The sequence below is a fragment of the Phaethon aethereus genome (assembly GCF_964289735.1).
Source record: "Phaethon aethereus genome assembly, chromosome: 10".
In the NCBI taxonomy this organism is placed as follows: domain Eukaryota; kingdom Metazoa; phylum Chordata; class Aves; order Phaethontiformes; family Phaethontidae; genus Phaethon; species Phaethon aethereus.
The window spans coordinates 16406404-16550582 of NC_138586.1; the positions used below are offsets into that span (position 1 = coordinate 16406404).

The 144179-nt window shown below is 43.0% G+C and overlaps 3 protein-coding genes across 4 annotated transcripts; 2 read left to right on the plus strand and 1 right to left on the minus strand.

Moving 5' to 3' along the window:
- Nucleotides 1-8960: 8960 nt before the first annotated feature.
- FHL1 (four and a half LIM domains 1) lies at nucleotides 8961-20425 on the plus strand (the record flags this gene model as incomplete). 2 transcript variants are annotated; one of them, XM_082004263.1, is made up of 6 exons in its annotated part: nucleotides 8961-9070; nucleotides 16957-17138; nucleotides 17880-18057; nucleotides 18567-18736; nucleotides 19306-19492; nucleotides 20268-20425. In XM_082004263.1, exons 1-6 carry the CDS (start codon nucleotides 9049-9051, stop codon nucleotides 20423-20425), a joined length of 897 nt encoding a protein of 298 aa, XP_081860389.1. In that variant the 5' UTR covers nucleotides 8961-9048. The 2 variants fall into 2 exon arrangements, with proteins under 2 accessions (XP_081860389.1, XP_081860390.1); XM_082004264.1 differs by lacking the exon at nucleotides 8961-9070 and having other exon boundaries at nucleotides 16962-17138; nucleotides 20271-20425.
- Nucleotides 20426-24885: 4460 nt separating this feature from the next.
- MAP7D3 (MAP7 domain containing 3) lies at nucleotides 24886-69376 on the minus strand (the record flags this gene model as incomplete). Its single annotated transcript, XM_082004081.1, has 20 exons — nucleotides 24886-25195; nucleotides 26321-26519; nucleotides 26957-27050; nucleotides 27849-27902; nucleotides 28176-28280; nucleotides 29457-29637; nucleotides 30591-30726; nucleotides 35504-35748; nucleotides 36330-36460; nucleotides 36836-36981; nucleotides 39070-39195; nucleotides 40294-40392; nucleotides 40792-40890; nucleotides 43312-43413; nucleotides 48731-48763; nucleotides 49715-49829; nucleotides 52683-52846; nucleotides 54244-54324; nucleotides 55118-55219; nucleotides 69298-69376. The coding sequence occupies 20 exons, from the start codon at nucleotides 69374-69376 to the stop codon at nucleotides 24886-24888; spliced, it is 2601 nt and encodes an 866-aa protein (XP_081860207.1).
- Nucleotides 69377-137245: 67869 nt separating this feature from the next.
- Nucleotides 137246-141670, plus strand: BRS3 (bombesin receptor subtype 3; the record flags this gene model as incomplete). The annotated part of the gene is made up of 3 exons (XM_082004060.1): nucleotides 137246-137676; nucleotides 140349-140697; nucleotides 141263-141670. 3 exons carry the CDS (start codon nucleotides 137246-137248, stop codon nucleotides 141668-141670), a joined length of 1188 nt encoding a protein of 395 aa, XP_081860186.1.
- Between the last annotated feature and the right edge of the window lie 2509 nt (nucleotides 141671-144179).

Below are 144179 nucleotides of genomic sequence, written 5' to 3' on the forward strand. Positions count from 1 at the left end.
TGGAGACTTCAGAGAACTCTCGTCACCCTGAAATGTGTGTGCTTTTGGTGCAGTGTTTCTGCTGAATGAAAAGAGCAAGGTTTGATATACTCCAGAGAAAGGGGAAGGCACAAGCGCGGGGGCCAGCAGCACAGGGGTGAGGCGACAGTGGGGCATCACAACACCTTCTGGACTGAAAAGGTAGAGTGTGCCCAGGCCTTGTACAGTGGTGGGGAAACGTGGACTGCTCTGGGCTTGCGTGTCCTAGAGTGTTGTGGAGATGTTGCATACAGGTGCTTTATTTGTTGTCTTATTAAGTGTAGAGAAATTGAGCTGGATGAGTGCTGGCTTAAATTGGCATAAGAGTGTAGAGCTGTTGAAGTGCTCAGATAGGTGAAAGATGTCCTTTGGGAAGAGAAGCAGCGAGAACTACAACAAAAAATAACCCAAATCAGATTCCTTTTAATTTTTTTTTTTTTCATCGTAAATGAACTTGAAAGAAGCAGCCAGTTTCTTCTCTCAGGGCAGATGGCCTCTGAGGAGGACTTCACATTTGGCTGCAGTGCATTAAGGCTCTGGAGTTGCTTTATCTGGGAGTCCCTTGCTCCTGAGCTTGGAGGGACTAAGAGGGACACAGCTAGCAAAGTTCTCCTTTATCAGTGCTCCAGGCTCTTTTGGAAGTCTGGCTGACTTCTCTGTTTTTGCCTGAGTCCTTAGTCTCTTGGAGGTCAGTTTGGGAAAGGGAAGCCCAGGCAAGTTCAGTAGGGTCAGTACCAGTGGTCTTCTAGTCCAGCAAGGGCTCCAACTTCCCTGCAAAAGCAGAGGGGCAAGGAGCCTGGCTGAGCAGGGTGATGTGCAGTCGTTAAATGAACAGGGCTTTAATGAGACACCTGATGAGCTGATTTGCAAAATATTAATGTTAATGGTGCCTGAAGTCAACTCTGGCCACAAACTAAGCCTGGGCAAAGGGGGAAGTTAAATGGCGTCTCTTTCAGCAGAGGAAATGTGTGATAATGCAGGACTAGAGCAAGGTCCCTTAGAAGGCTGTACTGTGGCTCCATCTTAGAAGTGAGCGGGTGCTTGTGAGACTCCTCATCCCCCTCTGGTGGGTGTCTTCTTGGCTTGCCCTAGAGCATGTCCCCAGACTGTCCTGGAGCATGTCCCCTGGCACGGCCAGCAAGTGCCCATGTGATGTGGTGCCAAAAAAGCAGTCGTGAATTTGAAGTCACTCCAAGGTGAAGGGTTTTCCCTTCTGCCCTTGGTGGTGGTGGTGCAATGTAGCCCAGCCTGGCTGAGCCTTTGTTGTAAGTGTCAGGGTGTGAGGAAGTTGACCTCTTCTTCCATTTTAAAATGCACTTTTCTGAAGTCGGAAGTTAAATCAAACCCTCCCAATGCAAAGGTTTCTGAGAATAACTTTTGTGACTAATCCAACCCCATAGGCCTCACTGGAGGCGACTTTGCAGCTTGTTTTTTCCTTGTAAAGAATGCCCAGCATATGTCCTGACAATTAGTCAGAGTGCCCAAAAATACCCATCAGCCCTGCAAGCTGATCTCCTTCGGCTCTTGGAGCCGAGACAGACACAGGGTTATGCACTATGGGGCTTTGGGAAAGGTTATTTTTAAAATGGCCACATAACAAGGGTGATTTGGTCCTTTCAGCCATCAGCACTGTCTAACAACTGAAGGTGTAGATAGCCAAATAGTAATCTTGCTCGAGGTGACTGTCCCATGCCTCGGGTAATGGGCTGGTTGTCCTGCTAAACCCATACACTAGGGTTGGCTCCTACCAGCTCTAAATCAGTGCTCAGGGCATGGCCCCGGAGCCTGTGCCAAGTTTGGGCAGCGCTTTGATGGTGTGCTGAATGCCAGGGAGTCTTCCCAACCAGCATGCCAGCGCTCGGAAGGGCATGTCCTTCTCATTGAAGCGGCGGCCTGTGTTTGCCCTTAGCCAAGCAGCGTGCTTCTGCCCAGCCCTTTTCTGAGAAGCTTTTGCTTTACCTATCTCTGACCACCTGAGCTGAAGTTTTCTATCCTCAGTGTCTCCCAGGTGCACTGTTTCTGGAGGATGTTTTGCCAGAATCACTCCATCCACAAACAGCCCTTTCTTCTACTCCCCTGAAAATAAAGCTCTTAAAGAGTCAACAGCAAGGCTCCTTGGTCTTTTGCAAAACACAGCTTGTGTGGGGTTTTGACTTGGCCCACTGTGCTGTGGGGGCAGAGGAAGGAGGTCTGCAGAACTGCCCAGCAGCTTTCCTGGCACATGATGTTTTGCTAGAAAACATCATGCCAAAAGCGTTCCCAGCCTTCAGAGGAGGCAAGGAAGAGCTCAGGCATAGCCTGCAGTGCCCGTCTTGCAAGTCTTCCCTGCTGCTGGGTCCCGTTGAATGAACACAAGAGGGTGGCAGGGCTACTAGTAAATGCACGTGGGGGATGCTGGAGAGCACGTGTGGTGTAGCTGATGTCTGAGTAGCTGCTAATTTCTGACTTGTGGGTAGATTTCCAGGGAAGGTGAATGACCCAGCTTTCAAGCAGTGATGCAAACTAATAGTTGAACTTCCTTCCGTGCTCTCCACAGTGAGCTGTTTAATTTCACTGGGGGAGAGCATCGCTCAGCCAGCTGCCGTGCCTATGAGAAGTAATTGAAAGTAATTAGGAGTGCAGAGAGCGTAATGGAGGTTGTGAAATATTATTTCAGTGATGGCTCACTAACAACTTGGTGAAGCTCCGACATTAGCATTTATTGTGTGAGTATGGTAGGATTATATTGCTGTGAGTGTTCATCAGACCGCATCTTTCCTGGAAAAGACTGCCATGCTGCCTGGCTGGGATCAGTGTGATATTTATTTGACAGGGACTTAAGTTACTTTTCTCAGCTCTGAAGCCAGGGCTAAGCCATGGGGGCAAGGCTGTGACTCGCAAACCTTTGTCTCATGTTTGACTCCACTGGTCGTTCCCCCTCCACGTGATTGCATCTAAACCTGAACAAAGACAGACCCCTGCAGTTGACCAAGATAGCCCTGTGGAGTTCCGCTGTCCTATGCATGAAGCTTCGGGGTAATAACTTGGGGAATAACTCAGTTGTGGTGCAGCTCGCTTGGCCCCAGGGAGGGCTCCTCCAAGGACCGCATCAGCCTGAGTGGAAGTGCTGTTGGTAACTGAGGGGCCTCACGCCCCTGCCGCTGCTGAGGGCACAGCGCTGTGTAGCTGCAGCCAAAGCTCTGGGCGTTGTGGTGAGCAGAAACCCCAGAGCTCCTCATGGGAGCTCTGAATGCAGGGGCCTGGCCGGCGTGGGTGAGAGCGTGGCACCGCTGGGGGCCCGAGATGCTAACCTGGAGACCTTCCCCGCTGCTCCCGTGTCACCGGACACGCAGGCTGCTTCCCCTGTGCCTGCTGGCTCATCTTCCCTGGTAAACATCCCATGCCTTATTCTTGCACCTTTGTCTGCTTTTGTGGTAAATGAACTTGCAAGAAACAGCTGATTTCTGCTCCTCTCAGGGCAGGTGACCTCTGAGGAGGACTTCACATTTGGCTGTAGTGCGTTGAGGCTGCTTTGCTCAAACTGGGCACTGATGGGTACATCTGGCCATAAGGCTGCTGGGAAGGAAGCGGTGAATGCTGTGTTTGAGGCTTTTTAGCCCAGTTACGGGTTTGACGGGCTTACAAGGCATCTGAATCAGACCAGTCTTGGCAGTACATGTGGATCTTTCCCCCAAGAAGAGCAAAGGCAGCCTTTGTCTCCCCTTAGGGTTCGCTGATGTGCCCACATTTTCAGACCTGTTGTTTCCACCTTGCAGTTCAGGCAAGGGGGTTGTGGGCAGCCTGCTGAGCCTCCCAATCTGCTGCCTGCACACTCACAGCTCCCCTCTGCAGACTGAGTTGAGGCAGAAGGACATGAGAGACGGAGCTGGAAAGAGAAACACGGCCCAGGTTTAACCTAGTGCATTTAAGACTAACACAGTCGTCTTTCCAAGAGATTTAAAAAAAAAAATCTTCAGACTTTTGGAACTGTCCCTTTTTGAGCTTGTACTGAAGGTCTAAATCTAACTGTAGGGACCACAGCAGGCACTCAGCATCCCTGCTTCTGGAAGATATAAGTCTTGGCATCTTATCTGTAATACAGCAAAGAGCCACAGGGAGGAGGGAGCAGGGATAGGAAGAAATGGACTTTCTTGTGCAGTTGATTCAAAGCCAGCCCTATGCAGCACCTAATACTGCTGGACCCTCTTCTCACCCTCGTCCTCTCTGGAGCCTGTATGTCCTGGGGCTGCTGCCATGGGTCTGTATGGTGCCTACGCCCCACCACGTTGCGGCTTCTGCTCTCCAACCCTCACATAGCCAGGAGTGGGGACAGGAGTCGAACAAAGCTTTGGGTCTACAAAGCAGCTCTTGATTTATGTGGAGATGCTTGCCCCAGGCCTTGGTGTCACTTGGCTTTCAGCAGCAGCCAGAGGTCTGCCATGTCAGCAACAGGTGACGGGAAGAAGTGCCAGTCTGGAGCGTGTGGAGGGGAGCCGCAGAGCAGATGGCAGCAGGGAAATAAATTTGGAGCTGCCACGGGAATAGTGTTGGAAACAGTCCAGCCTGTGGATGGAGGCAGATGGGAAAAACCTCATTTATATCTCTTCCAAGTTTTGCTATTTTTCAGATGCCTTTATTTCTAGCTCTGTTATCTCTTCACCATTCTTTCCTGTCTGTTACTATATCCTCATCCTTATTTTTTTTCCTCTCTTCTTATCCTTCTGCCTTTTCCCCCTTTTGTTTCTACTCACACTGTATCTGAGTTCATGAAGGGTTACCCAGCCCGTGTCCACTTCCTTATAAATCTATTCCTAGTTTCTCTAGCCCTACCTCCACAGCTGACTCTAAAAGCTTCCCTTGGCACTGAAAGGCTCAGCACACAGATCTGAGCCAGCTGTGGGCTAGAGTTCAGCATGGAAAAAAGGAAAACACCCTGTGTGCCTTTGCCATGTGCTGCCCATTTACTTCTCAACTGTCCTGGCTGGTATGTTCGTCCCCTCTGTCGCTACAGTGATGTTCTTGCTGGTTTTGCTCTGGATGTGGGTACATCCCGTGTGAACCAGGGTGTCTCTGTCTTGCGTTCGTGTGAGTGCCCGCAGGATGCTTCAAGGGTGCGGAGGCGCATCCTTGTATGCCGAACGGGGGAACTGAGCCAGGTTTGAGTCTTCTGAAGCATTTTTGTGATACTTCAAAGAGAAACTGGTTTTAAACTGGACTGGCTTTTTGAAAGGACTAGGTGGAAACTCCCCATTTTGGTTGAGGTGTGATTGTGGGTGGCACGTGGGGTCCCTGGCTGGGGGCAGAGCAGGGGCCATCTCCTGGCAGCCCTCTCTGCAGGGTCTCCAAACACTGTCCTGCAGTGCCTTTCACCAGCGCGGAGCCAGTGCTGGGAGCAGGAAGCACACAAGATACTGAGTCCTTGGGGAGTTGGATCAGCCCCAGGTGTCAGTCCTGGACCCCAGACCTGCCCGGCATTTCTGTGGCAGTGGGGCTGCTGCCTTCCCTGTCCTGCTGATGGACCAGCTGCAAGCATGAAGGTAGATTCTTTCTTGGAGAGCGCCATATTTGTGTCTTCTCTTCTCTTAAACCCAGCTCCTTTATTGCTTGCCTTCCTGCAAACTCTCTTTAGCAAAAAAACCACCTCAAATGTTTAAAAAAAATTATTTTTTTCATTTCTGCCTCAGAAGAACCAAGGGAAGTTTAACCGGGGTCTGCAATAGGTTGGGCAGAAGGAGTGCTCTCTGCTGTGGGAGAACACACATTGCATGCAAGGCAACAGTGAAAGAAAAAACCCCCTGAATCTGCTGTGCTGTTACTTGCAAAGAAGGAAGTGTTTGTGCAAATGGTGGGTGGGAGCAAACCTGGGTGTGGAGCACTAACCCCTGTGCTGCCTGAGGCAGCCCTGACCGATGGGACCATGCTGGTCCTGTACCACCACAGCAGCAGCTCGAGCCGGAGTGGGAGCGTGGAGCAAGTCCAGCACCTGCCTGCACGACAGGAAGGGTAGGGAGCAATATGGGGCTCTTTTTTTATGGGGAGCCCAGTGAATGGCTAGCGTGCTTTTCTATGCAGGTTTACTGCGCATTGCTAAGCAGTGTGTATGGAAGCAGAAAGTACAGCGTTACACTCTAAGAGGTGGACAGGTGCTCCCCTCCTGCTCATATTTACTGCTGCCCGCTTCTTTCTTTGATGACAGTGACTAATAGTTCATCAATGCCTGGGCTATACTGGCTCTATTTAGGACTTTCTGCCTCTTGAGTGACAGCAGGATGTGTAAGCAAGCTGAGACACACAGACATTTTCTGGCAGGATTGTTAGGGCAAGAAAATACTCTGGAAACCACAATGTGAATCATTTGTCTATCCGAGTGGATGACACTATGCCGCAGCCATGCCTCCTTGCAGTCAGACCTGTGTGGTGGGGTCAGTGTGTCCAGACCAGCTCCCTGAAGTCCTGAAAACCTACAGGACAGGTTTAACATCAAAACCATGAAAACCCAAGCCTGCATGCCCTGCTGTGCACTCGCCGACATGTTTGTAGCACCCTTTTCTCTGGGACCCATGGGCACATGGTGCCTGGCTAGCACCCTCTCCTTCCTGGGGGTTTCTGCTCCCTGCTGTATTTCACAGGGTAATGATGTCCCTCCTCGGCACTTACGCTATGCCTTGCACCACTGGTGTGTTTAATCACCTGGGTTTGTGGGGAAAAAGAGGGACTGGGGGAGGAAATGGGAATTGTCCAAGGTCATACGGCTAAAACCAGCCAAGAAACCAAGAGCAGCCCTGTCCTCTCAGCAAGGGTTGTTCCTCAGCCCATCCCTGCTGCGTTGGCGCACAGGGGCACAAATGCAAACAAAATGGCCTTTATTACACGCTGCTCTGGGCGATCACTGGAGGCTTTGCAATGTGAGCTGTGCCATGCAATGCTGCTCCAGGGAGTTTCACAGTGAAGCTTCACAGGCATCAGCAGGGCTGGGTCTTCCTCCTGTTTTTTGACCAAGCTTTCTTCTCACCTCCTCCAGCCCCTGCCTGTTGTCATGCTGCATGTGTCATGCACACGTGCATTTGTGCACATGAAATGTTTTGATGGCCAAGTGTCCGTCCCTGCTCTCCACATGCTTCTGCCATACTGTCAAACCACTTCTGAATTGCAGCTGCCTTTGGGGTGGGACATGGCAGCTGCTGACATTGTAGAGCAATGCTATTCCGCCTTTTGGGACAGAGAGCAAAGGTTACTGTTTCTGATTGAAATATGAGGGTATTCTGGAGGAAGTGGGAAATGATTGCTGAGCGGGAGAGTGCCAGCGCTTTGTGTAGGAAGGAATGAGAATGGTTAACGGTGCAAACTCTACGTGCATTGCCAAAAATGAACTCACGTCTGTAAATATTATACTGTGCACAGCAAGATTAGCACAGGAAAATACCAGTTGTTAGGGTTCCTGTTACCATCTGAATTATGCAAACAATTTGCTTGAGTTTATAGATGAGCTGGGGCAGAATAACGTTGGCGTTTTCCTAGCCAAAGTATTTCACTGTGCTAGTATTTTAGCATGTTTCCCAGCCTCAATTTGCTACGCAAGTGGGTCCATGCTTTGCTCTTTTGAGACGGTATGCTGTCAAGTGAGGCTTTTTCCAGGCTGTGTTGGAAACTCAGATGTCAAGATGCTGGTTTGATGCTGACCTTGCACGTGTGCTACCTGGGAGTCCTGAGATGGATGCAAAGGCCCCGGGGGTCACTGAGCCCAGTGCCGGGGCTGGAGGCTGTGTGCGCCCTGCCGTTTGTGTATTTGAGGAGCTCTTGGGACCTCTGCAAGTGGGAAGCAGAGATGTTCCTGGCTGTAGCAGGGCCACCTCAGGCTGAAGATGCCAATTGCTGTTTGGAGGCCAGACACCACCGTGATGGGCTCCCTGAAAGGAATGATAAACATTGGCTCTTCCCAGTGGCTGTCAGAGAGGTTAACTGACTTTCCCACGGCCATGTAGTCAGTCAGTGTCGAGGCAGGATTAGCAGCTGGGCATCCCTGGCCCCCGGCCCTGATCGTGCGCCATTGCCGCTGATTGCATAACCCTCAGTGAGCGTGCGGCCGTGGAGCTGCTGCAGCCTGTGCGTCCCCACCAAAGCAAGCCCTGAACCAGAGCTCCCTCCGCTCCTTGTTGTGACTTTGGTGGAAATAAGTCAGTTGGAGCCGTGGAGCTGAGATCTTCCAGGGAGCTTTGTGGACACCTGAGTGAACAGCCAGTGCTCTCTGGATGTGGGAATGAGCCCAGCCATGCTGTTAGATGCTAGAGAAGCCCCATAATCATGAAACCTGGCTTTCTAAGTGCTGCTCTTCAGGGACTTGCTCACTTTGAACAATTAATGCCTTGAGCTTCCTTAAGGTAAAAACTGGAGGAGGACTAGGTATGGTAATCTTACTGGCAGTTAAACTTCAACGTGACCTTCATGTTGAAGGCAAGTCTAAGGTCCCCCATGAAGTTATCTTCTGTTACCTCTGTGGGCTCTCAGCTGGGTCCCCAGTGGTACAACCCATGTCCTTTCTGGGTCCTACAGCCAGAGGACAGCCCCTTGCCGGTTCCTGGGACTGTAACCCCTCCGGCCCCCATGGGGTTGTGATCCACCCCTTCCCTTCAGCAATGGCAGTGCAGAATTCACATCGGGTCTGTAATTTAGCTCAAGACTGTTATGAGACACAATCTAGCTCTAAAGCCAAGGCCAAATAGTACTAGCATGGGGTCAAGTTCCTGAGGCACACTCTGCCTTTGGGACTAATTTGGGTGCTGAGTAGCCGGGCAGGTATTTACATGTTGCCTACAGAGACCTAGAGGTCTTTGGATCCTATTCTTCTCCCTCGGATCACCTAAAATGGTAAGAATTTTCAAGGGGGATTAAGGTTGTGATCTCTGGGGAGGGGAGTGGACATCTGGTAGGAGTCCTGTCTGTATTAATAGCCTCCGTTTAAATGTATGTTATCAAACGGGGCAGCTCCTAATCGGCCAAGAGACTGTGAACCCTATTACCTAAGGGGCTGCTGCTGACTTTGTGCTGCTAATCATGGCTTTCCACAGGCACACAGGTAAAGTGGACGTGCTGCTGGGTGCTGTGGGAGAAGCCCTGTGTGTGCAATGCCTGGTAAATGGGGAGGCAGTTTTTGCTAACAGGCCCCTGCATCAGACAAATAACTCATCTGAATGCAGTCTTAACCCTCCGCAATCTGCAGCTGTAACTAATGATGGCAAATGGGCTTATAACCAGTGTGGGGGTCTGGCGCTGGGAGCGCAGTGGTGGTGCCCCACATATTTTGTAAAACGCATTGGATGGCAAGTGCTTTTGTATCTACTGCTGTGGGAAGGCTAGTGCTCAGCTGTTATTTGAGGAAGACTGGGTGAAAATGGGGGATGATGCTCCTCCTTGCAGCAAGCTTGCTATGGCAGTTACTCAGTCAGCATGCAGAAGCCCTGCCTGTAAACCCAGATGGTTTTCTCTGCTCTGGTGGGAAGTTTGTGGTTCCTCCCTCTTCTCTATGTTTGTCTTGTAGCTCAAACAGGCTGACCCTCGCCAGTGACAGGAAAATGTTAACACTTTTCCTTCCCGTTAACACTGGCAGGAATCTTGAGACCATGTTTTGCATGTCCCCCATGGCATGCAGATGAGTTGTGTCTTCCCATTCGTGACTAAACTCCTCTAGCCCTCCAATTACAGACAATTGAAAGCGCTTTGGGATTTTTAAAAGCTTGTCCAATTCTTTGGAGCTAATCATGTTTGTGTGTGTCCAGCATCTATTTACAGCCCTACAGCACAACGTACAATGGCAGTGCTATTGCACCTCTTGATGAGACAAAACCCAAGGGGTGCACGTGCCTGGGGAGAGGGTGTCAAGTTTGGGGCACAGCTCCCGTGGGCATCAAACTGAGCTGCCACACACCGGGAGCCAGGGGACAGTGTTGCTCATAAGACTTGGTTGGGAACATAGAGCCTCTTCAAAACTGGGGAGGACAGTCACAGCATGCTGTTCACCGTCATGCTCAGCCTCCCAGGACAGGGCACGACCATGTAACTGCTTAGGATTTGCTTGTGTGACGCAGATATACATTACGCAAGGTACCTGTCTGAGGAAAATCTGACTTCTGTGGTTTCATTTTTAAACATCTCAAAGGTGTTTAAAAAGAACAATCCATTCAATTAAAAAGTAAGAAGACATTTGTTTTTTAACTTCAGCGCATGAGACTGATGCTGTAGCATCCTTTCATTATACTTCCCACTATATCTTTCTTTTCGTTCTCATCTTCCTCAGGGAGGTGTTCTCTGGGGCAAGGACCAATGGCTTTGATGTTGTGCTGTAATATAAAATGTTGAAGTGTCTTCTGAGCAGATGCTGCAGTCGGAGTACTGTCACACACAAGTCACAGCACGGCGTCTGCTCCCACACCCTGCAGGGAGACCCACTCTCCGGGACAGCGGCAGTGGGGTGCAGTGGGCTGCTGTAGTGCCTGCCCTGGTGGGTGAATTCCCTGCAGCAGGAGAAAGACTCACGTTTGGCTCTTGGGTGTATCTGGGCATGAGAAGGGCAGCCAGCTACAGAGGTGGGGGCAGATCTGTGCATAGCTGGGAACATCGTTGAGAAGTCTCAAAGGTCAAAGCTTAAGGCAGCTGCAGAGTGACTTAACTACTGGACAGGACTCTGTTGCTCCACCTGATTTGGATTGTTTTGAAAGGTTTGAACTTCACTGCTTAAACTCTGCCTAAGTGCTCACACTTACTCTAGGCAGTGATGCTTTGCACACTGGAGCCTTATTAGCCTTAGCTGAGTTCTGTATTAAGTGCAAAAGCAAACTCTGGGGGAAGTATTTGCAGGGCTGGAGCAGTGTGTTTTTTAAAAGCACGTCCCTTCTTCCCTGGGGAACTGTGAAGATTTAATAATGATTGGGATGTGCTCAGACATGGTGGCAATAGCACCGTAGGGAATGTCTTTGGCAACCGCCTGAGGAACTTGGAGCTGTTCTTGTTCTAAATAAAGACGCTTCCATTTTATCAACAGTCTAATTTTTGAATTACAGAGTATGAGACTTGCACGTGCCCCAGCCTGGCAGTGGGAGAGCACAGCTCTCCACTCCTGACTGCCAGCTCCCCCAGCAAAAATGACCGGCAAGTGATTTCTTTCTTTCCTTGTTGTCTAAGGCAGTGTGCCGGTGACCTTGAGGTGCAGTCCTGAGTGTCGCATTGCATTTTAGATTAAGGGGACCCTTCTTTTAAGAGTATTCCCTGGTATTTATAGCAAACCATGCGACGTTGCATAGAGAAATGCTGAGGATAGTAACTCAGGTGACAGACCAAGGGGTGCCAGGTTCTGAGCTGAAATAGGAAGGTGTAGGCAATACCTGCTGGTATGGGGGCTGTATGTGCTCAGTCTGCTGAGAAAAATCAAGCTGATGGAGAGTCAAAAAGCAATTGCTTCTTTCTTTCCATATTGCCATAGAGTATGCATTGTGCAAAGGACAGAGGGTTAACACCTTCAGCCTCATCTTCTTTCCTAAGCGGCAGAATAGTCTGTAAGGTTTAAGTGAAGTTTCCCTGGTTGTTTTTAGAGACCACACTTCAAGTTCTTCCTTGGTGGTTTATCACATTTAAACATATTCCCCAGAGACATTAACACATATCCTGTGCTAAGTGCTTTGCTTATCAGCTATGTTTCAGCCCCCTTTGCAGAGTGCTTTGGTTGCATTTGTTTTGCAAACCACTGTGGTGCTGCATTGCAGTCGCCTGAACTGGGAATAACCAGCCCAGGAGCCATGGGGGACAGGAACAGACAGGAGAGGCATGGGGTTGTGTTAATGCAATAGCTTTTGTGGGGTGGCACTCCTTAAGTCTATACCCTCCTTTCCATCTTAAAGCTTGCCATGCTGTAGGATACAGACATAGCCCTGACTGTGATCACTAGCTGGGACAGCCCCGTGACTGCTCCACAGCATGGTGTCAGCATGACTTGGGGTGTGTGGAAGCTGGCGGAGCCCAAACATTTAAGATCTTCATTTGAAAGATGGAAGGCATGGTTGTCCAAGCACTGAGGGGCTGCTCTTGAAAAGCAGCAGATGCTCTTTGGGGACAAGTGGCTAACTGGCACCTCTGTGGTCAGGTAAATGTTAGGGTTGAATTCCAGCGGGTCTTTGTGCCAAATACCCTGATACTTGAGAAGGGCACTGGTTTGGCCAGCCGCCCTCAAGCTGTAGCCAACTCCATTAGGGAGCTACATTTAGACAGCACCCTGCCAGGTGGGAGGTGGGAGAGGGACACCTTGCTTAAAGGGGGTTCATTTCTGGGAGTGTTGCTCTTTTTTTCCTTGAGCTCTTATTTTTATTGAGGGTCCTCTAGGCTATTTAAGGATGGGCATGTGCTGCACTTACCCCTCTCCTCGGCAGCCTGAGCTCTCTCTTCTCACCTGCCTCTCTGCAGCAGAAATCTCTCTGGATGTCAGCCTGCGCGAGAGAACAGTTCCAGTCTGTTCATACTTTTCCTCTGTCTTCTAAATCCAGTGCTGTAGCCCCAGAGTCAAGCTGAAATGGGGTTTGGATCAGTGCATGTCCTCAGTGTATGTGATTCTCCCGGGGTTAAATAGGAGACACTTGACCAGGCTGTCAGCGCAGAGACGCTGCAAACGTACAGCCAAAGAAACTGTGTTCGGTTCAGAAACTTCCAAGCTAAAACACCTCTGCGTACTGCTGCTGTTTTAAGCGTACCACAGAAATGAAGCACACAGGTACAGCACTCCCCAAACTAACCACTAAAACCAGGCGTGCTTGCACTGAGCACTGGGTTTGGCATTGCTATAGCACGGCTATGCCACTGGTGTGAAACCCTACTGTGTGCTCAACAGCTGCTGCACAGCTTGCACAGGGAAGCTATGCAGTGTGCACTAAAATAAATGCTCCAAGGGAGAGTGAGGAGGATTCATGATTCCAGTGTGTCCTTAGTTTCATGATTTGCCTATTTTCCAGACAGCAAAGACAGGCCAGGGTTAATACACCTGGAAGCTCTGGGAAGTTAAGCTGTGGAGACATGGTGCAGCTGGAGGGTGGACAGGGTATTAAGGAGATAAACATCTCCAAAACCATGATCTGCTGCCAACCAGGCTCTAGAAGGTGTATTTCTTTTTTTTCGGAGCACAACAAATATCTGTTCTGTCTACCTTCTGTGAGAGGGGACAGGACAGCTTTTGGGAGCAGCAGTAGGATACTAAATGCTTTTTCCCCTGGTTAGCAGAGCTTTTAAGTCTCCATGGACATTTGCTATGCTCTGGAAAAATGATCTGGTGGTCTCAGCACAGCTTCTACCAGCTGCTTTCAGGGCTCTTGTGCACCAGCTCCTGGGTGGGCTTCTCCCGTGGGAGGGTTGTAGGAGATGGTCTGGCTGATGGTGGCCTCTCAGCATGCCATGGGTGAGCAGAAACCATGAGCAGCCAGCACGTTTGCTGGGACAATGTGGTCAGTGCATCTTAATTGCAGGCAGGGGGCTAGATCAGGGATGATACTGCTGAGGGCAGAAAGCTCCTGGAAAAGCTGGAAGCAAATTAATGCCCTGGCCTATGTATGAGAGGGGCTTTTTGGTCCATGAGATGGCACAAGGTAGGCAGAAGCTGGCATGTCTGCATGTACAGCCCAGCTCCTGGGGCTGCCAGGCCCAGTGTTAATTGTCTGTGGAGCTCCAAGGCTGCTGTGATAAATTGGTGTCTCACATTAGCACATGATGCGTTATATGGGAACACAGGATTATGTTACTCCCTGAACCATATGTTCATGACTACATCTTCTGGTTGAAAGCAACCCTAAACCTGAGATCAGGAACGTTTCAATACCATTTGCCCTGGTCTCTGTGCAATTGCATTTCTTCTAAATTAAACTCACTTGCTTGGTAAAGCTCTGTAGAGCTGGCTGTGGCTCACATAGTTTCCACATTTCCCAGCTGTTTATTTGTTTCATTTACTTGAACCGGTACAAACACAAGCCTTGGCGTAGTTGTCAGCAGGACATGGCCGTCTCCTGACCTTGGCAAGGCGATGTTTCCAGACCTCAGTCCCCACAGAGTGCAATTCCTGCCAGCTCGGCCTCCAGCCTGCTTCTGTAAGTTTTAGGGGAAAGGGAAGGGTGTGAACCTGGCCCCCACCTCTGCTGTAGCCTCCCTGTGCGATGCTCCTCTCCAGGACTATCTGTCTTGCCTTCTGGAAGGGAAATGCTGCAGCTTGTTCTGGCCTGCAGTTATCGAAAGGGTGACAAAGAGGAGGCAGTGAAATGACTCTTACATTTTAAAATCTGCAAAGTAACAGCGTGAGTCCCATCTCCTGTGTCCTCTTCCGGTTCCTTCTTGGCTTGCAGATGGTACTGGAGAAAATCAGCTCCTTCGTGACCAGTGCCCACAGCATCTTCCACTGCCACCCATCCAGCAGCTTCCTGAGCCCAGAGATGAGGCAGAAGAAGAGCTCTGAAATAATGGCAAAAGATACATTTGCAGGCAGGCACCTCCTTGGGCTTTGCACCTGGCTGTGTTGGGGCTGCTTGTGCTGTGCTGCCAACAGCATGTTACTCTCAAAGAAAAAGAAATTTGGTCAGCAAAAGGAGGCAGTGAAGGCAGAAGCCACCCCTCACCTCTTGCTGCGGTACCTGGGCTTGCCGGGCAGGGCTGTGCCCGGGTCAGGACCTGCTGGGTTTGGTGTGTGCTCATCTGGCGAGGTGCGCTTGCACCGGTGCCTCTGCTGCAAAGCCCCGTATTCACAAAGGCGGCAGCAACGATCCCTCGGCCCCGGCGGGCTCCTGTGCCGGCGTGGGGTTTTCTCGTGCTGGCAGGTTGGGCCATGCAGTTGATGGTAAATCTAGAATTACTAGGGTGGGCAGGTGTCCAAGGAAAAGCTGTGTAAACAGGTCCTCGTGTCCTAACAACACAGTGGTCCTATCCACACAGCATCCCACAGCCAGGGGCGAGCCTGATGAGGTCCCACCGACCCCCCCGGCTGCGAGGGCACAGCCAGGAATGACGCGCCCTCTCTACATCCCAAAAACTCCCAAGCCCTGTTGGAGTTTATAAAGGTTCTGTGCTGGAGCTTGGAGCAGGACGGCTGGACTGGGAGGCTGTTGTGCCGCTGAGCTCTGCCAGGAGCAGGCAGCAAGCACCTCCAGTGCTTGGTGGGGTGGTCCGAGGTGAGGCTACACGATGGAGGTGCTAATGGCGTCCACCACCTCACAGCAGGAAGCAGCAGCAATTTATATTGCCTGACCGCGTCCTCCTCCCTTTCTTGCTCTGTGCTGGCACTGCAGCTCTATCAGGAAAAGAATAATTAAATTTCCTCTTGGCAGCCCCCATTGCCAAACCGCTGCTGCATCCCCCATCTGTTGCTGATGGTGCAGAAGGTTCAAGGCTGCGTCCCAGGCTGTTGGCTGTGCAGGGGAAACAGGGGTCTGCAGGGCAGAGACATGAGCAGCAGGGGCAGAGACGGAGCTGCCTTTCTGGGACTTCATGGGCATGCATAACCCTGCCAGAGCTTTTGCAGCCCCTGCAGGAGCATCGTTGGCTTCCCCTGAGGAAGGACGTTGGGGAAATGGTGGGAGCTGATAGCAGGGGTGGTCTGGGAGGCTGGGACCAGGCGTGCAGGCTGGGACCAGGCGTCTGGGGAGGAAGCGTGAGCGAGCACTCTCTCGCCGAAGTGGAAAATCCTCTGGTCAAGAGCCCCCACACCCACTGATGTGCTGGCTCCCTGGCCGTGGTGGAACATCATGCCTTCGCAGAGCCCTGCTGGTGTGAACCGAAGAAGTTTCTTTACATGTAGGGAGATCTTTTTTTTTTTTTTTTTTTTGGTTTCTTTATGACTTTATATGTGAAAGCTCGGTGAAAAGACACAGCTGGAAGCTGCACAACTACCCAGCACAAAAGGCCTCGGAGGGCTGCAGCTGGCTGTGGGCTTAGGCTGGAAACATGGAAACTATTCTGCTCCACTCATGGTTGGCGGCGATTTCTGCGCACAAGTTATGCGGCACTGCAGCCAGGACCTCGCTGAGGCCCGCAGCGGGCCTGGCCATAATGAACCAAGTGGCTCTTAGTGAGTGATTAGGTATCATTATCTGTGCTTGATGTGGAATATGTAAATAAAAGTCTAGTATCCTTCCTCTTAAGAAGGGGATGGGGAAGGAAAGGCTGGTGTGGGACTCTGCTCTCCTTGCCAGCAACTGCTCCCAGAGCAAAGCAAACTTTGCAGCGCTGCCCTCGCAGCGGGTTGGACCCCAGCAGGCAGAGCGCTGCGTTTCTGTGCTTGGCCAGAGCTCATCCTGCCTCTCTCTAGGCAGAAATCTAACATTCGTATCTTAGATGGCTGTTAAGGGAACTGAAAATATTTGTGTTACTAATGCATTGTTGATGCTAACCGCAGCGGCAAACACAGTGCTTCCAGGCGGCAGGATGGCCGCTGCCCTTGCTGAGCTCCAGAGCACAGCCAGCAGTCAGCCCACATGGGTTTATACTGTAGCCCACATTCTTCTGAGATTTCGTGTTATTTCTTTCTCTGAATCCTAATGGCAATTCGTGACCTGGGAGGGGACATCTAAGCTGCCGTTTTTAGCAGGTGTACGAGTCTGTGATTGCTGTGACCCAACCTAGGTTATATACTGCACCCAGCTTCTCCGAGCGTGATGGTTCCCCTAACCTACACCCTAAAGGCAAAGCTGGTGGGAGCTGGAAAATGCCAGTGCAGTTGGTAGAGAGCTGTTGTGTTTTATAAACCACTGACTGCTTGACAGAAAAATTCCCCTAACAGTGCCGGTACCAAAGCTGCTTTCTCTACCAACAAGCCCTCAAGGAGCGTGACACCATCATGTGCTCATTGCTGAGCCAGCTTCCTGGTACTTTCTATTTGCACAGACTGAAGAAGCTGGAGCAGTTATCAGGGCTTCAGGTGCTGTAACGTCACCCTCTTTCCTCTTGCAGGGCCTGGCAGTTACACTGTGGGCACCATGTCGGAGCGCTTTGACTGCCACTACTGCCGTGACCCGCTCCAAGGGAAGAAGTATGTGCAGAAAGAGGGCCGCCACTGCTGCGTCAAGTGCTTCGAGAAGTTCTGTGCCAACACCTGCATTGAGTGCAAGAAACCCATCGGAGCTGACTCCAAGGTGAGCACTGAGCAGTTAAATGGATGACAAGAAGACAGGCAAATGGTGATTTCCCTCCCATTTGTCTTCCTCTCTCTGGTCTGTTTGTGAGCTTCTGCGTGAAAACTGTTTCTCTTGTGAGTCCTCTGGGTGGTGGGCCATGTGCTCCTTGGGCGGAGAGCCCAAGGCTCTGGGGCACCGCCACAGGGATGCTCGCGATGGGCTGCTTTTGCACAGGAGCTGATTTCAGGATCTAGATTCAGACACACCAACTGCCGCAAACGCTGAATCGTGCTGAAGAGAGCACTGCAGGTAATCCAGCCTGCACAGGACGGGCAGAAGACTAATCTTGTGGGCAAAGCACTCGGGAACCTAGGGTCTGATTTTTGTTAGTTTGTCAAATGTTTATTGCTTCATGTTTATGGCAATAATATACACCTGACCTAGAGGGAACCTGACAACCACAGAAGCCCACACTTAGAGAGCTTCAAATCTCAAAGCTGTTGGTTTAAAGCATCTTTTGCTACCCTGAAAGTCCAAAATGAATGTAATTCTGATTAAGCCCTTTCTGTCACTGAGTTTGGTTAAATGTCCTTCCCTTAACTGCCTGCAGACAAGCTGCACCTCAAACTACTGAATGCAGACATGCTTGGGAATTAACAAATCTATCCTTTACTGCCAAGGCTGAGACAGTAGCTTGGTTTTCGGGCTGCTCAGCAAGAGAGAAGGGCCTATTGCTCACTCCGCTTCTGTTCCTTTCAGGAGCTACATTTCAAGAACCGTTACTGGCATGACAACTGCTTCCGCTGCTTCAAGTGCTACACATCCTTGGTCAACGAACCCTTCATGCTGAGGGAGAACAACAAGGTTTGGTGTAGCAACTGCACTGCCACTGAGGATGCACCCAGGTGTAAGGGCTGCTTCAAGCCTATTATTGCAGGTACGGGTGCCAGTGATGTGGATACGACTGCTGAGTTCTGCTCTAGGGCAAAACCATGGCGGTTCATCAAGCTGTGGAGGCTGCAGTTAGGGGTATGGGCATCATAGTGGAAGGCTGGAGCACCGCAAAATGGTGCAAGTTTTGACTGTTACTCTCACCTGCCCATTTTATGCAAGTGTTGAAAGGCTGCTTTGCAGTTAACCCTCAGATGGATTGTTCACCTTAGTAGTTAGTCTTAAACCATTTCTACCAAAAGCTTTGCTCTGTAAATCAAGGTCCTCTTCTCAGAAAGCTCAGGCACGTGTCTGACAAATGTTTTAAGAAAATCTAGAAGGCCCTGGCTAAAGTCAGATACATAAATTAACAGCTCATTCCTTGTCCATGTTACAATTGAAGTGCTGGGCATAGGTATGGACAGGTCTTGCCTACAGGTATGTTACGTTGCAGAGGGTGGGGAGTTTGTCACAAGCCTGAAATCCCACATAACAAGTTGTTTCTGTCTGTTGCAGGAGACCAAAATGTTGAGTACAAGAAGATGGTCTGGCATAAGGACTGTTTCACTTGCAGCCAGTGCAAGCAAGTGATTGGATCTGGGAGCTTCTTCCCCAAGGGTGATGACTTCTACTGTGTCTCCTGCCATGAGCATAAGTTTGCCAAGACCTGTGCTAAATGCAAGAATGTAAGTCCTTCCACTTTGCACAGGCAGCTGCCAGAACTAGCCCTCACGTGTCATTTGGAAGCTACAAGAGTAAACCAGTAGACAGGTCATGCTGGAGCTGTACCCGACGCTTATGTTCTTTCCTTCCTGCAAACAGCTGGTGGTGTAATAATGCGAGCGCGCTAACGGTCCTGGCACTTTCCAGTATCCGAGCAGGGGCTGTAGGGGTATCTGATGGCAGCTGTGCTGAAACCAAGCTGGCACCGGCCTTGCACTTGCTTCGGGGTTAGTTTAAGCACTCTAGTAGGTATTGTGTATTCAAGCAGTAAAACAATGTTTTATAAAACAGCAGTTTTACAACTTTTGCACATGTTTAGTATAGAATTGCAATCGCTGCAGGTAAAATAAACTATGAAAGCTCCAGGCATGCAGGAATTCAGGCTAGAGGAACTCAAATGCTGCCCCATTTTAATGCAAACTTTCAAGAGATCCTCTCCATGACAAAACCCTCCTACCCTACACCCCATGCCTGTATCACCTCTCTTCCTCACTAGCGATTCTGAAACGCATCTATGCTCTTTGCCTCGTAGCCCATCACTTCTGGAGGACTCACTTACCAGGAACAGCCTTGGCATTCAGAGTGTTTCATTTGCTCCAACTGCAAGAAGCAACTGGGTGGGAAGCGCTTCACAGCTGTTGAGGATCAGTTTTACTGTGTTGAATGCTACAAGGAGTGTGTTGCCAAGAAGTGTGCTGGCTGCAAGAATCCTATTACAGGTATGTTGGATTAAATGCAGCTCGAGGGCAGTGGGTGCTTAAGGTGGGAACAGCGATCCTGAGAGACGAGCAGCTCAGAGGGCGCCCACAGCAGAAGCAGGTCTAGCAGCCCAATCCCAGCAATTTACATGTGATCTAACTGTAAGCCACATGCTCTTGCTGGATGGAGTAACGGAGTCAGTAACTGAGCTCTTCACCCTTGGCACGCCTCAAATTTACCTCCTTCAAAACTTCCACAACTAGAACTGTTCCCACCTACATCTTAGTCTGGGAACCTTAAGTCTAGAAAGAGCAGTGTTGTGTTGCCTCAAAGTGACATCGGCTTTGCTTCTGACGTATTTTACGTGTAACAGCCCTGAAATGTGGGCACTATCCTGCCACTCCCAGGAGACTTGCATTCCATTCTGCATTTTAGAGCATGGATCTGAGCCTGTGAAACCATGTAGGGTGTTTAGCCCAACCTGTTCTTGCTCTACATCTTGAGCTTTCCTTCAGCTTGATCGTTTCCTGGAGAAGGGATCCAAGGGAAAAAGCTTATTGCAGAGACAAGCCACACAAGCCTTATGCTAAGCTGCCTCTTTCTCTAAGAGCAGTAATACTGAGCAGCAAACAATATGGCTCAGTTGCAGTTTTGGCCAGTATTTTAGACGTACAAATATGGTCTGCAAGACTACAGAAGTACAGGAGGCAGTAAGAATGGGATCTGCTGTTTGGTTGGCTAACCCAGCCAAGGGAAAAGCTACTATCGCCGTCCTATAATTGTTTTCTCTCCTAGCAGGATTTGGAAGAGGAACCAGTGTGGTTAACTACGAAGATGAATCCTGGCATGATTATTGTTTCAAATGCACAAAGTGTGCCCGTGGTCTGGCCAACAAGCGCTTTGTTTGCCATAATGGAAAAATTTACTGTGCTGAGTGTCCCAAACGACTGTAAGGAACAGACAGCCACTGCTGTAAAATGGATTTTAGAGCCCTGCTTTCCAAAACAGTCCTGGTAAAGGAGCAGGTTTTTGCATGTTAAGACTTTTAACTTCTTTCCATTTTAGTATAAAAACTTAAGTAGCCTCAATATACTGGGTTTGACTTTTGAAGCTCTTGCAGTACAAAAGCATGTAGTGTTGCAAAAAATCTAACTTTGCTTCCAAGTAACTCATAGTGTAAAGGCTTGAAATGCCATTAGATCTAGCATTACAGCGCCACGTACTACATAATCCACGCGTGGCTTAAACTAAAACAAAGCTAGTTTTAAACTTGTCTGGTATACATTTAAGCTTGGCACTTACTTACTTAAATGAGGTAGGTTTGACAAGGCGTGCACCTCAGAAAGAGAGATGCAAAGATTGCACCTGGGATCAGAGAGTTCATTATTATGCTTTTACAAGTGCAGGTACATTACACATATCCCACCAAGCAGCACAATAATAAATACCTTAGCTTACCCCACACCACCAAACTGCAGCAAGTGTATGGAATGGCTTCATCTTACATATAACAAGGTTTCGCCAGTATGATTTAGCTTTAGTTAAGTTTCCATAAACTTGTTTTAGTCTTGATTTCCGCATGGTTTGCCCAAAAGTTTTGCTCATCAGCTCTTTCTACATCATTGTTTAAATGACGCTGTCTATGTACAATTATTAATCCGTTAACAAGAATTAAATCTTTCAATAACAACAAAATGCACATGCATTTAGAAGTGAAGTGCCTTAAAAATAGCTCAGACAATGATAGCTCTCCTGTCATGTCAGTGTATGTTTTACAATCTAATAAAGATGAGACTAGTGCCTGCTTGGAGTCCTACAGTCTGGAAAATTGTTTTTTCATTTTGCCCTCTTACACAATTGACACCTCTTACAGCTGAGCTACTGCAATCCAGTCTACATTGATACCAGCAAAGCAGAATCAGCTGTTCTGCCATAGTGCCCTTAAATAGCTGAGGACCAAAGCAACAATTTCCAGAAACTAATTAATTTTTTTAATATATAACTGACACTGGACCATCTGCCAAGAACAGCCTGTGTGAAAAAGCCCTTTGGAGAACAGACGTAGAGCCGCAGTCCATACACAGATCTACTACTACCCTTCAGCAACCTGAACGCTGGTTTAAGGTTTTTTTTTCACAGCAGTGGTTGATACCATACAGAAGTACTGGATGCTGCTCCAGTCCTTCCCTTTCGTTCACAAAGGAAAGAACAAAAGGATAAGAACAAAGAACCCTCGCAAGCAAAACAAAAGGCAGCATCTTGCTGTATTCTAGACGGTCGGTCACTCACCGCTAGAACATAAAGACACTGGTGCTACAAGTAAAAGGCAGAGGCTTGCAGTGAAAAGCAAGTTAAAGAATTCAACAGTTATGAACATGTCGTCAGCATGTACAAACACGGCTGGCTCCGAAGGTGTTTGTTAGTACAAATACCTTCCCAACCACACAAACGCAACTGCCACAGAGGCTACTGGTTTTGGGACTCTGCAGTGCAGAGTACTTAGAGCAGTACCGGAGTGCAGCTCAAGGCAGGTCAGCATGGCAAGGGCTTGGTGACTCCTAGTAAGGTAAGGTTTAGCATGAGAGAAATAAAGCATTGTTCAACTGCAAAGTTTATTTAACAGTGCACACATATTTACATAGAGCTGTAACATATCATTCAACAAATAATATCAGCACAGAAAAAATATCGGCATCTTTTTCGTTAGAATGATTGTCTCTGCCAGAGTGAAACAGCTATCAATCATACAAAAATACATTCTTCCTTTTACCTAAGGCACTGCTCTAAAGTCTAAAACAGTTCTACCGTACTCTGAATAGCAAACGGTGGGAGTAAGAAGGCTGAGGGTTTCCTATTGTAACTGCGATGTCAAGGAAAGAACGCATTTAGTTCCAGCAAAACCATTTGCATTTAACCACTGAAAACACAGCTGCCATGTGTTTTGGGTGATTCATTTGAATTGAAGTATCAGCCAACAGTTTATAGCCGGATTTGAGACAGCTATTCTTTACAGTAACCACTTACCCAGCATATCTGCTACAGGAGATGTAAGAACAAGACTGCAGAATTACTTTTAGTAGCAATTTTTCCGAAGATGCTTAGTTAATCTCTTCATGCTGTAAAAAGCAGGCATGTTTAGGTTAAATAGATTACTTAATGCAGGCTTTAGGGGAAGCGAAATATATACGCAGCTTGCAGCCACTGTTAACAAAGCTAGAACAGGAACACTTAGAATAATTAACATGAACAAAACATGACTTCAGTGGTCTAATACTGTTATGTACACAATAAAATAATACTTCCGTGAGTGTAGATAAATAATTCAAAAGGAAAACATTTTTAAAAGCATGACATGTTAAACTGCACTACGACAGACGTATCTAGGTACTCAACATTTTTGTAATATATTAGTGCATATGCTGTAAAATGTTTTGATGTTTTCCAACAGATTAAAACATATTATCGATGGTACAAATACTGCATTTTGAAACTGCCAATGTTTTCATGTTAGAAAGTAAGAAATTTTTCTTCTCCACTCAAAATTGAAGATACTCAATTTTGTGTTTTTAAATAGCACATGAATCAACAAGTAACAGCATTTTTCTAGACCATTACAAAGGGAGTTCAGCTTTAACACACACTGGATGAGTCTTATATTTCATCAAGTGCCATCTTGGGAATATGCAAAATCTGGCCAGTAGGTAACTGGGGAGCCTCCAGTGGCAGGCTGCTGTACATGATACTGATACAAGAGAGGGGAAAAAAAAAAAAAAAAAAAAAAGACTCAAACAGGTTACTGTAAAGTCTAAAAGGGAAACAAGTGATATTTAAACACGGAAATCTTATCTAACAATTAACTAAACGAATGGAAAAGAAACATCAGCACAATAGTTTCCCTGAAATGTTTCAAGGTGCAAATCTATAAGTTTGTCATCCCTTCCCTGGCGTTTTTTGCAAACTTGAAGATGGATAAAGGTTAACAAGCAGCTTTTCAAAACAAGGCCTTCCGTACTTGATAAAACACTGGATTACTGAAGTGCAATCAGATTATTTCCAGGTCTCTAGTGTTCACAGTTCTGTCCAAAGAGCAAAGAGAAGAAAACATTTAACCATCATAACTGTGTGTATGCCACATATGTCTGTCATCACTGTTAAGAGTGTACATCCAGGGAGCGAGCACAGAACCACTTGGTTACTTACGGTCCAAAATCAGCACAGTAGCTTTTCTTTTTTTGTGTACGAATATTGGTTTTCAAAGTTACGTACATAATCCTTAAGCCGTATTATGTCTAAACACTTTCAAGTTCGAAATTAAAAGGCAACACTTTCCTCACTAACAAGTTAATGATTTTGATCAGAACAAAATGCCATCAGCAGTATCACATTAAATTTCCCATGGCCCACTTAGTCATGGCCTCAAGGAAAGCCTCAGTAAGGCTACGTCCATGGGACTAGAATGCACAAGACGCAGAGTGACAGAGGAGACTCAGGAAACAGTTCAGTCTAGAAAAGTGCTACACTTTAATCAAAAAAAGTGCTACACATCACTTAAAGAAAAGGTGGATAGCAAGTCTTGTCTTTTCCACTACCATTCATTTCAACTGTTCACGCAGTCATTTGTCTCACGGAAGGAGATCTCCTGCTGTGAGTACGCCCATTTGGGGTTTAGCTCCAACATCAGGGAAGTTTAGTCTTACATAAACTAGCCTGCTGAAGCCTCTCGGACATACTATGCTGTACTGCATCAGGGTTTGGCTTCTCAAGTATATGTGGCTTCAGATGCAGCCCTGCTTCTTTCAGAAAATTCAGAATATTGTGTGTGCAGCATTATTACTCCTCCCAAAATGTAACACAACTCTCTGTGGAATTTGAGGTTGGTGTTACCCCCTCTCAGTGAAGTGAAAAACTATTCTACAGTAAGTAGAGAGGACAGCTAATACCTTGCCAGAACCTGAAGAGACCTCATAAGACCATACAGGCCAGCATCAAAAAGTTGCAGAACATGCCTAGGAGTGGAAAGGTCTTGTCTCTAGAGTTACATCAGACACCTTTTAAACTATTAGTATCTTCAAAAGTAACATGTGCCATTTAAGACATCTTAGAAGAAGCCTAAAAATATAATAGATAGGCTTGAGGTGCTGGTAGGAGATACAGGAGCTTCACAGGGGCTCAGCTGTGTCTTTGGAAGAGCCTTAGTGTCAGGCCTCAGCTGCTGCCTAGAGCAAGTGCCTAAAAAGGCATCAGCTGGTGACTCCTTTTGACAGAATGCAAGTTACAAGCACTAAAGAGCGAGCTTGCCTCCGGTCTACACATTGGAAAAAGTGCCTTGAAAATAAGAAGCTGAAGTTAAGGCAAGGAGAGTAAAATGCAAGGAAGTTAATTACCTAGCCAGAGGAAGAGACAGATAGGGAAATCAGCTTGGATTACCTGATGAAGCATCTATAGGTTTGGTCAATGAATTCACTGCACCATCTTCCTCAAAAGCCAATTTGGGACTAGAAGGTATTGTAGCAGCATCATTCAAGTTTTGCTTACAGTTACCAGCAGAGATGCTGTCCGAGCTCAGTTTGGTTGACTTGGAATGTACTCCAACGTCAATAAACTCCTCAAAAGTCCATGAACCAGATTTTCCGTTAAGATTCTGAGTAAGTTCGATTGTATGATCAGCTTCATTAACACCCAACTTCACTGAGTCATCAATAACCATTTCTTTTGCAGGATGACTAGAAAAACAAAAGAATGCATACCTGTATTACAATTTCTGCATCTTTAACCTTTAGATTGATTACAGGCCAGCCAATTAGCAGTCTGCGTACTTTGCAAAGCACTGAATACCCTGCACGCCATTCCCAGACAAGCTCCTCCAGATGCCACACAGGATGTCCCCTCCAAGAGCCAACAGGGAGGAACGAGTCACCCACATATACTCCCTTTTTACTATATTAATAGCTCTCAGGTAAGATCTGGCTCCAGAAATTTGATATAAGAAAGCAACAAGTTTAAAGCCCTGCACCATTAAAAACCTATTTTAGCAGTGTGCATTTTTCCTTTTTTTTTTCCAGTTAAGACTTTTGAAACACAAAACTGAGCCTCACAAGACTAGCAATACTTAAAACAGATTCAAAATCTAAATCCAAATCAGAGTGATCAATTTTCTTAAGAAAATAATGAAAAAAATTTTTATTCCATCACTGGAAGAATAAAATGAATTTATCATCACTTTGAAAAGAACAGTTCACAATGTCATTTCTAAATCATTAGCATTTAGATGAGTGAATGGAACAAGCATCAGAGTACAGATTTTCCAGCAGTAGATGGAAATGCTTTATGTTCAAAAGGATAAAATTTGAAATACTAGAAAAAATTCCCAGTAAGGAAGGTTTTTGCGTTGTATCTGGTATTTCAGTGCAACTGAAACTGTTCTAGAGCTTTCTGTAGGTTATTCTTCCTTTTCAGTGTTGTCTGCCTCACTCTTCGTTTAACGTTTCATTAATGAAAAGAACTGCTAGCCATTTCCAGGCGAAAAGATTTCAAGCCAGTGTCGTTCTTTACGAGCGACGCTGCCACGTTGCTGGCTGTGTGTCTCACTTCTCAGCAAAGCCAGCACTGTTAGCGTGGTGCCATCTGAACAATTACCCTGAACTAACTGCCTCTGCGTGAAGCAGTAAACCGACAGCATGCACACGCCACATGCCTGGAGCAAGCCAGAGAAATATTGCAAAGCTAGTGCAGTGCAAAATTTGCTTCAACACTACATACAGCACTAAATTTAATTTAAACATAGAGAGGGATTTCTCACGTGACAGATAACTGCTCTGACAGTACAACAGCCACCTACAGAGACTCACCTGGAATCTTTTAATTCAGTTGCAAGTAGAGACCCCTCATCACTTTTCAAATCGCCTCCGTTCATAAATACTTCACTGGCGTTCAACTCTGACACATCTTGTTCCTCAGAGTCTGTAGAGATCAAGCTCTGCGCAGTCTCTAAACAACCCTCTGCCTCTCCCTTGGCTTCCTGGGGTAAGTCAATGCCGTTTAGCTTTCCTGAAAGTGTGTGTGGGGGGAAAGACAGCTTCAGTAACAGAACCGCTATTCTAAATGGATAAAATACAAGTGCCAAAATGACCTTCCTAGCCACAACTTGAGGTTCTTGGCTTCAATAGATTCATCTCTCTACAGACATGCTGCCTATAACAACATGAAATTTGTTTTCCATCTTTAAAAATAACACTTGTAAAATGAAAGCATGCTTCCTGCATTTCACTCTCAAATAATTTTTGCATTTAATAATTTTGATTGTCTCCAGTGGTACAGAACAGACAATGATCCTGCCTCTGTTCAAGCAGAGAGCCCCCCTGGCACTTCTGGGACTTGTGTCTCAGACCATCACAATGTTACTACGTGACTGACATTTTAAACAATGCTTCAACATCACCGAGACACTGACTGCCACTTAGACCTGACTCATCAAGCTTCCTTACCTGGTTGATCAGTCTTCTCAAGACCCAACTCTTCCTCCTCTTCAATATCCTCTCCCTCGATAACCTCAGAGGCAGACTTCCCTTCGTTCTGCAACTGAATTGCCGGAGTGTTATTCGGAATAACTCGCTACCAACCAGCGTTTCACAAACGCTTCAATCACAGCTCCCGTGCAGGACTGTTCTCTGCCCAGCAGTGAGGCCGCACTAGTCCAGAGGCTGACAGACAATCAGGTCACCCAGCCACATGTGCACTGCAGAGCCAGAGCCTGTAAAGGAACCTGTGGGACCCACTTCCATCTCCTACCTATGAACTATTCCCGAGTTCCTTCCCCCCATTTCTCCAAGGCATGAGCTAAATATTCATTGATTTTCAGCTATATCAAGGCTTAGGTCTTTGAATGTTCAGGGCAGAACGACTACTCCTCAATAAAATATGCATAATTTAATACAAACCTGAGGTCTGTACACTAACAAAAATACATCCGGTTTACTGTAGCCATCCAAGGGGGATCCAAGATTTGCTTTAAGCAAAGAGATGAAGCCAGGAATTTAAGTTTTCTGGGGAAAAACAGCCCCGGCAGAATGCATACAGTTTAAAATAAAAATCCATTACTAATCAGAGTTTTTGTAGCCGATCTGCAAGCAGTAACACCAGATCACATTGCTTCTATATGCCTTGAACAAAAATGAATCAAAGACTTTGGTGAGACCCAGCAAAGGAGAAGAATGTGTGCAATGGGAAGCTACTGAAGGTTATCCTGGTGCACCAGAACTTTGCACTTCATGTGGAATCCAGTTTGTGTAAAGCTAACAGAGGAAGACAGGATACAAGGCAAAGCCTTCTCCAGGAAGGGCCTATTCTGTTGTTATACAGATCCAAACAAAAAAGTACCTTGGATTCATTTTGATCGGATTTTCGTGTTCTTTTCATTATTTCTTCGATTCTCTGTTAAAACAGGGAAAAAATTCGCAATGACATACAGAGCTTTATATTGCAGCATTCTGGTTTAAATTGTCATCAATAATAATATATTTTCACGTTTCATAAATTTACTCCTTTATTCACTGTTTTTAAAGCTCACAAGCCAGAGTTGGCTTTTAAAAAAAACCAAACCACACTACTTCTATTTAAATGCATCTGAGACCATTTGCCTGTTCAGTTTAACACCTCAACCACTATTTTAGGCTGAGAAACCACTCTTCTTTCAAAACAGTATACCTTTTTTCTTTCAAGCCTTTCCTGCATATTTTGCTGCATAATTCTCTCTCTTTCCAGCCGCTGCCTTTCAGCCTCTTCTTGAGCTTTTGCTTCAGCTTCTTCTTTCTGAAAACAAAACAAAAAGAAGAGAACACCCAGTGCACAACTCATTCCCATGAGTCAAAAGCAGAGCTGTTACAGAGATTCTGGTTCAACACAGACAGGAACATCAGACAATCACTATTAAATATTACCATACATTGCAGCTAAATGCCAATTACCTAGTTACTGACATGAAATATATATTACCATGACATTCAGAAGCTGATCTGAAAAGAAAAACGATGTGCATGGTTATATTGTGATTAGGCACATGTTCTGAATGTGGTTGAGCTCCTCAGGGTCCAAACTGTATTTCAGGATGAAGATTTGTCTAAGAAGGACAACTTATAAAACAACAAAACAGCAATTAAATTCCATATGAGGCAAGGTTAACTTAAAAATCTTGGCAGTCAGGTATTACTACCGAGATACTGGGTGCTGAATATCTTCTATTCCTTCTACACTGGAAAATCTTTTCCAATATGACTGGAAAGAAGATAGAAGCACAGTTAACACTCTTAATAATGGTTACAAACTTAAACAAGCTTTTAAAGAAGTGATCAGACACATGTCAATGCTATCCACAAGATACGGCTCTTTAAACACAAAGAATTTAATTGTAAAACTACTTTTCAAAATTAATCTCATTTAAACGAAGTCCGCTTTCTGCAAAACAGTTTCCTTCAGTTAGAAGGATGCCTTTGCAAAGCTAGACAGATACTAGCTGTGGAAGGCTGTTTAGCAACCGGAAGAGCAGACTTGGAAACACTACCAATGTTTCTTTTAAAGGAATCAGAGGCAAGCCAGATGACTTTCCAGACAGACTACCTCCTTATAATCCATAGCAGTAAGCTGGTAAAGTGGGCTAAGTACAAATATTTTACATATGCAAAATAGCATCCCAGATGGCTGAAGAAAATTCCAAAATATCTGCTTCTGCCCCACACTCGAATTTCTCAAATGTTGGGGAAAGAAGGAGAAAAAAAAAAAAAAGAAGAAAGAAAATCACATAAACTATGGCAAGGAAAGGACTTCAAGGCATTCTCAAATCCATCTCAGACAAAATGAACTCTGCTTTAAATCACTCCTGGCAGAGATCTGTCACAAGTGTTCTGTGAAAGAATATCAAAAGACCCCCCCCTCAAAAACACGTTAGCAGCTTGTATAAGGAACATAGTTGGAGCCTACAGATAAGCAGACCTGGTGTTGAAGCTCTGCCAGTTTTTCCTGCTCTTCCTGTTCTCGGCGGATCCTCTCCTCTTCTGCCTGTCTTTGTTGCTCTTCATGAGCCAGCCTCTTTTCTTCCTCCTGCTTGCGCAGCTCCTCTTCCCATCGTGCTTCTTCCTCAGTTGCTCTCTTGGCCATTTCTTCTTCTCTGATTCTAGTGTTTCCAAGATACATATTACCAACTGCATATTTATTTCTTTAAAAGTGTGCATGCACATGAGACAGACTAGGAAAGCAAGAAAGTTCCAAGTTACCCAATCACAAAATAACTGCGTAAAGGTACTTTCTGGTGTGGATTTACAAATGCCACCATCCAGACCTGTCAAAGGAAAAAGCAGAATAACTTGGAAGAAACTATCTAGGAGTACACATTTAGTTGGAATTTCTAAAACACTGTTTCTTCAACAGTCCAAATTCCAGAGATATACTGGAGGTGTACACTGCCAAATCATGCTGATGTACACAACAGATCTGATGATGACATATTTCTGATAAAACATCTGCATGTTTATGACAGCTTTATGCCCCTGAGTGGAAAACAGACAAAATCTAATGGACTGCAAGGTGAACCCTGATCTGGAATAAAGTTAGCACGAAGTTAATAACTTATTTTTAAGAACTTCTATGCAGTGAACCAAATGTACACTGATTTGAACCAAATGTACACTTTGAATTACTTGGTCTCAACATTTCCAATCCAGGTTTTGGATCACTAGCGTGAGATTTAAAGCACCATCAAACCCACGCATGAGTTCATCAAAGGGAAGTTTAATACAGAGCAGTTGTCTATTTCAAGACAACAAAACAAATATAAATGGTGTAAAAAGCACATTGTAGATTTGAAATAAAAGCACCTGTGGTGACCGGAAGGAAAAAGCAGCAGTTATTTGCACAAGGACCATACATTACATATATACTGAGACATAAGTTAGTGATATACACACAGCAACCTGCCCCATCTCGAGTGGTGCTAGTGCCTGTGTCTGCTCCAGGATCTGCATTAAGATTTAAGGAATTTAAATTAAAGCTTAGGAAACATATGCAGCTGAAGTGTCCATTCCAACCACATGCAAACACTGAAAGCATCCCCCCCTTCTCCTGAATTACCTCTCCTCTTCCTGCCTCTGAATTCTTTCTTGGTCTTCACGCTCTCTTTGCTCCCGTGCTAGACGTCGTTTCTCTGCCAAGATTTTAGCAGCTTCTTCAGCTGTGGTGGTCCCTGCTACTGTTTTGCTACCTGATTCTGCAAAGGTTAAAAGAAACTGCTGTTAAAAGTCCCAGTAACTTAAAATTAAGAAAGACATTATCACTGTGAGGTGAGATTTCTTTTGGCCAACTGGCCCACTATCTTTTCGATCAGTGCTCATCACTCAGCAAGTATACCCTGTATCTAAAGGCCCACAAGAGCCAAAGGGGAGTCCTAAAGAGGTGCAGAGCCACAGTATCTCACTGACACTGAAATAACAACAACTCATTCGAATTACACTGATCCAGCCATATTCCAGATGACACAGTTAAAGATATTCTCCAATTACCATAGTACTTTGTATTTCTAAAAAGACACATTTATTCTGCAACACTTACAAACACTTAAAAGTGAAAAAAATACTGCAGTAGGAAATACACTTAACTTCTTTCTAATAAAACTGAATTCACATGACCATACTCTTGTTTCATAACATTAACATTCATGCCTTTATATTTATAGAGGATCTTAGGGTGCAAATAATCACCATTTTATTTGGCCCTGAAGGCACAGACTAATGACTTCAGTAATACCGTATTTCTACACATTTTAGCAACAAATCAATTTCCAGTTTACATGGAGATCAAAACAGCTCCAACCACCAGATTTTGAACAGTCTTTCAGTTTATGTTTCTTCATGTCCTGCCTGGTGTTATGGTGTCTGAACATCAGAGATACTATTAAAAATTATCATTAGGGAAAAAAAAAAAAAGACACTTGCCATCTAGTTGCTCTCAAGATATACTGAAAGAACTCTTGGTTTTTATCGGTTATTCCCACTCTAGATATATTACTGTTTGAATGTGACTTAGAAGTGATCACCTAAATATTTTGAGAATTAGCTCCTGGTGTCAGTACAGCAATAGCATCCTAACGTTGTTGAGGACCTGCCTTTCTTCTTTTTCATATTTCACTAATCAGCATGTATTTGTTTGCCTAACATTTATAAAGCCTTCAAACCAAGGTAATTTTAATGAACAATGTCATCAAGGTTTGATCAGTTATTTTGATTCTGACCTAAAGACAAACCATTCAAAACACAATGCCATCATTAGGAACTTCAACACCCAAAAAGCTGCTTAAGCCCCATGGACACGTAATTACTACCTGCAGCTGTAGGGCATAATTACACAGACTACAGCCTCAGCAGCTGAATCATGGCAGTGTTTTGTGCATAAAAATTGTTCTTGCAGTCCTAGGAAAAGCATTCCAGCACTGATGGACTGCAGTCACAGACAAGTTCCCTTATCTTTAGATTTATCCAATGCTGAAAAAGAAGCAACTCCCCAGGACGCGTACTGCTTCTGATTTAGGCAAAAATGCAGTCATGTTAGTACAACCAAGAATCAGCCACGACACTTCAAATTTGAACTCAGTCAGAAGGGGTTCTTCTCCTCCTCATCCCTAAGCAGGAAAGATCAGTCCCTTTGCAGTTCTAATAACCTTTAGCAGAAACTGTCTGCTTGAGGCTTGCACGTAGCAAGTGCTTTTCTTCCTATGTTCTGCAACTTTTTGTTTTAATTTAGAAAAAGGCAGGTCATTTCATTTACTGTTGCCAGCATACAACCACGACAAAATCAAAATGCCTCTCTTCTCCTCTACCATTTCAGCGTGTTGCCAGTTTAGACTAGTTAGTTTTTACAGCAGAGGCCATCTTCTATTATGCACCTGCACAGCAACCAGCGCAGCAGTCCTATTTTAACACTGGAACTTCAGTCGTATCAAAATTGGTTGACATTTAATGTCAGGTTTAACCTATTTCCCACCCCTCAAAACTGAACCAAAATAAGATAACTTAGTCCTCAGCAAGAAGCCTAAAGGTTTTAGGCTTTTAGGTTATAGGTTTTAGGGTTATAGCATGATAATGATAGCTTGAAATATGATGAATATCAGGTATCAAAAATGATAGAAGAAAATAAGTCATAACAATTCAGAACAACACAGATATGGAAACAGCAGGGGGCATAAAAACAAAAGTGAGGGTAGAAGACCTCAAGTCTATGGAGGATCTTCCCACTGCATTTTCACTTTTGAAGATTTACTGATGTTTTCCGTACGGTTACTTCAATAGTGCTTTCATCTCCATGCGCCCCTTGTGCAGTCTATTTCCATAAGGCAGGACACGGGACTCCCCAACATGATTGCTAACATGCCTGCAGAACATTCTCCAGTGTTTTATACTCAGCTCCATTTTCCTTGTACTCCCACTGTCATTCCTGATAAGAACTGTCGTCTTCTCAAAGGACCTTTTTGTGATGGACGGGCAAAGATAGAAACAGGCAAGAGAAGTGTCTCAGAACAATTTTAAAATGCATCTACAGGACTGACAGCTGATCTGTTGGCCTTTCTTAATTCTAGCCTGTGGTTTAAGAGCAAAGAGGTACTATTAAGATACTTGCAGCCATTAGAAATGCAGACTGTCTTTAGGCAGTTCCTCTTCAGCAATATTTGGTTGCCAACTGAGTAGGAAGGATGCAGAAGATACGCAACTTGTGAAGAGGTGGAACTTGAACCTCCTCCTTTTCTCCCATTAATCTATAATTATTTTTTTTAGAAGACAGAGAAGAATATTACACAGATCTGCTACATAAGGAGAAGCTGGTGTCAGTTTCTTACTGGACTGTTATTTTCCAGTTTGACAGCAAGAACACAAATGTGCCTGTGTTGCACTGCTAGTTGGATTGAGGGAAGATTCCGACACATTTCAAGGCAAGTCATTTATTCACAATTAATCTAGGAATCATATTCCAAAGCCTTCACTACCCAGATACAAAAAAGTGAGGCTCCATGACAGTTTATTACCTATCATCACGCATAAGGTGAGAGCTCATGAAGGAGCACTTCTTATGCTTTAAGTTGAAACAAGGCTTTTAACTCTCAGAGAAGCTGCGAAAGGCTGCTGCTAGAAATGACAACTGCTCCAAGTCACTGAAAAATAAAAAGTGTTTTACTGCACAACAGTGTATTTTAGTAAGAAGACACAAAAAACAAGACAAAAACTTGATTGCTGTCTGTCAGCAACAGGCAATCAAGTTTAGTTTGAAGGAGAAGAGATGGTATGAAGATACAAGTACACAAAACTGAAATTAGATTGAACCCACAAGACCTAGAGACTGATTTGCCACATGCCATTCACTGGTGTGCTCTGACTTCAGAAGCTGTCTGGTATTGCACCAACCCACAGAATGAACAGACGCGTAAAATGAAAATTGCCTTGAAAATTGAAAGCAACTTTTTCTTTTTAAGAACAAAGATTTTGCCTCACTTAGCAATATTGCAGTGTACCAAAACACTCAGAGAGAGAAATGAAATAATCTCTAGGTCGAAGAACATGGCCACTACGTCCTTATCTTGTATGTTGCAAAGAAAGAGGGCTTTATCTAGCCCCATTATGAACCACTAAAAAGATTAGTAGCTTGGAGATTAGCAATAAAATAAAATGGAAACAGATAAATTGGGTTAATACAGTTCCAGAAGTCATTGTGGAAAGGAGACAGGTGGAGCATCCAAGGAACAAGGACAGGTGTTTTTGTTCCAGAACAACTGGAAGATACAGAAATAGGACATATTGTTATGGAGGTTGCAACACACTGATGACATTGATTATGCCCCCCTGAGGCATGCAAGACATTTATCACAGTAATGTAGCGCATCGAGGGATAGACATTCTGACTGCAAAGACGAATGATGTGACACTGAAGACGGATGTTCAACTTCATACAAACATCCACATTTGACTACGACATCGAGGCTTCCTTCTACAGAACATCTGCCCAGAGAACTGTACCATAAATGAGTTCTTCAGCCGACTAATATTGTTTCACATCCAACATTGAGTAGTGTCAGGAAGTCTCAGAAACCACAGACAACTGCAGCAGCTAAGGAATGCACAACAGGAACTGTACATGCAGTAACGTGCAGCAAGCGTATGTTCCCACTTACCTTGTGTCTGAAGGATTTTCACCCCCAGCACTGCCCACTGGCTGTAGTTTAGACTCCAGAGATTCCTCCTTTTCCTGTTAAGTCTCCCCTAAGTCCTTCTCCACAGAGAAGTGCCTGCCAGACCTCATCAGAAGGCTCTCCCAGATTCTGTTCTGGAGATGGCAGATGGTGTTCTTCCGGTACGAGGGACAGAGGCTGTGCTTACTGGGCACAATGAAGAAGACTAGGAGACTAATTGCTTATCCAGTATGTGGCTCTCCTTAATCTACCAAGATCATTCCTCAGTGTGACCCGTGCACTGACCACCTCTTCCTGAGGCAGCAACGATTACATGTTCCCTGGAATCGAGCCTGAGGCAGCCTTCTCGCTTTGTAAAAGCTGGCGCTCAGACTGTGATGCACCAATAGCCAATTGCTTCCTCCAAGCAGGTCTCTACACAAGCAATTTTAAGAACTACCAACTGGACTGAAAGACCTTTGCATAGTTTAACTATTGACTTTGCAAACCTAAGCTAGTAGATCCCTCAGCTAGTGTAGCTGAAGTCCAAAAGGCAAACAGGATTTCTCCTTTTCTTAAAATTATAGTACAAGCAGTAATATTGAAAGCTCTTGACTTAAATCTCCGAGTCAAATAAACTGACTACTGCACTAAAATCCACACACAAAAGTCATACCACATGAAATTATTGTAGAAATAATCAGCAATGAACAGCTTCTGCCTCAAAGCATCCTACCCCACAGCAGTCTGCCTCACAAACAAATTATTTCACCAGTCCTAGCACACACTGGAGATGTCTTGAATAACAGTGCATCAGTCACTGAGAAACACTCACCTTCTTTGGTCTTTGTGCCAGCTGCTACTGCATCCCTGTCCAAGGCTGGTGAAGCACCTTGCTCTTGTCCTGTTCCTTCTGTGCTCTTATCCTTTGGTTTGCTCTCTGCTTCAGTTTTCTTTTTGGTAATGTTGACAACACCTGGTGTGAGAGGTGGACGTTGGATGGGTGCTGGTTTAGAGACTGGAGTAGGAGATGGTGGCCTTTGTTTTGACACGCTAGGTGAAGGTGGGCGAGTCTTCTGTCTGTTGAAATAAAGAATATCCTTCAGGACTAACACTGAAAACCTCAAATACCCAACTCAGGACAGTCTACTTCGGTTAGGCTACATTACGTCCCTTGCTTTTAAAAATAAATCCACCCACAAACTACTGGTGCTTTCCTCATAAAACTCAAATACAGGATTCCAAAATACCCTGGGCACCTGGACTCGCTACTTATGGGTTAATATCAAAACAGGTCCGCTAGCCCAGACCTCCATTCACTCCACATCAAGGACGAACCCTGTGATTCTAACCCGAGAAACTTCCTACACTAATACAGGCAGATCAGCTTATTCAGAAGCTTCCTGTTGGTTTTGTGTGCAGATTGTACAGAAAAGTACAGAAAACCAGGGTGTATTTTGCCTGCACAAAAGGGACAAAGGTTCAAGTAAGAACTGCATCCCTACTGTGAAAAAGAGAGATCAGACCAAAAATGAAGTCCTTATGTGTGTAAACATGGCATAGCATAGGTCATCCAAATGCTAACAGTGCAGCTGTCTTGAGACAGGAAGCATCCTTCACTTTGCTCTGAATAAAAGAAGGTATTTAACCTGGCCGCATACCTAATTGTAGAAGGTGATGGAGGCCGCTTCACCAAATTAGCAGGGGAAGGGGATCTTCTACGGGCAGACACAGATGGCGAGGGAGGGCGTCTTAACCCAGAACCTGGGGATGTTTTTTCTGTCTCTGATTTCTAAGAAGATATATAAAAACAAAGTAACGCACGCTCTCTAGAAGACGTTATAGGCAGAGAAGCTGCTACCACAACAAACATACAACTTCTCAACAAGATGTACTTCACGTTTTCTTTATGTTCCAAAACATAGACTCAGTCAATATGGTACCTAAATTAAACTTTGGGAACCAGAAGCAGCAAACAATATGCGTTAAAGATATCAGAGAGATCAAGGACCATAAAATCCCAATTTGATTTTGATGCTGTTTTTTTTCAAGCAAATGATATTAAACATTTCAATAAGCAAGCAAACTGTTGGAACAGGATCCCATCCTGAGCTGTTCCAAACCCCCGGATTAATACAAACCTAATTCCTGTGGATTTTCAACAAACCTGGGTTGAATCTGGTGAACTTGCATCTGATGAAGATACGGAGGACTTCAATCTGTCGATGCTACGACTGCGCACTGGCACTTTAGGAGTTGGGACTGGGGAATTGATGGAACTGGCTGAAGCTGAACGAGGACAGAGGTGAGATTCTATAAAAGTTAGGAATTTGACAAGACAAAACAAGAACCAAGTGCACAGCATAAGAACAGGAGAAAAGGAAGAGGGAGAAAGAGAGAAAGAAAGATTGTGTGTGTTAGAAACCGTACGGAGGAACGCCACAGGCAGTGCACATTGCAATGGGTCATGGACACAGACACCATCACCACACGATTAGTACTTTGGAAGCAACAGCACCAAGAATAAAACCATTCTGAAAGCAGAAGTCTGAAGTAGATAAAAATAAAATGCTTTTCCAAACAAAGTCTAAATTTGCAATACACCAGTGTGACTTTAATTTTAGTCAAGGTGCATCTAATCACAAATACTTCCATTTTAATGGCTTAGCATCTTTCTTTAAAAGTTCTTCATGATAGGTTCAAATTTTAAGCACGTTTTCCCCATAGTCGAGGAAATCTTCCTTCTTTTCAAAGAGCAGTTATAAAGCAGCACTACATTAGGAGCCTGAGCACTACTTTATAAAGTTCTCTTGTGAAATAAGCTTTTATGCAACATTATTTTATTCTACCTTCCCTCTGTGACCTCTTTATTACACATGTGTGCCCTTTATCTACATTAACAAATCAAAATAGGTGGTGTAAAAGAAACCTATCAAGAGAAAAAGGTCAACTGTTAAACTAAAATACCTTTCCTACCTGAAGTGTCAATCTCTTCACATATAAGAGATTGAAAGGAATTCTATCTTCTAATTACTTTTTTCACTAACAATCATAGACGGATAAGCATACATAGATGTAAATAACCTACTTCTGAAACTAGACACTGGATTTCTCTGTAGTCTGAATAAACTGTGACAGATGCCAGCACTTGATTTCATAACTTTATGGAAAATCCATTTTATTTTTATATTTACAGCATTTGTGCAAGGAGAACTGCATTCTGTTTGTGCATGGTTTGTGCTAAAGCACAGGTATGTTTCTATGGAAATGAAGGAAGTACCTCTAAGTAAACTGATAAAAATGTAGAAGTCATCTTTAATTCAGCAATAGTGAATAAGTCACATGCTGTCAGTAACAGTGAAAAAGATGGTATTTCCCCACATGACATGAACTGAAATATTCACAGTAAAATAAAAGTGGCACATAGCGTGCAAAAATATGACTACAAACCAAGAAAGTAAAAACTGATTATTACACAAGGGGAGCAGTGTAGAAATGTCACCATTACCAGCAAGGACCAAGTTAAGTGGCATAAGATAAAAAAATAAAGATGGAAGAACATACTTAAGAGGAAACAAGCAAAACTGGGAACGCAAGTTGTAAGGTAAGAGAGGAGAAAGGACTCCACATTGGTTCCAGATATGCATTTACTGGGGCATTCTTAAAACCACTAACAATTACAAGACATGTGGGATGCAGCTAGGGTTTGCCCACAATACAGAGATTCCTGCACTAGTACTAAGTTAAGCCACAGTGTGGGCTTACCAGCTCAAGTCTGGACCAATAAAAATTGCTTGAGCCAGCCAGGGTTCCTCTAGAGTATCTTCTCCTTCTAGTATGCCTCTACTTCTACAATCAGCCTGAGCGAAGCCAGCTCAGGGCTCCCTGCACTTATGTTAAGGCAACCCGTTTGTCATGTTCCTACAAGAGTTTCTCCCTCCTCAAGAAATGTAGGCTTTGCACTTACTCCTTTCGGCCTCCTTTGAAATTATATGTTTGTTGGGTTTTTTCCCCCCCCTTTCATTTCCTAGCACTGTTCTCTGAGCAATATGTCTCAGATTCATTTGAGGGTACACCCAAACGCAGATCTGTCAGTTAAAAAAAAACAAACACAAACAAAACCCAAAATGAACACCAGCATCTGGTTTTCTGCAGAGCAAGTAAACTGGCACCGGAGTTTAAAAGCCAGTATTATTCTATGGTTTTGTAAAGTAAACATGCAACATAACATGAGAATTGTTTATTACTGACCAAATAAAATACTGGATAAGTAACATTATACATAACCATATATTAACTGTCTGATTCATACTCAAGTGTAGCACAGTTAGCCACTATCATGAAGTTCTTGCTTCAAGAGTGACTGCATAAAACTTTCAGGCTTTGCTGCCCTCCTGTTACCTGAGGGATCTTGTCCATCAGCCGATAATGTAGCAGCACTTTTACTCCTAGCTAAGGAGGCCTGTGTGGGGGCGAGGAGGCGACTGATTACGCTACTGTCCAGAGGACTGAGCTGGGAGCGACGAGCTAAATGATGGGAACAAATCAAAAAGGATCCAACATGAAATCATATCATGAAAAAGACAAGCAGTACAAAGCAAAGGAAGGCTGTGAGCATTGTTGCAAATCATAACAGTTTTGGAAGAAAAATACTGAAGTCATGGAGAGGGAAAACCAAACGAAAAGCACAGAAGAGTTAAACATTGCAAGCTCTTATGTTGCACATCTTGTCCTCGGCTTGCTTAATACTCATCATTTTAATGTGCAAAGACTGGCATGCAAACAACAGAGATGAATGCTGAAGTCAGTCAAAATATGATTAGTTTTTGACCCAGCTCTTCAGAGAGCTATTCTCTAGATTGCAGGAAAGGTTGTTCTGACATAATAAACAGAAGACTTTCAAGTCAAAGCAAACAGTTATCGTCAGGCATCATTTGCACATACAAATTCACATGGACAGCACCCATCACCCTCCCATACAGGAAAGATTCTGAAGCAGAGTATCATTTCCACTGTTGGCAATAGCTGCTAAAAAGGAAAGTTTCAGAACTGTTAACTCAAAGGGAAAAACACGTTAGAGAAGTTGCTAGTCTTCAGGTTTAGGAAGAGTTCCTAGAAAAGAGGTTATGTGTAACCTAGTGGGGAATACACAGACCAAAAGAGACTGTAGTGAGAACAGGTTTCCTCCTCCATTTGCATGCACAAAGTTTAGGCCAGCAGCAGGAACAGAGAAGTTGCTTTTAAATTGAGTAATGAAAGAGAGCTTAAAAAGCAAAGGTAGGATTTAACTAAGAATTGAACATATTAGTGACATTTTTACTGTATCTTACATTTAAACCTACCAGCTTTCAAATAAGTCTCTCTCTTTTTTAAGCAGAGAGACATTTTGCTACCTACTTAACAGTGCCGTTTAACAAAGTCAAAGTCTTTCTTACAGGACCTTTTTGGCCAAAGGGAGAAATGTTATTTTTACCATTTACAATTTTATCTTTACCACTGTGTAACTAAAAAGCCATTAAAAAGTCCTAAAAATTTAAGAACCAAGGAAACTAGTGAAAGTAAGCCTATCCAAACTTTGCTATGAATGGCTTTAAAAAGAAATATTCAGCTTTATGAAACAACCACCTGGTTTTTCTTCCTTTTTCACTTTTTCTAGTTCTGGAGAGGACTGGGGTTTACTACTCATTCTATTCAAAGATGTGCTCCTCTTCTTTTCTGTTCCTCCTAGAGACCAAGCGTAAGGAAGATTATTTTAAACAAGATATATATGATTTTTCTACACTGCCATTCCCATGCTTTGCTTTTGCCAAGAATCAGCTAAAACCACCGATCTATCATTATGAAGTGCTATTTTCTCATGAGCTAAATGATTTGGCTACCATTTGTCTACTCTTCCCCCCACCCTTCCACTTTCCAGGGGAATTAGGCTGGTTTATAGAAAGAGATCCCCAATATCTGGCACTGCAATGCACAGAAGGGTGTTTCTGCCACAGTGCACAGGCCACATGCACAGCAGCGAAAGCCTGAGTAAAATTTATAATAAAACCAGGACATGGTTTAAAGTCAATATCAAATAGCCCATTTACTGCCTCCCACTTCACAAAACAAACTGGTTTCTAGCACCTTTCTGTTCCACCTGTGAACCTTTGAATGCTGACTGCTGAGAATGTGGAGGAACTTTGTTATTCAGCCTGTTTAATGAGGCGCTTCTCTTTGTGGTACCTGGAAGTAAAAGCGGATGGATTAATTATGTTGAAAAGCCTGGAAGTCCCCTCCAACACCAGCCCCACTTCCCTCAGATACAGAAGAGTAAGTCAGTCACTTTACAGTACATGTCCTTCAGAAGCAGGAAAACTGGATCAGGGAAGAATTACTCTATACAAAGCATGAATTCTTATATTCCTGTATCTTACTGAACATAGCAACAGGACACCAGTCTCAAGAGACTTCTTGTTTGACGTACCGAGGCCATCCTTGTATGCTTTTTAAAATAAATAAATAATTTTAAAAGGCCATTGCTCACATTCTGTATGAGCAAGAGCAAGCTCAGAATTAACACAGAACACAGCTGATTAAATACTCCAGTGATCCAGGTACAAGCATCTTCCTCTGATCTCTGCATTCTGCTCCTCCACCTTCCCAGGCACACACGCAAGGCAGAATCAATCTAGTTAATTCTGTGACTGTATTTTCTGTCATATGAATTTAGCCATCGTTTACCAAACAGCCATTTGTTCCTGTGTGCCAGATCAAGAGCACAGAATCGCTCTAACTTGCTGTGGTGATCTAAACCAGCCAGTTAGTCAACTTCTACATCCTGATCACGTGGATCAGTTGGAGTCCTGTCCAAATTTCTTATATTTCAGGCCACCTGAGAATCCTTCATCCAAAGTGAACAAGGATTCACAAAGGCTTTCAAGGTATGACAGTAAATTTGAAAGCAATCCCAATTAGTTGATAATTAGTGACTTCCTTTGTTAGTGGCTTAATTTGTGCTTTACAGTCCTGTTTGACTCATACTCAGAGCTGAACCCTGCAGACACATTATATCATTTTAAATCACAAGCAGCCTCCAGTGACTCAGAGCCCCTGCAGCTATGCCAGTACAGATATATTCACTGACTCCCCTACCAGACATACAGTGCACGACTACAAGTTTTTCTGCTGCATCACCTTCCAACATGAACCAGCAAAACCACTGTTAGCTGTGTCCATGTTAGGGATACTTCTAGCACAGCTCATTTGATCAAAGGTTGCAGGACTGACAGAACACTGCAGCACAGACGCTAGTTGAACTTGGTTTGATGTTAAACAGCTTTTAGCTTATTAATGCTTTTCATCATTTTGGAAAAAAAAAAAACAACCCACAAACATTTGGGATACAGGCAGGCTCCTATGAAACACTGGGAAGATTCCCCACAAGGAAGTATCAGGCTAAAACAGGCTAATATGTGCTCATGCAAATAATTTTTATTTTTCTTCACAAGTAGATTAGCACAATTCCTTGTGTGGGGTTTTTTTTTTTTTTTTTTGAGAAGGCAGATTGCCATGACTTACAGAATGTATCAGGATGGGGCAGAGCGGAGGAGACAGAGAGGAGACTCACATCTACAGGTTTACCAGAGTGGGAAAACCAGAGATCTATCTCATTCTCTACATCCCTGTTAAGACTAATTGCATGGTGCACATTTTAAACGTGACTCACTGCATTATGTGTGCAGTCAGGAGCTTCATCTACCCCAAAGTTGCAATTCAGAATGAGATTGGAAGCCACAGTAATTGGTAGATGATCTCTAGAGGGCAAACACTACAAGAAACCCTTAAAAAAAATAAAATTGAATAAATAGTTGGCTTCCAGTCCATTTCTGTTCCTTGGTAGTCACTGGCACAGTAAGTAATCCAGAATGCTTGCAAGCAGTGGTGTGCACTACCAGTTTAAGAAATGCATAATTTGAGTATCCGTATTAATATTACACTAATTTCTTGGGCTAGGAAACCGTGTCAGAGCTGCCCGCTATGGCTATAACCGTGCTAGAACTCCGGGTCAAAACAGAACAATCTCCTCCCACCCAAAAATCTCCCACAGGTGTCAGGGTTTTTCATGCATTCGTCTCTATTCGGTTAAAGCAGAATTCTAATATTAAAAAGAAAGTGTCTCTCTATATATACAGGACTGGCACAACAGAAAGATGTCCAAACTAAGTTGATTTTTTCCTTCCCACAGGCAATCAAATGACTGAAGCCATCTAAGAGAACAAGGCAAACTTTATTTTTGTACTATTTCTATTTTGCTGAAATCTTAGGGTATAATTTAAAGCATGCAAACCCGTAAAGATGATGTGAAATGATTTGTGAATCAATCATTCACCAAGATTTGACTTTAGTAAAACAATTACAGAAATTAAAAATATAAAACCAGCAATTTTTACCGTTACTCTTCTCTTCTAATAGAGATCACATCAACTGGGTCAAAGCCCTGAACAGTCAAGCTGGATTAACAAATTGCATGAAATGCATTTGAGATCAAAATATGAAGTGAGTTACACAGCCAGGGAGGAAGAGGAGTATCATTCCATCTCCTCTCTCCTCCCCAAATAACAGTTAAGCAGTACACCTGCTTCCAGCAGACACACAAACACTTACTTCGATCAGAAGCATTTAAAAGTGCTGCAGATGATGACAACCGTTTATTCATGACAGATTCTGCCTGTTTGAGGTTTGCTGTGGAGGTGGACCGCTTGCTGGCTGTGTAAAGAAGTGCTTACTTTAGAATTCATCTTCATACCTGAGGAAGAACCTTGCACACATTGCTGTGAGCTAACTTTGGAAGTATTACATCCTGAAAGCTATTTCCAGTTTTGCTTAATGAGAAACAGAATTTTTTTTTTTTCCTTTGAACAGACTTGATACAATTAGCACCAGTTGTAATGTGCGCAGAAAAGGCATTTAGTTTAGTGGAGTCATGCCAGGATTTTATGCATATGTATGCAAACAAGTGATTTTTAAACCCTGTGCTCCTAACATGTAAAGACAAAAGCTGGTGAGGTTGTGTGTTGTTACCAGACTGGTAAAGCAGAGAAAGTAACAACAGAACCTGAAAAACAATAATTTCCTTCTTCATTCCCGCCACATAGGTATGTCAAAACAGTTTTTCAATCACTAGTTAACAAAAACAAAACAAAACCTTTTGGAAGGATAAAAGAAAGTCCTGAGGAGAGGCAAGAAAGCATTCCTATTTCTGATTGCTTCCCAAGGGTTGCTGTAACTATTTTAGAAATTTCCAATTTTTCTCTAAAAGCTAGTCCTTAAGTTCATGTCTCCTATCAATTTTGTAAGTTTACTACAAGCCAGATAAATACCTGCTTTTCAATTTCAAATAATGTACTTTCAGGATGAATACTACTCCAGAGTGTGAAAGCCTTGGAAAAGTATGTACTTAGTGCTATGGAAACTCACTAAGCAGGAAACAGTAATGCACATAAAGTAGTGTGCACTGGCACAATAAACACAAGAAATTCTATATATCAAACACAAGTAACCGATTTTGCTGGCGTATTGGACAGCAAAGATGATTAATGTGAGCTCATTAGTGCATAAGTACCAAAGGAAAAAAGCAGCACTACTCACCACAGTGGCAGCATCTTTTCCCTTTGGCCGGCATGCTACAGCAGCTCCTTATAGCAAGAGCCAGGACATAAAGATTCCTATGGACAGCCCTGCCTCTGCATCGTGCTTTTGATACATGTACACAGCCCAGCCTTCCTGAGCTAGGGGCCTCCTGCAAAACCACGTCAAGTGAAAACCAGATTTTGGAGCTGAAGCTATGAAAGTGGCAAGCTCCTGTCACAGTGAACAAGTGCAAACTCCCCACGGGATAAGAGGGAGAAAGCGGGATCTACTGAATCCATTTAAGAAATGGAAGATTTGAGCTTAGCAAATACTTTCACAAGGTAACAAAAAAATTAAAAAGGGATTTTGTAAGTGAAGCCAGAGTACCAGGATAACTAAAACGGCCTTGAGAGGTTTTATATATGAAAATCAGGAAACTCACATTTGAGTGATTTGGGTGTTTTCAAAGGTAAAGACTACCCTCTAGTGTTTGCTGTTAAAAAGAAAGTCTGGCTTCTGCCTGAACTCAAGTGTGTGTGTCTAAGGCCTCCAAACATCGTGGAGATGCTTCATACAAATTTCTCTTGGTTCAAATTAGGACTTCAGCACTTGCATGAAATCTGAGATTTGCTCTGTCACCCACTGAGACCCAGAGGGCAAAAAATTAAATCTTGCCTTGAGAAAAATTACACTGAGCAATGCAATTCTTTTCCAGCAAGTTTACAAATTCTGGAGATGGGCTGTGCTGTTTAGTAAAGAGTTAAGTGATGAAGCTTCCACTAGGAGACTTAAAAGAAAAAAGTCCAAACTAAACATGACTGGTCAAGCAAAAAAAACCAAAAACCAAAAACCAAAAACCAAAAACCAAAAACCAAAAACCAAAAACCAAAAACCAAAAACCAAAAACAAAAAACCAAAAACAAAAAACCAAAAACAAAAAACCAAAAACAAAAAACCAAAAACAAAAAACCAAAAACAAAAAACCAAAAACAAAAAACCAAAAACAAAAAACCAAAAACAAAAAACCAAAAACAAAAAACCAAAAACAAAAAACCAAAAACAAAAAACCAAAAACAAAAAACCAAAAACAAAAAACCAAAAACAAAAAACCAAAAACAAAAAACCAAAAACAAAAAACCAAAAACAAAAAACCAAAAACAAAAAACCAAAAACAAAAAACCAAACTTTATTTTTCAGGGGAACAGAAAGCAGTGGTGAGGGCATCAGCTAGTATCTCAACTGATGCCTTGACAGAAAAAAGATCTAACTGGTAAAGGATATTCATACAGATATTTGAGTTTTCTTTTTCCAGAAAATTTTAGTTTGCATTAATTGGCTAAGATCTTAAGCAGTCAATGCTTTTTTTGATCAAAACATTTGCAAATATATGATCAGGTAGCCTCAACTTTTTCCCTACCTCACCAACAGGACAGCTTCTGCAAACTTGAAAGCTTTGGACAATTCACTAGGAAAAAAAGCTCTAGAAGACAGACAGGATATTCTCCAGTAAGTTAGTCTGGTTACGTAGGTATTCACAAAATATCTTTTGAAAAATACCTCAAATATCTTTTTCATTTTGGGGGGAAAGTTAGAATACTTACATCAAGGGATTTGAACTGGAAGAAGCATACAGCACAAGTCCCATGTGCCAACAAACACCTCGTTTTTTTAATGGCAGGAGGAAAGCAAACTGTAGCAGCAGAGCCAAAGAAAGCATTTGACTGCCATGCAGCAAGGCTTGCAACTGGGTAAAGAGCTGGGAAACATGGTATCTTAAGAAAAGCGTTATGAGCAAGAGCAGCTCTCAATCCTAGCTTCTCATCAAGTTTCACTGAGAGAGGGTGCTGCAGCACTGCCTAGCCGAGGTTGGATAAAATTAGGCTAAATAAAGTAAGATTATCTGTCTCTCGCTTCCAAATTTCTACTAGGACAAGGAAGCTCGCTATTTAGAAAGGAGAGACTCTGGCAGCCCAGTTTCTATTCTAATAGCACTTGTCTCCACTACAGGTGTACCTGAACGTTTAGTTTTGCTTAGCAGTCATCACTAAACCTCCCTCATTTACAATGACTCTGTCATCAAGGATGCTTTATTACACAGCCTTGCCATTTCTCTTGGCAGACCCACACCCTGCATGTTTCATCTGGGCACTGACTGCAATGGCATTAATGTAACATTTGACTCTGGGGCTTTCATAAATTTTTAAATTTCAGGCCATCAGCGGGTATTTGGTGCAGTTTCTACAAATCTCATTCTGAACAGAAGACAGAATGGCTGATAGTTGGTGAAATGTTCAGTTACATGAGGTTTACTTTCCAGAACACACTACCTCTATCACCCACAAAAGCTGCTTTACCAGTCCATGTTCCTAAACATTACTGTTGACACAGCCAGTTCATGGAAGAACATGTCTGATTTTGTATTTTTTTGCACAGCAATACAATAGACAAGAAAGACTTTTGTCTTAAAAGAACAATACTAAAGAATATTTGAAACCTGCCCCCCTGCAATGGTTTTCATTTTTAAGAAATGGAGCCTTTAATCCCAAATCTGCCACAGAAAGCGATGGTGGGAAAATAATATATTGAAACTAGACGTGCTGTTAGAGAAGGTGCATTACTCAGCCACAATGACGTAATGTAGCAGAGCTCATACTGTGTCATTTTTCAGAAGCGCAAAAGTAATTATTTTCTTTGCAACAATTACACAAATAACAGGTGAAAGGGACTGAATAAGGATTTTTTTAGAAAGCCAGCTGGACTTATACATCCCACATGGTTTGGGTAGATTTTAAACAACAACTAAGTGAGGAGCTCCCAGAAAGTTAAAAAACTAAGGATGGTCCTGAAATGGGAATAAATATCAGTAGTGTGAATCCGATCATGATTTCACGTTACCCAGCCCAGGTAAGACAGTTGTATGTTTGAAATCTCAATGTAAAGATGAGCACAAATTTAAACCAGTGTGGATGCATTCAGTCAAACAATTCATTATCTGTTTATCTCCACAGTCATTTTTTTCAAAATTGATGCCAAGTTATTCAAATTGATCTACTGTAGCTGAACTTATCTGCTCCTCCTGTTGTACTTTATGATGCATAAGGTACAGCCTATTTCTATATCAGGAGCATGTTTGTTGGAAGACACTTTATTCTTAACGTGCTTCAGCAGCACTGTGGTTCAAATCTTCCTCCACGATCAAAAGGACAGACAAGACTCAATTCCTTGCATAAATTCAGAGAGAGTGAAGGATGTTATTTTATGTTTGCTATGAAGTTTAGCTTTAAAATTAGATAAGGTAGAAAAGAATGGAAGAGAAAAAAAAATGCTTTCCTAAATATGTAAGGCAAGTAAGATTTCCTAGTTTCCAAGTTAAATGACATTTGGTAATGTGGAATACAGTAATTGGATTTATATATGTATCCAAGGAACACATGTTAAACAGGTAAACCAATCCAGTCAAACTGGCTAATTTTTGAGAAAATTAGGGATTCATGCTGTGCAGAGAAAGGGTAGAGAGAAGTTAAATAAAATGCACATGCTTATGCTGTATTGCCAGAATAAGCTACAGTAGTTAAATCATACGCAGTCAGACTTTCATTGCATTTTCAAGTCTCATATTGTCAGCATTACGAGACAGCTGTATTGAATTAGTAATGCTGTGAGCATGCAGAGATTCTCAGAATTCAGATTTAGCTGGGTCTCAGCTGAGAGCTATCATCTTAAACTAGCTACAAGAAATAATTTTGCTTATTAAACATATAGCCTTGACAAACATCAGTGATCCAAAGCATTTCTACGAATGGCCCAGTCTGTGCACTGGGAAGTGCCAGAAATCCAATGAAAACACATTTACTATATAGAATTATGTTTAGATAATTGGACACATCTGATTTTGCAAAACCCTTCATGGAAAAAGTATCAAACTGCACAAAAGACCCATTCCCTTTCACAAAGTTTCAGTAAACCATCATTTGATTTTGCAAATGTTATTTCAATTGCTGGTAAAACAAAGGAAAAAAAAACCCAAACCAAGCCCTACCATGTACTTTTTGCAAATTAGGAAACAATGAAAGGGTTAGAAATTGCCCTTAAAAAAACCCCCTTAGATTACTGAACTAATTTATATTCAAATACGTACCACTAAGAATTTATCTTCTCCTCCCCCATGCTGTATCCAGTCATCTTTAAAAACCCAAATGCACATATCCTTTCCCTGAAGATTCCCTCAGGATGCCATGACCTAAGCTGTAGTTTAATTAGCTGGGAGGGATAGCTAAAAACGTAGGGGAGTGCTTTCTACTTAGGGATCACATTTGTTGCACAGCTGGCCAAGATGCAGGAAAAGATCTATAAGAAGATGGTTTTCCCTAGTTTCAGAGAAACAAGAACTGAAGTTTAAAAGGTTAGTAGTGAGTTTAAAACAATAGAAAAAGAACATTTTAGAAATCAATACCACCAGCTCCACCTTCATCTGCGGTCTGTTGTTCTGTAGAAGAAGAAGGTTTATAAGCTAAGTCACAAGGTCAAATAGCAAACAATGCACGTTAACCAAAAAATGGGGAAGCTGGGTATCATAATGATAATTTATATCCAAGCACTTTCAAACATGTTCTAAATAAACACTTAAAAGTCAACACTCAAGCTGACAGAAGACGACACTACTAAAACATACTCAGTATAATTCCACCAATTCAGAAGATAGGCTAAATTGAAGCATTTTTTTGTTTATTTTATTCCTGGACAATAACTTACATTAAGTTACTTATTGTCAGGGTCCTCCAGTTAGGTAGTGCATGAAAATATCCCTTCCACTGCAATCCTGATTTACTGTTCTGCTTTCAAAATGTTTACAAGCAGAAACAGTTAATTGTGTGAAATAGGAGGCAATCTGCACTCAAGTTAAAGAGCATTAAAATGCATTACCTAACATATAATAGAACCTATTCTCCGAGAAGCTTGGGCACTGCCCACTGCATCTCCTTAGCCATTCCTGGTCACTCAAATAATCAGTTAGCATTCTGTAACTCTAAAGGAGTCTTTAAAACATTTTAGATGGAATATTACCTTACAACTAGGTTTTCTGTTCTGTTTATCATCAGTCTTAGCACACCATTACATGTACTACATTCAAAGGACTCAGAATTATTTTAACATTGTATGTTACAATTCCCCTTATCTGATGGCTGGGGGCTGGCAATACAATGCTGCCAGGTGTTGTATTTCCCATGTGGTTTCTCTCTAGGTCTTCCCAAAGTCAAAAGTAGCTTTAAGTCTGAGCAGCATTTCAGGGCAAGGACAGATACGAATCTTTCCCAAAGAGCTACCCATAGATCTGGTTTTAAGACCCAAGACAGGTCCCTATGAATAGTGCTGCACCTGCCAGCGTTCACATATAACATTCTGTGATTTTAGCCATGCTAGAAAAGCTGCTACTTACCTGTTTTGCTCTCTGAATCTGGAGTTACAGATCCGCCCCATGACCATCGCTTCTGTCGTGTTTCCAGTCGCTGATTCCGTTCCAAGGTACGATGCATAACTGCTTCGTATCGCTCCTGTCATCAAACAACACCTCTATGAAGCTTTTGAACTACAAAGCACAGCTACGCCAGAAGACAAAATAGAGATTCATTTTTTTCCCCCAGTATGATTTAAAAATCTGTTTTACCCATACTGTCTGATAACAAGCTTTTGTTATAAAAGCTGCCATGCGAAGAATGTTAAGGGCAATTAATGGTTCCAAAACACTGCAAACATGATTAGGTTGAGCTAAAGCACAGATAATCTATTCTACTCTTTACTTAAAATAGCCATGAAACAGATTTCCTATTCAGTAAACAGCACTACTTATTTTCTAAATAGGGATGAATCCCAAACTGAGCAAAAATAATTGCTTAACCTTTAACTATTTATATTATGAAGTTATTTCTAAAAGGTGCTAAAAATTCTCCATTATAAAATACCAAGTATAAGGTTATTTGTATTTTCAGGGAACTATACAAACACTGATCCATGTCTTAACAGATAGTGGCATTAATAAAGATATGAAGAAACCAGAAATAGCAAGACATTAAGGCAAAAAGGATCAATCTACTCCAGACCTCAACTGCTGACAGGATGAAGAGGACTGAAAGAAGTTTTTTTCTTTGGTCTCCAGGACTAGTAATTGCTAACGGGGGAACTTTAGCTCTTGTGCATAAAGATGAACTGTAACCATGCTAGACTGTTTCTTCTCCATAATCAGCTAGGTTTCCATACATGTGTCAACAACAGATTTCTCTTCTGGATTAGTCACATCCCAAGTGATCTTTTGAAGCAGTATTTACTGCTGATATATTGCAGTAAGATAGCAAGGGGACTCATTAAACGAACATTTCTCCCTCTTGAGGACACAAGACTTTCACCTTCTTTCAACTCCATTTCACAACAGAAACTAGAAAAGTTGCAGTGTATAACAAAGTAAACTTGGAAGGAAAGGAAGAAGGATTCTATTCACTGACAAAAGACAAAATTAAAAGTTTTGGTTTGAAATAGAAAGCTTAGCTTCCCCTCTGTTAAAGAAACCTGAACTAGAGTTTATCTAAGGTGCCAAAGTACCCAGACATTACGTAATCTGCAGATGGTATTTCCATGGAGGTATCTGCAGTGCAGTAATTCTTCAAAGTCATAGTTAAAGACACAGGCTTCACTTTACAAAAAACAGAAACTCAGTTATCAGCTCAAGACATCAACGCAGTAAGTGGCGCAGCTATACAGAATAATTGAGTAACTGTGAGAAGACAGGTATCTCAACCCTAGCCACGGCTCGCTGTCTTCAAGACTCTCTTAGGCACAGAACCACTTATTTTTCCACGGTTATTTGCTATTGTGCTGCTGTTTCTACTTCATCTAAGGAAAGTGATTAACTAAATGAGACTTGTCTGAAGTACCAAACAAGAATGTCGGAGACTATGTATTTTTTGATGCACTTCTGCCTACTAAATTTATAAGTATAGATGGTATCTTGCTGTCAAGTATTGCTGTAAGATAGCTTAGCTTCTTTAAAAGTGATTATTTTATAATGTCAGAGTATGAAAGTCAAGATCTGTTTTCATTTTCTGGTTGAAACCAAGGTGTACAGGTCAAGTGCACAATATTTTCCCACCTGCCAGATTCTTCATGTATAACTCTCTATGTACAAGGTCATCTTACTCCAGGGACCAAGTAAAAGACAAGGTTAACACCAATCAAATACTCATTGGCTAGTCCTTGTCTTTCTTGATTATTCACCCCCGTGGCCACTTAAAATATATCCACCCATCCTCAAAATTACATGACTAAATGTACTATAGGCTTAGGGGCAACATCTCTTGAAGCATAAGGGATGCTTTTTGCTTAAAGCAGTTGCTTTATAGATGATAGTGCACTGGACTGCAGTCAAGGCCCACCCAAACATTTCTGCTTGTTCTTCAGCAATGTAAACTATTCCATGAAGTTCAAATGGAATAACAATCTGAACACACCCAGAAGCTTACAGATAACCAAACACCAGTGGAGAATACTGCCAGTCAAAAAGGGTAAAAAAGATGTATTGCTAGAACAACGTAATGATGGCTGGACTCTAAGGAACAGCCAGCCAGGCTTACATGCTCTTTCATCAATGACCCACAGCAAGTTCTCACAACTAGCTTATGAAAGCACACGTGCATGTCATTCTTTTACTGCTGATAGCCTGGAAATTAATCTTTTCAGAACTTGCATCACATTTAATCAGCACTAGAAGATCTACTCTTCAAAGGGGATGGCCTAACTTCATGTATTTATTTCTACCTTCAGCTTCTATTAATCTTGTAACAAACTCTGCAACTCAAATACTGCTCTGCTTGTCTATGTGCAGTCAAAGCAAAAGAGTCAAGTAAGAACAGTCAATACACAGCTCAAAGCAGCAAATGGTAACTACACAGATAACACTATCATCTGCACAACATATAGTAACAAATTGTACTTTAGAAGAACTGAAAGAATGTGAGCCCCTGTGGGGCTCCCAGGAAGCAAGACACAGAATTAAGAAAAGTCTAAGACCTGTCACCCACACTGATTTACAAACAGAATCTACAAAGTGCACTGAAAGGAATCCAGAAATCTAGGGACATGGGGCGGGGCTTTTGCTCATGTGAAAAATAACCAGTGGTCAAACAACAGCCACAGCTCCTGAAGTTCTGAGTGTCTCAGGTACAGCTAAAGCTAGGCCTCGGATGGGGAAGGAGGACATGCGTCTACACAGCCCACTGTACAGAAGTAGAAATATTTTTATGTTCTAACACATTCAACCTTTCCATAACTTTCTATTTCACACCACTTCAGAGCATGTAATATAAGAAAACAATATAGGAGTTTCTTTAAAACTACAGAACTTAGACGCGTAGTACCTTTTCCTCCTCTATTTTTTGTTTTCTCTTTTCTTCTACTGCTGCCCTCCGTTGTTCCTCTTTCTGCTTCTGTTCTTTTAGCTTTCTCTGCCTTTCTTCTAATTGTTTTTCATACTGGAGTTTTGCTTTTCTCTCCTTTTCAAGGATTTGTGTCTCTTTGGCAGCTGTGAATTTTTAAGAAAAAATTAAAATAAAATGTAACTATTTATTGATACTAAAACACAAATTACAAGCAAGAGACTACCAAGCAAAATTATCACCACTTAAATCTAAAACATACAGCAAGATTAACTTCCAGTGCTGGATGACACTGCACATGACAACAGAGATACCTTTAATTCTGTCCCCAGGTTAGGCTGGAATTAAAACCTTTCCTGCCATTAGACTTTACTGCGTAGACAGGAATGTCAGGATATGTATATATCCTCTGTTAAGCATATACTTTTCTTGCCATCATAATAGTGAAGTCTTTGTAAGTAAGTAGTCAGTATCAAAGGGCAGAATTTTCTATGTTGTGATTTTCATTTTTTTAGAACAAAATATAATGAAAATATTTAAAGCACTGTGTGACAAGATGGGAAAACCCCGACAGTTACTGCATCCAAGTTGAAAATAGTTATGTCACTATTCTCTGCAGCCTCCATCTAGGAACAGCCTTGCACAGTTTAACAGGAAGCTTCAAGTCCTGTGACAAAAAGCTAGTGGTTGAATACAGTAGCAATATTTTCTGTGGCTAGACAGATGAAACGAACCGAGAGACCAGATAATTATACCAACAATGTACAGGCAGTATCTACATAAAACCCCCAAAATACTTGTGAATTTATATGCCTCCTAGTCCTATCCTCTCTCCATGTTAGGATAACACAATCATTCCCATTCCTATGTGTTTTTGCTTTTTTGTTACAAAACACACACACTGGCCAGAGAGACACCACTCCTCACAAGCTGGGAGATCAAGAACCAGGACTGCAGGGCATACTGTGACCCTTTCATCTATTGCTGCACATACATGCACTGATTGGGCAAGAGTTTTATGCTGTTCTCTAGGTCTTAGATTCTTTGCTAAGAAAAAGCGTATACTGCTGACACTTCAATCCAGGAGTCATTTCAGTGTGCCAGGAAACAAGGGAAGCAGTGTTCAAGGCAATCAAGCCATTCAACTAACTAAATTTTGTTTTTCTCTGAATCAGCGTTCCCCAAACCTCAGCCTGCAGGGCTACGGGAAGCAGTTCTAAGCTAAAAGTTACCATTTCAGAAGTGTTTTTCTTAAGGCTTTCGATAAGCAGTTGGCTAAATTTGCTTGGTGGTCGCTAAGAAATGGAAGGTCAGAAGGGACATACAGCTTCAAGAAGCTTATAATCTTTGGAATGATTTCCTCTCAAATCTAATACTTCTCCATTCAGGTTCACAGATGCTCATTGATGCAAGACCAAGAGCAGACCTTGTCACTTGTCCCCAGCAAGCTGAAAAGAGTGGCTGAATGAGGAGTAAGAGAGTAATTTATTCCTGTATCACAAATATTTTAGGAACTCATATTTTAAATGGAACATGAAAATACCGTGTTGCTTTTCCCGCTCCTCTCTACGCTCCCTGGCTAGTCTTTGTCTTTCTTCTGTTCTTAGAGTGGAACCATCTATCACTGTCAAAAGAAAAATTGAAAACACATAATTGTCAGTTATTTTGAAAAGGCAAATCTAAATAAAAAAGTTGTAGGTCTTTACTATCAAAAGGATTATGGAACATCCTGAGAGATACACATACCACCAAATCACTGCACACTTTATGTAGACATTAAGGAGGTCATCTGAAAAATTCCTCTTCCTCCTTTCTGTTCCCGCACAACAACAAATGCGCTATTTTTAATAGGTGAAGCAGAAAGCAGACACAACATTAAAAGGTCCAAGGTGTACAGTCAAAAGAAAGCCTAAGCAGAAGTCAGACATGTGTGAGAACATACCCTTATTCCAAATTCAGCTCTGATCCTTAATCCTCATTCTTGTACATATTAATTCTTATGATCAAGAATTACAGGAATCTAGGAAAATTCTAGGAAAACTCTCAAATCTGAGAACAGATAGTTCACCTTTTACGACAAATTTTGCAGGCTAGGCAAAACCAAAAGTGCTTGCATCTTTGTAGGTATAAAAACTTGAGTTTCAGCCAGAAGTGAACTGGTAACCTGACCAGAGCACAAAACCCCAATTTATCTTTGTTGTTATGCACTGGTAACTTCACCAACTGAACTCTGAGCAAGTCTATCATCAAAACCAGACCTTCAATAAATCTACAAACCATCTACCAGGTGCTTTATGCTCTGATGTCTCCTGAAGAATGAGTATCAAACTTCTTTTTAAAAGATGTTTTATTAATTCCCTACTAACTCTCCCTTGTGAAACCAGTACTTCATTAAGAACAATGACCAATAATTATACCTGGTTTAGTTGCCGTCTTTATATTTATTGAGGTCTGGACTGCAACAGGGCTAATGCCACTTTGGCTTCTTCTTTCTTCTGCTATGGCTTGGGCTGCAGCAACTGTGAGAAAGAATCATTCCATATTAAGAAAAGCTCTACTATCAAAACTCATGAAATAAATATCTAAAATAAACACATAAAATTCTACTTGAGGTTGCAGATCTTTTTATTAAATAACTAATTTGGGACTGCTCAATTTGTAAGAAGAAAAAACTTGTGAAAATGAGACTTCAGACCTAGCACAGCTTTTCTTTGTAAAAAACAATAGTTACTAAACCTTATGTTTTAAAATGTGTAGCAGAGGACTAGAGTTTTAAAAAAATCAAACATTTAAGTTTTCTAAGAAAAACAACACTCAGCAGAGTTACGAGTCTGACTTACGCTTACTAAAAACTCTGCTACCACACGTGTATTTGCAGGCTAAGCACATATATGTAAGAGTCGATTAGCCTGGTACAATCATACTCCAACAAGACTCAAGCAGGGAAAGGTTTATGAAGTCCTTTCATTATTTCATGACATGAAACAAAGGGGATTAGCTGCAATAGTAAATCATTACGGAATGCTTACAATGTACTTCTAAAATTGGATCTTCAAAAATAAGTTTTAATTATAAATTAGACTCCAAAACAGTAATTTGAGCATTTGTGCAGAGACCCATTCACCTTATTCGAGTTTCACCAAGGTGAGTACAGTGAACCGCAGGGCTACGACTCCAGGTTAATCATACAGAAATGAAATGCTAGCAATATTAATTTCACTACATAATGAAATCCATTAAGAAGTCAGGGAGACTAATTTACTCTATCACTTTCCACAGATTTTCTTTACTTTGGTATCAGCTTTCACTTTAATCACCTTGTAGAGTGTGAAGGTGAAGCGTTACAGGGAAGGCAGGCAGGGCAACCTGTTAGACAGCATTACCCCATTTTCCTGCACAGCGTTGAACAGGAGTGTCCTTACAGCAGTGACACCTTGTTCTGACCTTGGCTGACAGACAAGGGGAGAACAACTTGGTTCTTACAGAAAAGCCCAACTTTGGGGGAAGCAAGAGAACACACCACGCAACCAACCAAACAGGATAAAGCAGAAGTCGATGCCTGTTTTAAACAGAAAAGGCAATCCACAAAAGTAACATATCACGCGCCCGCCGTGTGATTTCAACCATAACGTGAAGGACAAATAGTAGAATTTGGTGGTACATTTAAAAAGAGATGACGACAGCTTTGCCAGTGATCTCAGGCTTCCCTTTAATAGAGTAGCGCAGAATGCAAAGGCGGAAGGAAGAGCCTCCCTCTTCTCCATGCATTGCCATGACAACTAGTTGTGTCATGGTAATAACCCTCCCTAAGGCTGCGCCCAAGAACAATCCCCTCAAAGTGTTTAATCCCATGTGATGTCAGTGATAAATGCTGATTACAATACTTATTCAGCAACTCTAAATTGTCACCCGCAGCTGTTGCCATGTCTTGAATTAATTTTTCATTGCGGCACCAAACAAGTCTTCCTCAGTCCCATCCCATCCATCTCTGAGGCTCTCTTCGAACAAGTCAGAGACCAGATACACCGCGACACGGTAAGATTACCAATTGGCAAAGAGAACAGTTAAAAAGGGTCTCGCTGTAACTTCACTATGTAGACCAAAAAGTCAGTCAAAACGCTGATTTTGTACACTGTTTCACATCACGTGGAAGGCAATCTAGCCTGATTCATGAATCGGAGAACAACAAAATTATATATTCTCAATACAATTAGATGTGAAAATAGTCTAAGGAAAAAAAGCCTACTGCGGGTTTTTCTGACAGCAAAAGTATACAGCTAGGGCACTTGTATCCAATGACACCTTTGTAGGTCACAAAGGCTGAAAGACCATAAGCTTCTTCAAATACCATTTAAAGTTAAGACGAATACAGAAACCCAGCTGCATCCTTTCTTCCACCTCCATCAGCGAGGGAGGCAAGGCAGGAGGTGTACAGGCAGAGCGAGCCAATTCAGCCCAGCCCTGCTGGGAATGAGCCCGACAGAACAAATTCACCCTACACCTACACCAGGTTTAGTTAAGACCAACACTGGAATTTTGCCTCAAGTCTCAAAGTTTAAACATCCAAGTTTCTGTAACAAAGTTACAGTAAGAAACAAGCTGCAATTTAAACAGGTACAATATTCATCTTATTTTACTTGCAGAAGTATTTTATTATTAGAAATCTTGCTAACAAACCAGTCATAATGGATGTACGGGATTATGTATTTATACATTTAAAAAAAGAAACAAACACTTGAATAATGTTCATGATTAAAAGGTACCCATTTAAAAAAATGTGTCATATCTGCAAAGCAATTAGTCAGTTCATCTTAATTAATTAAGGTTGCAGAAAATTACTTGAGGTTCTATAGAAAAGTGGGTTACAGAAACAGTACAGCTTGCAAAGGACACAGAGGTGAAAAATGGCTAGAAATACTTAGCCAAAGGATTTTGTATGTCAGGGTTTTTCTTCTATGTCAGTTAAAATACTTATGTTCACTGCTTCAATGCTTCGTTATTTGCATAGAAGCAACCTGCTTTCAAATTTGAAAGCAGCAGATTTAAAGGCACTAGGAGCGCACCTTTGTGTTACACAGAAGCAATCCATTTAACTAACAGAAAGTTAGAATTAAAAGCAAACTGGGGACTTAAACAAAAGTTTATTAAAAGGGGAATAGCCACGACATTAGACGCATCCCCAAGATGTGTGAGCTCAACTTCACCAAGTCTCAGGTCAACAGACAGGTTTTATAGCCCTTGTCGATTTTGTGGTAAATTTATGATAAATTATTTATGGTAAATTTATGACCAAAAATCTGTAACTTTCAAAATCAATGTTCTACTACAGTAAGAGAAAATGAATTCCATTCTGTTGTACTCTGCAACCTTTAAAAAATACAGATTTTTATTTTGCTTTAATATGATTTTTAAAAAATCTTAATTTTTAATACATTTATATATTCTTTGACACAGATGCCTATAATTTTTTAGCCTAGTTTTCCACAATGAATGTAGCAGTCTGCTATGAAGCAAAGCTTCACTGAAAATAATCTTCCATAAAAATCAAAATATCTCTTTAAAATAAGCCCAATAATACTTGTGTAATCAACCAGGATAGCCCAGAACAGGAAACCGGTTAACAACCATTTCACTACAACCTGTGTCATGTGCTGTATTACTGGGGGATGCCTTCATGGACATATTCAGCAAACCTCCTGGAGAAGAAAAATTCTCTCGGAGGCAAATTAAATCTCATTTCTATTCTGAGCATCCCCTCCCACAGCAGTCACTAAAGGCTTTCACAACTATAATTTGTGATCAGCATAATACGTGTGCTTATTTTACAGTACTCTACCTTTAAATACTTTAGCTAAAATTATTAAACATACAAGCCACACAAGCGGCCAATAGTAATATTTGCATTCATGCATAATAAAATAGGGGTATTTGGAACATAAAACGGTTAGGCAATCTGGGAAGCAGTTTTCCTTCTGCACCCTCATCACTGTTTGGCACTATGTGTCTGGCCAAGCGTATCTGGGATAAACCAAACCAACGGAAGCACCAGGAAGCAGCGCTACAGGAGGTGACATGCCGGAGACAGCCAACTCCTTCTCCACCTTCCAGCTCCCAATCACGCTGACCGCGCAGGTACGGTGGTGCCTCCCTTGCGCTCAGCATGACGGTACTTCCCTTCGCCGATCGGGTTTCCAATATGCCCTGAAGAGACCGGTGCTAAAAATAAAACTTCATTTCTATTTCAATCCTTGCGCTGAGTTAATACCCTTGGTCCTTGCCAAGACTGTCAAAGGACCCGCACAGTTGCTGTTCTTAGTAAACCTCATTAGGGACTCAACTGGCTCCATCCCTGTGCCTAGCGAGCTTCAGGGCTTCCATCCCATCACCTCTTCCGCCATCTGTGACCTGGCTGGACGTTGCCCCGCTTGCTCTTCCCTTCCCGTGCCAAACCAGAAAGGAGAGCAGAACATGCTGACTTGCAGAGCAATCCTTCTGGTTCTTATGATTTAATGACTCATTATGCAAAGCAAACAAACAAAAAAAATCCCAGACTAAGCCTCTGAAACAGAAGTTACCAGGTCTGCTGAATGTTCAGCATTGTTACGAATCTAAGTGTTTTCACAGAAGTTTAAAGCAGGTAACAAGAAGCCAATAAGCAATCCATAAACCAAAAGTGAACTTCCCAGCAAACCAGCTCTGATTTTATAGCAAACTGTGTCAAATCTGAAAGATGCCATTTTTGTCTTGCTCCACTACAGGCAGCTTCTGTCAGTCTCGCGGAGAGCAAGCAATCCTTTCCAGTAACACTGCTAAGATCCTTTTTCTTTTAATAATTTTTGTACATGTTTTCAGGAAAGACGAGGGAAGTCAGCATTCAAGTTCGAGATTTCTGCGCAGTCTTTTAAGCTGATTTCCACTCATTAATTAACACAGGTTAGGACAAATGGATGCAAGATCATGTTAGATGCTTTAAAACTGGGTATTGATTTTACACCATTACTCCCTGTTTAAAGGACACCAGAAGAAGGATGCACCCTCACACAAACAGGTGGACAACACAAAGTTTCTAACAACCAACAGAAAAGCCCTCTCTGTGCATTCCTCTTTTCCCTGCTTTCCCCTTTCTTTCTGTTGTTCCGGTTGATCCTCACGTCCCATCTTTGGGCTGCAAGGTCTGACAGGCTCCACAACCGAATACGTGAGCCCCCCAGTAGGCACCTTCTGACGGACCAGCTGGAAGGCAGATGGTTCTCCTGTTTTGTCTGGGTAGTCACCAGATGGGAAGCACACAGATCTCCAGAAAGCAGTGCATGCTGTCTCTCAGCTTCAGCAGGCCAGAAGAGCTTCCTGTTGTCTTATCCTTATTCCAGACTATTTGCACACTTTCATTCCATATTTATCCCCTGCATGGGATACCTGTTGGGTTTTTTTTTTTTTTTCACCTTTATGTGCTTTCCTTCCCTTAAGCCCATTTCTGCAGCTAATTCTGTACAACAATCTGGTTTTCTTCCCAATGTTCAAGGCAGTTTAGGATGATTTCTTCAGTTCATCACAAGTATTGATCCCACCGGAAAACTCTTGACATAAGCATTCCTTTGTAGTATATGAATTAGCATCTCCACAACTAAGTATTTGAGACATATTTGCAAGAATGTAAGTTTTTACTTATCCTTAAACATTCACAGTCAGATTAAGAGCTGGAAACAACAACAACAACAAAAAAAAATCACATCACTAGCAAAACACTACTTATTTCTTATAAGGAAACCTACAAAGATACTGCTGAAGCAATCTCAAAGACATGTTACCGTATTCATTCAGCCTAGGGCATGTTCAGAGAGGCACCAGGAAGGTTGCTAGTTAATTTGTGGGTTGATCTCTGTACACTTTTCCCTAAGGGAAGCACATAATCTAAACCAAACTTGAATGTAATACAAGCACAGACCAAGGAATCAAAATTTGTCCTTAAAAGAACTGGCAGCCATCTCCAAAAACTTCCTACAGTCTGAGATGCTATACCATTGTCCAACAGCCACATAAGGTGAGTACCATCCTTACTTCAAACCCTAGTGATACGTAGTGTGAATCTCCTATGGAGGTCTTACTGATTCCCGCTGTCACTCGTATTCTCCTATTTTAACCTTGCTCACACTGCTCAGCCAAGAATTATGCTTCTCTCTACTTAATGGAGAAAGCAACTGCCAACACAATGCTTAAAGAGGACAAAGAGATGTCACCAACTCTTGCAGAAGCCATCATAAGGTTGGTAAGAAGCACTGCCTGTACTGCGTACACAGAGCTGGCAAGCTAAATTCACCCCCTTCTCTGGAAAAGACGCCTGGCTTCACAATTTGGGGTTCTTTATTTACTCTTCATTTTGGGGTAAGGTGTGTTATTAATCGTGACTTGAAAGAAATTAAACTGAACCATGGCAGATACTCTACTCTCACTCACTGGCTTTTTGCTGCCTTCACCTTCCCCTTTGCCACTCTCTTATTCCCCACAGTTCTCCCTCACCTTCCCAAAGAAAGGGGAAAAGGCTTTGCATTCTGCGCGATCCACTTGTCACCTTTTTTTTTTTTTAAAGAGCACAATCTTTGACAAATCTCTTTGGATATCATGATTTGTACAAAAAGGCCTTCCAAAGGGGACACTTTTCCAATTCACTCATTCCCAACTCTCCACAAGCTTTAATGCAACTCAAATAATTTCCCTGCTCTGGAGGGAATTAGTTATTAATCTGTTTATTGCATTGTGCTTACCAAGCTTATCTGCACAATGACCTCTCTTTAGAGCTGGATGCTTCCTACACAAAGGATACACAAGCCTTACAGTCCCAACTGTACTCCTTAGCAAAGGGCCATGCATTGCTGCTGTTTCTTTGCTGTCTAAGAAGCACAGTCTTAATAAGACACAGCCACAGGGAAGCCAGAACTTTGGAAAGGTTGGAACGCTCATTATGTTTCTCAATGAAAAAGCAAGGCACTAAAGTATTTGGACTCTCTGAAAAATTCTCCACCAGAATACATTAAGGTTGCATTTTACATGTAAAGAGGATATTTCTGCACAAAGTTTCTGTGGGTTGGCAACTACAAACTCGTCTCACCAACTGCAAAGCAAACAGAAATTGCTTTCATCCACCTTGAGTGATTTCTTTTAAAGATATATTAGACACTGTAATGCTGATGCAATAAACTATGACTAAAAGTCCCTTGTGAACCTTCCCAAGTGTAACAGAAATTCATATTTACCTGTTTCTGCACAGTGGAAATTCCAAAATATCTTAATACACTGGACTAAAATGAAAGCAGTTTATAAAATAAATATGCCCCTACATCATTTCAAGTGGATTCACTGTGAAATGCAGTAGTTACGTGACATAACTTAAATAGGAGTATACAGATGAAACGCTCCAAACCTGACAGAATTAGACACAGGTTTTACAGCTACAGGACAAAAAAAAAAAGTAAAATGGTGGAGTTTTAAACCCAGAGTGGAAGATAATTAGTAGCCATTCTGCTGTACAGGTAGATGATTTTCTTTCTGTACTAACACTGTCCAGTGTTTCAGGCTCCTGAAGTATATTGGAAAAAAAAATCCCATAATGTTTTTTGTCACTTACAATGGACTGGCTTAACAGATGTCAGAGCAGTCCCACGTTTAACCTGCACTGGATGGTTTAGTTCCCACCATAGTTCTAGCTCAAATGTCAGCAAAACCTAGACAGTCACAAATCAACTAGCTCTGCTTTACTCCTTCAACTCTGGAGGCTGCCTTTAATTGACTTCTGTTCACACTCTTGCATAGTCACTGAAAAAAGTAACTTTGAGACAAACTTCTGCTCTCCTCTCCTCTTTCACATCTGTTTTCCCCATTGTGTTATTTCTTTCTTTTGTATTGCACTATCCCTTAACACTGGAAATCAGCTAACTTCTATCTGCTACTTCCCCCTTTCCTGAGCAGTCTGCTTTCTTTTTCTTGCTCGAAGCATGTTCTTGTAAATGCTTTTGTCATTCTGTTTGCAGGCTGGCTATTGTTTAATACACCCAGCCCAAACAATGACAGCAAAGAACACAGCCTAGCACTACAAGTCACAACTAATTTGAGACAAACCCTGTGAAAACACCATTTTGAATTTTCTTTATATGGAAGGATAATAGCTTCTTTACATGGCAGCAGTGAAAACTACTGCTTTTGCCTTTTACACATGATACATTTCTTATGGGAACTTCAGAGCTCATTCAAACACTGTCTTTGCTTCAGAAGAAGAGGGACTGTATTGGCATTTACCAAGAGACCAGCCCTCCAGACTCAAATCAAATCACTCAATGCATCTGTGCACCAGAACAGTGCTGTAAGACTCCAGAGTGTGTTTAATTCAGCAAACCCACTGACTAAAGCAGAACACAGTGGTACAAAATGTAAAAGGAATTAAACTGAAAGTTTTCTTAAAACTATATGCTTAACCTAATTAAAACAAATGAAAGCTCTGAGGCATTCCACTACAAGTAATGTAAGGCCCCAGCAAAGTCATCATGAATCAGTCCTTCCCCCAAAGAGCTTAAAGAATGGGTAACTGAAAAATTACAAACGGATGTAAAAAAACCCAAGCAGGATAAAAGCACGGAAGAGACCAATAACAAGACTGTATTTTTGCTTAATTCATTATCTAGTGGCACAAAGTCTTTCAGAGAAATCTGAAAGTAAGGTGATACTCGCTGATCTGGTCTGGAGACAACCATCCTCAGTTTTGAATGTCCAGAACACAACTTACATATCATTGATCAACACTGTGCCACAAAATTATGTTCCTTTAAGAAATTCTCTTGGCAAAACTAAGCAGAGGATAAACTTTCAAATGAATAAATGTGTTCTGTTAAATTATGTTCTTTAAATGTATAAAGATTTCTACAGGATTTCTGTATTCTTGAAGCCAATCCCTCTCAGACTTGCAAAAGGAATTTTAACACTTGGAAGCTTTAAAACACTTGCCCAGAGAAAGCAATTCACAAGCCACTACAGTATTCAGGTCCCTCCCTAGATTCAGGTCAGTGCATTTAAAAAGCAGAGGGTTTCTGTAAATTAAGAGACAGTTAAGTGCTCATAAAACAGTATTTTAAAAGTTCTCTGTGAACTGTGAATGCAAAAAGCACTGCAAGGAAAGGAAAGACAGGTATTCTGAGCACTGCCAGTGGTAACTGTTTTCTTCAAAGACAATTTCAGCTGTGGATTCTTCACCCAGAAAGCAGAAGTTCAAAACTGGCTGGAAAATTAAAACAATTTAGAAGAAAACAAATGTCGAGCAACCTGGCCATCCTTTCTCAAAAGCAAACACTTGTGTCCACTTAAGTAGACTGTGACCATCACAGGCATATAGGGTGGATGGCTGAGGCATTATGCAGGGCAGCTGAGGCTTCTCTTTCAAACAAAAACACATCAAGCAACATTTGATTTTTCTTCCATCAATCCCACACTCCAAACAAGTTAATCACCAGCATCTAGAACAGTTTTAATTATTGGACAAGCATGTGCAAGCACATCGAAAGCATATCATCAATTACGAATTACCTGGTTGTAAGCTGCGTAATTGGAAGCTAAATGGTGCTAATTTATTTGTGGTAGACCAGGAATTGGAAATCCCTGGTTTTGCTTTTAAAATATTGCAAGTCATCTGATAAGTCATATTCAGAGAAGTCACTAAAATTGCATGCTCAGCACTTTATTTGTCAGGGTATCCTCTCACAACAGGACCGCAGGCATCTCCAATTATTTAATCAAGTTTAGACACAGGCAGCAGCATTTTATACCCCTATGATTATGCCTAACCCAGAGTATTTCTTCCATTTATCTCATAGTAACCTAGTGCTTTTCTTCTTAACTCTCTTATCACTTTTAAGAGCTGAGAATTAATAGCAGCATATCAGACCTTAAACGTTCCTCTCTGTTTTGGTTTTGAAAAACACAAGTTTATAAAGAAGCAGCAGTTACATTTTAAGGCTGTGCCCAGTTAGGGACAGTACAAGCCACAGCACCTCTGGGCTCTCACCATTAGAGCTGTGATCCTTGCAAGTCATTATTTGTTTAATAGTTCCATCTGAATTGAAGCATGGAATCCAAATTTATCTTTTATAATTTTAACACATGAAGAAATATGTAGAGAATGGAACATTCTGTGTACGAAATTTCCGAAAATATGCTGTATATGCATATGGTTTTGATTTTTTTTTTTTTTTGGCTTTACAGCAAGGAGGGTATCTTTCTTGGATACATTTGGAGAAATCTCAAGAATTTAAAGTTTTATATTAGAATAAAACCTTTTTTATAAACCACTTACAACTGGAAGTAATCTTCAAAATGTTAAGCATCTAATACATAGCATACATCTTTATGAATGAGCATTAAATTATCCCTACTCCATACTACTGCATTTCCATGAACAAGAAGAAAATGAAATTAAGGCTCACAGCCATTACAATTACATTAAGTTCTCTGCCTGACTTGGGAATGTTCTCTCTCACCACTGGGATCTATGTGAAATCCAATTTCTGTGGAGTTCCTTACATTTATCACCTTGGCACCCTGTAAAGCAGTGTAACTACTAGTTCCATGCAGGGAAAAAAGATGAAGCACAAAAAAACCTTCCCCAAAGTTATTAGGAGTTTGACAAAACAAGAAATTAAAGGCAGACCTAGTGAACGCCAGTTGAATGCCCCAGTCCCTGGGCCACCTTTGCTCTGCAGATGGAACATGTGAGTCATTTCTACAAATACCACCAAGTAAACCAACAACTGAATGCTGAAGATGCTTTTCCTGTAGCACCCCCATGCTATCAGAAACTTGGCAAAGGAATACTTTCCCTGTCTTCCAGCTTCCCAGAGAAGTTTTAAAGCCCACCTCTGCTCATAACCACTCTGTAAAACCCAAAGGCTTTCAAGGATCCAAATTCAAAAGTAAATTCTTTCTCTCTTCCAGCAAGCAGCTCTGATGCAGAGGTCAATTCATCAATTGTGTGACTGACAGATGCTTCTGGATCCCAAAGCATTTTCTCTAGACAGCACTCACCAGCTTCTGTTGTGGGACTTAGCCACCAAGCCTCTGCCAAGGAGTTCTCTAGTACTTCCACAGGTGTTGGTATGAAGTTGTGTTCTTAAGATACATTTTAGAATTATTACCTAGAGACCAGACAAAGCTGTGCATGTTCCTGACTACTTGCTTGAGCAATGAAGTTTCACTATTAGTTATCCATCCATCCAGCCTTCTTTTCATGCCAATTCTGTATGTATGCATTTGGTAAAGAAGTTACCAGGAACTGTGCTCCAGGCAACAGGCACAGTGTCACTTTTACAGGGAGAAACAACTGATGAGATGGAATGAAGCTGTTATTTTATTAGACAACTTCCGACAAACTGGGCTTGGCCATGCAGGTCATGGGAATTACGCCTGCAGCTTAATTTGTTGAAAAAGGCATTTCATTTTTGTTCCATGTCTTGAGACAGGTTTCCCAAAAGATCATCTAGTTCTTGGAAAGGAAAATGACACATGTAGTACTTTAATATACTGTTTTTAACAACCTTCTCAGCAGTGATTCAACACACTAGGGGAAATCCTAGCAACAGTGAACCCAGGCTCTGGCAAAAAGCAAATACACATTCTCTACCACTGATATTACAAAAGACAGGATAGGAGATTTTAGCATTTCAGTGAAAATTAAGATAAAACAATAGATGTAGGCTACAAGAGCTTAAATTATATGTATTTTTATTCTGATTACCCATACCATTCAAGAAAAACCTCACTTACTGGGTAAACCACAAGTAACTGACTATTCCCCTCTTCTCAAATCTTAACAAGCTCAGGAGTGCTTAGGGTATTAGAATATGAGAAAAAATTCCTCTTCATCCCTGAAGGATGACAGCAGCAAGAATGGACTAAGAAACTGCACCACTGTTTCACAGTATACAATCACAACTAATTTCTAACGTTAAGTGATGTTCATGCATCAATCATAGAAATATATACTACTAGTTGTAGTAGCAAATTCTGCTTTTCATCCACCTAAAGGAAGTAAAATTGGACAAGTGTAAGGGCAGAAAATAATTGCAAAGGAACTGTAGAACTGACACAACAGGCATGATTTGTCCTGCAAAATCTTAATTACAGTCGATACTCAAAGAAAGAGAAACACCTTTTCCTTACGTCAATACTAGCTTGAATTGGCAAGAAAAAGATTTTTCTTTAAACTTAACACATTGGTACAGAATTTAGTAACAAGTGGCATCATGGGATTCTACACTTTCAAGGCCTAAAATAATTAACAAGCAGAAATCAGCCACAGATCAAACCAGTATCAAGAGCCTGGTAACAGAGAGTAGAAGCAGGGAGCAAGAAGCTGGCAGTGTTGTAATAAGAACCCACAAAAGGCACCTACGCAAAAGGTAACTATACAAAAGGTGTATGTACACCACCTAGTCACACTACCCGAAAGAGCCGTGGTTTCTCAGCAAGATGGTGCAAATTTACATTTATTGTCTTTAAATGTGAGATTCCCAACCAGAAGCTCACTGGCAAATGACTGAAGGTGCACAGCACTGTATTTGTTTTGCATAGATGTTTGTTCTGCAAATTGATTAAGACGCCAAAGCACATAATTGCCTACGGACCAGCAGAAACTGGGTGCAGATATTCTAGTTAGCTGGTATTTTGTAACTGAGAAGCTCCCCACGCAGCCAACTGAGCTTAGAAAGGCAGAAAGCTATGCAACTCTCTGACCTGCTGAACGGTAGCGTGGGACCGAACGAGGTTCCTGCTGCGGTCTTTTTTTTCCTACATCTTCTCCAATCAGCTGTGGTGTCAGACTTGGTTGCCACTCTCAACTTCTCCAAACAGGAGCAAATACAGTGGCAATCATCTTGCAAATTCCACTGTTAACCACCAGATTGCGAGGATGATTTCTAAACATCAGTTGCTTTCCCCAGAGAGTGAGGGAGTGCTACTGACAAGAAGTCACAGTGGCCTGTACACTCACAGCCAGTATTCCTTCAATTCACATTAGCAATGAGTTGATCTTCTAGCATGTAACTGCTAGAAATGCATTCTATGTAAATTGAAGTTTAGATTATCATTCAGTGACTTCTACCCCTTCAGGGAAAAAAACCTCAAGGTCTAGCCTTTCCAAGATCTAGAGAGGGTTTTTGTTTTTTAACATGATGTGCATATTAGAAGATGTGCGTATGTAAAGGGAGATGGAGCTGCCTGGTTCAAGTAACATTTCACCTCTGGTTTTGGGACTAAATCTAGGTCATGACTGCTGTCAGCAAATGTGAGTGCCCATCTTTAGAAAAACTTAGGAACCACAGTACAAGTGCATCCGATACACAAAAGAAAAATCAGCAGTTCTAGCAGGGAGGATAAGGATCAAGTAGACATGGTCTGTGCAGGCGAGAAGCGCTATCTTTTGGCAGATTGTTATCCTTCTGGAGCACTAGACTGTCTTTATTTCGGAAGAGAATTAAAAAGTAATTAAATAATATTTCTGACACACAACTCACTGAAGAAGAGACGGCCAGATGAGACTTGTGCATTCAGGACCTTTCACCAGCACTCTTCTTTATGTAATTACACAGGTACATTGAAAACAATCAAGCAAGAGGCTGTCAGAGTAGTTTCTGCACATAGTCCAAGTCAGTAAGTTTAGATCAAACCACAATTCTCTTCCCTTTTTTTTTTTTGTCAGGGATAAGAAAATGCTTATCTCTTCTAATGGCTTGCCCACAAAGCTAATGTGTGGATATGTGCCATGAAATTATGCTTGGAACATACATCATGCATGCACAATACTAATTTCAGAGTACGACATTATTAAGGATCTTAAGTATAAACAGGCACACAAACACACACCCAAGGACAAAACCAATGCAAGGTTTCTTTAGCCCTGTTAAAACACCAGTTCAAAAAAGTAAAAAAAAAAAAAAAAAAAAAAAAAATTAAGGTATTATCCACTCTTCGATTAGGAATCAATGCCACAGACTGTCTCTGCCTTCTGCACTTGGGGCTCGGAGCAGTCATCGCTGGGACAAACCATCTGCAATAGCTGCCAGCCTGAATGCACGAGCTACCAGAGAAACCGAGAAGTTCAGACCGTCAAGAAGTGGTGAAAAATGGGCGATTCGTGTAACGAAGCAGTCCTGCTGCTGCTGCTGCCTGCAAGCTGCGAGAGGTCCCAAGTCCGCGATGAGCGCCTGGAGGCGGGGGAAAGGACGCTCCGCAGCCTCACAGACCCGTCCGGGCCGGCGGGCGGAGAGAGGGGCCGCGGCCGGGCAGCCCCCACGGCGGGAGGCGGGAGGCGCGCCTCGCCCTCAGCCGGACACAAAGCCCGGCGGCCTGCGGCGGCCCCAGAGCCCGCTCCCGCTGCCCCGGGAAGGGGGCCGGGCGGACTGTGGGGCGGAAGGAGACCGGGGGGGAGCACCCGGCCCCAAAGGCGGGCCGTGCCCTAGAGCTGCCGGAGCGCAGGGGTCCCCCGACCGTCCCCGCCGGGACAGACCCCCCACACGTACCCCCCACCTTCGTTCCCGGCCCGGGCCGCGCTGCCCGCTCTCACCCATCTGCTCCCGCAGCCCCTTCAAGGAGGAGGAGGAAGAAGAGCAGGAAGGGGGGGCCGCGCCGCCGCCCTCCGCCATCTTCAGCGCCGGGACGCGCGACTGCCGGCTGGGCAGAAGGGGGACGCGGGAGCGCAGTGCGCAGGCTCCGCGCCGCCCGGCAGCGCCGCCGCGGGGCAGGGCAGCGCCGCGCCGCCCGCCCGGCGCCGGCCCCTCACAGCGCCCGCTCGGCCCGGCCGCTCGCCGGGGCCGGGCAGGGCGGCGGCGGGCGGGGCTTGTCGCGGAGGGGCGTAGCGGAGCCCGGGGCTGCCTTCCCGCTCCGGCGGCGTGGCGGGCTTCAGGCGGCGGTGGCGCGAAAGGCGCTTTCTCCCTCTTGGTCCGTCCCGCCCGGAGCCCGCCTGTGGCGGTGGGGGTAGAACGCCCGCGGAAAGGAGCGTCGCAGCCGTTGGAAACGGCCGCTCCGCGGAGGCCGTCGTGGTCCGTCGTGGGCCTGGCCCTGGACGGGCGGCCCAGCACCCCAGGCCGCCTCAGAGCGGGACGCGGCCCGCCTTGCCGCCACGGCCTGCACTCGAGGCAGCCGGTGACAACCACCCCACAGGCTGGCACGTGGGGCGTGGTTTATGGCGCCACAGCAACTGCAAAAGTTATCCCGCCATTAACGACGATGAATCGCCTTCCGATAGGGAGCTCTCAAAGAGTGAGCCCTCTCGGCCAGCTGTCCGGGGTAATCAGCCGTTATAAACGGCTCGTCTGTAAACTCACTTTTCCCACAGAGACTCAAGCGAAGGGGCAGCGGGATAAATTTTCAGACAGCGCACCAAGTTTTAGTCTCAACTTGGACGGATGAGAGCTGGAGATTATTCGGCAGAGTTACCTTGCTGTAGCAAATGCAGTGTTGGCCTGGAGCAATGGAAAACACACCGCTGGACGAGCTCGCATGGGTTGTAGCTGCCAATGCTGCTGACAATTTGCTAGGCTTGAGTGGCCCGAGGTCTGAAAGTGAAGCACATCCTGCGATTTATCAGTCCTGTGGAAATTTAGGTTCACTGGATGCAAAAGACACAGCCCCAAATGTATGAGTTGGGTTGCACCCGCTGCACAGTGAGTGCTCACTGGCTTGCAACAGGGCTGGGTGTCGAGTCCTGTGTTTCAAGCACCTCTGGTTTTGTACATGTCTCCAAAAGAAGAGTGGGGTGAAGGTGAGGTGGTCCTGCCAGTCAGGAAAGAAATTACTCAAACCCCATTGACTGAATTCCCAGATATTGTTCTAGGTTAACTTGAATTTGTCACCTAGTTGTTATTTTGTTGCCTGCTTGGTTATCAATGAGTTCTGGAATAGTCTCTTCTCATTTTGCATCTTGTTTTGGGCTCTGGGAGGAGTGAGGATAACACAGCATCCGTGGCTATATTAAAGGGTAGGTTCTTTGGGCCTTGTGCAGAAAACTGCCTTTGAAATCATAAACAGAATGTTCACCTGTCAGTGGGCCAAAGAGTTATCCCATAAATGGGAAGAATGCAAAAAAAGTAGCAGTAAGATCATGTAGCATTTCAAGAGAGTAAAAGGGAACCTTACAAAAATTCAGAGCAGGGCTCCATTTTAACTTGAATATTCAGACCACAGGCTTGCCCTGTTCTTTGTTTCTTGTTTGTTATGTTGGCTTTCCCCACTTTAGTGTGTGCGTACAGAGAATCCTTTGTCTGTTGTTTCCTCTCAGTGTTAATAGAATGCCAATTATTATTATTATTTAAAACAGAAGGGCAGCTAAAGGGGAAAAAACCTTAAACATTCTGTGCCAAATTTCCCAAGTTTATGTTTATAATGTGTAGTAATAATACCTTGCATTTACATAGCACTTGCCACTTAGCAGTCTCAATGTGCTTTATACACATGCTGAAATTAAATTTCACCATTCCACGGAGAGACATTCAGATGTGTTATCCTCATTGTAAGGGTGAGAAAACTGAGTCACTGAAATCAAAGTCTCTGGTTATGTCATGAGCAAAGCAGCACAGGGAAAAAAAAAAATCTCAGATTTCCTGATTCCTTGTTCTGTATCCATGTCTTTTTCCACCTTCCTTTCACCAAGAACTATTGTAAAATATCACCAAAATGGTTGATATTGATTCTCTCAGCATACAGTACATAGGCATGGTACCAAAAAAATGGCCAGACTACCTAATAGAATGTAGTTTTTATGTTTTTACAAGCTCCATATGAGTCTGTACTTTCCATATCTGTACAAATAAAGTGCTCGTGAATGTTTTGGTATACCTTTGAGTTTTTATTAGGTTATGTATATGTCCCTTAACTTACAGAATTTCTTTAACACACTGTGCAATGAAAGGGGTCAGTGTCTATTTATCCATTTTTGTTCCTCTCAGAAAAATGAGACAATTGGCATGGGAGGAATCACTCCGCTGAAGGAAATGCTTACAAAAGGAATGGTGAGATAAAATGAATTTTCAAATGAGACAGTATTTGCTGTTCTTTCCATTTCAGCAGACACACATACAAGTGGCCTCAGTGCTTGCAATTTAACACGTCTAATATTCTGCACATGCAAAGCTTCAGAGTAGAACGTATAAATTACAGGAAGGGAAATAAACCGAGTGTCGCACACTCAGCATATTTGTATTGGGACAGCGGAGGCTGTAAACTTAAAATAAAAAGGCCAAGCACATACAAATTCATGAGAGATAAAAGGACTCGAGGTAGAAGTGGGGCATTGTCCCTTCCTGCTCTCCGTACATATACATACTGCTTGATATGCATGTCTTTTATCTTTTGTCACTCAGGAACTGAGCTGAGAAAATCTGCCCCAGTGTGGAAAATGTGTTATAATACCTTTTTCTCTATGGAAAGTGTGTTATAATACCTTTTTCTCTGATGAGCAGTTCAGGAATGTTTGAGCTAATGTTTCAGCAATTTTAACTGTAACTTCCATCTTATTTCATATTTAACCTTGTTTCTCAGATTTTCAGTTCGGTCATGCAATTACTGCTTATGCATTTTTAGTGGAACTTCATTAAAATTTTGACCTTGCGTGGCTTCTGGTTGCAGCACTGGCAATCATCTTTCAATTTCGCAGCATTTGCTGATTTGATTGCAGTAGCTGATTTATTCTAATCCTTTAAAACCTGTCCTTTTTTCCATTGTCCCTGTGGAAAACTGAATAATTTAATTTTATAGTCATTTCTTCTGCCCTTTTAGTTTTCATGTGATAGTTTCTGACAAATCTTTCAAAAACATTTCAGGCCAAATCACTGATGGGTGCATATTGGCATTAGGAGATGAAAATCAGTAGAGCCCTGGCACTACATGCAATTTGAGATTCCAGGGGCTTTATACTATCCATTTCAGTTTAAGAAATTCTGGAATTAGTTGAAATAATAGTAGCTGAAATTCGTCAAGTAGAAGCTTGCACATGTGATGACCCAGATGCCAAAAAAAAAAAAAAAGGCAGGGGGGGAAGCTAACTCAGAAAATTCTTAAGCCATTGGTAGATCCGGGAGGGTGTTGGAGGAAGAAGCACCCACCCATTAATGTATCTCTTGCTCTGTCTCCCAAAGTATGCAGTGTTACTCAGTATTAGATGTTGTGCTTGACTGGACTTAGTCTGAAATCTGGTATAACATTTTTTATATTCTAGTTCAGAAAAACAGCCCCCAGATTTTCTGTGACCCTACAGATCCGAATTACTTTGATGCCTGAAGTATCTAATAGTGAAATGTTCATGTGTATTCAACTTCGTTTATGTAGAAGTCTTGCTGAGTAACAGTGAAAACAAGAAACCAAGGAAATCAGATGTATCTGTATATTTATATCTGTGCATAGGATTTTGAAAAATTATGAAAAAATATTTCAAAATGTTCTAAATCCCAAAGCGTAAGGCATATATTGTGACAGATTATAGTGGGTTTCCTGGGGTGAAACTGCCATGACCGATAGAAAATTAGTGGCATGAAAATTACTGTAGCCGTCCAATCTTCTTTCCAAATGGGCTTTAACTGTACATTCTTGTTTATTACCCTCCTGCTGGGACAAGTACCTGCGACAATCTGTGTTACTAATACGTCTATACTCTAAGGACCTCATTTCTCAATCTTGGCTCAAGTTGACTTGTATTTATCTGAGTGAATAATTCCTTATATGTAAAGTTATCAGAGAATATTGCTTAATGTAAGAGCTACAGAATCAAACCTTTAGTTTGTCCTTGGTCCTGTACATTTATTAGTTACCTGGATGATGGAATGGAAAGCATCCCTGCAACATTTGTAAGCACTGCTGAAATGTTAGAGGACAAGCTTAGAATTCAAAATTATCTTGACAAATTAGAAATACAGCCCAGGAGAAAATGAGGAGAAATCGAGACTGATGCAAGATAAAACATTTAGACAGGAATAATTAATTGCAGAAAGACAAGACAGAGAACAGCTTGCTAAATAGCAGATAGAGCAGAAAATCATCTGGGATGTCACAAGCTGAGCATGAGTCAACAGTGCCGTGGTGTTGTGAAAAGGGAAGCACCCTGCCTGAGAGCACGGACAGAAGAGTAGCCTCTCGGACACACCGCAGTCCTCCACTCAGCTCGCCAGTAGTAAGGCATCAGCAGGACTGCTGTTGGGGCACTGCACTAGAAGATACAAGCCAACTGGAGAAGATCTAGAGGAATTCAACAAAAATAATGAGAAGATGAACGAGGAAAGTTAAAGAACTGCCATTTTTTTTTTTTTTAGTCTAAAGAATTGACGAAGGGTGATAATCTGCTTGCTTTGAGGTGGAGAGGAGAAAAGGCAATAGACTTGATTTTAATCAGGGAAGATAAATGTTCCACTTTAAGGAAAACATTATCAGGTAGGGATAGGGAAGCATAGTGGGATAGATTGCTGGGGAAGTGGTAAAGCTCCAACATGGGAGATCTGTGGCTGGATGAGTATCAGCCCAGAAAGGCAGGTCTGATCAGAGAGCAGGGGGAGGGACTGCATAACCTCTTGAGGCCTCTTCCAGTTCTGTGTTTCTGTGATTCTACAATTCCTGCTTGTGGGTTTTGAGACTATTGGTCAGAACAAGTATTATTCTATGCAAGGACTGCAGAATTGCCTTCTAAATTTAGATAGAGCATACTAAGCGGTGACAAAAGATAAATGAGATCAAGGGAAGGCACCATGGCCATGTGGCTACCTTGGGTAGCTGGCAGGAAAGATTTGACTCTTCAGTGCATGACACCAGTTCTGTATCTTAGATCATCCTTTGCTGTATAAGAGTTTTGTAAGGACAGGAGACCAATTTATACGTAAAGGAATGAAGTGAGAAAGAACATACACATATAATACATGTGGAAACAGGTCTACTCCTTTCCTGTCTGTAATCCTCTGCATGCCCGGCAGTTCTCATTTCATAGAACAATTCCTGTGTGTTGCCTTAGCATACATATTCCCCATGAAATCCAAATTGTAGTTATTACTGGGGTTAAAATAGGGATATATAAGTCTGTTCGCACAATCTCTTGTCTGTTCAGCATTTATGTATCTACTCATTTGTTCTATGGCTTTCCATCAAGCAGAAGCTCTGAGGTCGACAGTGACTGGATTTATGTGTATATGTGTGTGTGTCTGAGGCTGAGCACACTGAAGATAGTAAACAAATAACGGTAAATAAGAAAAGTTAAGCTCTTGGGTCAATTTTGTGAAAGTGACTGCCTAAACAGTGTGTGTAAAAGCTGCATCTGTTCAGCTAAACTGAGATGCTCTGTGCTCAAGTGCTCACTGCATGTGTAAACACCTAATGCTGTCATCACTAGCTACTTATTTGTATTGCCACACTGCCTGGGAGCCTGCAGTAATAGTGGCTAAACAGAGACAGCAGTAGGATACTCCCTGCCCCAAAGAGCCCAAATCTGGGCCAGAATTTAGTGCAGGATCTGTAGAGCAGCTAGCTAGTTTTTAAAATAGTTTTCTTACTTGCTTCTGATTTGGAGCAGTAAGTTCCCCAAAGAAAAGATTAAGGTGGATCAGCTCGGTCAATTTTCTTAAGGTACAAATCCCATCACACTGAGCCATTGTACAAATGCTGCACTGGCTGTGCAGATTCCAGCATTTCGCTTTGCCTACAGCACAATCTGGTAATTATTACTGAATCATTTGAAATTATCCAGAATTTTGATGGGATTACTGTCAGTGGCACTAAGTAATACAATTCCAACAAGCTAAACACTGATATGGTAATCCTTATCACTTCTAACACCAAACAATTTAATCTTATCATCATGTGCTGATGAGATAATATATTCCAGTAGTGGCTTTTTATGAATATTGTATTGTTCCAAGTGTTATGGAGATAAAACATCATTGTGGAGACTTACCGTATTACGCTAACAGTGCTGCGCATCTGACTGAGAGGACATTTTTTGAAGACTCTTAGATGACTCCTCAAATCTATGTAATGATCTAAAAATCCTTCTGATTGATTCCTGCCTAGAAGTGAGTACTTCTGGGAAATTTGAGAATACAGAATAACTTTTGGTTATCTGAACATGAAAATATTTCTCAGTAACCCAACACTGCTTAGATCTTTTTCTTTCTAAAAACTCGAAGGTAGGTTCTTTTGAAAGATCGGTTTTCAAAGAAGTCTCCTTGGATGAAAAGGGAAAAGAGTCCATCACACTAATTTTATTATGTGTAAATCTCCTTGGCAAAGTACAGGAGAGTCCCTGATAACTGCCTTACTGCTTTAGGAAAAAGCAAAAATAAAGAGCAGGCTGTAGTGAGGATGAGAAAGGTTCTTAGTGCAAGGAGAGAAGCTGTGACTCAAGTCTTTGCTTTCCTACGTTGATTTAAAAATGTTTACTTGGAGTTCAAAGAGAAGCTTTGCCTGCAGTAAGAATGAGATTTGTCAGGAACAACTCCCATTTCCCAAGCTCTGTGTAGACCTTTGGCTTCCTATTGCCACCTACTCTTCCTAGATTTTTTGGCAGGCTTAGATTTAATAGCCTCCTTATATTGTCTTGATTCCCTGTGCAGCTTCAGTATAGGCAATGTGCAGCCTTTTGCCCGGCTGTTCCCATGCCAAAGGAGAGCAAACTCCAGCCAAGGAGAATCCTGGCAGTGACAGTTACACTACTCCGCTCACAAAGGGGAAGAGGAAGAAGAAACTGCTTTGAAGCAGCAACAACAAAAATCCACCAAAACTCCAAAATCCAATAATCCTACCTGAAAATCCCTCCTTTATCCCAATGCCATCTAGCTGCCATTCTAAGCAGCTTGTAAGGGGACCCTTCCCCTACACATGGGAGTGGGCACTAACACGTTGTGTTTTAGGAGGACTGTGTCCAATTTGCTTTCCTCTCTGTCAGAGGCCAAAGATGCTCTTGGTGTGAGATGGATGCTGTTAGGGCTGCACAATAAAAGACCATATGCGTGTCTGGCACGGATGGGTGCTGGCTGCATTCACACTGTCGAGAAGCTGTGGTTCCATTTCTTGTCTAGGAGTTACAATCTGTTAATTCTGCTGCTGAATCTGCCTCTCCCTGTTTGATTAATCCAACCTTTCCAAGTTCAATATGGGGTAAAAGCTATGGGTCCTATTCAGCAGTATCAAGAAAGATTTTAGCTCTTGGATTACTTCATCAGTTTTTAAAGACCAATTTCATACTGAAATAACACTTGGGCAAACACAGAGTAGTTGCTTTGTGCAAGGAAAGTATTTGGAGAAGTATAGTTGTTACTGAAATCTACGGTGTTCCTTCCTGTTTTGGCTTGGAGATTGGTGCTTTGGCAATTCCCACTGGCTTCTTACATGGCTTGGAAAAACCCTGGTCTCACAGGCTGCTTTGCCATAGACCCTACCTTGTCCTCCCATGAAATGGGCCCTCTACTCCTGACCAGCTGAACGGACTGAAGACTCTGCAGATGAACTCGGCAGGGACAGCGGGAGGCCCCTGCCACGGTTTTGGACTGTAACACTGTGAAGCTCCTGTGTTGCAGCACAAAAAGGGGACAAGGAGATAAATGACTCCAGTGTTTGTTTGTTTGTTTTGCCTAAAGAAGCTTCTTTGTAAGAGTATTCCGCATGAGTATTCTTCTGTCCACGTAAAATAGATCCCTTGTGTCTGAATTTAACTCTCTGTATATTGTTACTTGTGCAATGGCTTAGAAATACTTTAGAGGCATTATCTAGGAGCTTTTATGACTTCTCACATATTTCCTCTGCCTCCCTGCACCCATACATCCATGCACACATAGTGAGAGATGCAGAGGCAGATTCTGACCAGACTTCTGCTCATTTTACACAAACAAAACTCTCCTTTTACCCTTTTTTTTTTTCTGAATTTAACCCCAAAGTCAATTTTGAACCCATTAGACAGCTCTTGGTAAACACTAGCCCAACAAGAGCAATGCTACTGAGGACCTCGGATTCTGGAAGCAGTGGTAAGTGACTGAGTTTGGAGCTGAGCACCTTAAAACACAAGCATCAGCCCATCTGTGGCTGATTTCCCTGCCTGGTAGGGTTGTTTTGTGAAGTTGCTGCTACAGAATCACAACAGTGCCATTTATTCTTGAAGCCGTGGGTTGCATTGCAGGGACAGCCATAATGAATCATTAGCATCTGTCATAAGCAGGTTTCCATGCTTTTCCATTTGGATTACTCTTCATTTAAAGCTCTGAATGGTGGCGTGGAGCAGGAAGAGAAATTGTCTCTTCTCCAAAAGTTAACCATTCCGTGATTCCTTTGGCTTCACATCTGTATTTAACTTCAGTTTTGGGAAGTCATCAAGTTTAACATCTAAAGAAAGCATTTCCGCTTCAAAGCAATAAGCCAAGGAGCACTTTGCTGTTTGGGGGATCACCGGGCACTAGGGAATGTGCATGCAGAGTTTTCCTAGCAGAAATAATTTTCAAAACACATCTGTAAGCTGTAACAGAAGTAGGCTTTCCACCACAGAAAAAAGATATGTGCTCCATTTATGAAAAAGGAAATTAATTAATCAAAACTGCTACTATAAAATGATCAGTTTTTAACAAGCAGGCAACAAGATGCCCCTGACTGGACTATGTGAAGGTGGCGTACGTGAGGCCTGTCTACGGTAACTAGAGCTTTGTAAATGAGGTACGGATCATGCAGATGCTAAAAGTATGCCAGTTCCACTCTGCACGCACAGCCAATCAGTCATTACATCCCTCTCTAATGCAATCAGTGATGTACTTTGCAATTAGGCCTCCAGTGTAGCTGTCTGTAATGAGCACTGGCTCAGTTCTTTGTAGCATTGCGAGTGTAAAACAGTAGGTAAGTGCATCATGATGAGTAGACTGATGCTGTGGGTAATGGATTCAGCAACATGCAGGATTGTAGCCCCCCCAGAAATCCACTCTGTCCAGTCTGTTACCTTCTAGCTTCACCTTTATTTACATCTTTGCAAAGGACAGACAGCTTGCTTTCTTCTAAAAGTTTAAGGGTCAAACTAGCAAGACATTTAAATATTTCTGAAATAAATGAGACATAGGAATAGCATGTGGGAATCCTTTAGATATATTTTGTGGCAACGCTGGGTGATCGTATAAGTGATATGACTCCAGGAGAACTCTCCAGAGTACGCACTGTAATTCTCTCCCATACCCACGCACAGCGAGCCGTGCACAACAGCCACCGACCATCTGAACGCCCAGTAGCCAGCGAAACAGCTTCAGTAAAGCATTGAGCACATACTCAAGTGAGCTTTTCAGCAAACTCTTCAGTTTTGGCACTCTCCAACCCTCTTAGACTGTTAACAGAAACCTCTAGGGCTCTTTGTTTTCTGGGAGTTAATGGCTTTCAGTATGACTGCTATTAGGACAGGTCATAGAGTTGCTAATACAGTTTCTACTGGTTTATTTGCCATGAATTCTGCTTTCACATGTGAAGGTTTCTGGCACAAGTCAACAGCGGTGAGCCCTACATGGTTTGAAATCCTGTGGTAAGTGGCCTAGTATAAATTACTGCGAACACAGAGCGATAATACCCATATGTGTATAAACTCTGCTGCAAGCATGTTGTTGAGGTTGCACGGTTTGTCCAGTGAAGAAGAGAGAGAGAGAAGTTTGAAAAGCCCTGGTGTATTGGGTTTGCGTGGCCAGGTTTTGGTAGCAGGTGGGCTACAGAGCTGGCTTCTGTGAGAAGCTGCCAGAAGCTTCCCCCATGTCCGGCAGAGCCAGTGCCGGCCGGCTCGGAGATGGACCCGCCGCTGGCCAAGGCCAAGCCCATCAGCAAACAGTGGCAGCACCTCTGGGACAACAGAGTTAGGAAGGGGAAAAAACCCCAAAACTGGGCAATTGCAGCCAGAGAGAGGAGTGAGAATGTGCAAGAGGAACAACTGCAGACCCCCAGGTCGGGGCAGGAGGGGCTCCAGGCACCGGAGCAGAGGGTCCCCGGCAGCCCCTGAGGAAGCCCACGGGGAGGCCGGCTGTGCCCCTGTGGCCATGGAGCTCCACGGGGGAGCAGATCTGCACCCGCACCCGGGGAGGGCCCCACGCCAGAGCCGGGGGATGCCCGAAGGAGGCCGTGACCCCGTGGGCAGCCCGCGCTGGGGCCGGCTCCTGGCAGGGCCTGTGGCCCCGTGGGGAGAGAGAGGAGCCCCGGCTGGAGCAGGTTTGCTGGCAGGACCTGGGACCCTGCGGGGCCCAGGCTGGATCAGCCTGTTCCTGAAGGACGGCACCCGTGGGGGGACCCAGGCTGGAGCAGCCTGTTCCTGAAGGACGGCACCCGTGGGGGGACCCAGGCTGGAGCGGCTCGTGAAGAACTGCAGCCCGTGGGAAGGACTCACGTTGGAGAAGTTGGTGGAGGACTGTCTGCCGTGGGAGGGACCCCAGGCTGGAGCAGGGGAGGAGTGTGAGGAGCCTCCCTCTGAGGAGGAAGAAGCAGCAGAGACCAGGTGTGATGAACTGACCACAGCCCCCATTCCTCGTCCCCCTGCGCCGCTGGCAGAAAGGAGGGGGAGAATTTGGGAGTGAAGTTGAGCCCTTCACTCAGGAAGAAGGGAGGGGTGGGGGGGAAGGTGTTTTAAGATTCAGTTTTTCTTTCTCATTACCCTACTCTGATTTGATTGGTAATAAATTAAACTAATTCGTCCCCAAGTCGAGTCTGTTTTGCCCGTGACAGTAATCGGTGAGTGATCTCTCCCTGTCCTTATCTCGACCCGCGAGCCTTTCAATATATTTTCTCTCCCATGTCCAGCTGAGGAGGGGAGCGATAGAGCAGCTTTGGTGGGACCCTGGTGTCCAGCCTGGGTCAACCCACTACACCTGGAGATTCTGCTTTGCCTACTGTGGTGATGCAGCACCTGCTCTGGTATCCGAGATTCCCAGTTTCAAGGTGTTTTAACACTGCATCAAGCAGGCAGCTCACGCAGAGGCCGTTTGAAGCTTGCTCTGCTATAGGAAATGAAAAGGAAAGAAGCACCCAGTGCCTTGGGAGGTGCTTGCTTTCCACCAGCAATACTGGTTCTTTTTCGTAGTGTGACAACAACCTGCTGAGCCTACCAGGTCTGTAGCCTTGTCTTTTCTCAGGGGATTCCCAGGGGCATGATTTTCAGAGAGCCTGCACCCCACTGACTCAAGTGGTATCGGGGCTGCATAACTCATGTGAAAAGTTGTGACAAGCCCTGCAATGGTAGCACTTTAGCTGTGCAACTTTTGCTGGCGAGTGGGTGGAGGAGTGGATGTGAGTGGGGGGGTTCCATTTGAAGTTTCCATTTAAATACTGACATTTGCCAGTTATTACTGTACTGTGGCATCTGAGCAAACTCAATTATTTTCTTCCACACCTGGAAAAATAACTACTGTAGTTCAGACCTGAGGGTAATAAGTGTTGGCTGCTACTTCTCAGTGGTAGTTCCTTATCTGCTCAAAGGCGATGCCATGAACCTCAGTTAGTTAGTGGTTATACCGTGCTTTGAAATTATAAGCCACTATCTACCTTTTAAGTATTATAATGTTTCTATAACATATTGTAACAAGTACATGCTTCAGTACACAGCAGCACGTTTGGCTGTAGGCCAGAAATGCTTCATAAGTGAAATAATTTGGGACTTTGTGTCCCAATGACACAAGGAAAGCATGGAAATTCTTTATCAGTTCTAAATTTACTGTGTACGAACCTCGAATACATGGATAGCCCAGCTAAGAAAATCAAGTACAGTACAAATAGCTGTCAAATGTAACAGTAGTGGGCGTACTGCAAAAACCTATGTACAATCCAGTGAGACAGCAGAGTGCTTTGTAGAGTGGGACTAGAGGAGGATGGGACAGGTATAGCATCACCTATTTCCAATTATTTCCTTCAATGTCCAGCCCAGGAGCTGAACATAGATTTCTTTTATTTTGAAACATGGGAGACTAGGATGAACCTGACTTCCTCATTTTGCTCTTCAGCCAGTGCTGCCAGTGGTGAATAAAATGCGTTGCTAAATTAATAAGTCATAACGTTTTTGGGCTCGGGCCCACTAAGCTGTCTCTCTCTGCTTTGCACGCGAGTATGGGAGATATGTTAGCCTGGGGATAGAGTAACAGCTCCAAAAGGCTGCAGTGAAATGCAATCTGGTTCTGACACAATGCAGCCAGTCAGGCCATCTGTGTGAAGGAGCACCCAAAAAGGTAACTGGCAAAAACCGGTAATCCCCAACTGAGCCTCGAAAACTCAAAGCACCTGGCTTAGCTGCGGGGGAGTTTACAATTTGCACATTGGAGAGCTGTGACTGTGGCACTGAAATTTTACCGTGATGGCAAGTGGTTAGGAATAAGGGTATTTAGTTTATATTTCTTAAACAGGGTCCACTTTTAGTCTTGGGTCTTTCGCTGGTTCACCACATCAGCATGGCGGGGGGGTTGGCCAGAGCTGTCACGGAGCAGGGTGCTCTGGTGTGGTCTGAGCCCCCGGCTGTGCAGACCCCGCTGCTCAAAGAAAAGGGTGCCCTGGCCGTGCGGTACCAGCCCTTCGGTGCCTCTGTCTGTGCGGGACTAAATCGGCAGAAAATGGGCCCTGTGGAAGGGCTCTGAGGGCACAGCTTCCCGCAGCAGCGCGGGCGAGGCCGGGCGGATGGTGCGAGGCGTGGGTAGGACTGGAGGGCTGAGGATGGGGGACAAGTCAGTGATAGCCCTCCCCGGCGCACCGGCTGTGGGCTTGCCTCAGCTGTAATCCCATCCTTGCGCACTGGCTTCTGTCCAGTCGTCCCTCTGGCCGGGGCTGTCTATGCCCCGCGCCTCGGTTCCCACCGCAGTCCCAGAGACAGCGGGGATTGATGGGGGAACCACTGGCCAGCTGGGCCTGCTACGTGGGGTCCCGGTGCTGGAGAGAGGCCATGTGCTGTGCAGCCACTGAGGGTGAGCAGATGAGCGGGGTATTTCGCTGCAAGAGGCTCTGCACAGCGCAGCACAAGTCTTGCCTCTAAACGTCCTTATAATGTGGTTTCTCTACCTCTATTTGTGTGCCTTATATTGCACAGGTACCTATCCAAGAGGGAAGGCTGCACAGTTTCATCATTCCTCTCTCTGTGCCCTTCGTTCCTCTCCTTGGCTAATGTAAATATGAAGTTTTGATGCCCTTCACCCTGGATGGAGAAGCCATGGCAAAGCAGGTTTCGCCATGAGACTTTCCCACCGGCTGACGGACACATCCCAGCTGTGCATGGCTGAGGTGTTCATCGCTCCAGGAGTACTTCTTGTGCTGAGATCAGCTCACAGGAATGGAGCAGAGGAATGAGGGCCTGAAATTAAGAAAAAAAAAAAAGATTCTGAAAACTTAAAAAAGGCTTATGAAGTTGTAAAAAAAATCCTGCAGATAGGAATGGGGACTGGCACAGACTCGAGCTGGTGGAAGAAGTGTTGCATCACCTCAGTGAGATGTAGCTAATGTCACCACCATCTAGGGATGAGGATCAAACCAGACCCTGTTGCTTTGTCTATGCATCATTGTAGTATATAGGTTGTGATATGGAAACGGTTGGTAGAATAGCACTGGGCATATCTTTTAGATATTCAAAATAGCTTTAAAAGAACACATATGTCTCGGAACTAAATGCTTGGTGCCACCTGCAGAAATAAAGAGAGAACTACTCGTGCCTGTTCGCTGCTTTTCTGACAAGTACCTCAAGTTGTGCCAGGGGAGGTTTAGATTGGATATTAGGAAAAAAATTTCTTCACTGAGAGAGTGGTCAGGCATTGGAACAGGCTGCCCAGGGAGGTGGTGGAGTCGCCATCTCTGGAAGTGTTCAAAAAACGTGTGGATGTGGCACTTCAGGACATGGTTTAGGGGACATGGTGGCGCTGGATTAATGGTTGGACTTGATGATCTTGAAGGTCCTTTCCAACCTAGTGATTCTGTGATTCTGTGATTTCCAGAGAGAAGTGGTACAAGCATAAAGCTGTATTCTGCATTCAGATTTCATCCTGCTTTCATGGGACAATTTTCCTTAAAAGCCTTTGACGTAGTACAGCCTTTAAGAAACTATTCACTTGAACACACTGCATGGTTTAACACTGGAAATGAAATAAAGGTGCATGCCTGTGTGGAGTGACTAAATGTAGGATATGGCACAGAAGCATGTTACATAGCATCTGATCTGGAATTTATCTACAGGAGGCTGTGGCAGAACAGAATAAATCAGGAATTATGAATGCTTCATGTGTGGTGGAGGGTGCATCAACTGCAGACGTGGTTAAAGCTGGTGGTTCACTTACCAATGTGCTCTTGGAAGAAGAATAGAAAGACCAATTACCACCTACTTCTGTAATGACAGCTAAGGGTAGATGCTTCTCTCTGGTTTCCCAGCCAAAGTAATGGGCTGCATGTCAAAGCTTGTACTTGCAAAGGTAAAGGCTAGAGGATTTGAGGCAAGCTGGATGGTTTGTGTGTCAGTGAGAAAAGGAGTCATCTAAAGGACTCCTGAAATAACAGGAGCTCAGACTGTCTTGGGCGTAGGCCATGCTAATGACCCTGATGTGGAAACTAAGAATAGGAGAAACTCTGCTTGGTTTTCTTCTTCTGTCTTCAAGGAAACAAGGCTCAGTATCGTAAATATCTGACCTTTGTTTTCAGCCTCTCTTCCCAATGGGACCAATCCAGTGAGGCCCTGGTTATTACCTGCTATAAATCAGCTGAACATACACACTTGAGCAGAGTCCCCTCCCCTTCAGTTATCACTCCAGTTATCACTCCTTATCATGTACAAACGTTAAAGCAAAATTCAATTAGAAGTGAGCTGGGAGAGGGCAATTAAAGGCTAACTCTGGCTCCCAAACGCCCCAAGCAGAGCAGATGCAACGTTCTGAGGGGCTGCAAGGGTAAAGCCCTTCAGCAGAGCTCAAACTGAGGTTTAGATATGAACATCTCCTGGGCCCAGGAGTTTCAGATGCACTTTTGGCCGTGGTTCATTTCTGCCCAGAGCAGCGGCAGCCTGAACGGAGTGCTCCTGGAAGAGACGCTTCCTTGACTGTTCCCAGAGGATGGCTTAGACCCAGGAGCGGCACAGGCTGGGGTCCTGCCAGCACGGGTGGCAATGGCATAAATATCACTAGCTGTCGGTCGTGACATTTCTGGTTTCAGAAAGGACATGTTATGGGACATGTAGGGGAGTCTCAGATTTGAGCCTTATTCTCCACGGTCTGAACGAGGCCTTTGCCCTGAAATGGGCCAGGGTCACCCTTAGGAATGCAGATCATCATCTGCTGTACTATCTGCAGAGACTATGTGCAGCGTGAGCATACAGCACCTTGCATGCTGAACATGTTTATGGTAAACTTAATCATGATGGAAAAATAACTTTCTTCAAGCAATGCTACTGCAGCTGGTAAATCCCAAACCTAAAACCAGGGCTAATTTTTTTGCTGAAATGATCTTGTTTGGCACAGCACAGCTTGTTCCACTGAGTCGTTACAGGGTTTGGGCTTGCATGTATTAGAATTTTGGTGTCTCTTTATGGCAAAAAATTATCTCTATATTAGGACAGTTCTAGGTGATAATTAATGTAAACTAGTGTAAAAGAGGGTATCGAAGAAGAGTATCTCTATCCACTAGACATCTGGTGAAAATACAAAGATGGCAAAAACTTTCATCCCTTAAGTCTGTTTTTCCTACTCTGGGGAGATTGTTAATGTCAATATTATTTCAGAAATATTTCAAAACATAAATCTGAGTTATACTGAAGAAGTGTGCATATTCATAAAGATTTAATTTTTTTAGGACTACTAAAATGCATCCTTTCTCTTGCCTCAAGACTTAACAGTAATTATACAACTGAAAATGGAATGATTCTGAGAAAGGGCTTGAGAAGATCTCTGGGGTGGTAGTATTGATTTTACAAACACACAGTACAATCATGTTGCTATTTTTAATGGCCTGCCTCAGCTAAAAAAGGAAAAATATCAGAAGATGTAGAAAATGTGAAGAGGAAGTGCTGCAGAGTGAACCCGGGGGATTGCTCAGGGAGGAAATGAGTCAGGCAGTTGCTAAGTAAAGGCCATTGCCTATTTACAGAGGAATTAAAAGAGTTAAAGAGGTGTCTTATGAAATTCCCAATCAAAATTTTCTGAGCAGACTGCGGATGGCATGAGGATACACTTAGAATAAACGTATCTGGATCAAACCACAGAATTGCCTGAGGTTTGCCCTGTGCTAGCAGAGATAAAACAGACGGTCAGCCACAGTCATGGACAGGAGTCAGAAGCCACAGGACAAACCCATTTCTACCCTCAGCAAACACTGGTGACCTGGGCACTGTTGTGGTCTGGCCATTGTGGGCAGGGATGGACATCAGCCCCCGCGCTGACCACCCCCTAGGCCCCTTTTCCCTGTCTGATGGGGAGGGTGTGTTGAGATATTGTTGAAGAACAACCAACCCCTTCAGGCCTTCACCTATCCATCCTACAACAGGGTACCATCTTCCTTTTCTCCCTTTGAAGACCACTTGCAACACCAGCCTGGAGGAACTTCTGGTGGGAAAAGATAGGCACGGCTCCCTTTTTCAGCTCGTGAAATGGGGAGTCACTGGGATCTGCCGGCAGAGTTTGTATGTTTGACGCACACTATCTGCATAAGAGGTGTGCCAAAATCACCAGCATCTTCAAGGCAGGCCACAGAGCATCATTTCCATCTACCCGGCTCTAACTCTGCATGACTGTTGTTACTTCTCACCAGATATATGCCGTTAACTAGCCGGAACGGAGAGAAAACAAAAGCTCTTCCTCCCACTCACATCTAGTACCCATAATTAATGGGTAAAATACATTTCTTTTTGGTAAGCAAGAGACTAAGTAAAAAGACTCCTGGCATTGCTCAGTAATAAAATCTAGTAATAAATCCTAGCCTGTAAGACATGTTACAGAGAAGGGCTGTAGCCTTTTAGTCCTGGGGGAACCAAAGGCTGGTGTGACAGTGTGCTGTCCTGTTAGCTGGTAACGGTCCCTGTGTTTTGGGTCCCAGACTGCACAACCAGGTCTAGTGTAAGCAGAGGGAGAAATTTATATCCACTTCTGTGAGATATGAATCTCACCCTGTTATGTTTAACTGCAAAGCTTTTACAGGGTTTTGGTTCATGTCTAGTGAAAATGTTATCACTTTAAAAAATTCCCCAGCCACAGGGAATGAGAAAAGCAGCGATGATGTGAGACACTGAATTCAGGCTGTGGAAAAAATCTCGGCTATGACACTTATCTATTTGAGTTTCTGTGTCATCTGTACTTTCCTAGCAGAATAGTTCACATAGTTCAGGCAGCTCTGACTCCCCAGCTGCATGCAGTGGCTTCGGAGGAAATCCTGCCACTGATGTGCTGCTCTGTCTTCCACATCTGCAGCCCTGTGTCCATGGGCTATTATGGAATAAGATTTCTTCCTATTGCTTTTGTCTGTTTTTGGCCCCAGCTGACTGTCTGAAATATTTAGTATGTTATCACTGCTGAACCGCCCAATTTTGGTGGCTCTCGGAGGAACTGGAGCTTTCGTATTTTTGACCAGCAGCATCATAACCATGTAGAAGTCCTTGAGTTATGAACAGTAAGTTTCCAGCCTTTAGGTAACTTCGAAATGTAGGTGCATGTGTCAGGAAACTTGGGATCAGAGTTTTCCTCCATTCACATTCATTGAGGGAAGCTGCAAATGTGGGACAATTTAGGAATCCCAGCAGGAACCCTGTTTGGGAATACCACTCATCAGAAATGCCCTTCTGCACGGTTGATTGAGCAGGCTGAAGGAAATGGGCAAGAGGGAAGGTCCCGTTGCACGTGGGGAGGAACAGCCAGAGAGTGTCTCCAGAGCAAATGGTCCAGTGAAAAATTTAGAGCAGGGGATCCTTTTTCCTGAAACCACAACCACCAGGCATGAAAAAGTCAAAGAGAAGAATCAGACCTCAATAACTTGAAGGAAGCTCTTTCTACAGACTATTAAGGAGGTCCCCACCTTCCTGAACTCCTGGACAGCTGTGTTTGGCTCAGATAAGAACCATTACTCCATTACATTTACATGAATATCACTAAGATTTTACCAAGGAACAGGTGATTTAAAGTGTAATCTGGCACAGATAAAAGGCACGGGGCCAAATCTCTGGTTTTTAATTCTGGTGGTCTCATGCAAGAGGAACTCTTGTCTCACTGGCACAAATGATTTTAAAGGTGTCTTTAAGAAATATCTGAGCCTGGCTTATGGTTCTTACTTTTCTTCCAGGAGGTGTTTCTGACTTGTGGAAAGTGGAAATTATTAACCACCGGACAGTGCTCTTGTTATGCTTGTTCTTCTGTTTTTGTTCCTGCACTGTACATGTGCCCAGGGTCTGGACAGAACATTCAAAAAGCAGCTGAAGGAGAAGCGGAGGACTAACGGATGCTGCAGATCAGCTCTCCTGTTCTGCAGATGGATTGCAGTGTACCGTGAGCCATGCTTAACAGCCTTTTCGGGCTCATACACGAAGCAGCAACGCGTAGGTGACGGGTGCAATCCGTGTCTCGTTCCAGCATGGGTTAGCTTGGCACATGTTACCTTCTGCAGGGCCGTGTGTGAGTGTCTGGTTGGGCTCCGAGCTCAGGCTGCTGTCACCATCGGAGGACAGCGATGAACCCTCAGCACAATCATTCCCTGCTTCTTGCAATTCTACTCTTTCTTTTTAATGCTGCCTTTGAAAAATAAGCAGCTTGCTTCTGTTTACGCTGCTTGCACTCTTGCTTCAGCGATAGCATTTTCTTTGCGAGAGCCACCTGCTGTGTGCCCAGGAAAAGACCCATCAGCAAAACTTGTGCGGGGCAACAGTGACATCCAGCGTTCCCAAATCAGCCCATGATTTGCAAACTGCATGCATCAGTCTGCCAGGGTTCAGCTCTGACTGTGTGATGCGTCAACGGGGTCTCCACTGAAGTCAACAGATGTTTGTCACGTCTTTAGTAGAGTCAGGATTTCACCCAGCCTGATAGAACCTTGCATGCCTTGTCCTGGCTGTAACATCATTACACCTTTGACAAAGGAAGGACAAGAACTTGCTCAGAATAAGATATAAATGAAATTCCATAAGAAATACGTCCTCCTATCTGTCACGAACTACTTAAAAAGAAAAGCTGTCTTGGTGGCTTGTCTGCATAACCATTATGGGATGTGGCTGTAGGTCCTTCTGCTATTTGTTGTATATTTTTGCTGTGCTCATCTAGTAGGAGGTCTAGTCAGGCTGAACCCTTACTCTAATGACCTACTCTTCATGCTTCTCAAGCCAACGTTTAAAGTTCTGCAGGTAAGAAGTGTCTTGGGATGTATTTAATTAAGTTTCTTTTGCAGCAGAAAGAATCACTGCTGCTTCTTATCGCCTAGTAGGCAGACATCTGGGATTGAGACTCCAGTGGGGAAAACTGAAGAAGTCAGGGAAAGTGGGGAACATTCCCTCCATCTTACCAAGCCCAAAGCCCTGTGCCTGTTGGTCTGCTCCCCAGGCCAATCTGTGTGTGTGTCTGTGAGCATCCTCTTCTCCTGGGGAGGTGGGGGAAGCACCAACTCCCCACCAAGGCAAAGCTGGCTTCATCAAGGGCAGCTAAATGCCGTCAAGCCCTTCACGGTGGTGAAGACTGCTGTGACAGAGTGGGGGGATTTGATCAGTGTCCCTGGTAGGGATTCACATTAGTCTTTTTGACATGCTTGGTGCTTCTGATCTGTTCTGTGCCCCAGACAGAAGTGTGGTAAATCAGCTTGTGCAGAGCAGTGCATCCGAGCTAGCTCTTTCAGAGCAGACCAGGTCTCTTTAATCGTACCGCATTGTGGAGCCAAGCCAGGTTTACACAGGTCATTTTTTCATTTCATGCAAGTTTTGCTACAGATCTACTTCTTAACCTTTTAAACTCCCACCACAGCCACTCATATCTACCTCAGCTTTCCTTCTCTTTCCTCTTCCATTACTTAAATGTCCCACGACGTGAGTCTAATGTGATATTAACCACTCAAGCCATAAAAGTCCTGTTCCAAAGTCTCATTACATCAAATTGCTTTCAAGGCAATTTTCATAATCCATAATTCCAGAGGACTAGGTGGCGACACTACTAATAAAATCAGTTATGAGACTGACGTTGTAATTTGTGTCTGTCTCCGTGCTGCAGTCACTCTGGGGCCATTAAGCCAGGGAGTGGATTGTAGGTGTGTTGCATGGAAGTAGCACTTTCCATTCCAGCAATTAATGTGTTGTGGCTGTAACAGCAGTAGCAGACTGGATCGATGAACCACCTGCTAGGTGTTGCAGAGAGATTCATGGGTCGTGCAGAAAGTTCTCCGCTTAATTTGCTGTGAGAAATGTTGGTGAGGCTTGATCCTTGGGGCTCCTGCAGTATTTTTGACAGGTGAAAGGCCAGGGCTGAGCCTCTCAGGAACCCCACATGAGATGCAGCGTGCTGTGGCCATGCCCCTGGCCCAAATGTCTGGAAAGGTGCTTGGCTGGGGGGAGAGGAATAGCCCTGAGCTCAGAGCCTGGACACCAGCTGGGGATGCCCGAGGCTGGGGACCTGGGAGGATTTCAGAGGTAGACCAAGACCAAGAATCCGGTCCCTATCGCTGCAAAACAGATGTCCAGATGCACTTGTTACAGCTGTGTCTTTTGTAGCCACGGAGAAAAAATTAAGGGCTGCTAAGAGTGAACGGATACGGCTCATGCATGGTTACACGGGGCGGTACGTGTCGGCAGCTGCACACTGCGCCCAGTGCTCCAGCTGTAACACCTGGTGAGCAAAGCGGTAGCAGCATCTCAGCAATTGCACAGCAATGAGCTGGATGCGCGTGGATAAACAACTGGAGCAAATTTTCCCCCGTCGGGGGTGCACAGGTAAGACATTCAAAGGCCCGTGCCCGGCAACTCTGCCGAAACAGCGGAGCTGCGTCACAGCGGGGAGTGAAAGAGAGGGGCCGTGGTCCTGCTGAACATCATGTTCTGGAAGTTCACCCAGCGTTTCTGCCATGCAGCAAGGCAACGTGAGGTGACGGCAGAGCAGACTGTGATAAACAAGGTGCACAATGTTCGCTGACACTAGTTCCTTTCAGGAACCATTGATAACTACTCTAGGGGGGAACAGGATTTTGATTTCATTAAAATTTCTACTACGTCTCCTGTTGAAACATAACCAAGAAAGAAAAAAGAAAACATGTTTCAGAACATGGTCTTCTGGGTCACTCAAAGTTCCTGTTCCCATTTGAATTTTAAAAGAATAAATTTTAAAAAATAATGTAAAAAATTTGATTTTTTTCCTTCTGAAAATACCTGCTTAGGATATTTTGACAGAACGAAACATATGTCATTCTAGAATTAGACTGTCGCAAAGGATCTGAGTAAATCTGAAGGTGTGGTTGTATTCTTTAAGGTGTATTTCTTGAATGCCTACAATTTCATAAGGATTTTACCCAGGTTTCTAAAGTACCTACTACAGGATTCAATAAATCACGGTCAAAAAGATTTTCTCCTAGCTCTGAAATTAAAAAGGAATGAAAAGAGTCAGTTTTGTATGAAAAGCAATTTGTAACCTAGAAGTTTGTACAGGCTAGCTGTCAGCTGTTTCAGAAACTACTCTGTAATATTTATATCTTTCAAGGTTTTTGAAAGAGAAGATTAACATCCCGCTAATCTTTCCCTGCCCTTATTTATTGAGCCAAGCTAATATCTTACAATAAAATTTGCAGGATTATGGTTTATGATCAAGCATGTTATTTACACAGCAGTGTCCAGAGGGCAATTCCAGCCCTCCCTCTGCTCGGCCAGCCACCCGAGCAGCTGTGTTGCGTGGCCGGGCAAGGCACCCCGATGCCGCTGTTTTGAAGAAAACAAATAACAATTATTTGCTGAAACTTAACACTGGATGCCTTTGCTGCTCAATATTTTATGCTGTTTATTTTCAACAACAGTGGTCTGATTGTTTCCGATTCAAAGGATATGTATTTTGGGCCTTAACTCTCTCTTAATGGTGTGTTATCTCAGGAGAGCTGTGCAGAACTGGGTAGTTCGTCGACTAGAAAATGTGGAGAACATTTGCGCAGCCTCTGTGCTTTCAGTGCTCAGTCAGTGACAACTGAAGTAAACAACAAAAGCTGAGGAAATGCGAAAATACTCCCGTCATTATGCACGGTTTAGTTTGGAGACCAAATTTAAATGCCCAGTGGTGTAAAGGAAGCTCAGTCCAATCGAGAGCTAAACATCCTCTAAATAACCTTCGCTGATGCATAATGCAGGGCTGAGGTGTTCTGAACAGGCAGCCTTTTAGTTAAAAATTATTCAAGAAGGTCTTGGGAGGATGGCAGCCAGCAAGGCCAGAAGGTTTCATAGAAACTGTAAGCAGCTGTTAAAGGCACAAGTATATGAATCTTTTTGTTTTGTTTTAGAATAAAAATGGCTGGTTGAAAAACATCCTGAAGAGTCAGCCACCCACATTCTTCCTCCAAAGAATCAAAGATTCCCAGCTCACAGGCTTTGAGATGTAATTACAGTATGAGGAGGTTTGGGAGAGCTGAAAAGTCACCATAGCAACCTCCTGGCAAAAATCTTCGCACATCCAAAGTAAAGCAAAATTTCCTTTTATCTGAATGGCCCCAGTGAATGTTTTCTGCCTTCACTCTCTGCTTCTCTTCATTTCATTGTACTCCTTAATCACTGAGTTTTTTCCTGCTCTGTGTCCTAAGTGTCCTCTTCTAAAACTTCCCAGGAAAGTTTTGACCAGAAATGGATGCAGGATGCTGGTTATTAGATCAGACTCTGCCTGTGACTTAGTGTTAAAGAGGAGATGCCCTCACGTGGCGTTCCAGACCCTTTGCAATAACCTCTAGGAAAGCTGATAAACAACTTGTGTTGAATAATTAAAAACACCAAACTAACCTGAAAGACAGGGAAACAGAGAGAAGGAGATGGAGGAAGTGGAGAAAGGGGACAGCTAGACCTTCTCAATAGCTGCTCTGGGGCTGCAGTAAAAACTCCTTCCATACCATGATGGCACGATACTGGTTTAATGGGTACAAAAAGTTGACAGGTACAAAATGACTTCTGAAGTACCCACCCTTGAAAAGTCCTCTTGAGTCCCATCCTTGAAGAAAGGCTCTCCATGCAAGAGTTTATGTGAATATTAGAAACTATGCAGCATGGATTTGACGAGACAAATGGTGCATGCCTAGCAACTTCCATACGAGAAAGAGAACAAAACCTGCTGGCTGAGGCTGGTGGGTGGCAGGAGGGTGCTTGGCCGCAGGTGCTTGGCCGTGAGTGGGTCCATGCTGGTGCAAATGAGAAGACAAGGCAGGAGAGGAGTTCCTGGATGTGGGGCAGTTTGGCTACGGGCTACTGTAGTAGTCTTTAGGGGAGAAACCTGAAGTCTGGGGTCTTTATACAGAGGTAACTGAGAGGAGGAGACATATTTGTCAGGAAAAAGGTGAAGATGGATGATTAGATGATTTAGGAGAGCAGAAGAGAGTGATGTTTCCATCTTGTTTGGAGACTAGAGCGTTTGGAGGAGCAGGGTGAACTGCAGTGTTAAGCAGCCTTGGGAGGTTCAGGCTCTCTCCAGTTCCTCCTATGTCGCTAACCAGGTCCAGTTTAGGGAGCTGAACTGCTGGGAGCCACTGCCAAAACATTTAAGATCACACTCCTGCAGGAGACAGGACCAAGCCCTCCAAGGCCCTGTGCAAACCACTTCATCCCTCCAGAGCTAACTCACAAAATTCAAGACTTAACCTCTAGCTAGCCGAAGTGGCAGTCACGCACGACCGTCTTCTCCTGGTGCCACTCACTCCTTGGTCTCAACTTACTAAGTCTTTCTTTCTCAGTAGCAAGCAATATTTAATATTTTTTGAACCTGGCAATGACTGATTAATATCTTGCAGGAGGGAAGAAAGATACTGGTTGATCTTTACATTATAGTGCTATATACTATAAATAGAGGCTAGACAGCTGTTGTGGGAAAATTAAAACTAATGTTCTCTAGTTCAGTCACTTTTGAATCAGAAACAAGGGAAGCTCTTCTTTCTAATTTGATTTTTATAACGCTCCCTGTTCTGGACTTTGCTCTGGACAAAACTTAATACAACGCTGTGACGTACCACAAGCCGGGAGCATAATGATTTGTTTCTTCAACGTTATTGCGAAAGTCAACAAATCATTGCTGGAGTAATAAAGGAGAAGGTTGGGAGCAGAGATTTGTTGTGACAGCAGGTTTTCCAGGACCTAAGAAATGCAGTTTCAGAACAGAAATCGCTTGCTCTTCATTGCCTGACCCACTGAAAACATCACAACATCCCACCTGATTTTCTCTTCATATTTCTCCTCACCAGTGTTTTAGCATCTGATGAAAGAAACAGTGTGGAGCAAAAATCTACCTTGATTTCTGTGCTACACAGGGAGGTGAGTTTTTGAGCAGCACCTTTTAATGACTATGGTGTTTTTAGGAGAAAGTATGAATCACCTGAAATATGTAAGAAGTCCTGTTTTGATACCACAGGCTGGAAGCATAATGATTTGTTCCTTAAATGTTACTGCAAAAGTCAGCAAATCATTGCTGGCGTAATAAAGGAGAAGGTTGGGAACAGAGATTTGTTGTCACAGCGGTAAATGGAAAACTGGATGAAATTTCCTAACCTTGTAGTTTGGTAAAGTGCAGATTTAAAAGGAAATTGAAAGAGTTGTTATTAGCTCAAGTTTTAAATAGTTTTCTAATGTTTATTTTACATGTCTGGACACAATGGGACAATTTCCATTTTGCCAGTGGTCAGAGTGTAGCAACCCTGAGTGGGGAGCCCCAGGCGAGGGCTGAGTCTGATGTGAAGCCAGGTGACTCCACTGAACGGAGCTTGGCCGACTTAGACAATCTGAGGATCTCGTCCATCCCTTACAGCCATTTTACATACATCACTATTAGCTGAAGATTTAATCCAGTGTGGTCCTAAACTAAGAATAAACCTTTGTCTTTGATGCCCAGTGAAGCGAGTAGAGAAAGCAGAGCACGGCCCGGGAGCGTGCCGGGCACAAAGAGGGAGTCCGGGGGGCTCAGGCAGCGAGGCTGGATGTCCACTCAGCTGCTCTTGTTTAACTACACTCATCTTTGAAGGAAATTTAATCAAACTGAAGCACAAAATAAGACAAACTCCTTCCAATTTAGAATGGCATATTTGGATTTGGCTTTAAGTGTTCAATGTATGTTTATATCCCAGAACTAGTCTTTCCCCAATTACAAGTATGTTCCCAGGGCTCAATCAAACTGATGAAAGTTTGTTTGTAGACAAAGCCCAGCAGTGAGAACGAATACTTTGTTTGACTGTGCTGTCTGCGAGCAGCCTCGTGTCCTGCTTCTCCGTGTGCCTCTTGCCTGGTCTGGTGCTCTCCGGTCTCCCATCCCACGAGAGTCTGTGGGGTATGACAGTGGGTCAGCACATCCAGCTTAACCTCACTGGTAGGGCTTTCTCTTCTCATTTTCCCCACATTTGTAGCAACTTCACCACTTCCAATGTGGGCTCCTTTTGTCAAAGCATATTTAAAGTTTCTAACAGGTTTGCAGAGTTGTTACAGATGGGCAAAACATGCATAGAGTGTGGTCGTGTAAACCTCATCTCTTTTAGAAACCAACAGAAACCAGAGTGTTTGTAGAGCTGTGACCTTTACAGAGACTACTGATCTAGTGACCCAGCTCGGTCACAAGGAGTGAGGACTTCTGAGCTCCTGTGCTGTGAATGCCATTTCAGCAAACCACACAAAGCAGCTTGAATTTCTCAGCCGAGTGTGTGGTAAGGGAGTGATGACCACCACCTTTCTTTCAGAACATGCTTGAAAAATGAAGAGATTTGCATGTGGCCCTGGACATCACTCTTCTCACAAGACTCTTTGCATCTTGATGGTTGCTGCTCATCTTTTCCTCCTGGCAGGTACAGTAATTCCCCTCAGGATTAACCATAGGGATGCTGCTGCCAGTGGGCTCTGGGCATCCCTCAGCCCAGGGCATGTCTGCTGGTTTCGTGGTTTGTGCACGCACAGTATATCCATATAGGAGCCCACTTTCCTCTTGTTCTGCCCCAGTGCAGTTATTCTTGCTCTGGACCTCTCTCTTCTCACTGCAACTGGTGCTGGGGTCCTTGTCTGTCCCTGAGCATACGTTGGCTCTTCAGACCTACAGGTCTGGGCATGACTGCATGCCCTCTCCTGGGATGCTGGTTCTGTCTGGCCGCAGATGAGTCAGTACAAACAAGAAAATATGGCAAGGAGTGAAATGTCGGGTTTTGGTTGCATCACAACTGTTGTCCACGTTTGGAGGTGAAAAGCCTCTTGGTTTTGTCATTATACACTTGTTTCCTTCCTGGCTGCCTTCCTGCATTTTTGTATGTTTTTTTCTAGTTTTACTTTTGTCACTGTAAAATAAGAGCTGTCCATTTACTCCCTGGTGGTGGTCTGGGAAAAGCACAAAGCTACTGGGAGAACCAAATTCACCAGTAGTAATTCAGGCCCTGAGCCAAACACAGTAAGCTGTACTTCATGAACACGCTCAACACCCTTTCGCTCCGCTGTAAATCCCAGCAAAACAATAATTAGTTCTATGTTGGGTTTTGTATTTCTTTCTTTGACATCTCCTCAAGAACAACGCAGGGTATGGATATAATTCATGCTTCTAAAGTGTCTGGGGTCACTTCCAGCACACAGTGAAGTTGAGGAAAAAATGAGCTCTTTCCCAGTAAAGCCTCCATAATAAAAAGACTGAATTAATGTCTAGGTCTTGCCAAATTTATCCACTTTCTCTCATCTTTGGCGAGAGGCTCCTAATGTGCCTGCTATAAGACACTGGTGTTCTGGTCACTTGTGGGAGGGATGCCAGTTCTCCCAGTCATACATCCCACAGGGATGCATCCCAGAGTCCTGAGGGAATTGACTGATGTAGTTGCCAAGCCACTCTCCATGATATTTGAAAAGTCATGGCAGTCAGGTGAAGTCCCTGGGGACTGGAAAAAGGGAAACATTGCACCCATTTTTAAAAAGGGCAGAAAGGAGAACCCTGGGAACTACCGATCTGTCAGCCTCACCTCTGTGCCTGGAAGATCATGAAACAGATCCTCCTAGAAGCTATGCTGAGGCACATGGAGGACAGAGAGGTGATTCGAGACAGCCAGCATGGCTTCACCGAGGGCAAGTCCTGCCTGACCAACCTTGTGACCTTCTATGATGGAGTGACCACATCAGTGGACAAAGGAAGAGCTACAGATGCCATCTATCTGGACTTCTGTAAGGCCTTTGACACTGTCCCCCACAACAACCTTCTCTCTAAATTGGAGAGAGATAAATTTGATGGCTGGACTGTTGAGTGGATGAGGAATTGGTTGGATGGTTGCATTCAGAGGGTAGTGGTCAATGGTTCAATGTCCAGGTGGAGATCGGTGACAAGTGGTGTCCCTCAGGGGTCTGTATTGGGATCAGTACTGTTTAATATCTTCATCAGTGACACAGACAGCAGGGTTAAGTGCACTCTCAGCAAGTTTGCAGATGACACCAAGCTGAGTGGTGCAGTTGACACGCCTAAGGGATGGGATGCCATCCAGAGGGACATGGACAAGCATGAGGAATGGGTCTGTGTGAACCCCATAAGGTTCAACAAGGCCAAATGCAGGGTCCTGCACCTGTGTCAGGGCAACCTCCAGTATCAGTACAGGCTGGGGGATGAAGGGGTTGAGAGCAGCCCTGCCGAGAAGGACTTGGGGGTACTGGTGGATGAAAAGCTGGACATGAGCCGGCAATGTGCGCTCGTAGCCCAGAATGCCAACTGTGTCCTGGGCTACATCCAAAGCAGCGTGGCCAGCAGGTTGAAGAATGGGATTCTGCCCCTCTACTCTGGTCTGGTGAGACCCCAGCTGGAGTCCTGCGTCCAGCTCTGGAGCCCTCAGCACAGGAAAGACATGGACCTGTTGGAGCAGGTCCAGAGGAGGCCACAAAAATGCTCAGAGGGATGGAACACCTCTCCTATGCGGACAGGCTGAGAGAGTTGGGGTTGTTCAGTGTGGAGAAGAGAAGGCTCTGGGGAGACCTTATTGCAGTCTTCCAGTACTTAAAGGGGGCTTATAAGAAAGATGGGGACAGACTTTTTAGCAGGGCCTGTAGGGATAGGACAGAGTGTAACGGTTTTAAACTAAAACTGGGTAGATCAAGACTAGATATGAGGACAAGATTTTCCACAATGAGGGTGGTGAACCACTGGCACAGATTGCCCAGAGAGGTGGTAGATGACCCATCCCTGGAAACATTCCAGGTCAGGTCGGATGGGGCTCTGAGCAACCTGATCTAGTTGAAGATGTCCCTGCTCACTGCAGGGGGGCAGACCAGATGGACTTTAAAGGTCCCTTCCAACCCAAACTGTTCTATGATTCTATTCTACGATTCCCATTTCTTGGACAAAGTCATGGGAACTGGCTTCTTACCCTTTTGGGCCCTGCAGCTGCTGGGAAGTACAGCTGAAGATGACTTCTGCACTTGCCTGTGCTGTAATGAATTACTCACTGCTTGAACTGTAATTGAGTAGCTACACCCACCTCTCTGCAACCCCTAAAGCTCCACCACGTATCTTCTCCTGCAGTCCCAGCACCGGCCATGTTATTTCATGTGCAAAGGCTTGCTCCCACTAAGGCAGAGGCTGCCTTGTTAGCGGAGAGGTGCTAAACTCCCCTCCCACCCAGGGGCCTCCACTGAATGGATGTTACACCACCGCTGTACTGCTGTTCCAAATCCTATGTACGCCTACTCAAAGGGAAAATAATTATCTTGGGTGCAAATCACTGTCTTAGCTGAGTTGCAGTGGTGGAACCTAGACCAGGATGTGGGTGCACGCCCCACGACACACCGAGGTGTTCGGTGGAGCTGATTTTAGAGCCAAGACATGAAAGATAGCAGAGTGTTGTTATGCGTAACAGAAATATTCTCTTTACCCTTCAAGCGCACAAGATTGTGCTAGGACAGCAACGCACCACTTCTGATCACCTACAGATAATGAGACTCCGCGGATGGATCGTTTTCCTATTTGCCTCCCATTTGAAGCATGTGAAGCAGATGGGGAGAAGTGCCAGCTACTTTTGCAGTCCCTGATGTGCATAACCTTTATTAGAAGTGCAAATAGTCACTGGAGATTTACTGGTCAGGTTAGACTTGAGGAATTTATAGTACCTGATTTGCATGGCTGGCAAACAGGTTTTGGAAAAATTTAAATTCATTTGAGGAAAATGCTGCAAAAACAGCCCCTAGATGTAGTTATAAAAGACTCCACATAATGGCAGTTCTCATTTAGAAGAAATATATCCTGAATTATTGAAGCACATGTAAATATGCAGGCGTAATGGCGAGTTAAAGACGCAGATGACTTGCGCAGGAGGGGCCTGGGTTACAATTTGAATTTGATTAAATTTTACCACTCTGATGGTGCACGTGGGGCCACCTCGCCCCACACAGAAACACTTTGTTGGCGGCAGATGGAGCTGGTTGGAAAGATTGGCTCCTGCCCTCGATGACTGTGTGCTGCTGTCTAAATGTGTTGCCTGTGGACCGGTGCTGCTCTGTGGCTTTGTGCAGGTTCACAGAGATTCGTGCCTGGAGAAGGGACTTTGTCATGGCTGGTTGTGACTGCAGTGGGACTCGCTGAGTGGGACACCATGGCAAGTCCAGGAGCCAGAATGGAGATACGCGTCTTAGCCTTGCCGTGGGCTGCATCCTGCCCGGATTTACAGCAGACAATTAATGTGGAATGCAAAACCCAGAGAAGCGGAGTGAACTGCTGCCCCTTGCCAGACTGCACCAGGGACCAAGGCTGGCTGAGTTATAGCCATTGCATCTACTACTCTGCTACTCTGCAGCCAGAGCTGGGGCCACATGTGGGCAAGTTACTCACTGCCCATGTAGGTCTGTGGTCAGCGTTACTCAGGGAGGTTGCCTCTGTCAGCAAAACCTTTTGAGTAGCTTGTAAATATAATGGGATAATTTAAAGTAATGAAGAAAAAGATGCCCAAACAAATTCTCTGGAGCCTGAGAAAAAGACAGTCCTTGTGATTTTTATTTTTAGCAGAAACCTTCATCTAAAAACTGAAGGTTGGGGGTTTGATATGTTACTTGGGAGTGACACCTGCAAACAACTATTTTCCCAGACTGTACCAAACCAAGACTTTTGCACCGGACACCCATACTGACACTGGATCATGTGTACCCTAGACCTGAATTCTGTGTTGATTCCCATTTGGCACATTTTGAGGACTTTAACTTTTCCTTTGCAGAATTAAACTCATCTTCTCTTTACTGGTAGTGTGGGTGGTCTCAGAATAAAATTTCAGAGGCAACAGAAACCAGAAATAGAAGAAACTCTTAATTTTTTAAATCATCACTCAGGGAACTACTCAAATGAGGTTATATTGCAGCTTTTTCTTTGGAAGTGACACTTCATTTCCGTTCTTTACCCTCTCTCCTAATGCCGTTTGTTTACAGAAACACATTATCTGCATGGAGAAAGACTGGATTTACTAGGAAGAAATGATAAGTATGTGTCTCTGATCAACTACAGCATCCCTCAGCTATGTCAGTTCACTGTGTGCATTGATCTAAACCGGACAGCCAATGTCAGCTCCTGGGCAGCATTTTCCTATGACACTAACACCACCTCCACTGACATAAACGACATAGAGCTTGGACTCTCTGGAGAAAACAAGCGGTTGAGACTGTATCTTTTTGGCACCAGACGAGACATTGAGATTGATCTGACCCTTTTTGTGTGGTACAGCATCTGCTGCTTGTGGGACACCAGGAAACAACTGCTGGAGGTCTACTGCAATGGTAATCTCATGCATACCGAAACCATTGGCAGCGCTGAGTGCCTGAAACCCAACGGTAGCCTGGTGCTAGGTCATCTGCACAAAAGAAAGGATGGCTTTATTGTGAGGTTAAGCAACAGCTTCATTGGCAGCTTGTACTACTTCCAAATGTGGGACCGTGCGATGGGTTGGGAAGAGCTGGCGGACTGCGCCATGGGCAACACTGTCAGCTGGAAGGAAGAATACTGGAACTTCAGCAGCACCCTCCCCGTTGCAGACCGTCAGCTGCGCTGTGGTGAGTCTCTGCAATATTTTCTCTTCTTGGGGCTCGTGCATTGCTGGGGACGACACACAGAGAGTGAGGAACCCCCCACTGCTCAGGACAACAACAGGGATTGTCTAATAGCCTCCCAGTCACTGCTGCTGCGATTGAGACCAGGAGAGTGCAGGGCTGTAGCCACGCGTGTGACATTGCCGACTCACTCCACACAGGCTCTTCTTGAAGCAGATGCAGAGGCTGTGGATGAGGGAAAGCTGGCAGGGGCAGGCTCTGCCACCAAAATTCCCTGGAGGCTGCTGGCAGGTGACAACTTTTAGATGAACCTTCTAGTGGTTCGTCCTTCTGCTGGGGCACCAACCTGCTACTCAGCTGGCCTGGCACTGAGCGAGGTAGGTTGGACACAGAAATTTTTTTCCAATATGTTTAACAATATTTAACTACAGCCATTAGTTAGATGATAGCAATCGCTTTTCTGCAAAAAGTCTTTGTTGTGTGCCCTAGATGGATATTGCTTCATTGAAAAGCACTCTTTAGCAGTGTTTTGTGTTATCATTCGATCCTGATATCTGTAGGTACTACACAGTATTTAAACTACACAGTATTAAAACAGAGGACTGAGATTGACTAATTGACTAATTTACATAAAGCTAATAACATGCCATGATATTTAGGTGCTCCACAGTAACAGTGAATGCATCTTTGCTAATCCTCTGTAAGCTGATGGCTTCACGAGGAAAGCAGAAGCACAGTCAAAAGTAATTGGTCATTTTTGGTGTCCAGTTTGAGAATCCAATGAGCATCCCATCAGACGGCACGTCTCCATCGAGTGCAGCACCTACTGGCTTCACCACGCTTCCCACTGCACTTTCCCATCTCCTGCTCCAGGTTGCATCAAACCGGGGCCCGAGGCAATGAGAAGAGCCTCAGGAAATCACCGACTGCTGCTGAAACCTGTGCTCAGAGGGATTTCCCCCTGCTCCCTCATTGCACACCCCCTCGTTCTGCACCCAAGGACGCAGGCACTAATAACAATGACTGTAAATTACAACCTTCCTACCCGTCTCTTGGCTCCCGGCCCCGTTGCCTTCACCCAGGCAGTCAGTCCTCTTTCTGCATTGCCTGTTGCTAGAGCTATTCCTCCACTCATGCCCCTGACTGGGGGGAGGGACATGAGCTGATGAGGATGGAGGAGGAAGGCTCAGTTTCCTTTTTCCAATTAACACCTTTGCCCTTAGGCCTATTCACTCTGTGGGAAAGGTGTGTGCTTGGCTTGGCAAGGAGTTGCGGGCAGCTTAGTCATGTTTGCTGATGAAAAGTTTAGCACCTAAAATCAAAGCCTCTGCTCGATGTTCCTGGACTTTGATTTTTCAAAAACAATAACCTGGATGAATTTGAGCAGCTTTTTGGTGAGACAAAGCACATTAGAGAGAGACTTTCAATGGTCAAGGAATTTTTTCCCTCTAAAGCAGTCCCCAAGAACCAGGTGATTTCCTGTAGTTAGGATTCTCCAGTGCAGCTTGAATTGGACATTCAGCCGGAAAAATGTTGGCCCAAAATATTCAAAGCAAGGAGAAACAGCAGCGTGTCTCACAAGTGATGAACTACACCAACAGGCACCGAGACCGCTTTTGCCTACGGTTCCATGAACCGCTGGATCCACATTGTGTTCCAGACTGGGAGAAGGGTTCCTGGAGCCTGACATTTTCCCAAGAGCAATAACTAAAATGACTGTTCTGAAGTCCTAGTTATAGAGATGTTCAAAAAATTTAATCATGTTTGAGAATCTGTCATGTGTCAGATCTTGGCAAGACCTTTGCTTCCACTATAAATCTACTCCTTACTTTAATTAACTGAAATTCATGAGCTAGCTATTGCACAGAGACACACTGACGATACACTAGATACGGATAACTGTGTGGTATAAATATATACGGAGATTTATGTCCTTTTTGTCAGATAGGGGAAGCTGCACTTGGCTGTAGTTTGTATGGATTGTCCATATGGGGTCATACATATTAAGTCTACATGAGAACATCTAGAGCATGTGTATAACAAACAGTTGTGCCAAAGTGTTGCTGTGGAACGAAATGTCATGGGGAAGCGCCATTTCAATGCTGATATCATGACTCAAATTGTTAATTCTGCCCTAAAACAATGACTAGCTGCAAGGTTTGTTTCTCTTGTTTATATATGTTGTTTATAGACCTATGCATTGCTTCAGTTTGTAGGGTTTGGTTCACCTTGACAGTAGATAGTTTATACAGTTGTGCTGGGAAGTTGGGTAACCTGCTTTGTTTTGGAAAGCCTACATTAATTTTGGAAAGCCAGGGCTCATTTAGGCAAAGTGAGTGAAACTTCTCATACAAATGTAGCAGGAAGCAGCGTTAAGAAGGTGTGTTGACTTTTTATGAGTGATATAATTATCATAGCAATTGCACTGGCTTTCCTTGACAGCAGGAGTAAAGTTATTGTTCTGCCTTTGCTTTTTTCCCCCAGAGTTCTTGAAGACGATCCTTTACTTTTCCAGCTCAGCTGGGCTTTTGCTAAAAGTGTAGAAGTAAAAGTGTGTGTTCTCATCCTCTCACTGACTCACAGTCTTCATCTCTTCCTCCCCCTTCCTCACCCACACACTGATTCCTGATTTTCTTCTTAATTTTAAATAATCTGGAATATATGTGAAAATGACTGCTAATAATATAAAATATGTATTTATTACAGTTTTCTTATTGGTTGGTCTAGTTATTGCTGTTCTGCTGTTGGAGACCATACATATTTGCAGAATGCCAAATAGCCATTATTAAATTATCAAATCAAAATCCAGGACTTTAAAAACATCAGTGGTACAGTATTTTTCTAGCTTCAGATATCACCTGTCATCACTCTTTAGACCTTATTTCGTGAATGGAATTGCATGCATGTTAATTAAAACAGATGAAGTTACAGGATGCGGGTGGCTAGTCCCACACCTCCCTGCTGGTAATGATCCCTGACATATGAGAATAACGAGATTTTTTTTTTCTTCAGGTGATAATGAGAAAGAGAAAGAAATAAATTAGAATCTGTGAAGTTGTAATTACGCTTCATTTGTCAGGAGATGAAAACGGCATTGCGAGTTACGCTCCTGATTAGAACGAGTTTGCGTTTTGTTTGGCCATTCGTCGATTTATTTATTTTTTCCCTAGCAGATTTTTCTGATTCATCCTGGCTGACGCTGGGTGATACCGTACGTCACCCCTGAGGCAATGATGTTTGAAACGTTACACTGATACCAACAGGCACAGAGTGGAGCCTGTAATCGCCCAGCTACATGCAGATTCCTCCTGTCTGGAGAGGATCTGCGGCACCGGAACAGTCAGGAGGACAAGTTAAAACCCTAAGTGTACAGAGAGGCTTACGGCTTGATAAATTATAGCCTAATATCATGTCTGCGTTTCTGTAAGGAAAGAAAAGAAGATTTATTCCAGTGACAGGGCATGTCTGCACAGCATTGTCCCTTCTGCGTTCCCATCGCACTTCCTAGATGACAGCAGTTCTTAAAAACAGCTTATGACAAGACACTCATTTTCTGTCAGCTTGAAACCAGGGACTAATTATTTGCACCGTCACATGGGGGCTCAGAGAACCCACCTCTGCAGCTTCACGCCACAGGAAGGCATGCAGGTTTCCACTAGAGGTTTAAACTGTGGGATTAAAGTCACGGGGGATGCTGGAATATCTGCCTCCCCGCAGCAGCGAGGGTCAGGAACTCCGTGGTTTTGCTCTTTCTATTCTCATGGTAGTACGTGTTGTGAGGATGGGGAGGGCTTGGTGTGCTGGAGGGACAAGCACATCCCCTTAGTTTCAGGTCTTTGTGTTTTCTTCGAAGGAGTTGTTTTCCTTTGTCTCTAGGGTTTTGCTTTTAATTTAGTAGATACTTCTTGCCGCCTGTTTTCTGCATATTCATGTGTATATCAACCGGTGTTAGTGGCTAATGGTAGGAGGTTTGTATATTGAATATCTACGTCTGTCTTGCAGCTGCAGATCTTTTCCAACCAAAGAACCAGCAAACACTCATTATGTCAGGTCATACTTCTGACCTACTGCAGGCAAAGGATTTGAAATGGCAACGTGGCAGCTTGCTCCTGGACTTGCTAGCGTTTCAGGGGAAGAGTGAAGCAGAGTAAATTAGTCCTCTCTTTTCCAACAGTTTAGAGTTCTCTCAGAAGCGAACGGTCTGAGTAAAGAGGAGAGATGCCCAAATGAAAACCTAAGATTCATCAGGCATCATGGGAAAAGGTGACTTGCTCTTTTTACAGCTCCCTCTCCGCCCTGGGAGCAGCAGGGACTGTGCTACAAAGAGCACTGCTCTGCAAAAGGAGGTTGCTGGTCACTTTGATCTTTGGAACAGCCTGTGCCTCTTCCCTGCTCCCCATCCGGCCGCCTCCCGCTGTGGAGGAGCCTCCTCAGCTCCCCACCAGCTCTGAGCGTGCTGCTTCTGCTGATGACCCTACGGGGGCTGAAACCGCCGTTTCCCAGATCACGAGAGGACACCGAAACACGGACTGGCATCTCCGAGGAGCATTTGGAGGCTGAAGGTCTGAGTTGAAGACTGAAGGGTCTGAGCTTCGTCTGCAAGCGCCAGCCTTGGAGACACAACTCAGAGCTTTATTGTCCTTTTAGCTGTTCATGAAGTTAGAACTTAGAACTCAGAAATTGCTCCGGTTTGACTTTGTGCTGAGTGCACAGCCTGTGGCTTAATGCAAAGGCTAAAATTGCTTGTTCATCTAGGAAGCAGAATCTTGTGTACCGTAGCGTGCCTGTTCAGAGGGGGCTTTTGACTTCAGCTGTCCTCTCAACTTCACAAAATAACTTGAAGCTATTCAGGATAAAAATAGGAGGCTTCAAGTTTTTAACAGCCCTTGTTTCTGTTACTGTCCATGGATGTGCTGCCATTGATTTGAATGGGTCAGAGATGAGCTGTTATATTTTAAGCATGGGTGATTCTCTTTACCTTGAACTACAGTAGAGAAAACAATATTTTGTGAAGCATGGCCTTATCCTACTTATTTCTGACCACACTCCTTATTCACAGACATTTGGCTTTGTATTCATATGTTAAGTTTATTTCTCTTAGTCAGAGCTAGAATGTCAAGTCTGACACTCATGTGAGTAAAGGAAAAAACACAAACTACCAGCACAGCGAGGAAACTGTACCTCTAGAGCAAAATGTTGTGATCCTGCTTTGCTTTCATCACCAAGGCCCGTAATGTTACGCGGTGACTCGGTTCATTGCAATTTTCTGTAGTACATGTGACAAGCATCACCCGTTTTGTCCCTGTCTGCCTGGTGATGTGGCAGATTGCATGTGAAATGCAAAAGCCACATCTGATTTGACAAGGTGATTCATTTCAAGGAAAATTAGCTATGAACAAATTCTCAGAATTCTTTACTTTGAAAACAACAGGCAGGATGGCCGGCATTTATAATAGGAATCCTTATGCCAGGTTATCATTAAACCACAGACCATGAATATCAATGTTCATCTGACATTCATTACTGCACGTTAACTCGTTGGCATTCGCTGTTTGACAAATGCCTTTTCCTGAAGGCTGGCACAGGTTACACGAGCAAGAAGGGAACAGAGAGAGAACTGCTTTTCAACACAAGCAATGAGAAAAGATAATGTTGCATAAACTCTGGTCTCCCTTGTGATCTAAACTCTGCAAATCCTGTTTTATCCCTTATTACACTGTAGTTAAGTCTGGAGAAATAAAAAAAGCAAACCCAAAGCCCCATGCACAGGTGCATTTTCCCCCTTCGCCTTTACCCTGCTGATGTCTGTGGAACAACAACAGCTCTCTGTTACGATGACCTTCGCTGAAGGACTCATACCTCTCTCTCACCTGGACTATGCTCTTCCTTACTCTTTTGCCACTGGGGATTCTTAGGCTTTTTAATGTTCCTTTCAGCAGGCTCGAGGGAAGCACTCTCAACCACGGCTCCTACGCTGGCCCCGTTATCTCTGACCAGTAGTACCAATGGTACCGTTCCAAGTAAGTGCCAAACGAGGCCGTTTTAAATGCTGACATGACCAGCACTGACGCTGGTGACATACACGTGACAATTTAAGACTCGGTCACATGCTTGAGCTATTGCTGCTTAGCAAGGCGGTGTATGTCAGCAGATCCTCCTATCTCTTCCTATGCATTCTCAGCAGGCAGTAAAAGCCAAGTTAGTGCACCCACAACTATGAACCACAACTTGTTTGTTAAGTTGACCATGTGTTTGGGCTTTTAGATTCTGTAATAAATTTTCTAGCAATGCAGCAGTAATCTAGACTCGCGCACTTGGCATCTGGGATTTCCCAAAGAGCCCCGGTGGCCGTGGGAATGGGAAACACAACCGTGGTTCAACAGAGGGGTGAGGAGATGGGAAGGGGTGCAGGCACCTTCTGGGCACCTACAGGATGCATCTCACGTTCTCTTCTTACAGTCAGCTTCTTCAACGTTGACATGAACTTCTCTCTTTTCTACAAAACCGAGAGAGCTCCTGATTACTATGACGCAAGGAAGCTTCTTGAAGACTGGGTGAGCAGCTTTCTTTTCTCATTCTCATGAATTTCTAGCAAGTATCAGATGATGAGGACAGCTGGTACAGCATGCAAACTTACAGGACAACACAGAGATGAGTAGCCATGTAACAATATTGTGGTGTTTCAGAATCATGTTTTCCAATGCATTTTTAACAGGATAAAATTAAATTCAGAAAGAAAAGTGTTGGCATTTTGCAAAAATTTTTAGCCATTTTCATCGGGATTTAGTATTTTGATGACAATTTTAAATTTACAAGCAGGTCTAGATAAACTATTGATAAATCAAGTTAATAAAAATGTTACTGCTTCCTTTCCAGTTTAGTATCATATTTACTGGAGAAGAATTTGTTGTGACAAACTTTAAAGTCAGGTAAGCCTCTGGCTGTATAGTGGTGTCACCTTGACCCTTGGTCCTTTGAGGGAAATTACAGCTGGGTTCCAAATACCCATTTCACAACTGAACGGTCCCATGACAAGGGTGTAAACCAAGCCCCCAGATCTGTACAGCTGCAATCACGTGGAACACTCACAGTTTGTTACGGGGCTCATTCACCTGAAAAAATATATCCTGCCTAATGCAAGGCAAGGTGCTGCTGCCAAACTGAGACCTCGTCTTTGGCCATGTAAATTGGTTCATGATGAAGATGAAACCTTTGGTGCCTCTGCAGTGTGTGAGCCATGCCTCATGTGGGCTGAGGTAGCCGGTATGCCAACCTGGCAAGTCAAAAAGGACAGAAATTGGTACTTGCAGGAGAGGGAAAGCCGGGCAGGGTGCTGGTACCTGCAGGGTTCATTCACATCAGTACTGCTGAGCCCTGTTGCAGTGATTGCATGTGAGTGCACAGGAGTTTAGGGGTCACATCCATCTGCAGAGTGAGGGTCACAGACCCCTCAGGGCTGTCCAGTTTGTGTAAGTAGGTACACACGGGCTCCTGTGTGGCAGTGTCTGATGAAAGGATATTGTAGTTCCAAAATCCTGCTCAGAAACAATGTTTTTTTTGTACAAGACTCCGCTATTTCATCCCTTTTAGCCCAATCCATCTGTAATCATATCCGAACTGTGAGCATCTGAGAGGGATATTTAGCAATGCATAAAAGTGTCACTTGTACAGACATGGAATTTTATCATTTTATGCATATTTTGACTTCCTACTTTCTCCTCTGGCTTCCACAGTTACTGCTTGCTTTACAAATGACAATACAGTAACACACTGCACTGTTTACGATTTGGAAAACTGTAAGAGAAAAAGGGTGGGTCCTGTTCTGGAAAAACAGTTTTTGTCAGGATGCATATCTGTTACAGCACTTGTTCGTGGCAATTTATGTAGACACAGCTATGCCAAATTCACGAGGACTTCTCTGCTGCAAGGTCTGGCACACTGTGGTCGCAAGACTTTTTTTAGGTGGTAGCAGAATGGGGCATGTTATATGCTTACTATGAAATAATTATTCTATTCTGTTTTGCTTGCAGGGGTAATTATCCACAAAGCAGTGGCTATAAGAGGGCTCACGTATGTAATTTGTTTTTTTCTTATTTACAAACTTACTTTTTCTTATCTCTGCAGAGAGGTTATAGTAGCTGCATGGTCTAAATGCCGATGCTATTGTGTTTCGTTGGAATTATTAAATATTGACCTTCGATCTGGTAGGTGTACCCGATGCCAACAGTCGAGCTGGAGAGTCCCTGTCTCTCAATAGATATTGGGATGTTCTGTGCAGACAAAGGAATGCTGGATGTGCCCAGCGCTATCTGCCAGCAGCCTGCTTTGCAATAGCCTTCTGGTGAGCACACTCACTGAGCAGCGTTGGATGTGGATCCGCTCTGCTCTCTGCGTAAGGCAGCATCAATGCACTATGAGGTTCTGCTTTATCCTGATGTACCTCTAGAGGTACTGTGAAACAAAGGCTGCTCTAGAGAGTCAGGTCCTAATAACGTTTAAAGCAATAGGTTCTATTTTAATGAGCGCACTGAGTTTCTGCTGTTTGCTTTCCTTAAAATCCAAGTTGCACCAGCTGATTTTAACCAGCTTCTAAATTTTTGTGTCCTTCTATGTGAACTGAAGTTGAAGGTAAAGCGGATGTCACAAAGGTAAGACCCATGGTTATGAAGTGAGTTTTCGTAGTTCATATTGATTGCATTTTTAGGGTGAGGAGGAATTATACCCCTCCTCAGCTGTTTTAGTTTCAGAGTAACTGTGGAACCTTTAGTTGTCTAAAACAGAAAAGCACACGTGGAGTCAGATCCACAGTAATGCCTGACTTGGGGAAATGTATTTGGGCGTCCTAGGTTTCCCTCTCTTACCTTGGGAGGCTCAAAGTGCTTCCATGGCAAGCCGGGAGGTTTGCGCTCGCTGTAAGAGCTGGCGGTGAGCAGCATCCTTCACTGGGGCCAGAACAGTGAGTGGACAGTGCCCAAGAAGTCTGCCAGAATGAATCCTGCACCTCTTCTGCGGGAAACCCCAAGTGCCTTCTGACCTCAGACCAGAAGAGAAAGGAGAGCTGGGTTCCCATCACCTTCAAGGTGTTGCAAATGGTTTACAAAGGCCTTGCTGAGTGGGGAACAACTGTGTCGAAACAGGAGTGAGCTGGAAACAATTGAAACATCCCAGTCCAAAGGAAATCTCACTCATTAGCCCTCAGTTAAATTAGAGGCCCATTGAAGTGATCCACCCAGAACAGAGAGCTGGCTTCTTGCTTCCTTCTGCCACGTCTGAAGCCACTCAAAGATTGAGATACAGTCTTTCCAAACCTCCTCAAGTCAGCAAATGTAGTTATACAGAAGACTAACTGTTTTGAGGAGAAAAAAGCTGGAATCGAGTAAAGCCACTGAAAGCACTTAGTTAAATCTCAGTTTTCCAGAGAGCTTTGGAGTCTGCACTTCTGTTTGGACACAGAGGTACTCAAGTACCTCATCGTTTTATGACTAGCTCACTCCAAACTTTAAAAACATGGTTGAAAAATGCTTACCTGTTACAGAGATGTTCCTTTGCCAAGACAATGTGATTAGGAACTCTCTTGAGGTATTTACCATGAAACTGTAAGTAGATTCTTGCACCTGTATTCCCAATAATTTGTACTTAAGAATGCATTTCCAGCAATAAAGTACTAGTGTACATAGGAGGTGGCGTTTGATGATATTTGCCATAGGACTGCACTTACGGTGAACAAAATACATACATAAATTTTCCAACTCAATATAATTTTCTAGTAGCTATTTATAATTGTAAACTGTTGCTAACATGGTAGCCTTGTTTGTGTGTTGTATCTGTAGCTACGTCTGTAAGGCCATTATAAAGGCTACATCACTTGAAACGCAAGAAGTGCTGAGTCTCAAGATCAAAGAGTTGTTGAATGACACTTACGAAGAGGAACCGTTATCCTTATTCGTGAAACCTGAAGATGTGGCTGTCAAGCCAATAGGTAATACTTCATTAAAACCTCATTGAAATCCTATGCTTTGTAATTCGGGCTACAAGCGTTTTATCTAATTGAAACTTTGTGGTGAGGGCTAGAAACCACCCCTACAAGTAGCTAGGCTGACCTCATCCGATGCACAAACTGTAGAACACGATGCAATGACAGTAAGATCAAAAACTTTGGTTCCAGATAAATGGAGGTAAGCTAAAACTGGAGCCCCGATGCTGAGGCAGGTCTGAGCACCTTTGCAATGAAGGGAAGGTCAGGCTGATGCAGCTGCAAATCCAGGAGCCCCTGCTCATAGCCAGTGCCCCAGGGCCTTGCTATTGAGGGGGACCAGAGCCAAGCACCAAAACCAAACCCATTGTAGATATTTTCTTAATGCCAGTGCAATTGGATCAAGCCTCAAATGGCAAATAAACTTGTTGTTGGTTTGGTTACAATACCTATTGCTGCTTAAAATACAGAAGTAAGCCAGACGTAAGAGCTAACAGACTGCACCTGAAATCCAAAACCACATTTTATACCAAAGACTTACAAAAGATCAACTGCAATAAAACTACAAGCCTGGAGGAAAGACACTGATGGGATAATGAAGGACACTGTGAAAGCACCTTCAGATAGATTACAGAAGCCCGCAGGATGTTGTTAGATACAGTTTGTGATGCTGGGAAATTAACACTTCACCTGAGAACTGACCTTGTCAAACAAAAGAGAAAAAGGTCGTAGAAGAACAGGTGAAATATTTAAACAAAATGTTTTCTTGCAGCCAATAATCTTGTAAAATAGTCCTACCAGTCTGCAAACTACAGCTCAGTCCCATCAGGAAAGGAGGTCCAGAGAACAGCTGGGTCCCTGGGTCTCAGGGGAGTCTTCTTTTTGACTTAAATCTTTTTAAAGAGCTTTTATGTATTTCTTCCTCAGCTCTAATGGATTGTCCGGAAAGCTTTTCATACACAACCTACAAGGGGAATTATTCCTGGCCGCTAACAAGTCCAGCTAGCAAAGCAGAGGTCAGCTGCAGGAAGAACCCTCTGCAGTCTGCTCAAAGGAGCTGGTGAGTGATGAGATCGTCTCATTTTGGTTCCTGCACGGGAAACAGGAGGGAGAGCCGGGCTTTGTGTGGTGGGAACCCAGACCGCGTTCTGCCACGGCACACGGCAGCGCCGTGCCGAGAAAGATGCAGGGTACACAGGGCCAGTCCAGCACCGGCTGCGGGAGAAGGCAGCGTTGCACCGTTTCCAGCACCCACAGCCAGTGTGAGCCAGCGTGGTGGGAAGCTGACTTTCTGCTTGAGCAGGGAAGGGAAACAGGGACGGCAGCATTTCGTGCCACCCATTCACGGCTCCCTGCCCTCCGATACCTCTAGATGCGTTTCAAATTGCTCTGGCATTTGGGCTCTGCTCCCACCCTGCTAAATGAGTGCTAAGATCTGACTTGCAAAGTCAGTGTTTAAAATCGGGCTAATTAATTAGATTCTTAGCTACTTATATGGGAAATATGAACGTCAGTAATTATATATTTTTTTCTTGTAACAATGTATACCGCTTTCATTTTTCAGTGCAATTAATATTGAACTTGAGCAAGCTTTCTGGATGAAACCAGATATGACTGAATGTAAATTACTGGAAGAACTTCCAAATAGTATTTTAGACCTCCACAACATCACAATAACAGAAGGTAAGGCAAATACTTCAGTGACACAGTGAATCAAACTAAAAAGTTATACTCAGATAATACTTACATTGGACATCTGAAGAACTGAAGCAATAAGGTTGTTTTATGTGCATCCTACTCACTTGGTCATCTTAAATTGTTTTTAATGTAGATGAATTTTGCAGGTGCATCAAAATTCTCTAGCAACCACTTTGGAGACTTGTCTCAAATCCCACACTTAGATTTAGAAATAAACACATAACCAGTGAATAATGTGACAGGTTTTGCTTTATGCTCTCTCTATTACCACATCAAAATAATTCATTGTTCATGTTCTGTAGATCTCATACAAAGAAGCACAAATCAGTGCATGGAATTGGAAAGTTTGTGCTGTAATTCATGTAAGCTATAAGGTGACTGTTACCACTTGATTATACCTTTTTTTAAGCTATACCAAACAGTGCAGATTGTTTGAATGGTAAACGAAAACAATACCATAGCTTATCCACCTACTCAGCAGTGGCATCAAATAAATAATAGATCATTGAAAAGTATCTGCAGTTGCATACAGTCTGTCTGACTCCCAGGGTATAAAACTCTGCTTCTATAAAAAAAATCATAGAAGGGTGATGAGATGATGAATGGCAAACTATACCATTCAGAATTTGCTTTTGCTGCTATTCCAGTTAAGCAGCATTTGGTGAGAGGGGCAGATCTTGTGTAACTTTGAACTCACAATGCTTGTAAACCAAAGTTAAAACTAAATATTACTTACAGATAATCTTGATAATCCAAAAGCAGAGGATAATATTCTTATGAAAAGTACATTGTTTTCCTCCTTCTAAATACAACCTGAGATATCCAGATTTTGCTTTGGAGTTTTTGCCAGTGTCATTGACATGTTGAGAGCTTATTGACTTATTCTTGGGTGATAACTTTGTAATAGATCAGGACCATTTCAATATGACCATATGGAAAGAGAGGAGAAGCAGACTAAGTCCTTGCTTTAACACAGAGACATGTCACTATGTAGCTAGACATGTAGCTCTACCACATAAATCATCTGTACTTTCTTTTTTTCAGAGGATGCACAAGATGTTGTACTGCATATTTTATACCTCTTGCCAGATGCAGCACTGCACGTGGAAGAATTAGAAGTCATTGCAAGTAAAATTTCTGATATCGTAAGCCTTGCAGATATGAGCATGACACTTGCAGAGACTATATTGTCTATACTAAACTATTTATTGCTGCAGGAAATAGAACATCAGAACATTAGAAAAATGACAAATAGGTAAGTAAGACAACTTGCACAGAGTGGCTTCCTAATAAAAAATGGCACAAGAGTTATCAATTTCTATACTTGGACCTTAAACATGTTTTGGGGTTCTTAGCAGTGGAATTGGTTATGTTGTCAAAGATGCTTTTATCAGAACCAGTTCTGCAGAAGTCACCATCACAGAGTTGTTCTCCATGGGCGTCTCAGCCTGGAGGCAGATCAGGGAGAACGTCTAGCTGCCACCTCATCTCAGAGGTGATCTTCACAGATCGGCAATGAAGTCTGTTGGCAGGTCAGCCTGGAGACATGTATCTGTTCAACCAGCACACCAGACTAGGCTGCTGTAACTGTGTTGATAAAGATTTTTCAAGCACAGCTATTCAATGTTAGACTTCAAAGTCTACACTTAGGATCTCATGTCCATTATGCGATTCTCACACGGGCTAAAATCGAGGTTGCTAGATAACTTTAAAAGCATCTCTCTCCTTTGAGGTCTTAAAGGTAACTCAACTACCTTTTTTGAAATGTCTGGCTCTTCAGAGCACTGTTCAGAAAACTACTACCAGCCTTTACAAAGGCAAATGCAAGGACACAGAGTTTACCCATTTCTGATTTGGGCAAGACAGCTTACCCACTTCTCACCGCACAGCCTGAGGCTCCAAATAGGAAACATTATTCTACTTTGCACTGATCAATCCAACACTAACCAACAGTGTGTGAGAAGAGTGTTCATCACATTAAAAAGTCTTTCAGCATCTCTCATTTTAAAGACTGTGTGTATCTGCAATTTTCTGTTTCACTTAATGTAAAACAATATTTTAATAAGAAATACAAGAAATCTTAATAAAAGAAATCTTAAAAGCAAGAAAAATGAACTTTCCATGTAAGTTCTAGGTGGGCCATAAACTACGCCACAGCCCAGTTGTCTGTACCGGACGACTATGCATTGCCTTTTCAAACTCAGGAGGAGTAGCCAAAAATAGCTTAGAAAATCTGCCAGAGAGAAAGCACTGAGTAGCATCATGATCCTTTTGGCTGTATGCTCTCTCTTCAAAGTCTACTGCACTGCAGTGTGTGGAGTGGGGGCTGTGACAGATGCCAGCACTCAACACCTCTGCCTTCCCAAATAGGCTGTGGTGGTTTTTAAGTGAAATATCCATTACTTTGAATTCTCCTCCCGTGAAATGTAAGGTTTGGTGGACATTAATAGGATGATATTCTAACAGGCCTTGTATTCCTGACCCTTAATGGAGATGCAGTTGGCATGTAACAGTTGTAATAAAAATATCTTTATAATTTTTATGGACAGGAGAATCTTAGCTATTTTAATTTTTCCATACATCAGACCTCAGAAGAGCACAACCACTGTGATGATACCTGAGAAGTGCTTGCATGATATCCTCACAAGAGCTATTACGCTCCTTCTGTTAGGCCTCAGTAGAAATTTTGCATCCCAGATATTTCAAGGAAGTTGAACTCCAGACTTTGCAGCTCTAGGGCAGCTGTGGCTGTAAGGATCCCATGGGGGTCCTTGTGTGTCTGGGACCAACGATGCATGAAGATAACACCAGATCAAAGAAGGACAGGAAGGTTTTCCTTTAGTCTGTCGGGGCCAGCTGTCATACACATTTTCAATAGAGTATTATCCCTTCTTGCATACTGCTGAATAGCCTTAAGGGAAGCTAAACAAGATGTGGAGCTGCCTCTGACTCTTAATACCCATAATAACAACCCTAATTTGCTGATTCCTTTGGATTCCAGCCTCTTCTCTCTACTTAGGGGAAAAAAACCCAAAACAAAACACTGAGAGCAGGGCCCAGAAAGCCTGTGAAATCTCATCCTCAGAGACATTCAGAGCTTTACTGGACAAGACCCTGAGCAAGCTGACCTACCTTTAAAGTATGCACTGCCTGGGGGAGGTGGGGAGTTGGATGACAGATCTCCAGAGGTTCCTTGCAGGCTAAATTATTCTGGCTCTGATATTTTACCTGAGGGTACAATTAGATGACTGCAGATAATCAAATTAGCAGGTTTTACAAGTTACTGCCTTCCAGATGAAATGGAGTATTTGACTGGGTGTGAATTTTAACTCAAGTCTTTCCAGTATCACCTCATGTTGCCCCTGCAGGAGAGTGTCTTCCACCTGCCAGAGTTTTGGCTTGCTCAAACATGCTAACTCAATGCTTGCCATCACTTGACCTTGTGCTAGACAAAATGCCATCTACCCCAAAATGGACCCATTCCTCTCCAGTGATTGCTCCTTGTGATCATAAATCAGAGCAGTTTTTAGCTGATTGTCTCCTGACTGGATATTATGAAGCCAGGAGAACGTTTCAATATATGTATCTTTTTTCTTTTTTTTTCCTTGCTGTTGCTCTTGGTAAAGCATCCTGAAGACAACTGAGGAGGTCGGCTATAAGGTGACTTACACAGAAAGAAGTATGTCGGTCATAACCACTTCCTTGGCTTTGTTGGTGATGCGCCCAGATCCCAGCGTATTTGGAGGACTGGCCTTTGGCGTTACCTTCTACGACAGAGGCGTGGATCTCAAGGTGACAGCAAAGTACTACCTCGGGGACCATTGACTGAAGCAGACAACGTTGCTGCTATTGTGTACCGGTGTGTACCTGAGGCAGGCAGCTCTGAGCATGTCCTCTCTCTCCTGCAGATCAATGTTCAAGAAAACCCTTTCAAAAAGGCCTTGGCCTCGGTGTTTTTGCCAAAATCACTGAAGAAATTCCTAGGGATCGAGCACTCTGACCCAGACAAGCATTCAAAGATCCAGTTTCAGTTTTTTGGCACTACCTCGCTCTTTGCGGTAACTGCGACTCCTAACAAACACTACCACAGCAGGAATCGGTTCAGCTGTTCTTAGTGCGTACAAAAGAAAAATCCCAATAGCATCATCTGTTCTGGGCACATTTAGATCAGATTGATGGAGCACTAAAAAATGTGTTGGGAGGATGTACCCGGGCAGCAATACCTTCACTGTAGCAATGATGCTCTGAGAGGTGTTTGTAGACCTTAGACTTTTTGTTCATTTTCTGTGGCTGACATTCCAATACTGCTCTTCTGTAGGAAAAGAACATAACCTAGTCTTCCTCTGATAGTAAACTCTTGCTTGAGGAACATGCACAGTACATGTCAAATATCATGAAAATAATTTCATCTCCCCATTAAAATAATAGCAGCACTGATATGCAACATTTAGGACTATTCTAGTATTTGCTGTGTTTTCTTAGCTCAGGGAGGTGGGTGAGTGTAATTTAAAAGGGAGACATTTGGTATGATGGAGCATAGAGTGGACTAAGCAATGTTCTTCACACAGGAGAAGCATTCATAATTGTGTCTACTGTCTAATGAGCTTAATGATGCACAACTGGATGTTTTGATATACTGAAACAATTACACAGCTTTCTCAATCCAGCTGATGTATCTGAAACTCTGTTCTGCTTCAGCTGGTGTGGAGACTGTCCCTGAATTTGCAACTAACTGCATTTTCTAATGAAGTAGCAAGTAGCTAAATTGCATCAGGCATCCCATGGTGTTTAGCTGATCGCCATTTCCACGAAATACAATTTAAACAAATGGAAGCAGAGAAGAGCTTGGATTTTTTTTTTTTTCCTTGCATGCTTGTATTTTTCCACTGCAGGACGACAGTTTAACGAAGGAGAGGTTGAATACTTATGTTGTGAGTGCCAGCATTGAAAACGCATCAATTCAGAACCTTCATGACCCTGTGACTATTACTCTTCAGCACATAGACCAAAATACGGTAGGATGTGTTCATTTCATAAGAGACATGTTTAAGTAGAGCCTATTTCACTTAGCCTGGCAACAGGATGAATAAGCTTAAAACATTTTGCTGTCTGACCTCTCCATGATATATCAACCAAAACACTGACAGACCGCACAGATCTCAGTGTTTAATTCCTGCAGGTTAGTAAAGCTTGTGTCTCTACTCTAAAGCTATGCTTAGCAGCGAGGGACATTTTCATTGTTTCCTTGTGTTGATCTGGACTATTATTTTCAGGGAGTAGTTTATTTGCTAAAAAATGGCAGGTTTTGAATCATGTTGACTGAAATGATTTGTAGTTGCTCCAAATTCAGCAAATTATTTTAATCTCCAAAAGAGGTAAATTAAAAAAAAAATCAAAACATTGCATGGATGTTTTCAAAATTAATTTGCTTTGTTTTGTTTCAAAATGTTGTTTCAAAACTAGAATGTATCTTAAATTATTTTTAAATGGGCATGGGTCAAACTTACTTGTTGACTGAGTTCCACCTTAGCATTTTTGTGTTGCCAATGTTTATGGTCCAGCCTCCACACAAATACATGGCAAACCCAGGACAGAACAAAGTTATTCAATAAGATGAATTTGATTAAAGTTCAAGTTAATGAGAGCTTCAAAATGCTGATTTTATGGCAACATGCTCTTTCCATTCAGTTCTAGCAAATAATATATACCCAGAATTTCATCTAGATATCTTCTCTCTTCCATCATTTTTATTCTACCAGGCCATCTGGCACCTCTCATATTTTTTTCCTTGACCTTTTAAAAAGATCCTAATTAAATATTTAATGAGATATCATCCTAACCTATATCTTTGGCTCTCTGCCTAATTATGTTTGACAGTCTACAGATCACACATCTTAACAGCTTATCTGGTAGGGTGGCTTCCTGTAAACTCTGTGCTTTATTAAACTTTATTGATAATAAAAGAAAATGAATCTGTGCCTTGGGAAAGTTTGCTGCAGCATTATGAGTAATAAACTAGAATGTCCCCAAGAGAAAACACTGCATTGAATACCCATTTAAATCTGTTCAGCTGTTTGCAATATGCAGGCAAGCTTTATTTTCTCTTAGGTGTCTTCCCTGCCTGGTTTCAGAGAGAGAGAGGAAACACTGAAATTCTAAAATAAAGGTTTTCCGGTGTAGAGATTGTTTGGGTTTGTCAGGTTTTTTATTGTATAAAATCTCAGGTTGTTATTCTAGGTCTTAGTCATAACTTCTGAATTTCACCAGTAATTTGGTAGGACATCTCAGATACCACATGAAGCCAATGAGATCAGACACAGGAATCAGTCTAAGCTGGACAACTTGCCAGATTTTCTGCTGTCCTTAAAAGGCAAAACAAGATACAGAAAGACTGGGAAAACTGAGAAAATGACTGACTCCCAGGATTTCCCTTGGTAAAAGGGAAGGTGAAAATTGGGACCTTCTGCTGGTTTTCAGTGCCATGGGTGAGACGGCCAATATTCCAGAGGGTTCCAATGACCAAGAGTCCAACTGCCCCTGAACTGCTGGCATCTCCAGTGACCTACAGATCCTCTGTGGCACCACCACGCAAATAATCACAGAGATCAGTGGGCTTTCAATACAGAGGAAATCAAATCAAACTGCCTTAGAACCCTGATTACAGGCAAGATGCACCGTCTGCGAGTGCAGGCGGTGTACAGACGTACTGAACAAATGTCACAGCCTCCTTTTTCTCTGTTTTCAGGGTAATGCAGCAGTGCACTGCGTCTTTTGGGACTTTCAGAAGAACAGTAAGTGTTATTTACAGAGCTGCCACGCTTGCGCTGTCACCAGCCTCCCAAAGCCTTTGGCTCCTTGACATTGCAGCTTGAAACTTTGAGGCTGTCCTGTTGAGTCTGTGTTTCTGGTTTCCATTGACCTTGATAGCTCAGAAATCAGTGTTACTACTAGGGGATACATGTCCGGTGTGGTACAATGGTGCATCTACATAAATAAGAAGACTTAGTCTAAGAAAAAAGCAGAAATGCAATGAAATGTCAGATGACTTCTCACAGGTATTTCAGGGAAGTCAGTGGAGGCTTTGCTGTGGTCAAGTCTTCAGTATGGCTCAGACAGTCAACAGACACAGAAAGAGAAGTGTATATTGGGTTAACTCAGAACACGTGGGAGAGGTTTTTCTCTGCAATTATTGGTGTTTAGAATATACGTAATTTTTAAATCAGAAGCTTCGCTTCTGACTATGACCCATGCCACATAAATAAGGTCATAAATTTAGATCTTGGCTTTTTCAACGCTACACTCTGCCTAAATAAATCATCTGCCCTGTAAATATTTCCTGCCTTCTGTGTCTCCACACCCTGCAGTGTAATCTAGTCCAGCGCATTTTTCTTACCGTCCTGCTTTCCCTGTGTGCATGCATGTAAATGACTTTAAATATTTCTTCATTCCACCAAAGGATTTCATCCAACTTTTGAGGTTCTCAGCCAACTATATAAGATGTGTTCCTGTGTGAAATCTCACTTGAGTGCTGCTAAATGACCCTGCAATCTGTACTAACTTGAGCTCATATTCACACATTCTGCATGCTGCAGAGCTATAAACGACTGAGCATGACTAACTCTGCTTAAAAATCCCTTTTTCTCTATTACACAGATGGACTGGGTGGTTGGAATACATCGGGGTGTGAAATAGAATATACAGATATGAATTACACAATCTGTTTTTGTAACCATCTTACCCATTTTGGAGTCCTACTGGTAAGTACTCCGTGAATCATCTCCAAAAAAGTCCCACGGCACTAAACAAAGTCATCGCTAGTTTTGGGGAGAGATGGGAGATTCATATCTATACAACCTGTTAGATATCTGCAATTTTGCCAAAATGAGTAATAACAAACAAAAGAGTTACAACAATTTTTATGGTAGAAAGTCCTCTAAATGTCACTTGCTTCAAGGCAAATTCATTTTATAGATGTAGTTTGTACTTCTTTGAAATGTAACTTAATCAACATTAACGTCTTATTTGCTGCATTGGAAATACTGAGTTAAATTTATTACCTGCCAGTGGCAACTAATGACATTATATCTTTCCGAAAGTTTTATCTACATTCCATCAGAAAGGGAAGTTTAATATAAATATGGGAGATGTCATTAGCTATCATCTCTTACTTATAGGGCAGAAAAGGCAGCCAGTATTTTCACAGAGAGAAAACTGCCACTGAAAGTTGAATGTCAAGAAATGAGAGCGGAGAGATGACTGCCTAAGAAGGGCCTGAACAAACGCAAGGCGTTAGGCAAGTCCAAAGCAAGCTGAGTTGATTGAAGTTGTCTAATCCCAGTAGAATGCGACCTACTCGATGAGTAAGGCCATCCCCTTGCCTTCGGATGCTCGCCCAGTTTCCCCTAGAGGTCTGCATTACCCGCGCCAAGCCCTCCCTGGTAGTAAAACTGTGACTTCTACAGGAAGGAATTTAGATGTTGCAGATTTCAGACAACTTGCTAAAGTTTCTACTCAAGCAAAGAGAATTCAGTCTGATTTTAAGATCACACCTCTTCTGCACTGCCACTTTGGTAATCAGCATGGTTATTTAAGCGCACAAAGTCGCTTGTACACCGGACGTACAGGTTACTAGTCTGAGGTTCAAAGTTTCACCAAATATAAGAGAAACTGTGGCAGAGAACAACGAAATCCCTCAATCTCACTCTGGGCAGCAGCTCTGGAGAAGCAGGGCCCAGCCTCCCAGCTGATTTTTGCAGAGTGATGCTTTTTTCTGGATGTGGAGGGTCCTCCCACGCTCCAAGACATTTAGCAGGTTTGTGCAGTTCCCAAGCGTGGAAGCTGCCATTGAAACAAAGTAGAGGTTCTCCTACAAAGCAAGCTCCCAGTGCAATAATTTTGGCAAAATCCTGGAATCCTTGTTGAAACTGTCGTTTCTGAAGTACGGGTTTTCTAGCTTCACAACTTATTACTGGATACTTTAAACACTGCGTATTTTTACTAGTTTGGATATTCTATAGTGCTATAGAAACACTTAAAAATGTTAATGGAAGCCCTGCAAAAGTAGCAGTAAGCAGAACAGAAATTTATTTCTTTATCGATGTGAAAATGTGGAAAGCAATTTTCCTTATCTGTTATGGCAAACAACTGTGATTCTTTATCTTGTAACACAGGACTTGTCCCGGACAGAGATAGATATCACACATGATCGTATATTAACTCTGATAAGCTATGCAGGATGTGGTGCTTCTTCCCTCTTTTTGGGTATAACACTGGTGACATATCTAGCCCTGGAGTAAGTCTGATCCTTTTTCCTGTATCGCTTTTAATGTTTTAGCAATAATGAATTTGCAGTAACTATCAGAACGTTTGTTATATTTGATGCTGTGATGCATAGGAGGCAAGAGTGAGAGCTGACAGTATAAATATTGCTTTATCTCGACCCGTGACTGTGATGAAATAACAGGGATTCAAATCCTCATGCCTCAATGCAAGCACTAGTCTGAACTGTTCAGCCACTTCTACGTTCCTAAATTTCTATCATTTCATAAATTTACTCATGCACATAAGATATCATGTCAAGAATCTGGAATATTACCTGTATATAGACTATACATTGGATAATATTAACAATCTGGAATCTGCCCTGTATAGAGACTAATATTGGATGATATCAACAGTAAAACATGGACACTTCTCTCTTCTCTTGCTCTTGGTCTTTCTTGTGTTTTGTCCTTTTGGATAGGTTTCATTTTATACTGTATGTGCCAGTAGCTCCTGGCACGACGGTTCCCTAGACCTATTAGACCTCTATTGCAATAACAATTATATTTGATGCAGTAGTAAAAGATTATGTTAAGTCTCTCCTCCACCAAGTGTGAAAAACCTATCTCTATGTATATAGAAGCTCTGCTTTTTCAGGCTGGGACATCTTGCTTCAAAAACATGCTAGTGGTGTGATATAAAACTCTAATGTAAACACAAAACTCTAATGTAAACACAACTCACACCACAAGAAGCCAATTTATAATATGATGAATACACATTTGTGCTACTTTGCATTAGTGAATGCACCCAGCACAAGCGATGATAACCTTGTGGACTTTCCCCTTCCTTTAGAAAGCTGCGGAGAGACAACCCTTCAAAAATCCTGCTCAATCTTTGTGCCGCACTGCTGATGCTGAACTTGGTCTTCCTCAGCAATTCCTGGCTGTCCTCGTTCAACCAGCCAGGTCTCTGTATCACCGTGGCCGTGCTCCTTCACTATTTCCTTCTTGCAGCTTTCACGTGGATGTGCCTGGAGTCTGTTCACTTTTACTTGGCTCTTGTCAAAGTTTTCAATGTCTACGTCCCAAAGTACATCCTAAAATGCTGTATTGCTGGCTGGGGTAAGTAAGCGGATTTCTTCTCCACTTCTGTGCTTGTTCACTTCTCTAAGACAGAAGCATATTTGCAAAAGTAAGCTAGGACACTGAGCTAGTAGAAATGTGGTGCACACCCTGAGCTGTAAGGATGGATTTCTGCCCCCAGGCAGGTTCAGCTTAAGTTTCTTCTGCCCAGGGAGACATTAGCAGAAAGTGCTCGTTGCTCCCTGCACATAGTCACATGCAAAGAAAGGCAAAAGTGGGCGTAAGAACTGCTTTCCCTTACCCCTCCTGCTCTTTACAGGCATGATTTATCACAGTACCTCACGTCAGTGGGTGTGCCTGGGGAAGCATGAGCTGCCCACAGCCTTCACCCCCGCACTGGTGATGCTCAGAGGTGATTTTGATCTCCTTCTCCAGACCTTGTGTCCTGGAGCTCTCCTGAGGACTTCACTGATTCACCTTTCCTCCAAGCGCTAAGCATCAGAGACTTTTTGGGAGAAAGATAACAAAACCAACCCAAAATACGGACTCATCTGTCAGAAAAGGTGTTGTCAGAGGCACTGACCCAGAGCAGAATTTGGTCCTATTTTCTGGATTGCCATTAGATGCTGTTTTAAAGGTTTTTTTTAGGCTTTTGAATAGTGTGCAGCATATTATCATCTCTATCCTTAGATCTGATGTCACACATAGTTGTTCTCGGGGGCACCCATCCATGATGGTGTAGTTGGTGGCAGCCGTTCTCAACAGAAAAGCCAGAACTGAAAGAAATACGGGAAATGGGAAATGAGTTGAAGGGAAGACTGATAAAACACTGTCTGGAAAATGACTGTCTCTATCACATCTTAACGCAAAATGCTGTGGTCTGCTTATCTTTTGACACTCCGCTTTTCATAATAATCAGTTGGTCTTATTTTACCAGATTGGATCCCTTCTGGAGATGTTTGAACACTCACAAACATTTTGGAAACACAGATATTTTTATGCCTACTCATTTGTAATTTACATAAATAAGGAGATTAAACCTGCTATGCCACACTCATTTCAGAAGGAGCTTTAGGGGTAGAGTTTGATCCCAAGATGTACATGTCGGCTGTAATTACTCATCAGAGTATTATCTGACATCTTTCCATATTCTCCATTTTCTCTTTTTTATCTAAATATCTCTTTTTCTTTTGCCTTCCATATTAGGAATACCAGCTATTGTAATTACTATTGTGCTCATTATAAATAGAGACTTCTATGGCAATGGATCACATTCTGAGAGCAATCCATTCAGCAATTTGTAAGTATATTTTAAGTTTTTTGATGGTCACCAGAGTATCTTAAAGATAGAAGAAAAAAACAGAAGGCAAGAACTTATGTCTTGCTCTTAACCCTCTTTTTTTTAGTGGTTCTGGTTCACTGGATCATTTTGGATGTGTGGCTACTACATGGAGTAACTCTCATGTCAGTGGACTGGGCTTGAGGACAGGGAGGGTTTTGGCCAGTCAACTGCATTTTTACTTTCTGGAAAATCTCCTTCTTACCATGACATTAACACAGCATGATGGGACATTTGCACATGCAAATTATATTTCTGGTAAAACCTAAAGGCAGAATAATTGCTGTAGTATTTTGCACATTTGCTTCTGGTTTTTTCAATGTCCGTTCATATCACTGTCTCTTCATAATTTCAAATTCTTTTATTTAAACCATCTCAACCCCTTCTCTTTTCCAATGGGAAAACATTGTGTTCTTTCATCCTTTTTTAAAAGGGTTTTATAGCAAATAATGGTTCCAATTTTTCCCCTGCTTTCTCTATAGCACAATCTGGTTGCTTGTTGGTGAAGATTACCTGGAATATTTGAATTCTATCCCATCAGAGAGGCAACGCACACCCATGACACCTCAGAGGGAAAATTGTTACCCATCTTTAGCAAAAAGGCAGTAAAACTCACTAATTTGTGTCTGAGGAAAAGCTAACCAGTGCTCATCTCTGCGCCACACTATTATTTAGACTCCTAATTAAGTCGTATTTAACCTGGTTTTCCTAAGGCAGCGTGTCTTTGTGTGTGTACGTTATCAAGTTGCAAAATTGTGAGGTTTATCTGAATTTGGCAGAAATATTAAAGTCTTAAAGTTACTGAATTTCTATAACATCCATAAAAAAGGCAAGTGGAGAGATGCTATGAATGTGGGAAAATATGAATTGGGGAAAGTAATGGGCATTAGGGAATGCCCCTTACTAGGTACTGGAGAACCACACAGGACACTTATTTTGCAAACGACGCTTCATTATTTTCACCACTTGCAAAACTCCTTATTGAATACATGCCTCCCTTTCTTGCAGTTGCTGGGTTCAGGAGAACACAGTGTTTTACATTTCCGTTGTGGCCTATGTCTTCTTAATATTTTTGACGAATGCAGCCATGTTCATCACTGTTCTCCTTCAAATCCACTCTGTGAAATCAAGGACACAAAAGAGATCCAGATTCTGGAAATGGAGTTTCCTTCAAGACCTCAAAAGTGCTTTCTGTTTGATGTTCCTTTTGGGCTTAAGTTGGGGCTTCATCTTTTTTGCTTGGGGAGCAGTGAGGATATTTTTCTTGTATCTCTTCAGCATTTTTAACACCTTGCAAGGTAATTTCTGAACGGAGTACTGCTATAAATGCAACAGTTTACGCCCCTGGAATAGAAATAAATTTGTAACATCATGTAATTCGAGTACGGGGGAAGAGGAGTGCTCACAGAGCCTTTGTGGTGCAGCGTTCAGTTATTTTAGTAGGAAAGTTCCATTGCAGTGGGATGAAGTGTTGTTTAGATAGAGCTGCTGTGATAGATAACACTATTAAAGACATGAATTCATGCCTTTGAAACATGGCTCCCAATAAATGCATCTTTTCAGGAGCTGGCACAATCCTTTTCATCTGGGCATAAAAATGGTTGATAGAATCGACAGTGACTTGCAGATTACTCTTATACCAAATCTGCAGAAAGCTCTTCCCATTACCCTTGCATACGCACAAAGGTCTCGGTGCAATTCTGCGCCATCACGATGCTGGCCCAGAATTGACCTCTCTGCCCGTACATTACACACTGAGTGGCATGCAGAAAGTTTGGAAAAGGGACAGCAGGTTGGAGAATCCACCTGAAAACCTGCAAATTTCTCTTCTTACTTCTTTAGGGTTCTTTATCTTTGTGTTTCACTGCCTAATGAAGGAAGAAGTAGTGAAGCAGTGCCGAGTGCACTTTTGCTGGGGAAGATTTCATCTGAGCAATTATTCTGGTAAGCATTGAGGGGTTTTGTTTAGCTTGACTCATAAGTCTTCACAGGCTACTGGTGTCACATTTGTTCTACATTAAGAAATAAGTCTCCCCTCAATAGCCTTTCTGCACCGCATTGGATAATTGTCCCTTAATAGGTCTTTATTGTCTTCCGTTAACTGCTTATATGATATGATGATGGGGTGACAGCACACAGTAAAAAACGTAGATTTCTGAAAAAGATTTCAGCTTGGTCACTAATTCTGTTCTCACGTGCCATTCGGTGTTCCCTTACGTGAGTTACGTTTTTGGTGGCCTTGCAATCTTCATAAAGCCGAGATTCAGAAATTTATGCCAGATATTGGACATACTAGTAGCTATTTTTTATGCCAGGGGCTGGGTTTGCTCAGCCTGGGAAGGAGAAGGGAGATGCAATTGCTGTCTTTGGCTATCTGGGGGGTGGTTATAGAGAGGAGACAGACTTTTCTCAGAGGTGTGCAGGAAGAAGACAGGAGACAGAGGACACAAGTCACAGCTATGGGAATTCCCCTTATTTACAAGGAAACACATTTTTTCACAATGCGGGTAGTTAAAAAGGTGACAGTGGCCCAGAGAGACTGCAGAGAGAGTCTCTCTCCTTGGAGAGTCAAAATTCAGCTGGACAGGTGCCTGACCAACCTGATCCAATTCTGGACAGAAGGTTGGAGTGAAGACCCCCAAAGGTCCCTTCCAACCTAAATTATTCTATGATTCTGCTATCTACCAGCTCAGCAAGAAATAACACGGGCTGTGGCTTATCCTGGACTTACCCAAGTGATGTTGATTTTTCACAGAAATGTGGAAGAATTTAATAACTTCAGTACCTCGCTGCATCTATCAAAATTTGTTGACATTATGAATGGGTATAACAAAGGAGAAGCGAAATCAGTTTAGTCTTTTCAGGAAACCAGACTAAAAATCCTCTATTAACACGTATGTCCTGTACACAGCAGTCGTGTGCAATGTGTGCTGCTGAGGAATATGTAGCTTTCCATTTGCAGAGGGGGAATTCAGCAAGAACAATCTATGTAGCACATAGAGTATTCTCCCTTGAGCATGAGCCAGCTCAATGCTGTACGATACAATAAGGGTAAGGCTGCCACTCCCGTCCTTTGGGTACCTCCTCTCTTCTTCGGTATGACCTTATCCAAACTAGTATTACTAGATTCGGGCCCTAAAGGGGAAATAGAAGACTGAATTGCTGGTACCCAGTGTGACAGGGCTAGTGCAAAAATTAACAGCAGGAATTGTGCATTGTGCTGCATGGAGACCGATGGCTTCAGAGCAGGTACGAGGATCGGACAAGAAGCAAGCACAGACTTTTCTCCTCCCTAATCTCTAGTAGTTTGAGATGTGACACCCATGAAGAATTTTATTCCTGTGCCTTCCGCTCTCTGATTTCAGACTGGAGTGGGTCAGATGCAACTGCTGGATCTACACCAAGGCATTTAAATCACAAATCACCACCCCAGGCTTTGTGGAGTCTAAATTCTAATGGAACAAGTTCAACTTTCAACGGTTCGGATTTCCTTCCCAGGACTTCTCCAGATATAAATTTTGGGATTGGTAAGAAAAATAGCGTGCACTGCATAGACTAGAATACACGAGGTTCCATATGGTGACTGTCAAATCCCAATCAATGGAATAAATTTTGGAAACACACTGATTTCTGTTATTTCCTCAAAGATGCTAAATCAGCGAGTTGTGCATAGACAGGTTTCTTTCTAAATAAATTAAACTAAGTTATAATCAGGGAAATTTTTCCCTAATTGTTTCCCATAGCTGAAGTTCATTACAACCCCAGTGCTGTAACTCCAGAAGATGGTGAGACCAAACATCCTTGTTCACGAAGAATACTGCCCACGGATACAGGGCTGCACTATCCACAGAACGCAAGATTTTTTCATTGATATTGAATTTGTTTTCTTCTGATTATCTAATGATGGTTCTCTTTTGTGGCACGTAGAAAAAAACACTGACCTAAACAATTACTTCTAATGTATAATTATCCTCTGAACACAACTATAGAGCTAAAACATCCCGTGATTCAACTCGCTAGGCTTTAGTGGAGTGGCAGTACTGACCACGTAAGGATTTGGTCCCCCTCTGATTCCAGGATTAGCCCTCATGTTAAACAGAGACTGGAAACATTCTCTTCCTCATGATTAGCCCTTCTCATAGTTTGTCCTCTTTTTTTTCTCTTTACACCCTCCTGCGATCCTTCTGCTCCCTTCATCTGATACTTATCCTCAGAACCTAATACCCATAGTATTGAGTTTCAAGTCATATTTTTAAGCCTGTTGGCTGACTGTCTCAGGCAGGGATGTCTAAGTTCCTCAGCCAGAATCTTTCCTTACTTTTTCTGAGATGGACTTTGATCAACTTATACACTAAGAAATTAGACTCAGCTTTCCAAGATGTTCCTTTCAGTTGTATGTTTTTATTTTCAGACATGCTGGTACTGCTGACTTGGATTTAGGTATCTAAGGAGATGTAGATCTGTGTTTAAATGTTTGAAAATGTTACCTAGTACCTTCAAATGGCATGTGGAAACAAGAAAAATTGAAATTCCCACCTCTAATGGGTATCCGTGTGTACAATATCGGTTTCAGATTACCTCTCCTGAAAAAAAAACAAACCAAAAAACCCAACCTTGAACAATAGCAGATAAAATCCTACTATCTTTGGAGGTGGCGATTAAGAAGTTTGCCCTTTAGTAATACTTTGGTGCGAATACAGCAGGAGGTAAACTCCATTTCATAACATCACAAGACAGACTAAACTTTGCTCGCCTACTTAAGAGGGGTTTTTTTTCAGCAAATGTGTTTGAATCAGTAACTTGCCTGCTCAACCAAATCCTAGTTTCAGTTTTGAATGCCCTTCTCTGTATCATTCCAATAAAGATTTTTTGATGATTGCTAATACAGTAAAATACTAACCTACACCGATGACAAAGAAGTAAAAAAAATATAATGGAGCGATGTCTTAGAGCTGGTATGTAGGATAACAAATACAAAAGGTTCTTTCATTCTGTGAATAACTCCCACGCAGCAATTAGTGGAAAAAGATGAATATTTCAATGTACAGTAGCTACAGCCAGCCTACTTGAAATTAGACATATCACCTTCAGTTCCTTGGGTTTCAGGGAGAAATGTTAGCATTAAAAACATGCAAACAAGTTCCACCTCATACCCACTTGTTTGTAACTTGAAATTACTTTCAATCAGAAAGAAATTCAATATAAAATACAGTTCAGTATGTCAGACACTTCCACTATCATCCTCTGCTTGTATTCTTTATTTTCATTAGTAAACTTAATTCCACGATCTGCTGCTGAATACAAGTTTTCCCTGCTTAGCAATGAGAAGTAGGACACGCTGTGCCACGGTGCTGTATGCTAAAGCTGTGCCTCACTCCCCTTGCACCCCTAATCTGGCTGCTGCGTACCCCAGGGGGGGCCTAAGGAAGGAGGCTGCAGAGGTCTTCGGAGGAACTGGAGCTTTAGTCCTCCCCTGAGTCCATTTTACATCAGTTTGTCTCTGCTATGACATCAGCAAGTCTAGGTGGAGGGACAGTGTGACCCCATTTCCTTCTCCACCAGCCTGCTTTGACTCTCATTGTTCTCCTTCGTGCCGTAATTCTTTCCGCACACACTTTATGGGACAGAAGGCAATAGGCTTAAATTTAGACTAGACATTAGGTAACAATTTCTAACTTTAAGGAATAAGTGGTCTAGAGAGCACATGGAATTGCCATCACTGCGGGTCTTAAAAAACACAGTGATAAGACAAATACCTGCCGGAATTGGTGTAAGTACAGTTGATTTTGCCTTAGGGCAAAGGATGGACAGGAAGACCTGTTGAAAGTCCCCCCAACTCTATTTTCTATTACTCGAATTTAAAATAAAAAGGCAGCAAAAGAGGATCAATACAAGAGCAACATGAGACTGGCCTTACCTCCTCCATACTGTAATTGTTTAATTACATTCCCGATAAAAGACAAAATGTACCTTGATTTTCTGAAGTTTTTGCTAAATGCCCTCATAACATTATTAAATGATTAGAAGCAACAACAATTTCGATAAAAGTTGGACAAGCAGTGAGACAAGTGCTGCAATACTTAAGACTTCTCAGGCTGCCAAGAAATGGCTGGAAGTGCCATTTCTTGGGCAGATCCATCAGCGTGTTTCCTGCTTTGGAGGTGTAACAGCGGGAAGAAGAGCAAGCTCTACAGCATGGAGCGACGTCAGGTCTCCATTCTTGCTATCTTTTTTTTTTTCTAGTCAAAAAGCAAAATCCAGAAGTAAATTTTTAAAAACCTGTCAACTTGCTTATGCAAGATGCGAAGCGCTGTTTGTTCTGGGAAGGCAGTTAGCCCACTTCCACCCTCCATCATGTGCCTAATGGCTTTTCCAGCTAAACAGCGTATCACTTATCTTTCAAGCATGGCATTGTTTAGGTTGTCAGCCGGAATGAAGATGTGTAATTTTCTTTGGGCTGAGATGATATCTTCCGCGCCGGCAGCATTACATTTGCTCTTCTCCAACATATCTACGCTGACATTTTGTCACAGAATCATGCCTTGATGGTTTTCACAGGGAGAGGACGTGCACAAAGACAAATCTAATACAAAATTGCTACGTGCTTGTGATTCACATCCTAATAATTTTAAGTGATGGGAACAGCTTCCGCATCCCTGGCTTGAACGTGACCTGATGGGCGGCGGTGCGTTACCAATACAAACGCATCCCCCTCCCTGCGGTTTTGATCGTCCCATTTGACTCTGCTCACCCTCTGAGAAAGCAGCAATCTAAAAGCTCCTTTGATTTCTAAGTCATTCTCCTTTACTCCTCGATTGCTTATTTTTAGCAATACATACACCAGGAAATGTGTGCTCTATTTTAAGGCAATGAAAGAAGGATTTCTGAAAGTATATTTATCTGTGAAGACAATCATTTGATGTCAGATCTCAGTGGGTTGTTCACAATAGGTTAGAAAATGCTAAAGAAATAAAAAATTATAGTAAAATCACTGCAGCAGCTGTGGTGACTTGAGCAAAACCCTCCCCACTCCCATCTTACTAAAACTCCACCATCTATCATACCAGGTAAGTCGGTGGACGCAGATCCAAGGTCTAGGCAGCTCACTCAAGGGTTCCTGGAGACTTTTATGTCTCTGCACGGGCAAGTGGCTAAAGCTGTCTTCCAGCTCAACGCATCTACAGTGCTTTGATAACCATGTGACAGATAAACATTACATAGGATGACAATCAAAGGTCAGTACAGCTTGTTTAAATTTTCTTCTGACAGTTTATGAATACACACTAGTGGTTAGCATACAGGTATATACTAACAGTCAAGATGTAGAATTCTTTCTAAATTTAGCAGGCAATTATTATTGGGACAATGAAAGAAATGTCATTATGGGAAACGATTTGAGATTAAAAATCAAAATACTGGGAATATAATTACCTATTGCGTAAGATGACTGTTAAGTCTTAATGCACAATACTCTGTGCTTTTAGGTGTCAGAAAGTATTCAGTGTGTAATGGCACTCTCATGGTTCTAAATTAAATGTATCATTGAGAGTTTCAAGGATCCCAAAAGAATTGCACTTGCTTTATTATTCCATTGCCTAATTGTTCCTGTAATGGAAGAAATTCAAGGATACATTCCGGTGCTTATTTTTCTCTCTTTTCTGAGAAATGACACCAGTATTTCACCAGCCATTCCCATACTGAAACTGGCTGAAGAAACTCTTGGAAAAGGAAGCTGGAAGGGATGCAAGAATGGTGAAACAAGATAAAAGGTATTTGGAGCCATGGATTAATGACAGCATTTGAGAACCCGTCACAGGCAGACTGAGTCTCACAAACTCCGCTGAATAGTCTGCACTTAGACACTGTACCAAAATCAGAAGCTGTTTTCTTAGATTTTAACCAAGACGATATCAGTCTTGTCCCTGTATCACTGAATGCTGCTCCTGACAGCTCATCCAAACTGACCTTCCATCTCACCTTCATAACACTGAGGGCTGGGATGGCATTATTTTTGCTCCTAGACATGCTGGTAATTCTTTTGGTATTTGAAAGTGTAACTGGATAGCTCATCTTCAGTTCCAAAAACCAGGGACGCAGTTCCAATCAAACATTGCTGCAGGATTTGACGCCTTGAGTGCACAGCTCCCTTTGCCCTTGGTGTAGAATCAACTCCTCACAGGTGATAGGGAGATAAACTCGGTAATAAACCAATGTGTTTTTCTCCTAAACGGTTAGTCTTTGACAATGAATGGTTACACTCTGCTATGAATGTGATGCAGACAAGTAAATTGTCTCTAAAGTGCCTTAAAAAGATATCTCCCTTTTTAATAGCTCAGTAGTTGTTTCATCTCCAAGTGTTGAGGACACTGGGCAATGGTAAAAAATCAAAATACAGGACAGAGAAGATGTTCCCATTTAGTGGTGAAAATCATCAGACTGAGAGGCACTGCAACCAAGCTCTTGTGCTCCCAAGTGAAGACATCCAGCACGGGCAGCGCCTTCGGCAACCTCCCTCCCCATTGCCTGACACTGGTAGCTCCGAAATGGACACCTGGCAAGATGGGGAGGTGATGTCCTCTCAGTTTAGGGAATGACTTATTCCCGTTCTTGCAGTGGGGCAGAGCAGAACTGGCAACATCTCTGGATGAGTTAGCAATTTGCTCTGAACACGGACCGCTGTCTCTGACATCGATGCTCACTCCGGGTGTGCATTCCGGCTTTCCCATTTAATACTTGCCTGCCTGAACACTAGGAAATGGCTTGGGAACAGTCACACAAGTCATGCAGCCCACCAAATGGCTGTCAGATAAAAGCTTCATCTTACTATTGATGTGAGTCATGATACTCTTTGTCCCCTCATCTCACCGTTATTTGTCATGCTGTTGGCAATTTCAATTTTAAAGAGAAGACACTGAAACTGCAACACAGACGCAAATCGGAAATAAGGCAGTAACACACGCCCATCCCTGAGAGACTGCTGTCTCTAGAGCAAAGACTCCTCTTCCCAACACAAAGGTGGCAAAGCCAGTTCAGAAAACACTAGGAAGAAAAAGCTATTTCAGATAACATAATTCTAGCTATAACTGCAGATCCTAGCTTATAAGCTAGAGTTGTTAAAGGACTCCAGGTTAGGACGTCTTGATGGAGGAGTCCTCCTTCACCTTTACGTCAAAAGAAGATGACCTAAAAGAAATGCTATTGAGATTTGCTGGAAGGGAAAGATGTACATTGATACGGGCAGACTGCGAGACTTCAAATCCGCTTTCTGCCTCCAGGGAGAGGTAAGAGGAATGTGCCTGTGGGAACCCAATGGCAGGGTCCTGCTCTGTGCTGAAGAGCCTGGGCATGAGGACAGCAATGTCTGTAGGAGAAGTCTTAACCTGAGAAAAGCCTTTTCTAAGAGAGGATGCCACAAGACTACCAAAATTCAAGGCTAGGACAGACAAGCTGTTCTGTATCTCTCTGCCGTCACCACCCGAAGAACATAAACGTCAGTTCGCTCCGTGGATAGACAGAGAGATGCATCAGCCAGCGATAAACAGATGGCAAAATTGCTAGGAGAGACAATTAAGCAAGGGTCAAAAATGAGTTTAAGACATAAAATAAGAATTAGGACTACTAAATAGTTCTATGCAGAAATGATACAAATAATGACCCTAGAAAGTGAGTTACAGTAGTCCTAAAATAAGACCCAGGCTGGCTAATATAGCTGTAGTTCACTGTGTGTCAGTTTTGTGTTCCTAGTGCTCTAGCTACAAAGGATTTTGACATATTTGCATATATAAATATTGACTCTGCATGACCAATGTATACTGAAATAATAAAAACGCGCTATATGCAATAATTACAATTTTGGACAATCAGTTTCTTTAATGGGATTTGAGATTTTGGCTGTTTTGTCCACATTTTGGCTTGGTGCAGAGCAAATGGTTCTGAAAGAGATTTTTCTGAGTGGGTGACACTGTGAAATGACTGAAGTCAGCAGTCACACTGCATTAAAACAGAAAATGTGCAGTAAAAAATATAGCTAAATGACATACTCTTAAGTATATTACTTGGGGTTTTTTTTCCAACATGGAGTTCAAAAGGAACATTCATTTTCTATGAATGTTTTGTGTGTTTTCTGGTATTTTAAGCAATAGCCAGGCTTACCCAAATTGCTCTTCTCTTCACCAGAAGACAGAGCTCTAAAATAACACCTTAGAGTTGTTTACTGTTTGGAATCATGAAGGCTTCTCTTCCTTTTCAGCTGGATTTGCACAACTGAAAGCTATTGGAATCTGTATTAAAAATATGGTGTGTTTTCTCCTACCTGGTTTCTACCCATGACACCAATGAAGGGCACACAAAATTGATGAACAGAAACACTAAAACTCTACCATCATAAACAAACTGCGTATTTGACGTTTACTATCTGCCCTCCAGTCTTCTTGAATCTCCTTGGGTCTAGAGAATGTTATTTTGTGTGCTTTTTCAAAATAATATTTTTCATCTCCTCATGATCGATCAAGACAGTATCTTATACTCTATAAAGAAAGAACCTGGCCAACCAGCTAAAACCTGCAGTAATACAAAGACTGTAGGAAGAATTGTGATAAATGAAGGAGCTTCTCCCAGATTCCCCCAAGGAGGCAGAAAGCTGGGAAAAATACAATCTCTCAGCAGAAAGAGAAAACCAAGTAGAATTTAATGTTGCTATGAGCTGGGTTACACATATATACTGTGGTCTACTAGAGAGAGAGAAGGAAAAATGCGTCTGTGTTTCCAGGTAATGCGGGCTTCTCAAGTGTGAAGCATCAGACTGAGCATTCAGGTTCAGCTGTATGAATTCAGGTCCAGTCTGGAATAAAAAGCACGTGAAGTACCAGGATTAAAAGAATTTCAAGCCCTTGCCACTTTCCAAGGTTGCTTTCATCTGTGGCACATGTTGGTGTCCTCAAGAGGTTTAAATATGGGTTGGGAGGTCTGTCACCTTTCCCTTCATACCTGAACCATCCCCCAAACCAACTGTTAGGAGCATCTCATAGCTCAGAAGTCTCCAGTCCTCTGGACTATCTTTTATAGCGGGATGTCAGTTCAGGTCCTCTGTCCTGCCGTACAAAACGATCGAGTGACAGAATAAACAGCGCCTCAGATTTCACGTTGTCAGCCCTAATGTCTCGGACGGCCCTGAAAGCTCTGGGACTGTGAAAGGTTGGGATCTATGCTGCTAGCTGAACTTTGGTGCATCAACCAGCCTCTAGTGCAATTCAAGGCAAGTAATAAGTTTCTTTTGGCTAAATTCCAGTTTCAGCTAAACACGAGTATGCAACACTTGGTGGATAGGAATTAGTTCCCAATGTTTGGTGATACCCTAGTTCTCCTATACAGGAAATCTAAACATTTTATGCAACTATCTGACACTAAGCTGTCACAATCTGCTACAGTTGCTGAACTCTGTATTAAATATAATGCACAGTACTATGCCAGTGTGGGTGGACAACATAATCGGGCATCCTCAAAGGCACCTACATCTGTGAGCAACCTACATACTCTGCCTGCATAAAAGGATATATTATAGTTGATCGTGACAAGAAGCTCTCTTCTAAATGCACTTTTGAAAAACGTAATTGGAATTTTTAACCCATGCATCCTTTTCATATAATGACTCTATCTTCCACCTGGCCACAGCATTGGTCTTCCATCTGATCTACCATCTACCATCTGGTCTATCACCATCTGATCCCTATGGCATAGTTGTGCTTGTAAGGATTGGGAGAGGGAAAAGTAGACTTTTCATATGTAGTACTTAGAGGAGTTTCTTTGAGTAAATGAAACAAACTTGATTTTGTGTGTCTGTGTGTGTGCAGCTAAAGATTGCTTTTGTGATTTGAGCAGGTTACCTTCTCCACTCCAACGTTACAGCTGAAGAACCACCTGGAAGAAAAAAATATTCCAGCTACTGATCTTCATTTTCAAGGCATAAAGCTCAGTCCTTTGACATCCTTTCCACTTCCATTCTTTAGAAATGAGATCTTGGGTTTCTTCATTTCAGGAGATTTAACCCAATAGGTCACATTTCTCATACCTTAGTTTACATTAAAGTTAGTCAGGAGTTCATCACAGAGCAGTTTCAGATTTGACCGTTGACTAATCTAAAGATAAGAAAAGCCATAGTACTGACATGTTTGACCGAGATAGCATAATGAAAAGTTATTTTTCTCCCAGAAGATTTGAATCATCTGTTATACCATCCAAACCCAATAAATACATGGATTACTGCAAGATAACAACCTTCCTTCTGTACAGCATCTATCTATAAACCTGTCCAAACTTCAGCATAAGTTGTGGTTTTGATGGCAATGGGACTATTTCAAGGGACAAACCTAAGCTTTAATATAAGTGTTAGCAGCATTATGGCCATAAATTTCTATCTTATATTGGCTTTTGGAAGGTCACTGCATTTCTGTGACGGAAATGCTAATCACAGCATAGACAAGCTGTCTCTACAGCTTTTTCAACAAATACTATCTATATTCTGAGATATTTTATCTGTCATTAAGGTATACTGTAAAGCTTTATGTTAAATTAGTATATTCTACGCTTCCCTGCTATTGAGAAAACTATTTCAGGTTTTCATTTTGAAAAGTATTAACAAACAGTTGCTAGGTAATACGCAAACCCTAATGCTAAAGTAATTACAATACAGTATTTACTTGCCAGACACCTCCAAGAAAAAAAACCCACAACACCACTTCAGCTAATATCTTTAAAGAAATCCCTTTTCTCTGTTTTCCTCCTCCCTCTCTGCTCCACTAGCTGAAAAACCAATAAAAAAATTCTCCACCTCCTACACGATTCAGAACAAGATCTGTGTGCATTTCTCCTAGGCATGTTTTGAGACCCAGAAGGGGATGAAAGTAGTTAATGTGCAACGGGAATCTTAATTTCAGACACAAATCTGTACCTTTCTATTGCCTTGCTGATATGCTGCCAGCTAAATATTAAACCTTTTTTGATCAATTAAGTCCAGCCTGAGGAGAAGAAACAGTTAAAGAAATGTCTCAAGTATACTTGCATTCAGCTAATCAGACTTTGTGTGCATCTACAAATGGCACAGAACTGAAATCAATCATTGACAATGAAACCACAAATGAAAAATGGACCGAAGACTCCTTTCCAGGATTAGAAATACTGTGCACAATTTATGTTACATATGCTGTGATCATTTCAGTGGGTCTCCTTGGAAATGCTATACTCATCAAAGTCTTTTTCAAGATTAAATCAATGCAGACGATTCCAAACATCTTCATCACCAGCCTGGCATTTGGAGACCTACTGCTTTTATTAACTTGCGTGCCTGTAGATGCAACACGTTATATTGTGGATACCTGGCTCTTCGGAAGAATTGGGTGCAAGCTGCTGTCTTTCATCCAGTTAACCTCAGTTGGAGTATCAGTGTTTACCCTGACTGTTCTCAGTGCTGACAGGTGGGTCTGATGCGACTGATTTGCCAGGAGATACCGCAGGTGTGAATCTAGAAATGAATAAAAGAGCAGGAATAATAATTTTGCACAATATTAAATGGCATGTTGTAATAGACTTAAAAAAAAAAAAAAACAACCACTCTCCCATTTAATTTTAAGATGTGTGTTAGAAAAATTGGCGCAGTTCTTTTTAATGTGAAGTGAGAAAGACTCTTTAGGTCTTTTGACCTTTTATTAGCTTGAAGTACAGTACAGTTTTTTTTCTCAGTTGCACAGAAAAGGAAAATGGCTTAAGGCAGAGAATAGACAGCATATTGGTGCTATCTAGTGGTGCACTAAAGTAGTCAGAAAAGATGGAAAATAAAACTGTGGCAATGACTGAACGTCCTATGCACTTAGTGCGGCTGTGAAATCCTAGAACATAAAAGATTGACATGTGGGGTAAAAAGCCAAAAGTAAACACAGAACAGATTGGGTGATGAATGATTCTCATGACTTGATGGTTACTGCAATACTATTGTCTTTTTCAGCTCGGTAAGTGCTTAGTGTGAGAAAATATGGCACAATTTGACTATTTTCTCTTACAGTTCTTCTCTCTTTTTGAGATGTTTTAGCCCAGAAGAAATTAAACTCAGGCTACAATGACAGCAGCGTTAGCAGGGATCAGTGTTCCCATTTCACTGTTGTCAGGAGTTGCTGAACAATCAGTTTTCTCTGCACCTCATTTCTGAATGAACAAAACTAAGATGAGATTTCAGTCCAATCAGCCTGAGCATGTCAAGGAGCAGAAAAAGCCAAAATTAATTTTACTATTAAGAATAAAAAGACTCTTATCTCGCACTCCAGCAATCACGATTATAATACCAAGTAGTTCACATGTCCAGACTTTAAATCCCAAGAAATGCTACTGTTTCTGTACCCCCAAAAAAATCAGTCAACATCGGAATGGCCGCACTGGGTCAGATCAAAGGTCCATGTAGGCCAATACCAGCCTCCAGCAGTGGTAGTACAAGGACGAGAAAAGACACATAGAGAGAATATGAAGCACTACACAGCACTAACAATAACCCTAAGCCTTCAGATGACCTCCTGAGCAGATGTAGTTTCTGCCTACTTAATAACCTCAATGGATTTCTCTTCTAGATCCTTGTCCAGTCTCTTCTCGAACTTGTTTAGCAATGACTTTCACTGCCTGTTGCACAAACAACTCCTTTTTTTGTTTTGCATGTGGCTTCATTTGATGGCCCTGGCTCTTGTGCCAGAAGAGACAGTGATCCCTCCATCCTATCCATCTCTCCAGGCTATTCATGTTATATTCCATCCTTAGTATGTCTTTTCTGTGTTAAGGTGTGCAGAGCAGCACATGGTGTTCAAGAGTTGCATGAACCAGAGATACAGGATAATTGCACAATAGTATCTTTCGCTCTCCATTTTTTTCTTAGTGATTCCTAACATTTTGCTTTTCTGGTGTTTTTTTTAGGGCTTGGTTTGGGTTTTTTTTTCTACTACTTCTGGATATTAAGCTGATGTTTTCACTGAACTAACTATCAGAGCTCCAAGATCTTGGTCCTTTATGAAGTCAATTCAGAATCTATCATTTAGACACTTGCTTCCATATTTGATTCTTCATGGTGGCTGCAATGTAAATACTCCATGCCACATTTTCACAGGGTAACTATATGGTAAACTTACTGAGAAAGCTCAGAACATCAGTCATATTTGCAATGCCAGACTATCATGTTCCAGCATGCTAGAGGAGCTCAAAGTCAATAAAAATGGTATTTATTTGAGAAATAGCAGTTTTCTGCTTGCAGAAAACTTACAACTGCAGGAAACTTGCAGTTTTCTGTTTAAATTTGCCTAGAGGAGAAAAAGACCAGATCCTCAGCTTGTGCAAAATGGTACAACTAAACTGTCTTATCCTCCGCATCCTTCTTCACTGCTTTTCCTTTCATGCCATTCTTGTGCCCCCCCTTGGAGGGGTCTCTTCTGTCTGCATCATCGAGGGTCACTGATATTTTGGGAGCAGGGTGTGTTGTTTCCTGTGCCTCATGCACCTTCATGGCAGTTGGTCCTTTTTCCATGTCCCGTTTCCACACGGATTTTTACACATCTATAGATTTACCCAGATTTTTCTCATGTCTGACTCAGTTCACATGCTGCAGAATTACAGCCATGAACAGCAGTGTTAGCTCCTGTTTCATAAATATGAATGAATACCGGAGCATTATTTTGAGTCAGATCACTGCACTCAGCTGGGATCTTAAGTACATGGAAGAAAGGAGGGGTGTACATGCTTGGTTTCATGTTTTTATAAAATAGTTACCCTGTTTCATAGCTTTACCAGTTTTGCATACTAATTCCTTCATTCCTAGGCAGCACCATAGGAGAGATGATTCCCCTTACTGATCCCAATCCAAACAGCAGAAGTCATCTTTACTTAGGAAGGCTTTAATGAGAAGTCTTGCCAGCCAATTCATTAAAATACATGCTCAAAATTAACTTTTACATTTCCATCTTAATACAAAGAGCTAGAACCTGTTTTCTTTTTCCAAACAATTGTATCACCCTTAAGTTTAGCGAGAACATAGATAGCTGTACCCTCAAGAAGTTTGCATTGTCAGTGCTTGCATTATTACTGTATTTATTCTGACAGTGATGTTGGTTGGTTTTAGGTACAGAGCCATCGTTAAGCCCTTGGAACTGCAGACTTCAGACGCACTCCTGAAGACCTGCTGTAAAGCTGGCTGCGTTTGGATCATCTCCATGATATTTGCCATCCCAGAGGCTGTTTTTTCAGATTTGTATTCTTTCGGCAATCCTGAGAGAAATGTAACTTTTGAGGCGTGTGCCCCCTACCCTGTATCTGAGAGGATCCTGCAAGAAGTTCACTCCCTGGTTTGCTTCTTAGTGTTCTATATTGTACCCTTAGCCGTCATTTCTGTCTACTATTTTCTTATTGCCAGGACTTTATATAAAAGTACATCCAACATGCCAGCAGAACACGGTCATGCCCGTAAGCAGGTAAGCTCTGATCAAGCACTAACGGGTCCAATTTTCCAAAACCTATCATGCTGCTTAAGTCTGAATTCTTGAGTGCAAAACCTTTACCTGATAGTAGAGTAAAAAACTCCATAAACTCAGCCCTTATTAGCAATCCAAATTCAGCTATGCACTTAAGCACATGCTCATGATTCATTAATTGTGAGTGAGTGTACATGCTTTCCTAAAGAGTGATGGGGTTTGTTTTGCTTTATTATGAACCTATTAAACACAGGAGTTACAACGTTGAAATGTAAACATGAGACCTCATCCGTGTGAGCTGACACATTAACTATTGCACTTTTATATCCTAGTTGAGATGAGATTGCCATGTGCTTTATAATGGAAAGGGAACGTCCTCTGCACCGGAAATACTTTGTTAAAAATTATGAAATAGACTTGTTTTTCTGTTGGTTTCTTGCGGGGTTTTTTTCCGTTTTGCTTTTTTTGTCATTTAGACTTTTAGACCCTTTTGAAAATCAGCACCAACTACATAAACAGTGTTACTAATTGCTATTAATACCAGATATGCATTATTTTCTTGTAGATCGAATCCCGCAAGAGAGTTGCAAAAACAGTGCTGGTGCTTGTTGCTTTGTTTGCCTTTTGCTGGTTGCCTAACCACATCCTCTACCTATACCGCTCTTTTACGTACCATGCTTCTGTAGATGCTTCCACCTTTCATCTGATCGCTACTATTTTTTCCCGTGCCTTGGCCTTCAGCAATTCCTGCGTCAATCCTTTTGCCCTTTATTGGCTGAGTAAAAGTTTCCGGCAACATTTTAAAAAGCAAGTCTCGTGCTGCAAGGCAAAATTTCGCACAAAGCCTCCCAGTGCTACTCACAGTAATACACCTACCAGAGCCCTGTCAGTCACAGGCAGCACGCATGGCTCAGAAATCAGTGTTACGCTGCTAACAGATTATAGTATCACAAAAGAAGAGGAAAGCGTTTAGTCTGTTTGGGATGAGCCTTTGCAATCAAGTCACTACTACTGGGATCCTGGAAAGAGGTGCCATGCCCTCGCTCTGCCTGTGAAAGAGTTTTCATCAGGAGTTCCTAACTTTTTAAAATACACAATAAAGAAATCAAACTGTGTGGGAGAAGAAGCTGCAACAGCTGAACTTTCCAGCATAAGCTCGAAGGGATTGTTCATGCTCCCAAGCATGAACACAGATCCCTAGGTGGAATTCCTGGACTGGGCAGGACAGGAGTCAGCAGAGTTGATGCAAGAATTGGCTGTGAGGATGGTTTTGTTCTTGGTGACTTGTTCTTTGACTTGTGACTGAAAGCTCCATCAAGTGCTCGTATCTACAGCAAGCAAGCAAAACCACGTATCTTCATAATACGATCAACCAGGCAGATCTTTTACTTACTTCTTTTCTTGTCCCGAATGTTAAAAATTAGTAAACACATCAGAAAGCATGCTAAAATGAAAGAAAGCTATGGTTTGTAGTATGGTGTAGTAAAAAAAGAAAAAGCATTATGGGCCAGATCCACATTAGCCTTTGCTCTGTCAGTGACTTACTTTAAAACTCTGGGTAAGAGCTGACTGCTATGTAAAGAGATGCCCTTCTTAGTTCCTAAGGAAGTCAAGGGAACCATCAGGTGATCATCTCCCTTAAAAATCTATAATCTCCTTTAACCACACTTGTAAAATTCTTTGCAATGTATGGGTAAAACATCTCAACAGTGCAGAGTTCTTTATTGTTACAGTGATTTAACATCAAGAAATCGGGGTGGATCTATGTTAGAGTTACAGTTTGGATTTACAGTGCACTTTGGCAGCGAACTGCTCAAACGTCCCCTCCTGCCTTACTTTGCTTTGTCTCCCAGAGTGGTCTTGAGTGCATAACCTGGATTTCTCTCAGATTGAACTGTGCGTCCAGCCCATGGAAGCAGACTAGAGCAAGGTTGAATTAAAGCCCCCAGAAATCTTTGGCGTGAGGGTCAGACTGACCATTTCCCTCCACAGATCCACTCCTGCTGTTGTGTACGTGGTCATATCTAAACAGTCTGCGCATTTTCAAGTGTGCTGGGAGAGCTGGACTTCTCTATTGTACTAATTTTCTATTCTTCAAGTTATTCAAGTAGTATCCCTTTTTATTATTAGGATAGACTGTCTTTATGAGACGGGCCTTCTAATCTTAAATCCACTAATCTTATGACTCTGCATGCTGATGCAAGTCAGTGGCAGACTACCACGGGCAGCCTGTGCATCCCTAAAATGCTCAGCAGTGCTGCTGGCAGGGACTGTCTTCCCATCAGGAAATACAGGAGGCAATTCTTCTTACCCCACATTACAAAAATGTTGACTGACACTTATTTTTATGAATTTAGTGTGGCCTGAACCAAAAATTTGTCCTGTGGGAGCTAGTGATAGAAAACACAATAGATTTTCCATTGCTTCTACATTAAAAAAAAACAAAAGTGCATTAAAATATAGAAGAAAGGTTGCAACACATGAATTAAATAATACTGTCAGTCACAGAAGTTACCAGTTTAATTAAGCCTTGAAGATATAATACCCCTCCATCTGCACAGAGCCCCTAACAACACGGTTGGAAATCCACCCATCCATGCACTGCTATTTGAGTTCATTATAAGACACAGAAAATCTACTTGCAGTCTCTCTCTGTTGACTGCCCTAATCAGAATAGTAAAACCAAACTATAAATCCCAAGGGCATTGGAATACAACCTCTGTCATCATCTTAAACTGGTTTAATGACAGCTCATTTTAATCCCATCAGGTCGGGCCTTATTTTACTACAGTCTTCAGGCTACAAGCTGCAAGGCTATAAGCACTAATTTTCAAATGGATTCTCCCTTTTATTGTACCATCTGTACACTAGGATAGGACCACTGAAATAAATGAAAATATAACACCACAGAAATACAATTTATGGCAAAGCAGACTCCAGAGACATTATTTTACTTTCTTTGTCTTAATATAACACATTGTCTGCTACTCAGCTATGTACAAACATAAAAAACATATTGCACCAATATTTTCCCCTTCTCTTTTTCCTTAATGGAGCTGCAGGGTGAGACTGAAATAAGTAAATAAGCCTACGCACTTATGAGCCTACTTTTTTCTTCCTGGATCTTACTATAGGAAATTCTAAACAAAAGAAAAATCGACAAACATTACAGTTCCTTACATCATTCTTTATGCTAGCTTACTAAAGCCTTTGGAACAGAAATCTGCCACGTGTTTCTGGACTTCACAATTTGTCTCTATTGGAGACCAAATTTCCCACTGCAAAATCCTTGGCTACATCTCACGGTTGCCCTCAAAAACCACAGTTTCCTCATTCACCATTTTCCTTGCTTTGCATGCAGCTACTTTTTGCTTGTGTAACTACTCCTCTAACTGGATGGTCTATCTATGGCTAATATCTCCTGTTACAAAATTGATGTTTTTGCTGTATGCTGCACATGTTTTGGTTAAAGACTGGCAATA